At 33.2% G+C, this 121896-nt stretch overlaps 5 protein-coding genes across 5 annotated transcripts in view; all 5 read left to right on the top strand.

The window, feature by feature from the left end:
• Positions 1-7702: 7702 nt before the first annotated feature.
• Positions 7703-41463, top strand: LOC127726761 (uncharacterized). The gene is made up of 3 exons (XM_052234216.1): positions 7703-7761; positions 39015-40023; positions 41425-41463. The coding sequence occupies exons 2-3, from the start codon at positions 39019-39021 to the stop codon at positions 41461-41463; spliced, it is 1044 nt and encodes a 347-aa protein (XP_052090176.1). The 5' UTR covers positions 7703-7761; positions 39015-39018.
• LOC127726762 (uncharacterized) lies at positions 28189-29655 on the top strand. The gene has a single exon (XM_052234217.1). The coding sequence runs from the start codon at positions 28426-28428 to the stop codon at positions 29653-29655; it is 1230 nt and encodes a 409-aa protein (XP_052090177.1). The 5' UTR covers positions 28189-28425.
• A 17291-nt stretch (positions 41464-58754) lies between the features above and the next one.
• LOC127726759 (RING finger protein 207-like) lies at positions 58755-76708 on the top strand. The gene is made up of 2 exons (XM_052234215.1): positions 58755-58795; positions 75670-76708. The coding sequence occupies exon 2, from the start codon at positions 75674-75676 to the stop codon at positions 76706-76708; it is 1035 nt and encodes a 344-aa protein (XP_052090175.1). The 5' UTR covers positions 58755-58795; positions 75670-75673.
• On the top strand, positions 61307-64865 carry LOC127726542 (uncharacterized). Its single transcript, XM_052233932.1, has 2 exons — positions 61307-62085; positions 63888-64865. The coding sequence occupies exons 1-2, from the start codon at positions 62001-62003 to the stop codon at positions 64400-64402; spliced, it is 600 nt and encodes a 199-aa protein (XP_052089892.1). The 5' UTR covers positions 61307-62000; the 3' UTR covers positions 64403-64865.
• Positions 76709-111104: 34396 nt separating the features above from the next.
• The window catches only part of LOC127726758 (tripartite motif-containing protein 45-like), a 15560-nt gene continuing 4768 nt past the window's right edge, over positions 111105-121896 (top strand). The window contains exons 1-2 of the mRNA XM_052234214.1: positions 111105-111270; positions 115749-118459. The gene's annotated coding sequence lies outside the window, so the exon portion shown is untranslated. The remainder of the gene's footprint in view (positions 111271-115748; positions 118460-121896) is intronic.

Below are 121896 nucleotides of genomic sequence, written 5' to 3'. Positions count from 1 at the left end.
TGCAGTTTTATAAGCATTGGTATTCTACATTTCTATTGAGGATATTTGGCCCTTTACACGAGGCATCCGGATTAACGTCCCCGTTCTGACCGGACGGACATGACTGCGAACTAGGACATCACACACAGCCAAACGGAAACTTCACTTTGGCAAGGGATTTACTGCAGGTCGGAAGAAACCTGAGTGACCATATTAATATTTCTCAGTCACCCTTGGGATTTTATGACTGCTTTGCAACACAGTCATGACGAATGCATATAAAAATAAGAAGATCTGGTACACATGATCTATACATATCTTCTTATTTTTATATGCATCCGTCATGACTGTGTTGCAAAGTTCATATTGTTGATTTTTTTCTCGTCCTTAGTATGCATGAAATATTTGCCACTAGGCGTTAAGGAAAGAATAATCAAACTATCAAATACACAAGGACGTTGAATGATAGTAACTTGCTTTAACATAATCTATCAATATATTTTCTATAAATCCTTTTTTGATATGTATGTTGCAGGATCATGGCCAGTAATTGGAGTCTTTGTGGTGTTTGTGATAGTCGTCAGATAACCAAATCATCAGTAGTCTGGTGTTCCGAATGTGACGAAGGACTATGCGGAGATTGTAGGGAGCATCACAGTATTTCCAATGGAACAAAAAAACACAAAACTGTTTCCATCGCTGAGTACAAAAAGTTACCGACCGAGGTCCCGCAAATCGCTCAAGTCTGCAAACAACATAATGAGAAATACGAGCTTTTCTTTAGAAAACACGATTGTCCATGCTGTAAGAAATGTGTGAAATCTCACAACGATTGTAAAGGTTTAACCGGAATTAATGAAATAATAAAAAACGTCAAAACCCCCAACGCCTTTTACGAAATTGAACAAACCCTGCTGGAAGTCGTCGAGAATATCAAACGACTCAGCACTAACCGGAAAGAAAATTTGAAATCGCTCGAAAACAAGAAAAGAGAAATTGAAGTAGTAATACAAAAAACCAGGACAAATATAAATCATCACCTCGATATACTTCAGGATAATTTGATGAAAGAATTATGGACAATTGAAGAAAAAGAAAGCATGAAAATAAAAAAAATGTTGATTACTTTGCATAAGAAGGAAAAAGAGATCACTGAATTACAAGAAAACATTGCAAGTAGTAAACAGAATACGTCCGAACTTCAAACATGTTTAACAATGAAAGATATGGAAAAAGAAATGGCAGTTGAAGAAAAAATTATTGAATCGCTTACCACAAGTTGCACCACGACTCAAGTCGATATTTCATGTCAAATAAACAAGTCTTTACAGCAAATCACAGCCAGCGTACAGAAGTTTGGAGAAATTTATGTCAGTTCTGATCCATGTCATTTTTCCATTCAGCAACGGAAGGACAGACAAGCACAGATTATGGTAGCTCTGCCAACCAGAAATATCGATAACCTGCATTATATGGTAACATTAAAGAAACGTATCATTACAGATTCGTCAAATGTCCAAGGTTGTTTACTGCTTCCTGGTAGTAGGATCGTATTATCCTGTTATGAACAAGATAAACTAGGAGTATTCGAGCCTGACGGATCAAAAGATTTCGAAATAAATAACATCGGTTATACGTTTGATGTGGTATTTATCGGTGATGATTCTATTGCTGTAACATCTGGAGAATCAGATACGATAAATGTAATCGACTTAAGAAGCCAAAAACTGAAGAAATCAATAGAAGTTAATTCAGACAATTATGGAGTAGTATACAAAGATGGACATTTGATTTATTGTGTCAGAGAGAAAGGACTACAGATGGTTAGTCTTAGTGATGATTCCATTACCAATGTTATCAATAACAAACTTCCTTACTGTGCGTACGTTACAACATTCGGTGACAAACTGTTCTTCACAAACCCTGACAATCACCGTGTAACCTGTTGTGATTACCATGGTAACGTACTGTGGACATTCTGTGATACAAGTGTTCTGAAATGTCCACTTGGTATCTCTGTAGACAATTCTGGTAACGTGTTTGTAGTGGGATGTTATACTCACAGTGTGGTCATTATCTCACCTGATGGACAACGCTATAGACAACTTTCATCACGTGTAGATGGGCTGAGATTCCCACAGGTTCTGCACTATGACCAATCTACCAATAAATTGCTAGTTGCTAATACAGCCGATGAAGAATACGTGTATCATGTTAAGGATGTACTTTGGTGAAATTTTAAAAAACTAGATTTTAGAATTGATACTATAAGTCAGAAGAACATTAGTTAAGGAACAAAATAAGCTAAACAAAATTGATAGGTTATGGAGGTCCTTTTGGAGATATTTGATTTTTTTTTTAAATGGCGGGAGAGGCCGAATCGGACTTTTACCTTATATTTGCATTGGTATTATTTGGGTCTCAATTCAAAAGAAAAGAAATCTAGAATCTGCCTTAATTTTGTTAAATGCCGTTTTATGCGATATTGAAGTCTTATATGAAAAGAAAAATGGGTGTTATGGGGCAAAATATTTTACCCTGTATTGAAGGGAAAAAACCAAGGAGTTCGAAAATTAGACACAAATTCCTAAACCTCACCTAAGTACATCCTTAAATGATAAGACATGATGGTTAACCTATCCAGTATTCGACTTACCGTATTTAACATTTCGTTGATCTAGATTAATAATTTGGTTGCAAATAAACTGCATGTATTTAAAATGGTCTGATTTTGTTCAAAGTTATTTTACAAATGTTGATTGGAACCGTAATATGTTTACATTTCTTTTTGGTACAAATATTCAGTCCTTGTATATCTTTGGATGGAAAAGGCGTAATGAGTTAAACAAGATTACAATGAATCCCAAAGTTTGTTTTGATATTAAAACATAATTTATTCTATATATAATAAAGTAGCTTCCAGGTTAAAAGTCATGAAAAGAAACTATATAATCTGCAAATTAACATTAACGTGTTCAATATAGATTTAAACATCTACTAATGATGACATACATAGAGAAATTATATCTTCTCGAATCAGATAACTAGCTGGTCTCGGCAACTGGAAGAAAAAAAAAACAGCAAAAATTACTTTTTAAGATATTAAATATAGCACCCAGACATTCATTTGTAACTAGTATAAAGTATTCATTGTTATTGCTAAGTACATTTAGGAGATAACTGTATTGTAGTCTAAGCTCCGCCGGACGGCATCAATTGGTGATTTGATGGTCGCAAATTAAGTAAACGGGTATTTGCGACCATCAAATCTCCAATTGATGCGGTCGGAGCTTAAAATACACTATTGTTATCTCCATTCTAAGGAAACTGACAGAAAAAAAAACGTCAAATCATACATTTAAAATTTTTCATACATCGTCTGCGCTTGCGCGAACATTTTCATAGCATCAATTGTTAATTGACGCCATGAAAATTGGTGACATTCTCCAATCAAAATGAACGTTACAAACGATGTTGCATTAGGGAGCTACCATTTGATTTTTATGGGTTTGGGTGGGGGATGGGGGAGTTGGGGGCTAGGATGAAATTTGAAAAAAAAAACAGAACAGGAGTGATAAATAAAAAGGCAGGACAGAGATTACGACTAAAAAAATTCTGGACAAAATTTTTCATCCTAGCCCCATAAAAATCAAATAGTAGCTCCCTTAGAATGTCTTATCATTATGTGTGCTACGAATAAACGGAGATGTGTGATATACGTCGATGAGACAACAAAATAACGACAAAAGAAACCAAAAGACAACATGAATAAGAGAAGATGTCGGGGAAAAGTATATGAGACAACAACTAGTGACAAAATATAAAGACGTGGTATCATTGTCAAATATAGAGATGTGGTATCATTGTCAATAAGGAGATGTGGTATCATTGTCAATAAGGAGATGTGATATCATTGTCAATAAAGAGATGTGGTATCATTGTCAATAAGGAGACGTGGTATCATTGTCAATAAGGAGACGTGGAATCGTTGTCAATAAGGAGACGTGGTATAATTGTCAATAAGGAGACTCGGTATCATTGTCAATAAAGCGATGTAGTATCATTGTCAATAAGGAGAGGTGGTACCATTGTCAATAAGGGGAGATGGTATCATTGTCAATAAAGAGATGTGGTATCATTGTCAATAACATGAATAAGGAGATGTGGTATCATTGTCAATAAGAATTGAATTGTATTGTCTGTAAAGAGATGTGGTATGATTGTCAATAATGAAATGGGGTTTCATTTTCAATAAGGAGATGTGGTATGATTGTCAATTAGGAGATTTGGTATATTTTTAAATAAGGAGATGTGATACGATTGTCAATAAGGAGATGTGGCATGATTGTCAATAAGAATATCTGATATGAATATCAATAAGGAGATGTTATATGATTGTCAATAAGGAAATTTGTATAATTGTCAATAAGGAAACTGGTTTGATTGTCAATATATAAATAGGGAGATTTGGTGTAATTATCAATAAGGAGGGGTTTTATGATTGTCAATAAGAAGATGTGGCACGATTGTCGACAGGGAGACATGGTTTGACTGTCAATGAGGAGAGGTGGTATGATTGTCAATAAGGAGATGTTATATGATTGCCAATAAGGAAATTGGTATGATTGTTAATACATAAATAAGGAGATTTATTGTGATTGTCAATAAGGAGGGTTTGTATGATTGTCAATAAGAAGATGTGGCATGATTGTCAATAAGAAAATGCGGTCACGATTGTCAATAAGGTGATGTGGTATGATTGTCAATAAGGAGACATGACATAAATGTCAATAAGGAGATGAGGTATGATTGTCGATAACGAGATGGTGTATGAACGTCAAGAAGGAGATGTTGTATGATTGCCAATTAAGAGATGTGGTTTGATTGTCAATAAGGAGATGTGGTTTGGTTGTCTATTATACAATACATGGTTAGCTACTGACCCCCTACGGATCCATATTTGGTTAGTAAAATCCATAGGGGGTGAACTGTTTAACAAATGTATCGCACATGGAATGTTTCCTTCCAAATTTTGTAAAATTATGAACAATGAATTTCAATAACATTAATAGATAAACTCAACATTAATATTAATAGACGTGATTATAAGATGTGTCAATATTAAAAACGTACATTTGTAATTCTTGTCAATATACAAATAAGTAGATGTGGTATGCTTTTCAATAAGGAGAGGTGATGTTATCATTGTCAGGATATGTGGTTTGATTGTTAATAAGGAAATGTACTATGATTGTCAACTGCGAGGTTGGTATGACTGCCAATCAGTAGACGTGATGTGACTTTTAATATTAGAAATAGGATGTGGTATGATTGTTAATAAGGAGATGATGTATAATTGTCAGTAAGGAGATGTCGTATAATTGTCAGTAAGGAGATGTGGTATGATTGTCAGTAAGGAGATGTGGTATAGTTTTCAGTCAGGAGATGCTGTATAATTGTCAGTAAGGAGATGTGATAAAATTGTCAGTAAGAAGATGCTGTATGATTGTCAATAAGTTATCTAAGAGTAGAAATCAATTATTACGAAATAAGTACTGATTGATATTCTAGTCTTCGATACATGACTTTTTTATGGTTGTTATTAGCTTTGAACTAGCTGTCAGTAACTGGTAATACTCTCAAATCTGTACTTTTTGTCGTTTATGTTTTTAGGGATGTATAAATACCCTGCCACGTCCAGTCTGAGTCTTTATTAGATGTGTGTTTCTGCTTTGTTTCGATCTGATGAGTTAACTCTTTTCAACTTATTTATATAGTTTGTTCTTATGGCGTGCTGAAACCCACTGTCCTAGGATAGGGGGTCGATCGCTCAACATGTTTAACCCCTCCACATTCTTAATGTGCCTGTCCAAAGTCAGGAGCCTGTAGTTCAGTGGTTGTTTTTCGTTCATGTCTATCATATTTGTGTTTCGTAAATTGTTTTGTTATAAATTAGGCTTAGTTTTCTAAATTGAATTTATTTATATTTTCATGTCGGGGCCTTTTATAGCCAATTATACGGTATGGGTTTCTTTGTTTGAAATTTAGTAGATAGTTGTCTCATTGGCAATAATACCACTGCTCCTTATTTTCATGGATTTGGAAAATAAGGAGATGTGGAAAAAGCATTAACAAAAAAATGGTAAATTCATGGAATGATTGCTATCAAATTATTTACACTGATGGTCCTTCATCCTTTCAATACATATATTTTGACACTGCACAAGAGGCCTCCATTACCGCTCGTCATATCTTTAATTCATTGGAGCTGGAAGATACCAATATCAGTTAAGTTATGTTTGTAACAATTGTATATTGAATCAATGTCAGTATTGATAAATATACTGAGTAATAAAATGACAAGCATCTTATATACTTATTTGAAAAATAAAAAATAATAACAAATTTTCTAAAGATAAAATTTATATATTCGAAATTTTGTCTAGTCAAAATTGCACCTTATATATAAAGAGAAGAAGTGGTATGAATTACAATGAGACAACTCTCCACAAGAGACCAAATGACACAGAATTAACAACTATGGGTCACCGTACGGCCTTCAACAATGAGCAAAGTTCATACCGCATGGTCAGCTATAAAAGACCCCGAAATGACAAATATAAAACAATTCAAGCGATAAACCAACGGTATAATTTATGTATAAATAATGAACGAAAAACAAATATATAACACAGCAACAAACGACAACCACCGAATTACAGGCTCCTGGCTTGGAACAGGCATCAGAATGTGGCAGGGTTAAACTAGTTTGAAGGAACCAATAATGCCCCTAACCTTGGACAGTGGTGTAATAGTACAACATAAGAACAAACAATAAAAAACAGTTGGAAATGGCTCAACTAATCAGATGGATACAAATAGAAATACATCTAAAAAACACAGAGTGGACGTGCACAGGTACTTATACATCCCAACAACAAAATGACACTTAGCACAGATCTGAGAGTACTCTCAGTTACTGACAGTTAGTTCAAAGCCAATAAGAACTAATAAAAAAAAAAAAACTAAGACAAAATTATCAATCAGTACACATCCAACATTATTTTCTTCGTTACAATAATTCATTTAATGGTGTGTAAATTCATAAGGGGTCAGTAAGTTAATAAGATAGTATTGCAATTTACTAGACATAAAAGAACAGCATAAACACTAGGATGGAGTTATAGTAGCTGATAGAAAAGAAAATGTAAGCAGTTGAGAAAAGAAGTGAGAGTTTAAATCAGTAATCGATGATAGACATCACGGTAAAAATTTAAAAAAAAAACATAATACACGAAACAAACTATTAAAACAAAGATTCAACTACAAAAACTGTCCACAAAACTAAGGATTGAATTATACAAGCCCCTCCGAGGCCAAATGTGTTAGAAGTTCCTGCTACAAAAAGTCGGACACTTCTAGCCCCTCATAAAAACAAAAATACGATGTGAGGTCACTATCCATATATAACTTGACACTATGTAGGCTCCGGTCTTCAGTATGCCCATTATATATCTTAATTGGTTATTTTTGTCGTTGGGTTGCCTCTCATTGGCGTTACACCATCAATTTCTATAATTTTGCAAACAATTAGCAAACAAAAATATGACAAAATATCCGTTAACATGGTAAAGAAACCAGATCAATCACGGGTGTGTGTATACACTACTATCAATATTAAATCATGCAAAGAATTGTGTCCCCTGACTTAAACTATTTAAAATCATGTGACCATTTACCTTCCTTTTCCAAAGAAATGTCTTTTGTATAAGGCCTAATAAGGTACGTAATTTGTTTCATTAGTTCTCGGTATAATATAGTTACAATTCACACGCATCCATCTCAAATAAATAATTTAAATTAGTTATGTATAGTTTAATTTGTTAACGCTTTTTTTTTAATTTTTGTTCAACTTTCGTTTTGTTCACAATGTTTGAACATGTTGAATGTTTTACTATATTTACCAATGTTTTTTACCTGGTTTCCCTTTTTGTCTAAATTTTGTTCGTTTCAATTTTTAGATTTTTAATCTATTTATTTATGAAATTAAAAGTTGCAATTACTGGTAGGATCAATAGGTAAAAAGTTTAGGCGTTTAACGTCTTACATAACAACTTAATCACGGTAGGTATAGTGTCCCGCTTGGAACGTGTTTTTTTTCGAGTCAGTTGATCGGAGTTTTTTTCGGGTGTGACCCCGTTTTTGAGTGAATATGAAATAAAATGTTAACAAACTGGCGTCCTTCTGGCAACACGCAATTCAGTTGCTTGAACTACATATAAGATCATACAAGTTTATTTAATATTTGTATAAAAATATATTATCAACCATACATTATTTTGTGTTATAAAAGTTTAAGTTTAATACTAGTAGTAATTCTAAGATATAGAATCAAGCCTTTTCTATACACATACGAATGCAAATGTAAAAAAAAGCATAGTTAACATAGAATCTATACTTATGGATCAGAAGTACGGATACCAGAATTCAAACCAAATTTTGAAGCATAGACAAAAGTAAATTTGAAAAAACACAAACTCCATATTTAAAAACATACTTGGGGTTCATGGAAAGTCTTCCAATCTAGCAGTGTGGTGCGAATTTGATACATTACCTATTAGCATTAAATGTTATCAACTTATGTATAAATACTATGTGCGTCTCAGTGATATTGGTGAACGGTCTGGTGGTCCACATGAAATTCTCAAGGCTGCTTTTGAAGTGGACAAAACTCTAACAAGTAGAGAAAATTCATGGTCTAATAAATTATCTGAATTATCAAATTATATTGGAATATCTTTAAACAAGCATTGTAATATTAATTTCAAACAGAAACTAGAAGATTTCTACAAAACAAAATTATATTTGAACTATCTAAAATAAAAGATGGAAACTGTGGTAAACTTTAATTTTTAGTAAAATTTATACTAAATTTAAACAACAAGAATATTTAAACTTAAATGTTCCTAAATATATTAGAAAAAACTCACCAAATTAAGAATAAGTGCACACTCATTAGCAATAGAAACTGGAAGGTATGCAAGACCAATAATACCCTCTAATGAGAGATTTTGTTAATTTTGCACAGGACAAATTGAAAATGAGATACATTTCTTGATTGAATGTCCTCAATATAACAAAATTAGATCTAAATATAAAGTCAATGAAATAAATTCAAATAATTTGAATGAAAATTTTATCAAAATTTTAAATCCTAATTCTGAAAAAGAACTAAAATCAATTTGTATGTATATTGAAGAAGCTCTTGATTTGAGAGACCACCATACTGTTTCATCGGATAATAATCCTTTATAGCCGCTTGTGCATATACACATAAATCTTATATAGGTGACTGTGTTTTTAAGTAAAGTTATGAAACTTAGAATAATCATGCTGTATATGTGTATGGTATTATTAAGAATTCTGAATGTTATGATATCCATAGACCATATCTAGAATTGACTTATGACTTGTTGTTACATTGATCTTTATTTCATTTATAGTAGATATTATTGTCTGTATTTGGATCACGCCTCTATTGTGTTTTTTCCAATAGAATATTGAATTGAATTGAAATATATCCTTAGATATACAAAAGAAACAAATTCATAGCAATGTCCGGAATTTTTTGAGAAGTCCGGGTTTTTTTCGATTAGCGTTCATATTTTATGGAGTGAATAAACAAAGTTCATATGTCCTAAAGAACTGATTATCCTTCCGGAGCACATAACAGGTTCACCAACGACTTTTGGGGGAGGGGGTGGAGGGGGTAAATTTTGATAAAAATTATAACCTACCAAATAGTGGAGTTTTGAAAAGAAATGATGATATTGATGACTTTCATAAATTTCCGATGTCACACCCTTATTTTCTACCGGCAAAGTTTGCTGTACCAAAAGGGTTGACTCGGGTTCAGAAAAGTTGACATCCATCGACTTCAACCACACGGCAGTAAAACATTACAATATGTTCCTATTGTCGTACAGAAACCGTTATCCCGCATCTACTTTTCCTTGTATGTGACATCAGACTTCAACCATACGGCAGTAAAACATTACAATATGTTCCAATTGTCGTACAGAAACCGTTATCCCGCACCTACTTTTCCTTGTATGTGACATTAGACTTCTTACCGAATTTGAACTTACATGAGCAACACGGCCGGTGTCACATGTGTAGGAAGATCCGCCTTACCTTCCGGAGCACTTGAGATCCCCCTTTTGTGGAGTTTGTGTTGCTCAGTCTTTAGTGTTCTATGTTGTCTTTTGGTAGTTTTTCGTTTTTTTGACATGGCGTTGACACTTTGTCCTTGACCTATGTGTTTAAATTACCCTTTAATATCTCCCGCCTCTCTTTGGCTATGTGGGATGTATAAATATGCAGCCATGTCGTCCAGTCGGGATGAGAACATTTAGTAACTAAGGTTTCAACTCCCTCAGGCAAAGTTGACCTTAGATGAATTTGGTTATTTTTTAGGTACTTTGTGGTCGAATATCTCTTCAACTCTTTTGTTTCTTTTACATCCTTGTCTTTCAAATATTTGGCATTGAGCGTTCCTGATGAAGGTAGATCCAGAAAAGCGGTTCGGACGCATGAAATTTATGACGTGTTGTTTTCATTTTTTTTAAAATTTGATGCATCGTGTAGGGAGAGTGCCGAGCTCCATGGATTTTGATAAACCTTCTAATTGGTCCCTTGATGTCCTGTTGAAAGGCAACTTCTGAACATATCAGTCTGGCTTATTCAAGCTGTTCATTCACTTGTTTGACATTGTCAAAAGCAAAACACTGGCGGTGCCCAGATGGGCCAAATATTTTCCATCACTAAAATGGGTCTTTGACTAGTTGACGGTTTGCACATTGACCCTACTAGCCCAAGAGTGCTCCTCTATAAGATACTTACTTGGATCTAACGAGATTTCAACTTTTATATTTTGATACAAGCGATGAAATAGCGTGATAATCATAATCTTATTAACCCAAAGAATAACAGTTAAGGAAAAATGCAATGCTATTCGACGTTTCTAATTTCAAAGTGACTTAATTTTCAACTTTGCACAAAATAAAATGTATATGAATGAAACAATAAATGCGGAATATATCTAGGAGGCGTTCAAAACTCACTAATCGAGAGAACCTGACAACGCCACGGCAAAAAAAAAAAATAACATAAAAAAAACAAAAATAGAAAGACGATAAAAACAAGTTAACAAAACAAAATTATTCTTTCTAGTGCTTAAATGGTGAAGACGGGCTGGTTATTATGCACATACACTCAACTCGTGACTTTTACTGTTTAAGGCAAAGTAAAAATGTTTGCTAATTAAACAATCCTTTTTTGTATATTTCATGTGAAAGCTTTGAAAGAGGACATTTTTTTATAATCGTAAATTGACCAGAAAATGATATAGATAATAAAAAATGAAAAGAGATTCTTTCGAATTGAATTACTTTATGAACGTTGAAACAGTCAAGCCGGAGGCATGTAAAATAGGAAGATGCGGCATGATTGGCAATAAGTGCAAATTCAACCAGATACCCTAGATAAATGTTTTTATATGTCATCATACGGCTTTCAACAATGAGCAAAAGCCAAAGTATAAAGTCGGCTATAAAAGGCCCTTACATGACAATACACATTTCACTGTTGGAGTTCCTGGGAATGTACTCTTACACCACCAATTTATAGACTTAGTCCATATGTTCATTATGATGTGATCTTTTTAAATAAAACGCCACATTACTTTTTAGACCCAATTTAATGGTTCATTGAATGGAGATGTGTAAATTCGGCGGGTTATGGCGTCAATTGAACACATATGCTTGTATGTATGAAATATTTGCCACTGGACATTAAGTAAAGAACAATCAAACTATCAAGAAAACAAGCATAATGTATCATTATATGAACATGAAATCTCTTATTATGAAATGTTCAACTAGTAATAATGTTGCAGGATGATGGCCAGTAATTGGAGTCTTTGTGGTGTCTGTGATAATCGTCAGATAACCAAATCATCAGTAGTCTGGTGTTCCGTATGTGACGAAGGACTATGCGAAAATTGTAGGGAACATCACAGTATTTCCAGGGGAACAAAAAAACATGAAACCGTTTCCATCGCCGAGTACAAAAAATTACCGACCGAAGTCTTGCAAATCGCTCAAGTCTGCAAACTACATAATGAAAAATACGAGCTTTTCTGTAGAAAACATGACTGTCCGTGCTGTAAGAAATGTGTGAAATCTCACAACGATTGTAAAGCCTTAACCGACATTAATGAAATCATAAAAAACGTTAAAACCTCCAACGCCTTTTACGAAATCGAACAAACACTGGTGGAAGTCGTAGAGAATATTAAACAACTCAGCGCTAACCGGAAAGAAAATTTAAAATCGCTAAAAAACAAGAAAAAAGAAATTGAAGCAGAAATAAAACAAACTAGGACCAAGATAAATCATCACCTTGATAAACTTCAGGAGGATTTGATTAAAAAATTAATGGCAGTTGAACAAAAAGAAAGCATCAAAATAGAAAAATTGTTGACTACTCTGAAAAATAAGGAAAAAGATATCAGTGAAGTACAAGAAAACATTGCTAGTATTAAACAGCATGCGTCCGAACTTCAAACATTTTTGACTATGAAAGATATCGAAAAAGATATTGCAGTCGGAGAAAAATTTATGCAATCAATCACCACAAGTGACACCACAAATCAAGTCAATATTTCATGCCAAATTAACAAGTTTTTACCGCAAATCACGGCCAGCGTTCAAATGTTTGGAGAGATTGATGTCAGTTCTGATCCATGTGATTTTACCATTCAGAAACGGAAGGACAGACAAGCCCAGATTATGGTAGCACTGCCAACCAGAAATATCGATAACCTGACTCTGACGTTACAGAAACGTATCAATACAGGGTTGTCAAATGTCCGAGGTTGCTCACTGCTTCCTGGTGGTAGGATGGTATTCTCCTGTTATAATCAAGATAAAATAAGAGTACTCAAATCAGACGGTTCAAAAGATTTCGAAATCAGTAAGATTGGTTCAACGTTTGATGTGGTATTTATCGGTGATGATTCTATTGCTGTTACATCTGGAGAATCAGATACGATTAATATAATCGACTTAAAGAAGCAAAAACTGAAGAAATCATTAAAAGTAAATTCAGCCAATGATGGAGTAGTATACAAAGATGGACATTTGATTTATTGTGTCAGAGAGAAAGGACTACAGATGATAAGTCTTAGTGATGAATCCATTACCAATGTTAGCAATAACAAAGTTCATACATGGTCATACGTTACAACATTCGGTGACAAACTGTTCTACACAAACTATGACAATGACAGTGTAACATGTTGTGATTACCATGGTAACATACTGTGGACGTTCTGTGATACAAGTATTTTGTATGGTCCACTCGGCATCTCTGTAGACAATGATGGTAACGTGTTTGTAGTGGGATGTTATACTCACAATGTTGTCGTTATCTCTGCTGATGGACAACGCTACAAACAACTTTTATCAAGTGAAGATGGACTGGTTGACCCACAAGTTTTGCACTATGACACATCTACCAATAAATTGTTGGTTGCAAATGAATCCAATGACGCGTTCTTGTATGAAGTTAGATGATAAGAAACGACATTTAATAGTTAAAATATTCGTCTAAGGACTTCCGTTGATCTAGATAACTCAATATATTTTCAGATAAATGACTTGGTTTACAGTTACATACTTTTTTGATTGGGACCAGTATTTGTACATAACAACGGCATTTGTCTCACCTATAAATGTATGTTATGGTTTATTAAAATTATTTTGGTACAAGTATTCATATTACACAGACTTTTAGAAACAATAAGTTAGACAGGAACGCGAAGAGTGGTCAAGTATTTTAAAGGATTTAATAGTTAGGATTCATGTTAAAGTGAAAAGGGTTCTAAACAGAAAGCACTTTAGAACAATAATATTATAGATTCGAATACAGGAAGATGTGGGGTAAACGTCAATGCGACAGCAGTCTAACGACTTGAACAAAAATAATATAGAAGCGAATACAAGGAGATGCGGGGTATCCGTTAATTATACAACAACCCAACAACTGGAACGAAAATAATTTAGAAACGAATACAAGGAGATGTGGGGTAATAAGTCAATGAGACAGTAACCCAACGACTTGAACAAAAATATAATAGATATGAATACAAGGAGATGTGGGATATCCGTCACATAGACAGCAATCCAACGGTTTGAACAAACATATTATAGAAATTGAATACAAGAAGATGTGGGGTATAAGTGAATGAGACAACAACCCAACAACTTGAACAAAGACATAATAAATACGATTACAAAGAGATGTGGAGTATAAGTAAATGACACAGCAATCAACAACTTGAACACATATAAAATAGATATGAAAAGAAGGATATGTGGGTATACATCAATGAGAGAGGAACCCAATCATTTGAACAAAATTATTAAAAGAACGAATGCAAGGGATGCGGAGTATACGTTGATGAGACAGCTACCAAACGACTTGAACAAAAATATTAAAAGAAACGAATACAAAGAGATGTGGGGTATACGTCCATGAGACAGCAACCCAGCTATTTGAACGATAATATTATAGATACTAAATCAATGAGATATTTGGGTCAATGAGACAGCAACCCAACGACTAGAACATATATTATGAATATAAATATAAGGAAATGTGGGGTAATACGTCAATGAGACAGCAATCCAACGATTTGATCAAAATATAAAAGAAACAAATACAAGGAGCATAGGTATACGTCAAAGAGACAACTATCCAACGGCTTGAACAAAAATGTTATAAATACGACTACACGGAGATGTGAGGAATCCGTCAGTGAGACAGTAACCCAACGATTTGAACAAAAACTGTTATATATACGATTACAAGGAGATATGAGTGTCCGTTAGTGAGACAGCAACCCAACGACTTGAACAAAAATATTATAAATACGACTACAAGAAGATGTGAGGTGTCCGTCAGTAAGACAGTAACCCAACGACATGAACAAAAATATTATAAATATGTGTACAAGGAGATGTGAGGTATCCGTCAGTGAGACAGTAACCCAACGACTTGAACAAAAATATTATAAATATGATTACAAGGAGATGTGAGGTGTATCCGTCAGTGAGACAGTAACCAAACGACTAGAACATATATTATGAATATAAATATAAGGAAATGTGGGATAATACGTCAATGAGACAGCAATCCAACGATTTGATCAAAATATAAAAGATTCAAATACAAGGAGCATAGGTATACGTCAAAGAGACAACTATCCAACGGCTTGAACAAAAATATTATAATTATGACTACAAGGAGATGTCTGGTATCCGTCAGCGAGACAGCAACCCAACGACTTGAATAAAAATATTATAAATATGTTTACAAGGAGATGTGAGGTATCCGTCAGTGAGACAGTAACCCAACGACTTGAACAAAAATATTATAAATATGATTACAAGGAGATGTGAGGTATCCGTCAGTGAGACAGTAACCCAACGACTTGAACAAAAATATTATACTACAAGGAGATATGAGGTCTCCGTCAGTGAGACAGTAACCCAACGACTTGAACAAAAATATTATAGATATGATTACAGGGAGATAGGGGGTATACATCTCCGAGACAGAAAATCAACAACTTAAACAATAATATACTAGATACGCGTACAAGAAGATATGGGATATACATCAATGAGATAGCAACCCAACGGCTTGACTAAAAATACCTACAAACTAGAATATTCGATAAACGTAATGATATCAAATTTCGAATTGTCAACTCCCAATTTCTCAGCAGTAACATAATACGTTACGCTCGTTCATGTTCACACTATACGGACTTCATTAATAGGGGTGTGCTACTTACACAAAAACTGTCCCAACAAAGTTATGAGGAAGAACAACTGAAATCAACAATACATAATATTTACGGTCACAATCACGAATCGGTTAACCGATACGATATATCGGCATCTTAACTCACTAGCGACCTGTTTTCTCGCTCTTATATCTTTAGATATCAGTAAAATCTTCTGATCTGCAATTAAACCGATTGTGTTATATTCCTGATTATGATATTTTGACTGAATGTGAATAAGCATGGGTCGTGATGCATGTATAGCATTATTTTTGATGTTTAGAGTATTGATATTGCATGGGAAAATATATTATCTCCTCTCTCTTTACCAATTTGTCAACAAGTTTGTCTTCACAAGACTTACATGTATCATTACTTTCTTTCTCAAACAATTTATTATTTTTGGTAACAAACGTGTCTCTAAACCGCATGCTTTTCCCCCTTTAATTGCATACTTTTCGAATTTTACAAGAATGCCAAATTACTTTTTTTTAAAGACACTTGACGTTGAAAGTATATTAGATTTGCTGAAGATTCAATTAATTAATGATCTTTCATGCGAGTAAAAAAAAAAAAAAATAAATAAATGTGGTATAATTGCCAATGAGACAATTACTGAGTACTGTACTTGTACTGCATTCACCAATGAGCAAAACCGTTACTGTGTTGCATGCTATAAACAGTCACGGCTTGGCAAAATGTGAAAAAAAGTCCATTGGATGCGTACAGATAGGTTTTTTAGTCTTGCAAAGCATGGTTTACTTATCAGAAATTGGCTTTGAACTAGCCTTTTTTATGTATCTCTCCCTTCCTGAATTTTAGTCACTGTGGGTACTCTTAGATCGATATGTTGTGGGTTTTTTTTTCTGTCGATCTGATTAGACATTCAAACTAAGGGAGCTACCATTTGATTTTTATGGGGGGGCTAGGATGAAAAATTTTGTCCTGCATTTTTTTTTAGTTGTAATCTCTGTCCTGCCTTTTTATTTTTCACTCTATTCGGTCCTGCCTTTTTTTTTAACGTTTATCCTGACTTTTTTTTACCTAAATTGTCATCCTGACTTTTTTTTTTGCAAGTGTCTCATCCTGCCTTTTTTTTTACTCAAAACTCCTGTCCTGCCTATTTTTTTCAAATTTCATCCTAGCCCCCCCATAAAAATCAAATGGTAGCTCCCTAAAGTTTACTTGTTGATCTTATATTGTGCTGTTACACCACTGTACCATGTAAGGTGAGGGTTGAACGCTCAAAAACACGTTTAACCCCATCATGTTCTTAATGTGCATGTCCCAAGTCAGAATCCTGTGGTTTTCGTTTGCTGTTCGTCTGTCATGTTATATAGACACAGATGGACAACTCCAAACTAGAATCTATAACAAAACTTATGATTTCAACATTTAAATTGTCATCTTCCCAGTTCACTGCAACTTCCCCTCTTTTCCATCGTATGATGTTTATATATCTCAATTTATTTAATACATTACGCTTCTGCATGTGCATTAATTTTGTGCTTTATACGGACTGCATAAACAGGGGTGTATTTCTTACGCAAAATTGCTCTAACAGAGTAACGTTATGAGGAAGATCGACTGAAATCGACACTTCATCATCACGAATTATTTGCTCGAAATGATGTGTCTGTGTCTCACTTCAATGGAGACATATTTTCGCTGTCTTAAAGGGGCATTAGCTGTTAAATTCAGGTTCACCGATTTGACTTAAATTCTCATATTTGCTTTATAACATACCAAAACGTATATCCAAATTATAAGTCTAAAATAAACAATTAACGATGCATCACACAAAATTTGGTTTTCCATGCATAATCTATACAAATTCTGACAATTTTGCACAACCTGTAGCGAGAAAAAAAGCCCGGTGACCCATATTTTTATTATATTTTTGAAAAAAGCATGATGTAAACTACATTTTGACAAATTATTAAAAAATTCTAAAGATTTTAATTTAGAGCCCCCATCTACCTTAAAGTGACACTAGACTTTAGCAAAACCATACTTAATTGTTTCGAATATAATTGAAAATTCGAACAATAAAAGGAATTATGTAATGAAATAAATATTTTACTGACAATATAGGACTTGAAAGGTTTAAGTTATTTAAAGGGGAAAGTAGAACAAAAGTAAAGGGCCAGCTGAAGCCTATCGCCGGGTGTGGGATTTTCTTGGTGCGTTGAAGACCCATTGATTGCTTTGTGCTGTTTTCTGCTCTTTGGTCAGGTTGCTGTCTCTGCCAGATTCCACGTATCCATCCTCCATTCTATAGATACGAATACAACGAGATGTGGGGCACACGGCAATGAGACAGCAACCCAACGAATTAAACACATATTTTATAAAAACGAATTCAGATAGATGTGGCGTATACGTCACTTAGACAGTTACCCACCGACTTAAACAAAAATATAATAGATGTGAAGACAAGAAAATGTTAGGATATACGCCAATGAGACATCAACCTAACGACTTGAAAAAAAATTAAAGATTTGAATACAAAGAGATGTGTATATATGCTGATGGGAGAACATCCCGACGACTAGAACAAAACGATTATTTATAATATGTGAATACAAAGAGGTGTGGGTACATGTATATGTCAATTAGACAACAACCCAATGATTTGACCGAAAATATAATATATATATATAGATATGTATACAGAGACTATTCTGTTACGCTTTTCCTCCATTTATATAGTTCGTTTGATTATATTCTTAATCTGTTTATGTGTTCCAGTCTAGGAGGATTATTCATCTTTAAACCTTATAAGAAGTTGTAAGAACTTTAAGCATCGTATCATCGTTACCTTTCCCTTTCTTACATATATCTCGAACTGAATATTGCAAGGTCATTCCAGAACTGGAGAAGTACAAACATCATCTAGGACACAATTCGTGGCTAACCACAGAGTGAGTTACATTTATAACTTTGTATTCGATGCCTTCAAATTGTTTTTCACATATATTTGAACTCTTTATCCGTGATATACTGGAAACTTCACCTTTATAACTGCAGACTTATTTCGCGTTCTATTGACTGTGCCATTGTCTATATTTGACATTCATACATAATAACATTAATTCAACACAATGTAAAATTGTATTTATTTTGTATTTTCAGCTTTTTACCATTGGTTTAGATTGGTTTGAGAATAAATTGTCAGCACCCGATAGTCTTATTACTTGAGCCCATTCGTGGTTATACTTAGTGGTCAGGCCATTACAGTAAAAAGTCTACAACTTGCCTGTTGTGTCTCACAGATAACGCCACTCCACGTCAGTTCTACAACTACAACCTGCCTGTTGAGACCTGCAAGAACGCGTCATCCCTTGGCGTACAGTAAATTGACAACAACTTGTCTACACATCTCCTGAACAGGAAATACAACGGAGCATCGTTCGTAGCTGTTACCTTGACACTACGCAACACAGCTTGTGCGTCCTAGGCAGCAAACCAACAACGTTGAACAAACATTGCCTACTTCTAGTTGATTTACATCATGGATCCCAGTCACCATCAGCAAGAAGAGGTTCAGCCCCCTGAGGGAGATGTCCCTAAAGAACTAGAAGAAAATCCGTCTGATAACACACATTTAGATGAAAATGCCGAGACAAGGCGAGTACGTGAACTTACCGAAAAGGGACAGGGAGCCTTTATAGAAAAACGTGACAAGTTCTATCACGACTTAGAGGCCCTATGGTCAAACCTAGAATCTCAGTTATTAGAAACGACCAGGCCTCCTAACGACCTCCAGCAATTGCTAACATTACAAGATAAAATTGTACAAGCCTGTACTAATTATCGCAGGCTCACAGACGAGTACTTGAAATTTCTTAAAAAATACAAGAACATTAGACAGCCTTCAAGACATTGATACGTGCAAATTTTCAACGGATATCCGAATGTCTAAAGTCAACCTGGCAAGTGAAACTTTACACGAGCATCGCCTTACCCTCACAAAGGCTAAAAACACCTCGCATAGTGGGAGCTCAAACTTCTCTGACATGTCAAGCCTAGCACGGAGAAAGCGTGCCAAGGCAGAGTCCGCTAGATCAAGGATAGCCTTTGCCGAGCAACAAGCTGCCCTCCTAAAGCAGGAGGCCGTATTAGAGGAACAGACCCTATACAGACAAACAGAAATCAAGGCCAAAATAGAACAAGAAGCCATCCGTGCAAAACAAGAGGCCACACGTAGAAAAGCCGAAGCGGAACAGGAGGCCACACGTAGAAAAGCCGAAGCGGAACAAGAGGCCACACGTAAAATTGCTGAGGCTGCTCACCTGAAAGCTCGAATTGAACAGGAGGAGGAGCACATTAAAGCTGAAAAAGAACAGGAGGCCGTTCGCAGGAAAACTCAAACGGAACAGGAAGCAGCACGTGCGGTCCGAGAAAAAGCCGAACTTAAGGCTGCTATGAACATTCTCGAAGCAAAAAGAGAAGCTGCAGCCGCAGAAGCCGAGGCTCGTATCCTGGAATACGACGGCAGCCAAGCAGTTAGCGATCTCCCTGACGAAACGGAAGACCCTCTCCAGCGTGTGCAAGATTTCGTCAATTAACATCCTGTACCAACTGCTGTAAAGGAAGTAACAGGACCTCAAAAGATGAGACAAAGTCCTGTTAAGATTGAGCTGAGTCATGAAGCACCAGCGTTCGTGCCATCTGTGGCACTGAACTTGCCGCCACGGACATCTGCTGTTTTGCCTTCCGATACTAAGTCACCGGAAATTACCTTAATCCCAGATCTGGGAATAGTAACCGGCATACAAAAACTAGGCCTTTCAGAGGAGATCCCTACTGAACACCAAAAACAAGGCGTAATAGAAGAGACCCCTGTTGCATACCAACAACAAATCAATCCTACGTCGGAGATAACCAGATTTCTCCTACGCAAGGACCTGCTGTTCTCCCGGCTAACAAGCTTTAACGACCAGGCAGAATCCTTTCATACATGGAAAGCCAGTTTTAAAAACGTCATAGATGAATTACAAGTTTCAGACTCGGAACAGATATACCTACTTATTAAATGGCTTGGACCAGCGTTTGCCAAACATGCCATGAGTATAAGGGCGTCAAATGCCAACAACCCAACAAGGGGCCTACACAGACTATGGGAGAGACTGGACGACCGATATGGTGCTCCAATAATGTTGGAGGCGTCTCTCGTCAACAAACTTGCCAACTTTCCAACACTGACAAATAAAGACAACTCACTCCTGTACGATTTGTCAGATATTATCTCAGAAATAGAGTATCACAAAGAAAATTCCAAGCTGGGATGTTTGCTTGCTTATTTCGACTCTTCGTCCGGGATAAATCCTATTGTGGAAAAACTGCCATACGGACTCCAAGAAAAGTGGATAACAATGGCTTCAAGATACAATTCTAAACACGAAGTTGCCTTTCCCCCTTACACAGAATTCTCTGCCTTCATCAGGGAAATAAGTAAAATTAAGAACGATCCTGGTTTCATCTTTGGGTCAAAAGTCACACCAAATACAAAAGGTGCTGCGCCAAAGTCCACACCTCAAACCTACTCTAAATTCAACGTCCATAAGACGGATGTTGAACAGCAAACTGGAGACAGCAGTCAACAACAAGATCTGTGTATCCTACACAAGACAAAGCATCCCTTGAATGAATGCCGAGCGTTCCGAGCCAAATCAATCGAGGAACGCAAAGAACTGTTAAGACAGAACAATGTGTGCTACAAGTGTTGTGAGTCAACCACACACAGAAGTCGGGACTGCAACGCAAGTATAAGTTGTAATGAGTGTGGAAGTCAACGACATACCACCGCACTTCACATCACTAGACCACAGCAACCTGCAAGTTCTCAGTCTAGCTCGCCCAGACAAGCCTACGGCGGGGAGCCAACAGAATCGACTGAAATCAAGTTAACCTCCGTGAGTTCAACCTGCACAGAGATCCACAAAGATCCTAAGAGTGAGAAATCTTGTGCCAAGATATTACCTGTGGATGTGTACCACAAGGACAGGACAGACAAAATTATCCGGATGTACGCCATCATTGACGACCAAAGCAACCGGTCTCTTGCCTCGCCTGAAATCTTCAATCTGTTCAACGTTCGGGAAAAACCTAAAAACAACTCTCTTACAACATGCTCCGGCAGAGTAGCTACTTCCGGGAAAAGAGGAAAAAATTTCGTCTTAAAATCTGTACATGGTGACGTACAATTTGATCTGCCTACATTAATTGAATGTAATAATATTCCCAATAATCGAGACGAAATTCCTACTCCTGAGGTTGCAACGTATCATCCTCATCTAAAACAACTCATAGGAAGCTTTCCACCGATAGAGGAACGTTGCCAAATTCTACTCTTAATTGGAAGAGACCTTATAGAGGCACATCACGTCCTTGAACAACGCCTAGGACCACCCAGAACTCCATTTGCCCAAAAATTGAAACTTGGTTGGGTCATAATTGGAAATACATACATTGACAAGCAAACTGTTACGCTTGAAGTCAACACAAAGATAACTAACGTTTCAATCACGAAACCAGAACAACTTCTCAACGCCTCAAGACCGGAAATATCCGTCAAGGACGAAAATCCAATCGTTGGTGAAGAAAACTACCAAAACTTAAATTCAGATGTGAAGGTTTCAAAAATGCACTCCATACAATTCCTTGAGTGTACTGGATCTAGTGCCAAATCTGGTAAACTCAAGAATTTATCTAAAGGGACAGCACTCGTGTCACTAAAAGCAGAATCTGTGACTTCTATAGAAAATTCTATGGATAAAGAAAACTTCATTCCGAAATCAACAAGACCTGAAGTTCATGGAGATGCAATCAGTCGCATTCACAAATCTATTCCGAAAGAAGGACCGATTGCCAATTTAAATCTGCCTGGGAACAATCAACATCTACTCCGAGTAGGAAGCAATATCGCCAAGTCTAACTTGGATATTAGTGAAAAGGAACCAGTGGTCTTATCTGGACACCATCACAAAGCAACACCCTTTGTGGGACATTACTCCGACAAAATCAAACATCGAGGACGCCACTTTACAGATAGAGCGACTAGATCCGCAGGATGGAACGCTAGGAGGAAACGCTTAATTTCGTCTGAGACTTACAAAGATGTGACATTTCGCCAAATCGGACGAGGACCAAGTACTAACTCCCGTCATACTTACCGGAGGATATCGCCGTCTTGGAGAAAACAGTTCCTATTATCGATACATCAGTAATAGAACATTCTACAGAACACAACAATCTCATCCGAGACATCCTTCTTCTAAAGGACACGAAACTGTGCCAAACCCAGTTTCCCATGGAATAAATTTATTCAGGAAACTTTATAGTGAAAAGTCGAGACCTGATATTTCTCACACGACCAATAGTGGACATTTTACCTGTACATATTCAATTGATGTTGGGACTTATTTATTTATCTTATGTTCATATGCGATTAATTTATGGAATAGTGATATCAGATAGTCATCAGACGGGGAGTAATCTGTTACGCTTTTCCTCCATTTATATAGTTCGTTTGATTATATTCTTAATCTGTTTATGTGTTCCAGTCTAGGAGGATTATTCATCTTTAAACCTTATAAGAAGTTGTAAGAACTTTAAACATCGTATCATCGTTACCTTTCCCTTTCTTACACATATCTCGAACTGAATATTGCAAGGTCATTCCAGAACTGGAGAAGTACAAACATCATCTAGGACACAATTTGTGGCTAACCACAGAGTGAGTTACATTTATAACTTTGTATTCGATGCCTTCAAATTGTTTTTCACATATTTGAACTCTTTATCCGTGATATACTGGAAACTTCACCTTTATAACTGCAGACTTATTTCGCGTTCTATGGACTGTGCCATTGTCTATATTTGACATTCATACATAATAACATTAATTCAACACAATGTAAAATTGTATTTATTTTGTATTTTCAGCTTTTTACCATTTGTTTAGATTGGTTTGAGAATAAATTGTCAGCACCTGATAGTCTTATTGCTTGAGCCCAATCGTGGTTATACTTAGTGGTCAGGCCATTACAGAGACAGTTGTGGATATATGTTGATGAGACAACAACCCCACGACTTGAACAAAATATAACAGATAAGAATACAAGTAGATGTGTTGTATATATTAATAAGACAGCAATCCAACGATTTGATCAAAATATAATATACATGAATACAAGAAGACATTCATTGGGTATACGTGAAAGAGACAACAAACCAACGACGTGACCAACAATATTATAAATATGAATACAAGACGATTACAAAAAACTGTCGACCTCTCTGAATTGTGGGTTATATGTCAAGGAAAAAGCAACGCAACGAATTAAACAAACGTATTATAGATATGAATACAAGAAAATGTGGGGTATACGTCAATGAGACAGCAACCCAACGATTTGAATAAACATATTATAGATACGATTACAAAGAGATGTGGGTATACGTCAGTGAGACTAACAACCCAACGATTTAAACGACAAAATTATTAATATGAATACAAGAAGATGTGGGGTTACACGTCAATAAGACAACAACCCAATAACTTGAATAGCAATATCATAGAACCAATAACAAGGAGATGTTAGAATATACGTCAATGAGATAGCAACCCAACGACAAAAATATCATAGATACGAATTCAACGAGATATGGGGTATTCGTCAGTGACACAGCTATCTAACGACTTGAAAAAAAAGTATAGATGTGAATGTACACAGTTTAGGTGTTATACGTCAATAAGACAGCAACCCAACGACTTGAACATGATTATTATAGATGTGAATACAAAGAGTTGTGGGGTATACGTCAATGAAACAGCAACCCAACGACTTTAACACAAATATTATAAATACGAATTTAAGGAGATTTTAGGGTATACGTCAAAGAGACATTAACCCAACGACAAGAACAAAAAAATCATAGAAACGAATACAAGGAGGTGTTTGGATATACATTGTACGTCAATGAGACAGCAACCAAACGATTTGAACAAAATATAATAGATACGAATACAAATAAATAAATAAATTTAACCATAATAGCACACCAATGTATGATGGTCTTAATTAGGGAGGGGCTCCTACATTTCTGTATTACTTTTAACTGTAAAGGTCATTTACTCTATTCTTTATATTTGTTGCCCATTTTCCCCATCATTCCCCTTTTTATAGATTTGGCTGATTGTGATCTATTCTGTAAACTATGGGCCCCATTCAGACCCTCATCTTTATATATATATATAAAAAAACACACATCTTAAACTTATACTAATTTAATACTAGACAGAAAAATAAAGATTTATGAAATTAAGAAAAAGAAATCAAACCAATAATTTAAGGGGGTCAGTTTATTGCCTATATTAATTCTTCAGACGAAATATGATCAAATATCATCTCTATTCGTTTACGCAAAGATTTATATCCCCTGTCTTAAAATATTTATACATTTAGCCAACAAAAATAGCACCAAAATACGGTAAAGAAACCAGATCAATCACTCGTGTGTGCATAAAGTACTATCAATATTAAATCATGCAAGAATTATGTCCCCTGACTTAAACTAGTTATAATAAAATCATGTGACAATTTACCTTCCTTTTCTAAAGTATTTCCTATGTATAAGGCTTAATAAGGTACGTAATTTATTTCAATATTTCTCGGTATAATACAGTCACAATCCACACACAACCAACTCACAAACACATAAAACTTACTTTTAAACATGTTAGTTATGTATAGTTTAATTTGTTTACGTTTTCCCATTTAAATCAACTTTTGTTTTGTACACGATCTTCTTCTGCATATGTAAGAGCATTTTGAATGTTTTACTAAATTTACCAATGTTTGTTTGACCTATTTATTATTGCCTTCCTCGTCTTATTTTTGTTTTCCTTTCAATTTTATATATTTTTTTCTATTTATTTAGGAAATTAGGAGTTGTGGTTACTAGTATGATTGTCAATTAGGTAAATAGTTTGAGCCAATTTAATCACGGTAGTGTCTCTGAAAAAAAATTCTATATACCTTTATAACAAGGTATATAGGGAAAACAAGTGTGTAGGGTCCGGCTTGGTCGTGTTTTTCTTCTAGTGATTTGATCGGGGTTTTTTTCGAGTGTGACCCAGTTTTTTGAGTGAATATGATCTAAAACGTTAACAAACAGACTTCTTTTCTGGTGAGACGTTATACAGTTGATTGAACGAGATATATACAAGTTTAGTTAGTATTTGTGATAAAAATGTATTATCAACCATACATTAATTGTGTCATGAAATTTTAAGTTCACCTTAACATGCTAATTCCAAAATATAAAAGAAATCCCTTTCTATACACATACAAATTTTAATGTCGCAAAAGCATACATAGATAAGAATCTATATATCCTTAGATATACAAAAATAACAAATTCATAGCAATGTCCGGGTTTTTTTTCCTCGAGAAGTCCGGATTTTATCGGTTAGCGTTCAGGTTTTTATGGAGTTAATTAACAAAGTTCATATGTGTTAAAATATTGTCCTTATAAGAACTAATTATCCTTCCGGAACACATGGCAGGTTCACAAACGACTTTTTTGGGGGGTGGAGGAGGTAAATTTTAATAAAATTGTAACCCACAAAATAGTGGAGTTTTGAAAAGAAATGATGATATACATGACTTTCAAATTTGTGCACTTCATCATAAATAACCTATGGCTCACCCTTATTTTCTATGGACAAAGTTTGCTGAACCAAAAGGGTTGTCATGGGTACAGAAAAGTTGACATCCATACGGCAGTAAAACATTACTATATCTTCCTATTTTCGTACAGAAACCGTTATCCCTCATCCACTTTTCCTCGTATGTGACATCAGACTCATTGTTGACATCCATACGGCAGTAAAACATTACTATATCTTCCTATTGTCGTACAGAAACCGTTATCCCTCATCCACTTTTCCTCGTATGTGACATCAGACTTATTGATGACATTCATACGGCAGTAAAACATTACAATATCTTCCTATTGTTGTACAGAAACCATTATCTCGCATCCACTTTTCCTCGTATGTGACATCAGACTTTAACCATACGGCAGTAAAACATTACAATATGTTCCTATTGTCGTACAGAAACCGTTATCCCGCATCCACTTTTCCTCGTATTTGACATCAGACTTATTGTTGTGTGTTTGTTTATTCTACATTGCCTAGAGATATAGGGGGAGGGTTGAGATCTCACAAAACATGCTGAACCCCGCCTCATTTTTGCGCCTGTCCCAAGTCAGGAGCCTCTGGCCTTTGTTAGTCTTGTATGACTTTTATTTTGGTTCATTTATATGTTTCGGAGTTTAGTGTGACTTTCATTTTCGCTGAACTAGTACACATTTTTGTTTAGGGGCCAGCTAAAGCCGGGTGCGAGATTACTCGCTGTGTTGAAGACCCATTAGTGGCCTTGGACTGTTTTCTGCTTTTTGGTCGGGTTGTTGTCTCTTTGACACATCCTTGGCTTTCAAATATTCGGCTTTCAGCGTTCCTGATGAAGGTAAATCCAGAAAAGCGCTTCGGACGCATAAAATCTATAACGTGTTGTTTTCATTTTTTGACACATTCCCCGTTTCCATTCTCAATTTTATCACCGAATTTGGGGTCCAAAATTAATCTTTGTTTGATTTCATCAAAAATTGAATTATTGGTTTTCTTTGATGTGCCCAATCTAACAGTGTTTTAGATTTTAGATTTTGGCCCCGTTTTTCAAATTGGTCCATATTAAGTTCCAAAGTATCCAAAATTAAACTAAGTTTGATTTTAACAAAAAAAATGAATTATTAGGGTTTTTTGATATGCTTAAACTAAGCGTATGATTAGATTTTTGATTTTGGGCACAGTTTTTAAGTTGGTTCAAATTGTGGTCCAAAATTAAACTTTCTTTGATTTTAACAAAAATTGAATGTGGGGTTCTTTTATATTCTGAATTGAAGTGTGTTATTAGACTTTGGATTTTGGGTCCTGTTATCAAATTGGTCCACATTGAGGTCCAAAGGGTCCAAAATTAAACTTTGTTGGATTTCTTCAAAAATTGAATTCTTGGGGTTATTTGCTATGCTGATTCCAATCGTTTATTTAAAATTTGGATATTGGACCATATCTAATAAATGTACAATTTTTAATTATTTAAATACTTAAACTTAGAGTCATTGTTAAAAATAGATACAGCATCATATCTAATTTTAGAGAAGAAATTATGTATTGATATAGTTTGAAATTTACTGTTCATTATTAGATATTTTAAATAATAAGTCATTCGGGTCGGCGAGTCCCGGATCAATCGGCGGTTTTTTTTCACTGAGAGAAGAATCTGTTTGGAAATCAATTTTTTGATAGTCTATTGAGGTATTCATTTATAAAATTGATTGCACGTCTTACTTAGACAAATATTCAGTATAGTATTGCTATTTTTTGTAAGTTTTTTTATTACATTAGTCGTAAAAACTTCGATTTTTTTTCATGTTTGTATTCCGTGAGTACAAACAAAATGGCGGACTCCGACTGTTTTGAATCTGTTGAAGAAAGCTCTTCAGTAGGCAGAGGTTATGAGTCTGACTTCTCCACAAGAGGTATGTCTGATAATTCTATAGAAAGGGAAAGCAAAGAACGCAAATTTGCAACCCCTAGTCCAAATAAAAGTTACTCACACGCAATCCAAACCCCAGCCACAGTCCGATATAGACCATTACGCAATGCCCCTCGACCCTCTGTCCCCGACAACCAGCATATCATTATTAGTGCTAGAGGTGTTCGCCTAGCAGAAGAAAATCCCATCAAAATTCAAAAAAATATTTCAAAGGAGTATGGAATAGTTAAAAATATTAGACCAATAAGATCTGGTAACATTATTGTACACTGTATGGATGGTATGCAACTAAAACAACTGATGAAAGCGACTCAGCTAGGAGAATGGCAAGTCAAGTGCTCTAAACCACAAAGTCTTCTGAGCTCACAAGGATGCATATATAATGTACCTCAGGAATATTCTGAGGAAGACATTAAATATGCATTAAATGAATATGGGGTCACAAAAGCCACAAGGCTTACATATTATGACAAACAACAAGCCAAAAGAGTACCCTCTAGAACTATAAAATTGTTCTTTAGCATACCACAAATGCCAACATCTGTATGCATTGGGTTTCTAAAGTACAGAGTTAAACTTTTTGTACCCAAGCCACTCCAATGCTATAAATGCCAACAGTTTGGCCATGTTGCTACAAATTGTAAAAGGGATAAAGCATGTGTAAAGTGTAGTTTAAGACATGAAGGCCAGTGTAATACTGATACAGCAGTGTGTGTAAACTGCAAAGGTCCTCATCAGGCAAACTCCAAAGATTGTCCTAAAAGAGTAGAAAAACAAAAAGCTCTCAAAAAGAGCAAGGAATTAAAAATATCAGTCGGTGAAGCCACCAAAATTGTAAAAGGTGAAGACACTAAGACCTTTGTTGCTGAGAAAGAATTAAATATGCAACATATCAGTAAAACAAAAACCCACAAAAAACCTATATTGGGAGAAGTAAATACTACTGTTTCCCAAATGGTTTCAATAATGACTATTGCAATAACTCATATCATTAATGCTCCAAAAGAGAGAATTACAGTTGAGAATGTAGCAAAGTACATCAGTGAAGTAGCCAAAACTCTAAACTTGTGTAATGTTGACACAGATCAAATGAATCATTATATTGAGAAAAGCCAGTTTATCAGTATATAAAATTCAAAATAATCAATACATATATATATATATACTAAATAAGTATTAACTTGAAGACCATCATTACTAACATCATGTATTTTATAATTATATTATTTACAATAATGACTAGTTCATTTGTTATACATCAGTGGAATTGCCATAGCTTTCATAGCAATGGTCCAGAATATCTATGGAATTTATCAAATTCATCTACTTATCCAGATGTATTATGCCTACAAGAAACTTGGTTTAAAAATGAAAATGATCTAATTGAAATTAACGGTTACACAGTTGCAGATTTCTCAGTTAGAGATGGCATAAAGGGGGGTGGCACAGCTATATATGTCAAAGTAGACATCCCATACTCTAAGAAAGTAATAACTTCAAAATTTGAAACTTCTGTTGCTCAAATATTAGTAAACAGTGATATGGTCACCATTATTAGCCTATATGATGCATCAACAGACACAAAAGAAGATGATTATATAAATCTCTTGAATCAAATTGAAGGTAAATTTATTATCTGTGGTGACTTTAATGCTCATCATTATCTATGGGGTAGTAATAAAACTGACACTAAAGGTAACTCATTGCATAATGCTATTAGTACCAATAATATTATAGTTTTAAATGATGGATCAGGTACTAGACAAAACCCCTCCGATCTACAATTGTCATGTATTGATATATCAATGTCTAGTGTACAGCTAGCACACCAAATAACGTGGACAGTAGATAATAAATCCTTATATGGTAGTGACCATTTTGTAATACAATTATCATTGAATCAAACCTCATCGTGTTCAAACAGCGAACACGAGTTGATTTGGAACTATAAAAAAGCTAATTGGGATGGGTTCGCCAGCTCATGTCATAATCAACTTAGTGAGAGCATGGTTACCGATAATATTAATGAATCATGTACACATCTCACTAACACTATCATTAAAATTGCTGGTGAGCACATCCCTTCCAAGAAAAGGTGGAAAAATAATAAACCAGAGGTAGCCTGGTGGAATGAAAACTGTACAAGGGTGGTAAAAGAACGCAATAAAGCTCGTAACAAGGCCAGACATACGGGGGTGGACATGATTATTTATTATACAAAGAAAAAGAAAAGGAATGTAGAAATACTATTAAATTAACACAGCAACAATATTGGGAAAACTTCTGCAGTGGATTGAATAATAATAATAATATAGGGCAAGTATGGAATACAATTAAGAGAATGATGGGTAAAACAATTAATTCTCTAATTATGCCAACTTTGATTTACAAAAATAAAATATATGAATCTACTAAAGAAAAGGCTAATATATTAGCTGAAGCATTTGCCAATGTAAGCAGTTCAAGTAACTATTCAGAAGCATTTATATCACATAAAGAACATATTGGGTCTATAGAAGCTGAAAAGTTGAAAGAATATTTTTCTGAAAACTCCCAAAGTTATAATGAACCATTTACCCTTAATGAATTACAGGATGCTATTGCTGATACATCAGATACATCTCCTGGTAAAGATAAGGTTACCTATAGTATGTTTAAAAGCTTTAGTGATAAATCACTTGGTGTACTTCTTTTATTATATAACAGAATTTGGTTCTCACAAGATCTTCCTCTGTCTTGGAAACATTCAATAATAATTCCAAGCTTTAAAAAGGGGAAAGATTCAAGTGACCCACATGCATATAGACCAATAGCTTTAACATCTAATTTTGTAAAAATTATGGAAAAGATGATTAATAACAGACTGAGGTGGTACCTTGAGAAAAATCAAATTTACTCACCTTATCAGAGTGGATTTCGTCAAAATAGAAGTACGATGGAACAAATAATTAGACTTGATAACGATATACAAAAATCATTTTTAAAGAAAGAATATTTAGTTGGAGTATTTATTGACTTCCAGAAAGCATTTGATATGATATGGAAGTTTGGACTTCTAAACAAAATGGTTAAAATTGGGATAAAGGGTAACATGCTCGGTTGGGTTAATTGTGTTCTCACTAACAGAACAATACAGGTCAAAATAAATAACACTCTTTCTGATACTCTCACGATCCAAAATGGTACCCCTCAAGGAAGTTGCATCAGCCCGACATTATTCAATATTATGGTAAACGATCTCCCCTCATGTATTAATAATTGTTCTATTTCCCAATTTGCAGACGATAGTGCTATATGGTTGTGTGGTAAAAATATTGGTTATATTCAAAGGAGAATACAGAAAGATCTTGACAATATCAAAACATGGTGTGATAAATGGGGATTTCTCATTTCCCCCTCTAAAACTGTAGCTATTGTGTTTAGTAGAAAGAAAAAGTCTGAGAAGTTATTATTAACGTTAGGTAACAGTTTATTACAAGTAGTCAATGAGGTGAAATTTTTAGGAATAATTATTGATAGTAAATTGACTTGGTTAAAACGTATACAATACATAGAGGCAAAATGCAGTAAAGTCTTAAATTGCATGAAACTTCTTACAGGTAATAAGTGGGGAGCAAACAGCCATTCTCTTAGAAACATATATATTGCACTTATAAGATCTAAAATAGACTACGGTTGTGAAGTATATAATTCCGCCTCACATTCCGTAAAGAAAATACTGGACCGGGTGCAAAGTCAAGCACTTCGAATTTGTACCGGTGCATATAAAAATGTAGCCACAAGTGGACTGCAAGTAGAAATGGGTGACCCACCCTACGAAGAACGTAGGAAGTGTCTTATTACAAAATCTTTCTTGAACATATCTAGTCATGAAGATAACCATCCAACTAAGGAAAGTTTAGCAAAAAAGGCAACATTTCTTTGCTACTCCAGGGAAATAAAACAGAATAAAAAACCATAGTTTATTATTTCAAAAGATATGATTAATCAACATGATATAGATATTAACCAAATATATAAATACAAACAATTCCCAACACCCCCTTGGCATTTGACTAAACCCCGTGTATGTACACAACTCACAAATCTCATCTCGAAAAAGGACAATCCACACTTAATTCGAAGTGAAAGTAACTTCATGATTGATACGCAGTATCGCCAGTTTTTAAAAAATATATACGGACGGATCTAAAGATCCAAATTCTAATAAAACCTCATGTGCATTTGCAATACCTGAAATGGGAATAAAAAAAGGTTTCAAACTGCCTAAGAATATGTCAATTTTCACTTGTGAGCTTATAGCAATATTTCTGTTTCTTATATGGTTAGAAGAATTCAAACCAAATAATGTCATTGTGTTTGTCGACTCTTTATCAGCTCTACAAGCCTTAAAGAGTAATTTATTTAAGGTAAAAAATTATTTATTGTACGATATCATATTTTTATACAACCAGTTAGTCAAACTAGGTAGCAACATAATATTTGAGTGGATCCCAAGCCACGTCGGAATTTTAGGAAATGAAATTGCAGACCAGACTGCCAAAGTGGCTCTTAATAAAGGTACAATAGATTGTCATATTCCCCTATATAAGGAAGACATCAAATGTTTAACAAAAAACATTTTAAAACAAATTTGGCAAAAACAGTGGTCAGACAACCCAAAGGGAAGATTACTACACTCCTTCCAAAATAATGTATCTTTTAAGATTACTATTCCACAAATGAATAGAGAAAATGAACGAATAATATTCAGATTAAGATCTGGCTCTATAAATGTCAATAAATATCTTCACAAAATAGGGAAAAGCCCGAGTGAAATTTGTGAAAACTGCAAAGTCACAGACGATGTTGTACACTTTCTATTAGTCTGCTCAAAATATGATGTGCAACGAAAACAGATGTTTGATACGCTTAAAAAAATGGAGTCATAGATCTCTCATTGAAACACCTTCTATCCGGATACACACACACTTTTAGTCCCGTGCATAACTATCTACGGGAAACTAATATACTTATAAGAAAATAGGAAGACTCTCAACTATAAGTGTCATTTAGCTTTAGTTTAGATATTATAAAATAAATAATTATGTATTTGGAACCAGTGTATATGAACTATTTCTCAGATGGTCCCTCAAGTTAAATTATTTCATCAAGTTATACAACCAGCAAGATTAAAAATAAAAGAAAAACTCACCAGAATATAAAATCATTTCCTTTTTTAATATCCATAGAATAATGATAAGTAAGTCACAAGTGCAATGCACACTTCACCTTTGTGTCAGTCCATTGAGCGTAATCAAACAGACTTTTTTCTACCTGTGTCATACATCAGTAAATCAATCACCTTTCAAACACCAGTACTAATTGACCATGAAATGCACGCAATTAATTTTAACAAGTATCAACATTCAATTTAAACACTCTGATCTATTGAAGATTAGTACACTAGAAAAGTTAACATTATATATTAAGGGAAAATACAACATCACCTTAAGATTCTCTATAATGGACAATTAGAAATTAAGAAATAAAAACAACAAACACAACACACTGTGCTCATATATTTAACAATAGAAACATTTGCTACAGGCTTCTTTTTTTTTTATGAAAGTGCCACTAACATTTATCTTAATGTTAAAAGATTAAAGGAAAAGCAAGAACAAAGGAAAATACAATTTGTCTTTTCAGATCTTCACAAACTGACAATTATAGTCATATTATTAGAAAATAAGAAAAACAAACAAACACAATCATTAAGCTCATATATTTTTTAGAATAGAAACAAGTGCTAAATCCTTTTCTATGACAATAAAATGAAAAGAACTAAAATCTGTACTAGAGGATGCATATGTCAGTTAGACAAACACACACAGATTATTGTATATATATATGCACATCCCAGCACTTCTGTTTCGCTGACATTCTCTGTACTTACAACAAATTCAAACAATTGCATTGTTTTAATAATATACTGGTATTATTTTTTTTCATATTTTTCTATTTTTACTCCATTTATATATTACATATATATATATATATATATATATATATATATATATGTATGTCTGCCTATGTGTAGTGACAACTGTAAATTATACCTTGTCCATCGGATTTCTTATGATTAAGAAATGCCAGGCTTTAGAATATTTATAAAGTGCCTAGAAAATCAACCTAACAATGTTAGAGTAGATTTGATTCTTTACTTCCTCCCCAAGCGGGGCTGGAACCTGTACTTTTCACTTCATACTTCTACGGCAACACCGCCTAGCATTGCGCAGACGCCTTATCCCCTCCTCTAACTATAGCTGATAAAAATCAGCTTTCGTTTCGGGAGGTGTTACCTTCTCGTAGGAATTAAACAAGGACATCTAGACGCAATACACAAAGTATTTTAAGTGTACAGAAATGATCATCTACTCATCTCTTTAGTATAATTACAGGATGCTGTTCTATTTTTAGAAGCATACAATCACTGTAAATTTATATATATGTATGTCTGCCTATGTGTAGTGACAACTGTAAATTATACCTTGTCCATCGGATTTCTTATGATTAAGAAATGCCAGGCTTTAGAATATTTATAAAGTGCCTAGAAAATCAACCTAACAATGTTAGAGTAGATTTGATTCTTTACTTCCTCCCCAAGCGGGGCTGGAACCTGTACTTTTCACTTCATACTTCTACGGCAACACCGCCTAGCATTGCGCAGACGCCTTATCCCCTCCTCTAACTATAGCTGATAAAAATCAGCTTTCGTTTCGGGAGGTGTTACCTTCTCGTAGGAATTAAACAAGGACATCTAGACGCAATACACAAAGTATTTTAAGTGTACAGAAATGATCATCTACTCATCTCTTTAGTATAATTACAGGATGCTGTTCTATTTTTAGAAGCATACAATCACTGTAAATTTATATATATGTATGTCTGCCTATGTGTAGTGACAACTGTAAATTATACCTTGTCCATCGGATTTCTTATGATTAAGAAATGCCAGGCTTTAGAATATTTATAAAGTGCCTAGAAAATCAACCTAACAATGTTAGAGTAGATTTGATTCTTTACTTCCTCCCCAAGCGGGGCTGGAACCTGTACTTTTCACTTCATACTTCTACGGCAACACCGCCTAGCATTGCGCAGACGCCTTATCCCCTCCTCTAACTATAGCTGATAAAAATCAGCTTTCGTTTCGGGAGGTGTTACCTTCTCGTAGGAATTAAACAAGGACATCTAGACACAGTTGTCACTACACATAGGCAGACATACATATATATAAATTTACAGTGATTGTATGCTTCTAAAAATAGAACAGCATCCTGTAATTATACTAAAGAGATGAGTAGATGATCATTTCTGTACACTTAAAATACTTTGTGTATTGCGTCTAGATGTCCTTGTTTAATTCCTACGAGAAGGTAACACCTCCCGAAACGAAAGCTGATTTTTATCAGCTATAGTTAGAGGAGGGGATAAGGCGTCTGCGCAATGCTAGGCGGTGTTGCCGTAGAAGTATGAAGTGAAAAGTACAGGTTCCAGCCCCGCTTGGGGAGGAAGTAAAGAATCAAATCTACTCTAACATTGTTAGGTTGATTTTCTAGGCACTTTATAAATATTCTAAAGCCTGGCATTTCTTAATCATAAGAAATCCGATGGACAAGGTATAATTTACAGTTGTCACTACACATAGGCAGACATACATATATATAAATTTACAGTGATTGTATGCTTCTAAAAATAGAACAGCATCCTGTAATTATACTAAAGAGATGAGTAGATGATCATTTCTGTACACTTAAAATACTTTGTGTATTGCGTCTAGATGTCCTTGTTTAATTCCTACGAGAAGGTAACACCTCCCGAAACGAAAGCTGATTTTTATCAGCTATAGTTAGAGGAGGGGATAAGGCGTCTGCGCAATGCTAGGCGGTGTTGCCGTAGAAGTATGAAGTGAAAAGTACAGGTTCCAGCCCCGCTTGGGGAGGAAGTAAAGAATCAAATCTACTCTAACATTGTTAGGTTGATTTTCTAGGCACTTTATATATATATATATATATATATATATATATATATATATATATATCTAAATAGGCGATTAAGGGTGTAGGTAGGGGTGATTTCTCATTCAATGACAGAAGTGTTTTTTTTCTCGTCAGGGAAGGAGGAATCACTAAATACCAGTATGTCTTTGGAAATTTATTTGGAAAAATTAACGCAACTTGCCGTTATGGAAAAGGAAAAACTACAATCAATCCTTACTTAAGGATTCTTTATTTGCTACATCAATCGTGGGAGACGTCCTTACATTGGTAGCATTTAACTAGCACATGTCTTGTTTTATGTTTCTAAATATACTTTTTTTTATAAGCATATCACAGACGACACAAAGGTGAACAACTAGATGAAATTTCTAAACAATTTTATGATACCTATCAATTAGTAATGTACATTTCATTAGGAAGTATCATTTGCTTTTTTCTCTCTCTCATTTTCCTATTACATGTACCTTCTGTTATGTGTTTTTTTTCTCTCTACATATAAATACTTTATTGTAACACAGTCAACCATATTGTCAAAGTTTTATATAAATCTCGCCAAAACGTAATACTAAAAATGAATTCAGGAATGAAAGTATATATACATAATATTTATGTTATATGAATTTAAGGCGCAATTACTACATAAGTACGCCGCCTACCAAAACCAATAACAACAACAAATAATAAGTAGAGGTAAGTTTTATCTATTTTTTTTAGACTTTGTATTAAAGAGGAATGATATGTTGGATATGTTTTTTTTTAAATTTTTTACAATCCTTTTCTAAAACTTTGTACAAATTGCTTATTTCTTGACCAATCTCAATGTGGTTTTATTCAAAGTCTTGAATTCATGTGGTTCTTTGATATGATGTATCTAACCATGTATTTATATTTTTAATTTTGGGGCTTTCTTTTAAATTGGTCCACATTAAGGCTTAAAGTTCCAAAATTAAACTTTGTTTGATTTAAAAAAAAAATGAATTCTTGGTGTTCATGCTGAATATAACCGTGTATTTAAATTTTTTATTTTGAGACCGGTTTTCTAATTAATCCGCATAGTCCAAAATTAAACTTTTTTTGATTTTATGAAAAAAAAGAATTCAAGGGGTTCTTTGATATACTGAATCTAAATATGTATTCGGATTTTTGATTTTGGGCCAAGTATTGAAGCTGGTCTAAATTGGGGTCCAAAATTAAACTTTGTTTGATTTCAACAAAAATTGAATGTATGGGGTTCTTTGATATGCTGAATCTAACAGTGTATTTAGATTTTTGCTTTTAGGCCCCTTTATCAAATTGGTCCACGTTGATGTCCAAAGGGTCCAAAATTAAACTTTGTTTGATTTTAAAAAAATGAATTCTTGGGATTTTGGATATAGGACAATAATAGGTAAAAGTCCAATTTCAAAATTTTCAGTTCTTTGTCCACATTCATTCTGTGTCAGAAACCTATGCTGTATCAAATATTTAATCATAATCCAAATGCAGAGCTGTATCAAGCTTAAATGTAGTGTCCATACTTGCCCCAACTATTCAGGATTCGACCTCTTTGGTCATATCAAGCGGCGCCCGTTGGAGCATTTTATTTTCTTAATATTTTGTAAAATTTCTGAACACCTTCCTGGTAGGTTTGTTTGTTATTCTGTACAAATTGATTTTCAGAATGCAATATATATATACACTTTTTGTTTTGATTTAGTAAACACTTTAAAAACTTAGCTTATATTATCCATTAATAAATAAATAAATAAGATTCTTGGTGACTCGTACTGTGTAATCCTTTTTTGTGAAAGCTTTAAAAGAGAAAAGTTTTTTTATAATCGTAAATTGACCAGAAAATGGTATTGATAACAAAAAATTAAAAAGAGATTCTTTCTAATTGAATACTTAATGAACGTTAAGACATAGTCAAGACAGAAGCATATAAAATAGGAAGATGCGACATAATTGCCAGCCAATGAGTCTACTATCAACCAAATGACGTAGATGAAGGCTTTTATATATCGCCGTACGGCCTCGAACATTGAGCAAAAGCCAAAACGTATAGTCAGCTATAAAAGGCCCTGACATGGCAATATACAGTTCACTGTTGGAGTTCCTGGGAATGTACTCTTACACCAACAATTTATAAACTTAGTCCATATGTTCATTGTGCTGTGATATTTTTAAATCATATGCCACATTACCTTTTTGGACCCAATTTTTATTGTTCACTCAACATGGAAATGTCAAAGTGCGCGCGTGGTATGGCGTCAATTGGACACATATGCTTGTATGTATTTGTTTTCGTCTTGAATATGCATGCAATATTTTCTACTGGACATTAATTAAAGAACAATCTAACTATCAATTAAATAAGCACGTTCCAGGATAATTACCAGTTTGAATTTAATGTGTCATTTTATGAATATGAAATCACTTATTGATAATGTTCAACTAATAATAATGTTGCAGGATCATGGCCAGTAATTGGAGTCTTTGTGGTATTTGTAATAGTCGTCAGATGACCAAATCATCAGTAGTCTGGTGTTCTGAATGTGACGAAGGACTATGCGGAGATTGTAAGGAACACCACAGTATTTCCAAGGGAACAAAAAACCATGAAACCGTTTCCATCGCCGAATACAAGAAATTACCGACCGAAGTCCTGCAAATCGCTCAAGTCTGCAAACTACATAATGAAAAATACGAGCTTTTCTGTAGAAAACACGATTGCCCGTGCTGTAAGAAATGTGTGAAATCTCACAACGATTGTAAAGCCTTAATCGACATTAATGAAATCATAAAAAACGTCAAAACCTCCAACGCCTATTACGAAATCGAACAAACCCTGCTAGAAGTCGTCGAGAATATTAAACGACTCAATACTAACCGGAAAGAAAATTTAAAATCGCTTAAAGACAAGAAAAGAGAAATTGAAGCAGAAATAAAACAAACCAGGACCAAGATAAATCATCACCTCGATAAACTTCAGGAAGATTTGATTAAAGAATTAATGGCAGTTGAACAAAAAGAATGCAGAAAAATAGAAAAATTATTGACTGCTCTGAAAAATAAGGAAAAAGATATCTGTGAAATACAAGAAAATATTGCTAGTATTAAACAGCATGCGTCCGAACTTCAAACATTTTTGACTATGAAAGATATCGAAAAAGATATTGCAGTCGGAGAAAAATTTATGCAATCAATCACCACAAGTGACACCACAAATCAAGTCAATATTTCATGCCAAATTAACAAGTTTTTACCGCAAATCACGGCCAGCGTTCAAATATTTGGAGAAATTGATGTCAGTTCTGATCCATGTGATTTTACCATTCAGAAACGCAAGGACAGACAAGCCCAGATTATGGTAGATGTGCCAACCAGAAATATCGATAACCTGACTCTGACGTTACAGAAACGTATCAATACAAGGTTGTCAAATGTCCAAGGTTGTTCCATGCTTCCTGGTGGTAGGATGGTATTCTCTTGTTATAGACAAGATAAAATAAGAGTACTCAAATCAGACGGATCAAAAGATTTCGAAATCAGTAAGATTGGTTATACGTTTGATGTGGTATTTATTGGTGATGATTCTATTGCTGTAACATCCTGTGAATCAGATACGATTAATATAATCGACTTAAAGAAGCAAAAACTGAAGAAATCAATAAAAGTTCATTCATACAACGAAGGAGCAGTATACAAAGATGGACATTTGATTTATTGTGACAGAGAGAAAGGACTACAGATGATTAGTCTTAGTGATGAATCCATTACCAATGTTAACAATAACAAACTTCCTTTCTGTGCGTACGTTACAACATCCGGGGACAAACTGTTCTATACAAACTCTGACAATCACAGTGTAACCTGTCGTGATTACCATGGTAACATACTTTGGACATTCTGTGATATGAGTGTTCTGAAGTTTCCATTCGGTATCACTGTAGACAATGATGGTAACGTGTTTGTAGTGGGACGTGATACTCACAATGTGGTTGTCATCTCTCCTGATGGACAACGCTACAGACAACTTTTATCACGTGAAGATGGAATTAACTTTCCACAGGTTCTACACTATGACACATCTACACATACATTGTTAGTGGCAAATGAATCCAAACACGCGTTCTTGTATGAAGTTAGATGATAAGGAATTACGTTCAAATATTTGTCTTTAGAAAAATCCTTTCAAATAAATAGATGTGTAAAATTTTACAATTAACCACAGAACAATCTACCGAGAAAAGGTCAAATCAGGTGTTGACAGTTAAAAATAATATATATAATTTAAAATAAATATATATAAGCGAAACATGCTATGTATATGAATCACCAAATCTTGCATTAACAAAGCAATAACAGAATAAACCTGTAGTTGAAGACAAACAGTTAAATGCAAATAAAATTGCATATAACGCATACACAGCGATACATGGAAAATAATTATAGAAACTCGATACGGACAAGAAATAAAATATCCTATAGGCAAAAATATTAGTAGGTTTTGCTAAGATTGGTTCATGGACACGATTATTTATAAAATCATTCAATCTGAAATATATTCTCATAACGGAAAATTAACTTGTTATTTTGTGATCGGGATTTTCTTAATGGATGTTAATAATTTTCTCTTACAACATGGACTGATTTTATACGTAATTAGACTATACTCAGCAGGTAAACATACCATCTTATTTTATTCTATTTTGATAAAGATTATAAATCTTCGACAGCGTCCGGCTCGGACATTTTATCACTTAATGATTAGAAACCAGATGTGAGATTCTAATAGTGTGTACATGTATGTAATTAATATTTTCATGGAATATTACTATCGTTACAACATATTCTTATATTAAATGTATTAATACTGCAGTGCTTGCCTCTTTTATTGATATATGTTATAATTACATGAATCGACAAATAATTTAATTAATGAATTGTCTAGTCATATACTATGTGACGTAAATCAGTTCAACATATGATGCTGATACATAAGCCAATCAAAACCCTAGCTTTGGTCTCTCTACGGATGACACCTATTTTCCTCCAACCAATCACAACACAGCACATTGTCACATGTCTCTTATCCCCGCTTTTTTGTAAAAAGCGTCAGTTTATGATAACTAGCCAAAGGAAGGTGGACACACCTCATTCCATCAGAGAATTAATTATAGAACATCATCTCTGAGAGGCTTTTTTCGCAATTAGAAAAAACATCTCAAAAATAGAGATTGATATAGAGATAAAATTATACCTACAAGATTCACACTAGCTAATATCTCGCAATTAGAGATTATTAGCAACTCTAAAAGAATCTTATATCAAAATATTTATCAAGAATCTGTTTTTTCAAAAATTCAGAAAAGAGAGATTGATAAACACAAGATCGCCGGAAAACTAATTAAGCGGTGTTTTAAAATTTATACGAACACTGGAATTATTCAACTACAAGTTAACAAAGAAATACACCAACACACGCACTAAACTAACTTCCAGACACATGTCTAATAAAAAGAATAGACGGTTCAAAGCTAGGGATAAGAAACGCAAAATTGCTAACAATAAGGAAAAAAGAAAACGATACAATATATGCAGACAACATAGAAGACGACAATATAAACACGCGGAAAAGGTACAAAAGGCTATAAAATATGTTGAAATTTTTACAAAAGAAAAACTAGGTAATGCTGAAATACTAGTTCTAGCGAAAGGACTTAAATTCATTCCTAGTCCAAGACTTCAAAATGCAAAGAAAACTCTCATAAATGACTTCAACGAACTAGCCCGCAAAATGAGATGTAAATATCACTTTGATGACGGGTCTAACACATACAATCGTCATCCATTTCTTTTAAAAAGTGGGTATAAACCAAGCTGGGCAAATAATGCAATTGAAAACTACTTATTTTCAACAAGAATTGAACTTGAGAAAATTCAATTAAATACATTTAAGGACAACCTATCAAAAAATGAAAGAATGGCACTGCAATCCTTACGTAAAAATGATCGTATTATAGTAAAGAAGGCAGATAAAAACTCATCAACAGTTGTTCTTGACAAAGACCTCTATATAAAAATGGCAATGAATCAGCTAAATGACAATATACACTATGAAACAATTAATGAATCTCACACAACGGAGATCGTGAACAGTATCAACACAATCATTTCTCGTTTACACAAGAACTCCTACATTGATGATGTCACACTAAAGTTCCTAAAAAATGACGATGAAAAAAGATTGGGTAGACTATACTTCCTCCCAAAACTTCATAAAATTAATCAAAATAATAGAGAAAAGATCAAAGTTGATAAGAATTGTTTACTGAATATAGACGTTCCAGGAAGACCCATTGTATCTTTATGTAATAGCCCCTTAGAAAAAATTGCACAATATATCGATTATTTTATTAAACCAGTTGTCAACCAATTTTGGACATACACACAAGATACAACTTCTTTTATAAACAAATTGGAAAAAATAAGAGCCTCTCCTGATATATTAATGAGTTCATTTGACATTTCTAGTATGTATACCAATCTACATCATACGGAAATTATAAACGCAATCGACAGAGCATGGCCGCTAATAATGCAATGTAAATTTGACATCCCGGTGCCTCCCAAAAAGGATATGTTAGAATTACTGAAAATTGCCCTTGGAAACAATGAATTTGAATTCAACGGGCAGATTTTTAAACAGAAAGTTGGAGTACCGATGGGGTCACCAATGTCTCCTAGTTTAACTGATATTAGAATATATGAAATCGTTTCTGAAATATTAAAACGGTTCTCACAATCGTCCGAAATTTCTCTTCTATCTGTCTACAGAGATGACGGTTTTTTATTATTCAAAGGAAGTGAACAAGCGCTTATTGAATTTTACCAGATTGCAAATAGTATTCATCCATTGTTAAAATTCACATATGAAATTTCTAATAGTCAAATACAATTTTTGGACGTAACAATATTTAAAGGAGATAGATTTAAAACGGAACAAATATTAGATATCAAATTATATCGCAAACCTACGGATAACTTCCAATATTTAGATAAATCATCAGCTCATCCCGCCTCTGTATTTAAGGGATTTATAATTGGCGAAGTTACACGGTTCATTCGATCGTGTAATAACAAAGATGACCTCGACACACAGATCAAACTATTTAAACACAAGCTTATACTCAGGGGACACAAGGAAAATGAAATTAATCCACTAGTTAATAAAGCACTACGAAAAAGTAGGCAAAACACATTATGTTATAAAACAAAAAACAAACAGAAAAGTCCACCACTAGTCATAGCAACGAAATTTAATCCTTTATTTAAGCAGTTGGGAAGACGAATAAGAAAACACTGGCATTTGATTGAAGACGACGAGACCGCTCAACATCTATTTCCCAGACCGCCTATCATTGCTTATCGTAAACACAAGAATGTGAAGGAGTACTTGACCTCGGCAAAATTATAATGTAATTAGATAAAGAATGGACATTAAACTATAAGTGTATTACAGATTCACCAGGTGTAGTGCCCCAAAATGTAACTGCATTTGATACGTTACACGATAGAAACATATTGATAACAATTAAAAAAGTAATTAAAATCAAATGTTATAGTAAATAAAAATAAATTAGGCCAGGGCACCTGACGAGGATGAACGGCCTTGGTCGAACTTGACCTAAATGATATCCGAAACACCAGGTGTAATATCATCAAATTAAAGAAATTCATAGACGACCAGTTGATTACCACAGATCATTTACGTTGGGAAAATCCTTTCAAATAAATAGATGTGTAAAAGTTTATAATTAACCACAGAACAATCTACCGAGAAAAGGTCAAATCAGGTTTTAACAGTTAAAGATAATATATATAATTAAAGTAAATATATATAAGCGAAACATGCTATATATATGAATCACCAAATCATGCATAAACAGAACAATAACAGAATAAAACTGTAATTGAAGACAATCATTTAAATGCATATAAATTGCAAATAAAGTATACACAGCGATACATGGAAAATCATTATAGAAACTCGATACAGACAAGAAATAAAATCTCCTATAGACAATGGTATTAGTAAGTTTTGCTGGGATTGGTTCATGGACACGACTATTTATAAAACATTGATCTAGATAACTTACTACATTGATCTAGATAACTTACTACATTGATCTAGATAACTTACTACATTTATCTAGATAACTTACTGCATTGATCTAGATAACTTACTGCATTGATCTAGATAACTTACTACATTGATCTAGATAACTTACTACATTGATCTAGATAACTTACTACATTGATCTAGATAACTCACTACATTGATCTAGATAACTCACTACATTGATCTAGATAACTCACTACATTTTCAGATACATCACTTGGTGAACATTTACATTCTTTGTTAATTGGGACCAGTATCTGTACATAACGTCATTTTAATTATAAATGTATGTTATGGTTTATTAAAATTCTTGTTCATCTTACTTAGACTTTTTGAAACAATAAGTTAGACAAGAAAGCAAGGCCGGCCAAGTATTTTAGAGGATTTCACAGTACTGATGTCATGAATTAAATAAGGATTAATTTTAAAGTGAAAAAAGACAGAAATATTATAGATATGAATACATGGAGATGTCGGGTAAACGTCAAAAAGACAGCAATCCAACAACTTGAACAACAATATTACAGATACAAATTAAAGGAGATGTGAGGATATAAGTCAATGAGACAGCAACCCAACGACTTGAACAAAAATATTATAGATACGAATATAATGTACAAAGAGGTGAAGGGTATACGTCAATGAGACAACAATCCAAAACTTGAACAACAATATTACAGATACAAATACAAGGAGATGTGAGGGTATAAGTCAATGAGACAGCAACCCAAGACTGGAACAAAAATATTATAGACACGAATATAATGTACAAAGAGGTGAAGGGTATACGTCAATGAGACAACAATCCAAAACTTGAACAACAATATTACAGATACAAATACAAGGAGATGTGAGGGTATAAGTCAATGAGACAGCAATCCAAGACTGGAACAAAAATATTATAGATACGAATATAATGTGCAAAGAGGTGAAGGGTATACGTCAATGAGACAGCTATCCAAAACTTGAACAAAAACATAGTAAATACGAGTACAAGGAAATGTGGGGCATAAGTGAATGAGACAACAACCCAACAACTTGAACAAAAACATAATAAATATACGAGTACAAGGAGATGTGGAGTATAAGTGAATGAGACAACAAACCAACAACTTGAACAAAGGCATAATAAATACGATTACAAGGAGACGTGGAGTATAAATGAATGACACAGCAATCAACGACTTGAACACATATATAATAGATATGAAAAGAAGGATATGTGGGTATACATCAATGAGAGAGGAACCCAATCATTTGAAAAAAAATATTATAGATACAAATACAAGGAGATATGGGGTATACGTCAATGAGACAGCAACCAAACGCCTAGAAAAATATTATAAATATACAAACATGGAAATGTGGGGTATACGTCAATGAGGCAGCAACTTTCCGACATGAACGAAAATATTATAGATACGATTACAAGGAAATGTGGTTTTAACATCAATGAGACAGCAACTTACCCACTTGAACATAGATATTACAGATATGAACACATGACGTTTTTTGGGTATAGATCAATGAGACAGCAACCCAACGAATTGAACAAAAAATATAATAGATACAAAAACAGAGGTATGTGGGGGTATACTTCAATGAGACAGCAATTCAGCGACTAGAAAAAAATATAATAAATCCGCATTCAAAGGATTGTAGGGTAAATGTCAATAAGACAGCAACCTAACGACTTGTACATACATATTCTAGAAATGAATGAAAGTAGATGGCACGGCATATGTAAATGAGACAGAAACCTAACGACACGTACAAAAATATTATGGATACGAAAACAAGAAGATGTGGGGTATACGTCAATCAGACAGCAACCCAAAGAATTGAACAAAATATCAAAGATCCTAATGCAAGGAGAAGATATTTGGGTATACATCAGTTCGACAGCACCCCACGACTTAAACACAAATTTTATAAAAAAAAGTTTAAAAAAACACGAATTCAAATAAATGTGGGGTAGACGTCAATGAGACAGCAACCCAACGACTTGAAGAAAAATAATATAGATATGAATTCAAGGAGATGTGGGGTATATGTCAATGAGACAGCACACTACCACTAAAAATCAAATATAAAAACGAATTCAGATAGGTGTTGGGTATGCGGCAATGAGACAGCTACCCAACGACTTGACCAAAAATATAATAGATATGAATACAAAGAGATATGGGGTAAAACCTCAATGAGACAGCAACTTACCAACTTGAACAAAAATATTAAAGATATGAACATATGAAGTTTTTTGGGTATAGGTCCATAAGACATCAACCCAACGATTTGAACAAAAATATAATAGAAACAAATAGAAAGATATGTGGGGGTATACTTCAATGAGACAGAAACCTAACGTATGAACAAAATTATTATAGATAAAAAAGCAACAAGATGTTGGGTATACATCAATCAGACAGCCACCCAACGAATTGAACAAAAATATCAAAGAGGCGAATTCAATTAGATATTTGGGTATACATCAGTTCGATAGCACCCCTTGACTTAAACACAAAATGTATAAATGAAAAAACGAATTCAAATAGATGTGGGGTAGACGTCAATGAGACAGCAATCCAACGACTTAAAAAATATGAGATTAAACACAATTTCAAAAAGTGTGGGGTGTACGTCAATGAGACGGCAACCCAACGACTTGAACAAAAAAATAATATAGATATGAATTCATCGAGATGTGGGGTACACGTCAATGAGACAGCAACCCAACCACTAAAAACAAGTATCATAAAACAGATTAAAAAATTAGACAGCTACCCAACAATTTGACAAAAATACAATAGATATGAATACAGAGAGATGTGGGATATAAAATGAGACAGCAACCCGACAATTTGACAAAAATATTATAGATATTAAGACAAGAAGATGTGGTGTAATACCTCAATGAGACAGCAACCCAACGTCTTGAACAAAAATATAGAAACGAATACAAGATATGGGGTTTACGTCAATGAAACAGCAACCCAACGACTTGAACAAAAATATCGATATGAATACAAGTAGACGTGGGGCTGTACCTCAATGAGACAGCAACCCGACGACTTGAAAAAAAATAGCATAGATACGAATACAAGAAGACGTGGGGCTTGTACCTCAATGAGACAGTAACCCAACGACATGAAGAGAAATAATTTATTCGAACAGTCCGATGGAACTAGTTGTCCGTAATTTTGCGATACGGGGTCCATATCAGATCGTTTATGAATCCGAATTGTCCCCTATTTTATTCAAAGTTCAATCATGTTCGTAATTTCTTTTCAGAGATCGCTTGTAAATCTTGAGCATAGTATATTTTCCCGACATTTCATTTACTTTTTTTCATCAACTATGTTAACGTTTCCAGTTCATAGATCACTTTTAGATGCACATAAGTAGACTTAGTTGAGTATTTAGGAGTCACATAAACTTTCAGTAATTGTTATTGTTTTGTATATCAACGCTATGGAAATCCTTGCAAACGACACTTATCGAATATACGTACTGAAATGATTATTTTCTGAACTGCTGACACAGAATTATGTCTCGCTTGTTTGTAATTTTTATATGAAAATGCAAATGTTCAAATTCAAATTACAATACTTTTTAGCATGTACAATATGCAAAACATATTAAGTCAATGGAACTTAACTGAAGCTGCAGGGCCAAATAGACGACATGGAAATGAGATACGCCAATGTTTGTACAAATGTAAATCTAATATCATTGAGGGGTTCCCTTTAAACATTTAAACCAATCAAAAGTTCTACTGTCAATAGATCGTGACTAGGGGCCGAGTAAACTAATATCCATGGAAACGAGATGCATGAGGTAGTTTTTATACAACTGCATAACAAATATATTTCACCTATCAATAGCGGTTACCCTAAAACTGAACTAGTCACACATATACTTTATAAGAAATTGTTGACGCCGCCGCCGAAAACAGAACGTCTAAGTCTACCCTTTGCTCTTGTTACTGTTACTATTTGTTTTGCTGTATCAACGAAATCTTACTCTCCTGATAATTTTTTGGCACTTTACTTATCTTTTCTTTGTCATTTTTTGGGGTTTCTCTTGAGGTGACATTTGCGACATATCTGCATGCTTTAGTATACATTTGTATTCGCCTCTCATTCTAAACCTGATCATGCTTTTATAAATATTGATGTGAACCACTGAAATGAAGAAATGATAAATCGAAGAGTTAAACAGGATTACTATGAATCCAAAAGTTTTTTTTTTCAATATTAAAAATAAAGTTGTTCACTTTATTATAAAGAAGCTTGAAAGTTAAATGTAATAAATGATCATCAACAGATAGTTTAGACATATCATAACTATTATGAATGTAAAGTAACAACTAGGTGTTCAATATACAAATAAAACATTTACGAAACGTATACGTTATTTTTTATTTTAGTTGGATACATTGACAGATGACATACACAGATTGGATACATTGACAGATGACATACACATATCCTCTAGTAAGTGTCGACATGTGAAGAAAAAAATTGTTAAGGATTTCATAAAATCACTGAAAATAGTGCTAGGGATTTGGTAAAATCCATGATTACAAGTTTAACTTGATATTAGAAACGTGTTTTTCTTAATATAAAAATAGACTAAAGATTTTGATATATATATATTCAATAAACACTACAAGTTTAAACTAGTGTACAATGATTATGAATAAAAGGCATATGGACGGATATTTAGACTATAATTTACTTATTTTTGCATGACAAGTTTGGGTGACATCTACTGTTACATAATTGCCTAGCTTTTAGACAGGAACACCTATTTTGTTCACATCTTTTCTTTACAGAACATTATTTAAAGTTTTATCCCTTTGTCATAGAATACATGTATCTGAGATATGACCAAAGTAAGATAAGCATATAAAATTGATCAAGGTGGCCTATTTCTGCTTGGTTAGAACCTCTTCATAGAAATGCAAATACAAAACAAAGTATTCTTGCCTATTTTATCTGTTGTCTTTTATCATTATTATTATTTTGTGAATATAATGTTATTTCATAGGCAGCAAATTAATGATACAACACTTATTTGCTTTTTATATATCAATTTTCATGTAACAATAAGATAATCTTGTCCTGATATGCATGTAATATTTGCCACTGGATCACATATCCTAACCCAATCAATTTCTTATTCTTTACATATTTTTTTTTATGTGTTTTTCTTCTCTTATGACAGCAAGCAATCCAATGTTCCGTTTTTATATTTGATTATAAAAATTTGATATAATTGGTTTTATTCTTTTCAGTAATTACAGAAACACTATAATAAACATTAACTTACTTTCGAACAAGGAAGTAAAAAGAGCTTGTTTTGTCTTCTTTCTGTGGCTCTTTGAAAAGAAAAAGAATTAATTTATTTTTACAAATTTCCTGAATTTGATCAGTGAATCTGTAAAAAAAGATCTTAACTATTTCAGTGATTTTGTAAAGTCCCTAGACAAAATCAGGGATTTTATGATATCACTAATCAGTTTTTTGATTTTACAAATTCACTGTAACATATATACAGTTACTTCTGAGAACATTGTAAATTAATAATGAGTGCTATGAGAGAAGTGGAGAAGCGGGATACACGTAAATAAGACAAGAACCCAACGACAACATACATAAAAAAACAGTTCAATGTGAATAAAAGAATATTCTGTTATACGTAATTAAGACAGCAATCCATCGACGAAATAAATCCATGGACTGTTTATTTGAAAACAAAAAAGATGTCGGGTTTACGTATGTAAAACAGCAACCAATCTTCAAAATTAATCTTGAAACATTTCAATATGAAAACAAAAAGATTTTGGTTATACGTATATGAGACCCAAACAATAGACAAAATGCATAAAAAGAAAGTTCAATGTTAGACAGTTAACAATCGGCAATATAAATCAAAAACAGTTCAATATGAATAAAAAAAGATTTGGGATACGTATATGAAACAACAACCCATTGACAAAATAAATCCAAAGACGTTTAATTTTGAAAAAAAACACAGTTAAAAATGGATACCAGGAGATTTCTGGAATTCGTATATGAGACAGTAGCCCATCTACAAAAGAAACATTAGGACAGTTCAATAATAAAAAAAAGAAGAGTTGGGGGTTTGCGTATATGAGACAAAAATCCATCGACAAAATAAACAGACAGTTCAATGTGAATGAAGAAGATGCCGGGTAAAATTCTGTTAGAAAGCAACCCATTGACAACATAAATCAAAATACTGTTAAATAAGAATAAAAGAAGATGTCGAGTAGACTCATAAAAGACAGCAACCGATCAAAAATTAAAAAAAAACCGATTCAATATGAAAATATTTTGGTTATACATGTATGAATTCATTTTAATGTGAATAAAAGATTCCAGATAAGCGTATATATGAGACAACAATCCATCGACAAAATGAACACAAAGGCAGTTCGATACGAATATAAAAAAATAATCGAGTTAACATATATGGGACAGCAAAAAAAAAAAGTTTACCAAAAGATAAGTTCAATATGAATTAAGACGATGGTGGGTATACGCATATGAGACAGCAACCCATCGACAAAATATATAAAAATACTTTGCAATTTGAAAAATAGAAGATTTCGAGTAAATGTATTAGACACAGCAATCCATCGACAAAATTCACCAAAAACTAGTTCAATATGAATAAAAAAGATGTTGCGTTTAAGTATATGAGACAACAGTTTAAAGACATCAATCAAAAGACAGTTCGATATGGATAACAGAAGATGTGGCAATAAGTTATATGAGATCGCAACAAATCGACAAAATAAATAAAAAAACAGTTCAATCTGAATAAAAAAGATGTCGCGTTTAAGTATATGAGACAACAGTTTAACGACATCAATCAAAAGACAGTTCGATATGGATAACAGAAGATGTGGCAATAAGTTATATGAGATCGCAACAAATCGACAAAATAAATAAAAAAACAGTTCAATCTGAATAAAAAAGATGTCGCGTTTAAGTATATGAGACAACAGTTTAACGACATCAATCAAAAGACAGTTCGATATGGATAACAGAAGATGTGGCAATAAGTTATATGAGATCGCAACAAACCGACAAAATAAATAAAAGGACAGTTCGACATGGATAACAGAAGATGTGGCAATAAGTTATATGAGATCGCAACAAATCGGCAAAATAAATAAAAGGACAGTTCGATATGGATAACAGAAGATGTGGCAATAAGTTATATGAGATCGCAACAAACCGACAAAATAAATAAAAGGACAGTTCGACATGGATAACAGAAGATGTGGCAATAAGTTATATGAGATCGCAACAAATCGGCAAAATAAATAAAAGGACAGTTCAATATGGATAACAGAAGATGTGGCAATAAGTTATATGAGATCGCAACAAATCGACAAAATAAATAAAAGGACAGTTCAATATGGATAACAGAAGATGTGGCAATAAGTTATATGAGATCGCAACAAACCGACAAAATAAATAAAAGGACAGTTCAATATTGATAACAGAAGATGTGGCAATAAGTTATATGAGATCGCAACAAATCGGCAAAATAAATAAAAAAAACAGTTCAATCTGAATAAAAGAAAATGTCATGTATACGCTGAAGATAATTCTTGGTTGATTGATGTCCAGTGGCAAATATTTCATGCATTTTCAGGACGAGAACAAATTAGAAATAAATACAATAAGTAAGTCCGGTAATTGATGCCGTCCAGAATGAAGGTCGGGGAAATTTTGATAGCCACTGGGAAGTTAGGATGTATTGGAAAGCGGTAGAAATTTTGCCTTGCAACAGGCCACCTACGGACCCTCTAAATATTTGTTGGAAGGGGTTTTAACGTGCAGATAGCATGGTACTATCTCTGCACTAGGCATCGGATTTTACGTCCCCATTCTGACCGGACGTGACTGCGTATACTTGTACATCTGGCACAGCCTAACGGACGCCCACTTCGACAAACGTTTTACTGCCGGTCGGAAGAAGATCAAAAGTGACCATATTTTTATTCCCCAATCACCCTTGGGTATAGGTGTAAAAGACAGGAACTTATTAGAAAATAAATCAAAAGAAGTCAAAAAGGGATACAAGGAGAAAAACCAACTAAAACATCATGTAAAGAAACTAAAGATGCTCCTGAAATGATGTGTATAGTTTGTTGTTGAGTATAGTTCAGTAACTTCCTAGTATGAGTATGAGTAGAAGTTCTATATCCAGATATATCCTGCTTTAAGCCCGAAAATGTATTTGCAGACTAACATGGAATACGAAAGTCACCAACAATTTCATATCCCGGTCACATGTAGGTAACCATGGTAAACTTGTCATTAGTTGACATATGCCGTCATACATGTATGTCAAACACATTGTCAGTAGTCATGGTAGTTACATGCCGCATGCCGATCCTAAGTCCGAAACCTCGTCAGCAGTTATCGTATGATGCTCCAAAGTCAGAAACCTTGTCAGTAGTTGCTGTATGCCGATCCAAAGTCAGAAACCTCGTCAGGAGTTGCTGTATGCTAGGCCTATGTTAAAAACCTTTCAGGAGCTGCCGTTTTGTGGTCCTAAGTAAGTAACATCGTCAGTAGTTGCCGAATGCTGGTCCTTAGTCTGAAACATCGTCAGTAGTTGCCGTATGCCGGTCCTAAGTCTGAAACCTCGTCAGTAGTTGCCGAATGCTGGTCCTAAGTCAGAAACATAGTCAGTAGTTGCCGTATGCCGGTCCTAAGTCTGAAACCTCGTCAGTAGTTGCCGTATGCCGGTCCTAAGTCTCAAACCTCGTCAGTAGTTGCCGTATGCCGGTCCTAAGTCTCAAACCTCGTCAGTAGTTGTTGTTTGCTGGTCCAAAGTCATTAACCGTGTGAGTAGATGCCGTATGGCAATCCCAGATCAAAAACATCGTCAATAGTTACTGCCTGCCGGTCCCAAGTCAAAACCCTCGTCAGTAGTTGCTGTTTGCAGGTCCAAAGTTAAAACCTCTCCTGGAGGTGTCGTTTGCCTTTCCCAAGTCATTAACCTCGTGAGTAGTTGCCGCATGCCAGATCAAAGGCATTAACCTCATAAGTAGTTCCCACATGCTGGTCCCAAGTAAGACTTATCGTCAGTAAATGCCGTATGCTGGTGCCAAGTAATAATTTTTGTCATTAGTTGCCGCTTGCTGGTCCTAAGTCAGAAAGCTCGTCAATAATTGCCGCATGTCATTCACATCTTTGAAAACGCGTTAGTAGAGTTACCGTATACCGGTCCTAAGTCAGACATCTCGTCAGTACTTATGTTTCCTCAGAAGTTGCGGTATGCCGATCCAAGACCAGAATCCTCATCAGTAGTAACCGTTTGCCGGTCCCAAATCAGACACCTCGCCAGTACTTGCATTATGCCTGTCCAAAGTCATGAAAAAATTCAGAAGTTGCCGTATTCCGATCCCAGATCAGAAACATCGTCAGTTCTTGCCATATGCCGGTCACAACTCAGTAACCTCGTCAGTAGTTGCCGTATGCCGGTCATATTTCAGTAACCTCGTCAGTAATTGTCTAATGCCGGTCACATCTCAGTAACCCCGTCAGTAGATGCCGTATACCGGTAACATTTCAGTAACCTTGTCAGTAATTGTCTTATGCCGGTCACATCTCAATAACCTCGTCAGTAGTTGTCGTATGCCGGTCATATTTCAACAACCTCGTCAGTAGCTGCCGTATGTCGAACACATCTCAGTAACCTCGTCAATAGTTGCCGTATGCCGGTTAAATCTCGTCAGCAGTTGCAGTGTAAATGCATATGTGTTCCACCTTACAGAATATCCACTGTAACTAAATATTATATATATACAATGCCATTATATATTTTCCTGTTAGAACAAATATTCTATAAACTTTATTTCGTCAACAACAATATGTGTATTCTACACAGTGTGTTTTTTATTTGTGCACTGGTTATCAGACGAAACAATTATCACTGTTCAATTTAGGCAGGTACCAGTTTTGGTGTACCAGAACATGTGTGCCGCAGAAATTTGGTTATAGTTAAGCATTGAGGTATATAATTGCATCATGTGGACTGAAAAAATAAATGAATGTAAATTCTAGGCTATTGTATTACACAAGTAAGTAGTTGCATACACAGGTTGGGGATTTCCTTCGCAAATGGGTCCAATCAGAAGTCAAAATTGTGGTCTCCTCACTTGACGGCATCTAATCAAAGTGGGGAAAAATTTATGTAAACAAAAATATCTTGAGATTTTGATGGTAAAGATAGGTTCGGACAAGGCTCTAATTCACTGAATATCATTTTTCTCTTGAATTTTGCCTAAAATTCTTGTCGGCTTTTAGCAGGATTCTGCAGGTGAGGATTAGATTTGTATCAGAGCATCACATTTTTTGCCTTATTTGCAGTGCATTTATAAATTTAAAAAATCTCCATGCTGAACAGACACCCAAATTTAAAGGTTTTCTATATATTCACATAAGCACGCACACATCTTAGTTACTTGAAACCATACATTTTATTTGTATATAAGCTTGAATGAATTTTCAAGAAAATAAAATCATAAATCCATGAAATTCTAAAGATTTATTGTTAAATAACTGGTTTCTGCCACCTTATTTAAAGAAATGTGTCACATGACTTTAAAATTATAAAATCATGTGACCATTTACCTGGGTTGCACTAATGACAGGACGATTGCCCGGATAGTGACAGGACGATTGGCCGGATGAGATATAAATAGTCATAACTTTTTTGTTATTCAGTAGATTTTTTTAATATTTGTAGACCTTAGAGATATTAAACTATATTTTATGAAAATAAAACAAAATAAGTGAAAAAAAATATTTTTGAGCAATTAAAGTTGACCGGACGGATTTCACACTCGCCGATACACGCTATACATATATGCAATTGGTCGAAAACAAGTGTTAATATCTTTTTTGTTTTACAATATTTGTCGATGAAATTAAGGAATCTGTGAGAATAATAAATATATAATACGAAAATATAAACTTTATAGTAAACAAAAATGTTTTTCTGCAAAAAAAGTTGACCGGACGGTATTGACATTCGCCGATGTACGCGTTGATTATATTGAACTGATCGACAAAAAGTGTTTTTATATTTCTTTTGTTTTACAATATTTTTACATGAAACTAAGAAATATGTGAGATCAATTTATATATGATATGAAAATATAAATTTTATAGTAAAAAAAAATGTTTTTCTTCAAAATAATTTGACCGGACGGAATTAACATTCGCCGATATATGCTTTAAATATATTGAACTGATCGACAAAAAGTGTTAATATTTTTTTTTGTTTTATAATATTTTTTCTTGAAAGTAAGGAATCTTGGAGATCAATAAATATATGATATGAAAATATGAAGTATCAGATACTAATGGCCATATATTTGTCCCCTCTATTTGGGAAGGCGCTGTGAAATTTTCTCCCTCATAATGCACAAGTATTAAGCTTTTGTTACTTTTGAAACTGTATGCAGTTTTCTTAAACTGTAAAGAACCAACTGGTGTTTTTCTACCGTTTGTATTGTCTGTTGTTCCTGGTAATCGGACTTTGTAAAAATGTTTTTTAAGAACATCATTACCAATGGTGACTGATTTTGTACCATTATTTATCCACAGATATTGGTCACATTTCCAATCATCTGCCCCAGTTTGAAACAAGTAAACTTCGTTTGCCTTTGGCTTATAAGGGGGAACATTCGATGTACGAGATGTTTCAGGATTTGTTAAAATATCTACTATTTCTGTTTGATGTAATACATCTGTATACATATAGACAATTGACCCACTGTCCATTTTTATATTTTGTCTACTAGTAAGAGGTGCTATAATAGTAGCAATGCACAATATATTGTGCTATAGGGCTCAATGAGACTGATAGTCGAGAATATCTAATTATTTATGTATTCATAGATAGATTTTCGACAACTGTCTTTAAATAGACATGCTTTTGAATAAAGCAATATATAGTAGCACTATTATAAATCTATATATATATATCAATATGTATTTGAAAATTGTCTTTAAAAAGACATGCTTTTGAATGAAGCAATATATAGTAGCACTATTATAAATCAATATATATATATATCAATATATATTTGAAAATTGTCTTTAAAAAGACATGCTATTAAAGCAATATATAGTAGAACTATAATTCGTGCGATCTGAACTGGTTGAAAGTCAGAGCAGATATGACTGAACAATTGAGGAATTATTACTAGGTGAGTTAAAAGTTAATCTGTAATCTTGAACTTTATCAAATTTCTTCTTTGATTGGATTCTAATTGCCAACTGATTATATAAGGTAATTCAATTAAATGTATTTGATGTCACAGGTGTGAAAACTTTAATGACGTGTTATTTGGCTTGATTAGTGATTAAGACAAGTGTCAAAATTAGATTAATCTAATTAAATATAAGTACTTCTAGTGTGCCGTGGTGAACTCACTCAAATCAACATTTTGGGCTCAAAGTTTTTACTATAAAGTTTTTATTTTCGTATAATATATTTATTAATCTCACAGATTCATTTATTTCATGGACAGATATTATAGAAAAAAGAAGAGATATTAACACTTGTGTCGATCAGTTCAATATATTTAAAGCATATATCGGCGAATGTCAATTCCGTCCGGTCAACTTTTTTTGCAGAAAACATTTTTTTTTACTATAAAGATTAAAATTTCGTATAAAATATTTATTAATTATAATCTCACAGATTCATTTATTTCATGGACAGATATTGTAAAAAAAGAAGAGATATTAACACCTGTGTCGATCAGTTCAATATATTTAAAGCATATATCGGCGAATGTTCATTCCGTCCGGTCAACTTTTTTTGCAGAAAACATTTTTTTTTTACTATAAAGATTAAAATTTCGTATAAAATATTTATTAATTATAATCTCACAGATTCATTTATTTCATGGACAGATATTGTAAAAAAAGAAGAGATATTACCACTTGTGTCGATCAGTTCAATATATTTAAAGCATATATCGGCGAATGTTAATTCCGTCCGGTCAACTTTTTTGCAGAAATATTTTTTTTTACTATAAAGATTAAAATTTCGTATAAAATATTTTTTTAATTATAATCTCACAGATTCATTTATTTCATGGACAGATATTGTAAAAAAAGAAGAGATATTAACACTTGTGTCGATCAGTTCAATATATTTAAAGCATATATCGGCGAATGTTAATTCCGTCCGGTCAACTTTTTTTGCAGAAAACATTTTTTTTTTTACTATAAAGATTAAAATTTCGTATAAAATAATTTTTAATTATAATCTCACAGATTCATTTATTTCATGGACAGATATTGTAAAAAAAAGAAGAGATATTTTACACTTGTGTCGATTCAAAGCATATATCGGCGAATGTTAGTTCCGTCCGGTCAACTTATTTTGAAGAAAACAATGTTTTTTACTATAAAGTTTATATTTTCATATCATATATTTATTGATCTCGTAGATTTTTAGTTTCATGTAAAAATATTGTAAAACAAAAAAAATATAAAACACTTTTTGTCGATCAGTTCAATATAATCAACGCGTACATCGGCGAATGTCAATACCGTCCGGTCAACTTTTTTTGCAGAAAAACATTTTTGTTTACTATAAAGTTTATATTTTCGTATTATATATTTATTATTCTCACAGATTCCTCAATTTCATCGACAAATATTGTAAAACAAAAAAGATATTAACACTTGTTTTCGACCAATTGAATATATGTATAGCGTGTATCGGCGAGTGTGAAATCCGTCCGGTCAACTTTAATTGCTCAAAAATATTTTTTTTCACTTATTTTGGTTTTTTTTTCATAAAATATAGTTTAATATCTCTAAGGTCTACAAATATTAAAAAAATCTACCGAATAACAAAAAAGTTATGACTATTTATATCTCATCCGGTCAATTGTCCTGTCACTATCCGGGGAATCGTCCTGTCATTAGTGCTTCCCCATTTACCTTCCTTTTTCCAAAGGAATGATCTATTTATAAGACCCATTTAGGTATGTTATTTTTATCATCATTTGTCTGTATAGTTCAGCCACAATTTACACAGACATCCACATACAAACACAAACACGCACACAATTTAACTATATAATGTTGAGTTTGTTTACTTTTTTATTTTATTTCTATCAACTTTCGTTTCAATTCTTCGATGAGATATGCACGATATGTTTGAACACGTTGAATGTTTTACTATTTTTACCATGTTTACCAAATTTGCCTATTTAACCTGTTTTTACTGTTCTCTTCCATTTTTTATAGATTTTTTTGTCTTTATTTAGTTTTTTTGTTTGTTTAGTTTAACAAAAATCTTTGTAACGCATTACTGACCACATGAAAAATGATATGTATACTGAGTGAAATTTTTTTAGCAACATATATTTTTATTAGAAAATCTTTCAATAATAAAAACAATATCCAAAAATGCAGAAATACATTCTATGATAAAAAATATATTGAACCTTATGATTTATTATTTTTGTTACAACTATGTATTTATTGTTATTTTTTTAAGTATAGTTAATTTTTGAAATATGAAACTTTTTTGTTGCTCAGTATATATTCAAAGTACGTGATTAGTAAAACAGACTGCTCCTGTCGTGTTCGACTTTTCTGCACGATCCTCAAAGACTTAAAAACTGGCACTTGCTGCTAATCATTATTCGCTAAGCAAGAGACAATAAGGAGTGTTATTAACTAGAAGTCTGAATAACGTGTCTGTAAGGTAGAGGGACACGTTATACTTTTGGACTGTAACTTTTTGAACTAGCTCGTAAAAATCTTCCTCATCTTGTCGATCTTATATAGAAAATGAAAAGAACACGTTATAAATTCCATTCGTCCAAAGCACTTTTCTGGATTTACCTTCATCAGGAACGCTAAAAGCCGAATACTTGAAATCAAAGGATGTATAAAACCGAAACCGCTGAAGAGCTAATTAATAAAAGATTACCTAAAATAGTAGCCAAACCCTTCAAAGGCAAACTTTGCTTGAGGAGGTTGAAACCGTAGTTTCTTTGTAATTTAAAATTTATCAACGGGCAAATTTAGAAAGGTTTGTTATTAATCATGCCAGTACTGAAGTACTGACTACTGAGCTGATGATAACCTCGGGGACTGATAGTCCACCACCAGAAGAATTGACCCAGTGCTGTAAAAAATTAGAAAAACACATTTTATATTTAATGCTTCCGAAGCGCTTTTCTGGATTTACCTTCATCAGGAACAGGCAAGGTTCATACTCATATCATATAAAAATATACTCGTAATCCCCCCATATTCTATATGTGCCTGTCCCATGTCAGAAGCCTGTAGTTCAGTGGTTGTAGGTGGTTCATGTTAACAATAATCTTTGTAACGCATTAAAGACCACATGAAAAATGCCATATATACTGAGTGAAAAAAGACAAGCAACATATATTTTTGTTAGAAAAACTGAAAATAATAGAAAAAAAAACTTCCTAATTGCAGAAAAATATTTTATAATAAAAAGTTGAACCTAAAGGTTTATTATTTTTGTTACAATTATGTTTTAATTGTTATTTGTTTGAAGGATAGTTTATTTTTGAAATATGAAACTTAAAGTCTTTGTTGCTGATAGATATAAGATGTGGTATGAAGTCCAATGAGACAACTCCATCCAAGTCACAATTAGTAAAAAGTTAACCATTATAGGTCAAAGTACGACCTTAAACACGGACACTGGCTCATATTAAACAGCAAGCTATCAAGGGCCCCTAAAATGACTAGTGTAATACAATTCAAACAGGAAAACCAACGGGCTAATATATATATATATAAAAACGAGAAACAAGAAACACATATGAACCACACCAACAATCAACAACCACTGAACAACAGGTTCTTGACTTAGGACAGGTGTAAACAAATGCAGTGGGTTTAAACGTTTAACTAGCGCCAACCTTCACCCTAACCTAAAGTAGTGGTTAAACATTACAATATATAAAGATACACTATACAATATCAATTTAAATGCCTTAACTAAATCAAAAACTTGTTTTGCTCAGTATATATTCATAAGTACGTGAAGTGTGAAGTGATTTGTTCTTGCGAATATTGAATTTTACATTCTGAAGTAAAACAGACTGCGCCCGTCGTGTTCGACTTTTCTGCACGATCCCCAAAGACTTAAAAACTGGTACTTGCAGCTAAGCATGCGACAATAAAAGATCGAGCTATTGACTCGGAGTCAGAATAACGTGTCTGTGGGGTAAAATGACACGTTTTACTTTCAGACTGTAACTTTTTGAACCAAGTCGTAAAAATTTTCGATTCACATTTTGTCGATCTCTTATAGGGCAAGGTTCATAATCAAATCATATTCAAATGTATTTGTAACACCTCCACATTTTTTATGTGCCTGTCCCAAGTCAAGAACATGTAGTTCAGTGGTTGTCGTTGGTTCTTGTCTTTCATATTAGCTTTTCGTAAATTGTTTTGTTATAAATTAGGCCATGAGTTTTCTCTATTGAATTGTTTCATATTTTTAAAGGCAGTGCTTTAATGCCTTTCTAGTTGCCGGGTTAATCCTTCCTTCCGCGATATCCAACTTATCTACGTGGGGGGTCATTAGACTCCAAGTAGATCCGGAAATGTTGAATTCTCTCCTCTTCTTATTGCGATATAAAATGTTTTTTGTTTCATTTCATTTACATTGGGAAATAGAGAAACGATCATTGTGTTTTGTTAGTTTTAAAAACTTTTGATATATTAGTATTTTGCATTATAAGCAGTCAACCGATTGACAAACTAGAATTATTTGAATTCCGTGTGGAAAGAGCTCGGGTTAATTTCGAGTGTTATCTGCAATCTAGATGTTTATAAATCATTTCAGTCGTTGATATTATAATTAAAGGTCGACTGAACATGAATTATATTATACAACTTAAAGCGCATTTCTGTTTATGCACGTGAACCCGTCTAACGTTATTTTCGCAGTTATATAAAGTAGCAAATTATCGTTCCTGAATAGGTGGCGCCGTGGTAGCGGATCCTGTTCCTCTACTTCCGGTTTCTGCACTGTGCAACTATTTCAGTTATATTTTTAATTAACGATGCCAAGTACTTGTTGTTGTGTACCTGGATGTCATTTAAGAGGAGGACATGCATTTCCAAATGACTTAAAAAGAAGGAAAAGTTGGATCAACGCCATGGCCCATACGCAGATTGGACGAGAACACGATGATATCGTGGAGTCCATCTCAATCAGCTGTTGTTTGCAAGGCACGTTTTACTGAAAAAGACTACGTGCAGGAAACTATTCATGGTAAAACCCTATTTTCCTTGTGAAATATATAGTTATATATGTAATCGCCATACGAATAAACCAAAGTCTGTTTACAACCGCAATTGTCGTTTTAGAATAAAAGGGGGTGGGTAATTCAAGACGTCATAATTTTTTGGATTACGATTCAATGTGATCTGTTTGAGATTTCTGGTGATTGCTACAATTATAATGATTTCCTACAAGAGGTATATCATACTGAGAATTATTTTAGCAGTAATTATGCTAATGTAGTAATGACAGGAATGCATAAGCTATGCCGGTATCGGGTCCGTTCGCGCCCAATACACGTTCGCACCCTACACGTTCGCATCCCACACGTTCGCCCCCTAGGTCCGTTCGCACCCTACACGTTCGCACCCTTTTTTTTATTCAGAAACCTGATAAATTTTTAGATGTTTTGTAGAAGTTTATATCAAAATATTTTTATTTTCATAAATAAAAATTCGGGAATTTTTAAATGAAATATTGTTTTAAATTGATTTGATGATTAATTATTAAATGTTAATTATGTATGAATACTGCTAATTGGTATTTATACACAGCCTAATATGGTGTTATTGTTGAGTGTTTAAAAATCATGATTGTTGTCATGATTGTTTTAACTTGCTTTAAATGTAAATACTGCATGTATTTAGCTTGGTATGAGTAAAACTTTGAAGATTTTAAATAAAAAACATGAAAGATAATTGTTTTTAACAGCTTGGCTCCTTTGATCTCATGTGTGTCAGAATCTCACTTTATTCATAAACAATGAAAAAAAATATTTATAGCAATACACTATCCAAAACATGATTACGAATTATTCAACACATAAAAAAAGACGTGGTCAGAATCCCATTTCCTTTTGAAACAATAAAAAAGAAATATTTATAGCAATACACTAACCAAAACATGATTAAGATTTTATCAACACCTAAAAAAACGTTGTCAGAATCTCACTTTATTTAGAAACAATGAAAAAAAAAATTTATATATATATAGAGCAAGTCTAAATTGAAAACAACGTTCAAACCTATGATTGCGTTGGATAAAAACCGCAAATTTTATACGTGTGCATGCAAAACAAATTTCTTGTTAGAGTGGTCTAAATACTGCACAAACAACATTTTCCAAAAGACCAAAAAAGTTAAAAAGTATATTTTAACAAAACGCATTTGACTAACAGGTCGAATATATATATATATATATATAGAGCAATACACTGACACTTACCTAAACATGATTAAAAATTATTCAACACAAAAATAAAATACTGGTCGTCAGAATCTCACTTTATTTAGAAACAATGAAAAAATATATATATTTATAGCAACACACTTACCAAAACTCGTTTACAAATTATTAAACACAAAACCAATAAAAATTGGGCGCGAACGTGTAGGGTGCGAACGGACTTTGGGTGCGAACGTGTAGGGTGCGAAAGTGAAAGGGGGCGAACGTGCATGGGGGCGAACGTGATTGGGCGCGAACGGACCCGGATTCAGCTATGCCTCATAGACTTTCTTGAAAATTATCAATGACAATGTTAACAGGAACAAAACAATGACATGCTCTCATCTATATTATATTTATTTAGGTACAAACAATGTATGTTTGTTGCATAAGTCTCTCATTGTTTGTCCTTTGGATTTACATAACACACATTGAATCAGGCAAACATAGTTTTATCCAGATTGTAATGAATAAATCTAGTTAATATTTCGCCAGGTAGTACAAAGTATACATTGCTAATGGAAGTTCATTTAATTATAAAAAAACTAATGTTTTATAACCTTTTTCAGGGCGCAAACCCACCATACAGAGACTTAAGTCTACTGCAATTCCCAGCCTATTTTCCTGGACCAAGCAAGAGACTGAATCGTCCACAAAAAGAAAAATCAGGGCAGTTTCCTGTGAAAACAAAAGAACTAAACTTGATGAATATTGTAGTAGAAATCTAGAGGAAAGTTTTGATTGTAAAGTTGGTTTTCCTGAAGAAGTCATTCATACTGCAGAAAGGATTTATGACTGTCCACCACCAACTGCCGAGCTAATGTTGAGCTTCACAGATGGAATTACGCAAACACCATCAATGCCTATGTTTTCAGCAGAGAATTTTGAAATGAAGACACGTGACATAGCCATGCATTTTTATACCGGTTTAGAGTTGTATACTAAATTTTTATTTGTTTTGACCACACTTGGTCCAGCAGCACATTGTTTGAGATACATATATTTTCAAATTGATAGGGTGTCAGTTGAAAATCAGTTTTTTTATGACTTTGATGAAATTGAGGCATCATACAACCAACTTTGAACTGTCTAGATTCTAGATTGAATCTAGTGTTAAGAATATTGTGTATACATGGATTGTTTTTATGTCTAAACAGTGGTGTGAGGCTAACACTTGGCCATCTAGTGGTTTAGTCAGGTATTTTTCACCATCCAACTTCAAATTAAAGTTTCGTACGACTTGGATTATTATTGACAGCACAGAATATCCCGTGATAAAACCTAAAGCTCCTAGAGCTCAGGCAACCTTTTCATCAAATAAAAACAGAAACACTGAAAATTCTTGAATGTTCGACACCTGGTGGTTTAGTCAACTATGTCTCTATGTCACATAGAGCGAATTATTGGACTTGGCAAAACATACAAAATTCTAATAAATCCTATGAATGGAACTGAAACAAAACTTTCATCTGAAATAACATTTAGTTGTTTTATGTTGTGTAATTTTAGAACTTGTATTGTGCCAAAGGATGCATAAATAAAAGTGACGCAATGAATTTTGTTCTGATATACATGTATATATATTTACAATTACCTGTACATGCACAATTCAAACAAGAAAACTAACGGCCTATTTTATGTAAAAAAATGAACAAATATAACAAATATGCAACACATAAACAAACAACAACCACTGAATTACACTTTTATAGGCTCCTGACTTGGGACAGGCACATACATGTACATACAGAATGTGGCGGGCTTAAACATGTTAGCGGGATCCCAACCCTCCCCCTAACCTGGGACAGTGGTGTAACAGTACAATATAAGAAACAACTATAAAAATCAGTTGAAAGAGGCTAAACTCATCAGATGGATAAATACAAATACAAGTGGACGTGGTCGGGTAGTTGTACATCCAAACAACAAAAAGACACTAAGTACAAATCTGAGAGTACTCGCAGTTACTGACAGCTAGTTCAAAGCCACTAACAACTGATAAAAAAATCTTGCATCTAAGACTAAATTATCAATCCGTAAGCTCCCTTTAGAATTTTATAAATTTTAGATTTTGCATTTCTGAGTTATGGGGTTTTATTCATTAAAAAAGGGGGGATTTTCCAGTTTTTGGACAACAACTCAAAAATGCTTTAAGCAGTTCACATAAAACCTTGGTGAATTATGTATAGCTATTGATGTAATCTCCATATTGATTTTCATAAATTTCAAATATGACATTGAGAAGAAATTGAACTTTATTTGTTTATAGTCTGGCAACAGATTTATTAAGTATTGCACAACAGCACAGTGTATTGCACAACAGCAAGAAATCTTTAATTGAATATAAATTCAATTCATATAACCGATTTCAAGTTCATTGACTACATTTATTCAGAAACTATAATATGTCAAATATTTAATTACAATCCAAATTCAGACCTGTATCAAGCTTGAATATTGTGTCCATTTTTGCCCCAGCTGTTCAGGGTAGTACCTCTGCGGGTGTATCCAGCTGCGCTCAGCGAATCAGTTTATTTCTTAATTAAGAACTCCTTTTTATACGACCGCAAAAAAATTTTTGTGGTCGTATATTGGTATGACGTTGGTGTCGTCGTCGTCGTCCGAAGACACATTAGTTTTCGCACTCTAACTTTAGTTTAAGTGAATGGATCTCAATGAAATTTTAAAATAAGGTTCAATACCACAAAAGGAAAGTGGGGATTGATTTTGGGGGTTATGGTACCAACAGTTAAGGAATTAGGGGCCAAAAATAAGCATTTTTGTAACTTCCAGACATAACTTTTGTGTAAGTGTATGGATCTCTCTGACATTGTACCACAAGGTTCCATATCACAAAGGGAATGCTGGGATTGATTTTTGGGGGTAATTGCCTCCAAATTTTAGGAATTAGGGGCCAAAAAGGGGCAAAAAACAAGCATTTTTCTAGTTTCATGACAATAAATTGTGTGCAAGTCTATGGATCTCTCTGACATTGTATCACAAGGTTCCATATCACAAAGGGAATGCTGGGATTGAATTTGGGGGTAATTGCCTCCAAATTTTAGGAATTAGGGGCCAAAAAGGGGCAAAAAACAAGCATTTTTCTAGTTTCATGGCAATAACTTGTGTGTAAGTGTATGGATCTTTATGAAATTGTACTACAAGGTTCCATATCACAAAGGGAAAGCTGGAATTGAGTTTGGGGGTAATTGCCCAAAAAGTTAAGGAATAAGGGGCCAAAAATAAGAATTTTTCTAGTTTCAAGACAATAACTTGTGTTCAAGTGTATGGATCTCTCTGAAATTGTACTGCAAGGTACCATACCACAAAGGGAATGCTGGGATTGATTTTGGGGGTAATTGCCTCCAAATTTTAGGAATTAGGGGCCAAAAAGGTTAAAAAAACAAGCATTTTTCTAGTTTCATGACAATAACTTGTGTGTAAGTCTATGGATCTCTCTGACATTGTATCACATGGTTCCATATCACAAAGGGAATGCTGGGATTGATTTTGGGGGTAATTGCCTCCAAATTTTAGGAATTAGGGGCCAAAAAGGGGCAAAAAAAAGCATTTTTCTAGTTTCATGGCAATAACTTGTGTGTAAGTGTATGGATCTTTATCAAATTGTACTACAAGGTTCCATATCACAAAGGGAAAGCTGGGTTTGAGTTTGGGGGTAATTGCCCTAAACGTTTAGGAATTTGGGACCAAAAAGGGGCCAAAAAACAAGCATTTTTCTAGTTTCCAGACAATAACATGTGTTCAAGTGTATGGATCTCTCTGAAATTGTACTGCAAGGTACCATACCATAAAGGGAAGGCTGGGATTGAGTTTTGGGGTGATGAATCATAAGGGGGTTCAAAAAATTTGGGGGGGGATTCTTTTTCCTTTTTTTTCTTTAAAATTTTCCATTTTAAATTGGTTATTTCTGATTTATATATAAAAGCAAATAATAATGATATGGTTTGAATAGGTAAATTAAATTTTTTTAAGTATCTTAGACCACTTTCATTCTGTGTCAGAAACCTATGCTGTGTCAAATATTTAATTACAATCCAAATTCAGTGCTGAATCAAGCTTGAATGTTGTGTTCATACTTGCCCCAACTGTTCAGGGTTCGACCTCTGCGGTCGTATCAAGCTGCGCCCCAGCGGAGCATTTTATTTCATTCATAAATTACTTTATGCTTGGAAATATAATTTTGCTTGGAGTTGAGAGAGTTGACATGTTGCAATGTACATTTACTCTACATAGTTCTATGGTACCAAATCAAAAGTTTATATAAAGAAAGAAGTAAAAGGTTTCCCATCATAGTTTAGTTACATACATTTTTTTTGTACCTGAGGTCATCGGATATAGATCATTATATAAATAAGGAGATGTGTTATGATTGCCAATGAAAAAACTAAGGATTTTCTTATCCAAGGAATAGATTACCTTAGCCGTATTTGGCACAACTTTTTGGAATTTTGGGTCCTCAATGCTCTTCAACTTTGTACTTGTTTGGCTTTGTTACTATTTTGATCTGAACGTCACTGATGAGTCTTATGTAGACGAAACACACGTCTGGCTTATTAAATTATAATCCTGGTACCTTTGATAACTAATTTGACTATAAACATAGATAAAAAAGGTACAAACTGGACATAATGCACTAGTTCATAAACAAGTGAGAACAATCGCCTTCATATAGTGCTCAGAATATGACATTCATAAAACTTATTCAATATCATTAGAGAACTCTAAATCTTAAATACTGAAAGCCACCTCTGATAAGTACACTGTACTATGCAAGATAATGATATAACTGGACTTAAAATAGACACAACCTGTAATTAACTGCCTTTACAGCACTTTCGTGCTTTGATTTTTTTTATGTAATCCTTTTTGGTTTCAAGTACAAGTAAGGTCGAGAAAATGATGTTCTATTGTAGTCTCAAACATATCTGTTGGTGCTAGGCCAGTGTTTCTTCGGAGATCAGGTAGAAGTAAGGTCGAGAAAATGAATTTCAATTGTAGTTTCAAGCATATCGTTCGTTGCTAGGCCTGTGTTCCCTCGGCGTTCAAGTAGCAATAAGGTTGAGAAATTGATCTTCCATTGTAGTTCTAAGCATATCAGTGCTAGGCTGGTGTGCCTTCGAAGTTCAATTAGAAGTATGAACGAGAAAATGATCTTCGAACGTCGTTTTAAAAATATCAATAAATGCTAGGGTGGTGTTCCTTTTGAGTTCAAGTAGAACTAAGGTTGAGAACAAACTTTCATTTTAGTTTCAAGCATATCGGTGCTGAGCTGATATCCCTTCGTAGTAGAATTACAAGAAAGGTCAGAAAAAGCATATCGATGCAAGGCTGGTGTTCCTTTTTAGTTTTAAGTAGAAGTAAGGTCGAGAAAATGATCTCCCATTGTTGTTTCAATCATATCGGTGCTAGGTTAGTGTTCCTTTGGAGTTCAATTAGAAGTAAGGTCTAGAAAATAATCTTTGTAGTTTTAGTCATATGGTTCGACCCTAGCCTGGTCACGGATCCTTTTGTGTTTTATTAAATTATTGTAATTAGAGTTATTGCCCATTAATGATAATGTTAATATTATTTTATCACGGAATGATGCTTCAAATCCGTTTTTCTTAGTTCTATTGCTTAAATTGTCAAAACGGGCAGACTTTTTTGTTCTCTGATTGTTTATGACGTCTTTATACTAAATCCATTGGATGTTGGATGTGTACTGATTGATAATTTAGTCTTAGATGCATTATTTTTTTTCATAAGTTGTTATTGGCTTTGAACTACCTGTCAGTAACTGTGAGTACTCTTAGATCTATACTTAGTGTCTTTTTATTTTTTGGGATTTACAAGTACCCGTCCTCGTCTCCTCTGTGTTTTTGTTAGATGTATTTCTGTTTGTATCCATCTGATTAGTTAAGCCTTTTCAACTGAGTTTTATAGTTTGTTCTTATGTTGTACTGGTACACCACTGTCCCTGGTTTGGGGAAGGTTGGGCGCTACTACATGTTTAAACACCACAACATTCTGTAATTCAGGAGCCTGTACTTTAGTAGTGTCGTTTATTGCTGTGTTACATATTTGTTTTTCGTTCATTATTTTGTACATGAAGTATGCCGTTAGTTTTCTCGTTTGAATTGTTTTACGTTTGTCATTTCGGGGCCTTTTATAGCTGACTATGCGATATGGGCTTTGCTCATTGTTGAAGGCCGTACGGTGACCTATAGTACCTATATTTTGTGTGGTTGAAAGGTTTCACCATCCCATTTTTTAATCTTGATCAGTGGAAATCAAAGAAGGTACATGTAATAAAAACAGTACAAGAAAAATACTTCACTATATAGTATTGGTAGAGTATATGATGATGGTGAATGGTTGCTTAACGTTCAATGGCGAATTAAATGCATGCATGTTCCAGACGTGTAAATATAATATGAATATTAACCTTGCTTTGTTCTAGACCGAAACGATGAGATAGATTTTTAACGTGCTAGTTCACAAGGTAACAGTCCGCAATAAGACGTGTCACCAACCCGGGCGTACCAGTCTTTGCCACTCCCTAATGCATCTGGCTTAGAACAGCAAATATAAATGTTGATCTCTTTGCAAACCACTACATGACTTTACCATTATATCTATTGTTTTAAAAGAACTTTGGTCTATGGTGCTTAGATCTAATGTTTTATCACGGTCTATCATATATGATTATGTCAGTCAATTATAGAACTAAGACATGTAAGAATATACTTGTAAGGGGTGATTGCTTAATTAAGATGACTAAAATAAGTATTTATTTTCATGTAATACATTGTATTTCAATTTAAGAACGATGGTCAATCTTGCCAAAATATCTCTTCTTTACAAGTTTGAGCGAGCCACTCAAACCTACATTACTTGATTCTAAATATATTACATTTAGTAGATATAAGAAGATGTGCATGGTATGAGTGCCAATGAGACAAATCTCCATCCAGGTCACAATAATATTATGTAAAAGTAAACCATTATAGGTCAAAGTACGGCCTTCAACACGGAGCTCACACCGAACAGCAAGCTATAAAGGGCCCCAAAAATGACTAGCGTTAAACCATTCAAACAGGAAAACCAACGGTCTAATCTATATAAAAAACGAGAAACGAGAAACACTGATGAACCACATTGATAAACAACAACCACTGAACATCAGGCCTTTTCAATACGATTTTATATATTGAAATTTAAAAACACAGTTTTAAATTAAAAACAAACAAACAAACAAAACATCATTTAATAATCAATCGGACTGTACAGAGAACACTAATTATTTTGCATCTGCATGTCATGTAGTGTAGGTAAAGAATATCATTTATCTGAATATTCCGAAGAACCATATGCATCTAGGTCTGTTAGATTAGAAGTTGTGCAACAATCTGTTTAAACAATTAATTGTTGGAGAAAATTTACTTACTGTTTTTGCATGGTGTGTTCTTTACTGAACATGCATGAAATATTTGCCACTGGACATTTAGCAACTCTCAATAAATCAAATTCCCAGCATGATATTTTGAATTATAGTCATTTCGTACCCTAACCATTTCGTACCCCCCATTTCGTACCCTGGCAATAACCATTTCATACCCTGACCATTTGGTACCTTGACCATTTCGTACCTCATGGAATATTAACATGTATACCATTTCGTACCTCATGGAAAATTTATATGTAAACCATTTCGTACATTGTACCTAATGAAAGTTTATATGTATGCCATTTCGTACTTCGTGGAAGATATATATGTATGCCATTTCGTACCTCATGGAAGATTTAAATGTATGCCATTTCGTACCTCATGGAAGACTTATATGTTCTTGATTTCTTGGTAAAAACAGTCTCATTGATGTGCGCCATTGCGTACCTTATGGAAGATTAATATGGATACCATTTCGTACCTCATGGAAGATTTGTATGTATGCCATTTCGTACTTCATTGGAGGTTTGTACGTATACCATTTAGTACCTCATTGAAGGGTTGTACGTACACCATTTTGTACTTCGTGAAAGATTTGTATGTATGCACTTTTGAACCTCATGGAAGATTTATATGAGTTTCATTTATTGGTTAAAATAGTCTCATTGACCTTTTGCTGTAAGGCGGTAGAGGTCACGAGAAATGCATAAAATTTGAAATTAAAGCACCTATGAGATATTATATAGGAATAAAGTCAATAACCACATTTTTTTTGAAATCTGTAGAACTTTTTTATTTATGATATTTATTTCAAGTATTACATTTATTAGCTAGTGCTTTAGTAACAGTTCACATTTCTGCCGATAACATTGATTTTGTTACTTTGTAAACTTGTAACTAAAGACACGCGCCGTACTGGCGTCTCGAGACTGGCGTATTGTTTTAAAAAGGTCGCATTCTAACTAATTGGATTAAAAATGTTTATTGAATACACGTGCCATTTGAAATTGCGACGTGTGCCTAAATATTGGGATATATTCAATTGATTATCATAAGGTGTAGTTGAACCTAAATGTATTTATCATATTTTTTTAATTTCTCGAATTGAAAAAAAACCATAGCAAGTTCTTTGATTGGTAACATAAGGTGCAAATTCTTATGCAAACATTTTTATTCAAGGCCTTCTTAAGCTTCTTAAATTGTCTGAATATCAGCTTGTGTCCCTTTTCACTGCATTTCCTGACAAAAACAACTGTTAATAACTATAAAAACAGTTGCAGATAATTATTCCTTTGTTGGTTAATTAACCTCATATTTTTAGAGTTGAAAAATTAATTAAGGATCAATGCTGCAAACAGCATTGATCCTTAATTAAAACTATTAAAATTTCTACGGCTGGATGCAATTTATTTATGTTATATTAAAAAAACGTCATCTCAAAATGTTTTATATCTTAAAAAATAATTAGAACTTCTACAAATATATGATACGAAATGGTAAACATGTATATGGTCCATGAGGTACGAAATGGTAGATGAATTTGGCCCATAGGGTACGAAATGGTTTTTATCGTGGGTACGGAGTGGTAAATGTTGGGTAAGAAATGGCAGAGGTACGAAATGGCTAAGGTACGAAATGACTTGCTACCGGTATTTTTGGCTTACTTTATGTGAGAATCGCTTGAATGAAACGGAAATTACCGAGACTAGCCATTGGATATATTGCTTAAACGACAACTTGATATTATATTGAAATGTCATGTGTTTATTTAAGTCCGATTCACCAATTAGAATGAAAAAATAATGTTTTGATAAAAGTAAAATATTTCGGAATCGTAATGATATACATGAGACTGCAGTCCAACAATACAAGCTAAAGAGTGTTGTCTAAATATCTTTCCTATTGATGTTTGATGCTCCATATTCTGTACCACACAAAATGTTTGCATTGACAAACATAACAGAATTGTAAACATTTAAAGTGCATGATGCATTATTTTAAAGTACTATTTTCAATCAAATATAGAAACACTGGGATAAGCAAAGCCAAACATATATTTTTTAAAATACCAACAAAACTGACAAAACCGCCTTAGAGAACAAATGTATCCAAAGTTTATCTTGAGGGAAAACAAAAATCCTATAGGGGAAAAATTATCCAAAAGGGAGAACAAACAAATCCTACAGGAGAAAATTTATCCTAAGGGAGAGAAATAAATCCGGTAGAAGAAAAATTATCATATGGGAGAGAAAAAATCCCACAGGACAAAATAAATCCCCTAGGAGAAAAAATAATCCTAAGGGACATTTGATTCTGAGAAAAAGTCTTTCATGATAATCATATAGGATAAAAAAAATCCCATCGGATTTAACATTATTTTTGAATATCCTACAGGATTTTAAATCCCGTAGGATATTAATTTTATCCCATAGGAGATAAATTCTCCTATAGGATAAAAAAAATCCCAAGGGATTTAAATATCCCATAGGATATTAAAAATATCCTACGGGATTATGACTTTATCCTATATGATTTCTGAAAATCCTACGGAAGAAAATAATATCCTACATGATTTTTTCACTGTTTTCACTCGTATTGCCGAACCAGGCGAGCTAGACCAAAACACTTTTTGTATTGTTTTACCTATCCCCAGAGGTACATTATTGCCAAATTTGATGATTCTACCGTTAAAAAAAGTGTGGTTCCAATTTGCACTCATGAGAAGCTCATTTTAATCCAAGAAACTGTTAGTTGTTAATTTCTGTCTCATTTTGTCTCTTGTGGAGAGTGGTCTTATTGACAATCATGCATACCACATGTGCTTTTTGTCGAGCCTGCGACTTCTGTCGCAGAAAGCACGACATAGGGATAGTGATCCGGAAGCGGCGGCGTTAGCTCCACTCTTAAAAGCTTAATATTTCAGAAGGTAGAAGACCTGGATCCTTCATACTTTGTATATAGATGCCTTATGTTATGAAGTTTCCGTCTGTCATATGTCCATTGTCCTTGACCTCATTTTCATGGTTCAGTGACTACTTGAGAAAAAATTAAGATTTTTAGTATTCTTAATTTCTCTCTTATTATGACTGATAGTATAACTATATTTGGTATGTGTGTACCTTGCAAGGTCCTCATACCCGTCAGATAGTTTTCACTTGACCTCGACCTCGTTTCATGGATCAGTGGACAAGGTTAAGTTTTCGTGGTTAAGTCCATATCTCAGATACTATTAGCAATAGGTTTACTATATTTGGTGTATGGAATGATTTAAGGTGTACATGTCCAACTGGCAGGTGTCATCTGACCTCGACCTCATTTTCATGGTTCAGTGGTTATATTTAAGTTTTTGTGTTTTGGTCTGTTTTTCTAATACTGTATGCAATAGGTCTACTATATTTGGTGTATGGAATGATTGTAAGGTGTACATGTCTCTCTGGCAGGTGTCATCTGACCTTGACCTCATTTTCATGGTTCAGTGGTTAAAGTTGAGTTTTTGTGTTTTGGTATGTTGTTCTAATACTGTACGTAATAGGTCAACTGTATTTGATGTATGGAAATATTTTATGATGTACATGTCAGTCTGGCATGTTTAATATGATCTTGACCTCATTTTTACGGTTCATTGCTCAATGTTAAATTTTTGTTTTTTTGGTCTTTTTTCTAATGCTATTAGCAATTTGTCAACCATATTTGGTGTATGGGATGATTGTTATGTGTATTTGTCTGTCTGGCAATTATCATCTGACAATGATCTCATTTTCATGGTTCATTGGTCCATCTTAAGTTTTCCTGGTTTATATTGTTTCTTAGATACTATATGCAAAAGGTCAACTATATTGAAAGCATATAATGATTGTAAGGTGTACATGTCTGCCTGGCAGGGTTCATCTGACCTTGGCCTCATTTTCATGGTTCATTGATCAATTTCACTTTTCCTGGTTAAGTTTGTTTCTTCGATGTGCAATAGGTCAACTATATTTAAAGCATATTTGGTGGGTGGAATGATTGTAAGGTGTACATGTATTTCCAGTTTGGTTTATCTGGCCTTGACCTCATTTTCTTGGATCATGTTAAATTGATGTGATAGTTGTAGTAAAGCTTTATATTTAGGACTATCGACATAAAATCAATGGTTAGTAAAGACGGCGAGACATTTCAGCGTGTGCACTCATTGTTTAGGATTTTTATGCACATAAACTATACTCGTGACTTGTTTGTATATTTCATGTGAAAGCTTTAAAAGAGGACATTTTCTTTAATCGTAAATTGACCAGAAAATAATATTGATAATAGAAAATTAAAACAGATTCTTTCGAATTAAATACTTTATGAACGTTGAAAAAAACAGTCAAGACAGATGCATGTAAAATGTAAAATAGGAAGATGTGGCATGATTACCAATGAGTCCACTATCAAACAGATATCGTACATATAGATGAATTTTTTTATAGGTCACCATACGGCCTTCAACAAAGAGCAAAAGTCAAAGTGTATAATCGGCTATAAAAGGGCCCGACATGATAATATACAGTTCACTGTTGGAATTGCTACAAATGTACTCTTACACCATGCGACAATTTAAAAAACTTAGCCCATGTGTACATATGAGTTTTTAAGATTATATGTCACATTACCTTTTTAAACCCATTTAAATGGTTCACTGAACATGGAAATGTGAAACTGTGGGCGGTGTATGGCGTCAATAAGACACATATAATTGTATGTATTTGGTCTCGCCTTGAATATGCATGAAATATTGGCCACTGAACATAAAGTAAAGAACAATCGAACTATCAATGATAAACTAACACGTTTAAGGATAGTTACCGGTTTGAATATATTATATCATTATATGAACATTAACTCTCTTATTAATAAATGTCCAACTAATGATAATGTTGCAGGATCATGGCCAGTAATTGGAGTCTCTGTGGTGTTTGTGATAATCGTCAGATGACCAAATCATCAGTAATCTGGTGTTCCGAATGTGACGAAGGACTATGCGGAGATTGTAAGGAACATCACAGTATTTCTAGGGGAACAAAAAACCATATAACCGTTTCCATCGCCGAGTACAAGAAATTACCGACCGAAGTCCTGCAAATCGCTCAAGTCTGCAAACTGCATAATGAAAAATACGAGCTTTTCTGTAGAAAACACGACTGTCCATGCTGTAAGAAATGTGTGAAATCTCATAACGATTGTAAGGGTTTAACCGATATCAATGAAATCATAAAAAACGTAAAAACTTCAAACGCTTTTTACGAAATCGAACAAACCCTGCTTGAAGTCGCCGAGAATATTAAACGACTGAGCACTAACCGGAAAGCAAATTTAAAATCGCTAAAAAACAAGAAAAGCGAAATTGAAGCAGAAATAAAACAAACTAGGACCAAGATAAATCATCACCTTGATAAACTTCAGGATGATTTGATTAAAGAATTAATGGCAGTTGAACAAACAGAAAGCAGCAAAATAGAAAAATTATTGACTGCTCTGAAAAAGAAAGAAAACGAGATCAGTGAAATACAAGAAAATATTGCTAGTATTAAACAGCATGCGTCCGAACTTCAAACATTTTTAGCCATGAAAGATATCGAAAAAGATATTGCAATCGGAGAAAATTTTATTCAATCGATCACCACAAGTGACACCACAAATCAAGTCAATATTTCATGCCAAATTAACAAGTCTTTACAGCTAATCACGGCCAGCGTGCAGAAATTTGGAGAAATTAATGTCAGTTCTGATCCATGTGATTTTTCCATGCAGAAACGAAAGGACAGACAAGCCCAGATTATGGTAGACGTGCCAACCAGAAATATCGATAACCTGTCTCTGACGTTACAGAAACGTATCAATACAGGGTTGTCAAAGTCCAAGGTTGTTCCCTACTTCCTGGTGGTAGGATGGTATTCTCTTGTTATAGACAAGATAAAATAAGAGTACTCAAATCAGACGGATCAAAAGATTTCGAAATCAGTAAGATTGGTTATACGTGTGATGTGGTATTTATTGGTGATGATTCTATTGCTGTTACATCTGGTCAATCAGATAAGATTAATATAATCGACTTAAATAAACAAAAACTAAAGAAAACATTAAAAGTAGATTCAGCAAATGATGGAGTGGTATACAAAGATGGACATTTGATTTATTGTGCCAGGGAAAAAGGACTACAGATGATAAGTCTTAGTGATGAATCCATTACCAATGTTACCAATAACAAACTGTCGGCCTTATCGTACGTTACAACATTTACTGACAAACTGATCTACACAAACTATGACAATCACATTGTAACCTGCTGTGACTACTATGGTAACATACTGTGGACGTTCTATGATACAAGTGTTCTAATGTATCCATACGGTATCACTGTAGACAATGATGGTAACTTGTTTGTAGTGGGATATTATACTAACAATGTGATCGTCATCTCTCCCGATGGACAACGCTACAGACGACTTATATCTCGTGAAGATGGACCTATGACACCAACAGTTCTGCACTATGACAAATCTACCAATAAATTGTTGGTTGTAAATGGAGAAAATGACGCGTTCTTGTATGAAGTTAGATGATAAGGAATTACTTTCAAATATTTGTCTGAAGACTTACATTGATCTAGATAACTTACTACATTTTCAGATAAATCACATGGTTTACATTTACATACTTTGTTAATTGGGAACAGTAATTGAACATAACAACGTCATTTTTTTTGGTCATATTTATAAATGTATATTATGGTTTATTAAAAGTCTTTTTCATCTTACATTGACTTTTTGAAACAATGAGTAAGACAAGAAAGCAAGGCCGGCCAAGTATTTTAGAGGATTTCACAGTACTGAGGTCATGATATTAAATAAGGATTAATTTTAAAGTTAAAAAGGACAGAAATATTATAGATATAAATATATGGAGATGTCGGGTAAACGTCAATGAGACAGCAATCCAACAACTTGAACAACAATATTACAGGTACAAAAACATGGAGATGTGAGGGTATAAGTCAATGATACAGCAACCCAAGACTGGAACAAAAATATTATAGATACAAATATAATGTACAAAGAGGTGAAGGGTATACGTCAATAAGACAGCAACCCAAAACTTGAACAAAAACATAATGGATACGATTGCAAGGAGATGTGGGGCATAAGTGAATGAGGCAGCAAACCAGCGACTAGAACAAATATATAATAGATATGAAAAGAAGGATATGTGGGTATACATCAATGAGAGAGGAACCCAATGATTTGAACAAAAATATTATAGATACAAATACAAAGAGATATGTGGTATACGTCAATGAGACAGCAACTTTCCGACATGAACGAAAATATATTATAGATACGATTACAAGGAGATGTGGTTTTAACATCAATGAGACAGCAACTTACCGACTTGAACATAGATATTACAGATATGAACACATGACGTCTTTTGGGTAAAGATCAATGAGACAGCAACCCAACGGCTTGAACAAAATTATAATAGATACAAATACAGAGATATGTGGGGGTATACTTCAATGAGACAGCAATCCAACGACTTGTACATAAATATTTTAGAAATGAATAAAAGTACATGGCGCGGCATATGTCAATGAGACAGAACCCTAACGACACGAACAAAAATATTATAGATACGAAAACAACAAGATGTGGGGTATACGTCAATCAGACAGCAACCCAACGAATTGAACAAAACTATCAACGATCCTAATGCAAAGAGAAGATATTTGGGCATACATCAGTTCGACAGCACCCCACGACTTAACCACAATTTTTTTTTTTAAACACGAATTCAAATAGATGTGGGGTAGACGTCAATGAGACAGCAACCCAACGACTTGAAGAAAAATAATATAGATATGAATTCAAGGAGATGTAAGGTATACGTCAATAAGACAGCACCCTACCACTAAAAATCAAATATCATAAAAAAGAATTCAAATAGATGTTGGGTATGCGGCTATGAGACAGCTACCCAACGACTTGACCAAAAATATAATAGATATGAATACAAGGAGATGTGGGATAAAAAGTCAATGAGATAGCAACTTACCGACTTGAACAAAAATATTATAGATATGAACACATGAAGTTTTTGGGTATAGGTCGATAATACATCAACCTAACGATTTGAACAAAAACATAATAGAAACAAATAGAAAGATATGTGGGTGCATACTTCAATGAGACAGAAACCTAACGCACGAACAAAATTATTATAGATAAAAAAAACAACAAGATGTTGGGTATACATCGATCAGACAGCAACCCAACGAATTGAACAAAAATATCAAAGAGGCGAATTCAATTAGATATTTGGGTATACATCAGTTCGATAGCACCTCACGACTTAAACACAAAATGTATGAATAGAAAAAAAAACGAATTCAAATAGATGTGGGGTAGACGTCAATGAGACAGCAATCCAACGACTTAAAAAATATAAGATTAAACACAATTTCAAAAATTGTGGGGTGTACGTCAATGAGACGGCAACCCAACGACTTGAACAAAAAATAATATAGATATGAATTCATCGAGATGTGGGGTATACGTCAATGAGACAGCAACCCAACCACTAAAAACAAGTATCATAAAAACGAATTCAAAAGACAGTTACCCAACAATTTGACAAAAATACAACAGATATGAATACAAAGAGATGTGGGATATACAATGAGACAGCAACCCAACAATTTGACAAAAATATTATAGATATTAAAACAAGAAGATGTGGTGTAATACGTCAATGAGACAGCAAGACAACGATTTGACCAAAATATAATAGATACGAATACATTGAGACATTGGGTCAAATAGACAGCTACAAACGACTTGAACAAATATATTATTGATACGAATACAAGGTGATGTGAGGGCATACGTCAGTGAGGCCAACTAAACGACTTGATCAAAAATAATATAGAATGATATGAAAACAAAGAGGTGTGGGGTATACGTAATGAGACAGCAACCCAACGACTTCAACAAAAATATAGAAACGAATACAAGATATGGGGTTTACGTCAATGAAACAGCAACCCAACGATTTGAACAAAAATATAGATATAAATACAAGGAGACGTAGGGGTTGTACCTCAATGAGACAGCAACCCACCGACATGAAGAAAAATATCATAGATACGAATATAAGTAGACGTGGGGTTGTACCTCAATGAGACAGCATCCCGACGACTTGAAAAAAATAGCATAGATACGAATACAAGGAGACGTAGGGGTTGTACCTCAATGAAACAGCAACCCAACGACATGAAGAGAAATAATTCATTCGAACAGTCCGATGGAACTAGTTGTCCGTAATTTTGCGATACGGGGTCTATATTAAATCGTTTATGAATCCGAACTGTCCCCTATTTTATTAAAAGTTTAATCATGTTCGTAATTTCTTTTCAGAGAGTGCTTGTAAATCTTGAGCATAGTATATTTTCCCGACATTTCATTTACTTTTTTTTCATCAACTATGTTAACGTTTCCAGTTCATGGATCTCCTTCAGATGCAAATAAGTAAACTTACTTGAGTATTGAGGAGTCACATAAACATTCAGTAATTGTTATTGTTTTGTATATTAACGTTATGGAAAATCCTTGCAAACGACACTTATCGAATATACGTACTGAAATGATCATATTCTGAACTGTTGACACAGAATTATGTCTCGCTTGTATGTAATTTTTATAAGAGATGCAAATGTTGAAATCAAATTTACGATACGTTTTAGTATGTACAATATGCAAAACACATTCAGTCAATGGAACTTAACTGAAGCTGCAGGGCCAAATAGACAACGTGGAAATGAGATACGCCAATGTTTGTACAAATGTAAATCTAATATCATTGAGTGGTTCCCTTTAAACATTTAAACCAAGCAAAAGTTCTAAAAATCAATAGATCGTGACTTGGGGCCGAGTAAACTAATATCCATGGAAACGAGATGCATGAGGTAGTTTTTATACAACTGCATACCAAATATATTTCACCTGTCAATAGCGGTTATCCTTAAACTGAACTAGTCAAACGTATACTTTATAAGAAATTGTTGACGCCGACGCCGAAAACAGAACGTCTAAGTCTATCCTTTGCTCTTGTTATTGTTACTATTTGTTTTGCTGTATCCACGAAATCTTACTCTCATGATAATTTTTTGGCACTTTACTTATCTTTTCTTTGTCATTTTTGGGGGTTTCTCTTGAGGTGACATTTGCGACATATCTGCATGCTTTAGTATAAATTTGTATTCGCCTCTCATTCTAAACCTGATCATGCTTTTTTAAATATTGATGTGAACCACTGAAATGTAGAAATGATAAATCGAAGAGTTAAACGGGATAACTATGAATCTCAAAGTTTTTTTTTCAATATTAAAAATAAAGTTGTTCACTTTATTATAAAGAAGCTTGAAAGTTAAATGTAATAAAAGATCATCAACAGATAGTTTAGACATGTCATAACTATTATGAATGTAAAGTAACAACTAGGTTTTCAATATACAAATAAACATTTACGAAACGTATACGTTATTTTTTTTATTTTAGTTGGATACATTGACAGATGACATACACAGATTGGATACATTGACAGATGACATACACAGATTGGATACATTGACAGATGACACACACAGATAAATTATATCCTCCAGTAAGTGTCGACATGTGAAGAAAAACAGAGCATGTATTTTTAATTTTTAGGATAAAATTAAATTATAAAAGTAGTAACCAGACATCATGCTTGTCACTAGTATAATATGTTATAGTGATTTTGTAAAATCACTTACAGCTTCAGTGATTTTGTAAAATCCCCGAAATTGTTAAGGATTTCATAAAATCACTGAAAATAGTGCTAGGGATTTTGGTAAAATCCCTGATTACAAGTTTAACTTGATATTAGAAATGTGTTTTTCTTAATATAAAAAAAGACTAAATGATTTTGTAATATATTTGTTCAATAAACACTACAAGTTAAAACTAGTGTTTACTGATTATGAATAAAAGTCATATGGACGGATATTTAGACTATAATTTACTTATTTTTGCATGACAAGTTTGGGTGACATCTACTGTTACATAATTGCCCAGCTTTTCGACAGGCACACCAATTTTGTTCACATCTTTTCTTTCCAGAACATTATTTAAAGTTTTATCCCTTTGTCATAGAATACATGTATCTGAAATATGACCAAAGTAAGTTAAGCATATAAAAATGATCAAGGTGGCCTATTTTTGCTTGGTTAGAACCTCTTCATAGAAATTCAAGTACAAAACAAAGTATTCTTGCCTATTTTATCAGTTGCCTTTTATTAATATTATTATTTTGTGAATATAAATGTTATTTGATAGGCAGCAAATTAATGATACAACACTTATTTGCTTTTTATATATCAATTTTCATGTAACAATAAGATAATCTTGTCCTGATATGCATGTAATATTTGCCACTGGATCACATAGCCTAACCCAATCAATTTCTTATTCTTTACATATGTGTTTTTCTTCTCTTATGACAGCAATCAATCCAATGTTCCGTTTTTATATTTGATTATAAAAATTTGATATAATTGGTTTTATTCTTTTCAGTAATTACAGAAACACTATAATAAACATTAACTTACTTTCGAACAAGGAAGTAAAAAAAGCTTGTTTTGTCTTCGTTCTGTGGCTCTTTGAAAAGAAAAAGAATTTGATCAGTGAATCTTTAAAACAAAATCTTAATTATTTCAGTGATTTTGTAAAGTCCCTAGACAAAATCAGCGATTTTATAATATCACTAATCAGTTTTTTGATTTTACAAATTCACTATAACATATATACAGTTACTTCTAAGTACATTATAAATTAATAATGAGTGCTATGAAAGAAGTGGAGAAGCGGGATACACTTAAATAAGACAAGAACCCAACGACAACATACATCAAAAGACAGTTCAATGTGATTAAAAGAAGATTCCAGGTATACATATATGAGACAGCAACCCACCGACAAAATTGACTAAAAGACATTTCACTATGAACAATAGAAGAAAGTAAAATAACAAAAATACGGAACTCCGAGGAAAATTCTAAACGGAACGTCACTAAGCAAATGGCAAAATCAAAAGCTCAAACACATCAAACGAATGGATAACAACTGTCATATTCCTGACTTGGTACAGGTATTTTATATGTAGAAAATGGTGGTTTTATAGCTAGAAGGTGTCAGGTATACGTTTTTAGGACAGCAATTCATCGACAAAATAAAACAAATTAAAAGACATTTCAATATGAATAAAAAAAGATATCGGTTATGCGAATATGAGACAGCAATTCATCGGATAAATTATTCTAAAAAGATTCCATGTAAATATAAAAAGATGCGGGATATACGCAAAGAGACAACAATCCAACGCAAAAAAAAAATCAAAGACAGTTCAATTCAAAGAAACGAAGATGTTTTGTAAGCGCATTTGAGAAAGCAACCAATCAACAATATTAATCTACGGACAGTTCCTTATGAGTAAAAGAAGATGTGGGGTATTTTTGTATGAGACAATAACCCAAAAACAACAAAAATCAAGGTCAGTTCAGTTTGAACACACAGAGACGTTTGTTATACGTAATTAAGACAGCAATCTATCGACGAAATAAATCCATGGACTGTTTATTTGAAAAAAAAAAGAAGATGTCGGGTATACGTATGTGAAACAGCAACCAATCTTCAAAATTAATCTTGAAACATTTCAATATGAAAACAAAAAGATTTTGGTTATACGTATATGAGACCCAAACAATCGACAAAATACATAAAAAGACAGTTCAATATTAGACAGTTAACAATCGGCAATATAAATCAAAACACAGTTCAATATGAATAAATGAGATGGGGGTTTGCGTATATGAAACAACAACCCATTGACAAAACAAACAGACAGTTCAATGTGAATGAAGAAGATGCTGGGTAAAATTCTATAAGAAAGCAACCCATTGACAACATAAATCAAAATACGGTTAAATAAGAATAAAAGAAGATGTCGAGTAGACTCATATAAGACAGCAACCGATCAAAAATTAAAAAATAAAACCGATTCGATATGAAAAAAATTTGGTTATACATGTATGAATTCATTTTAATGTGAATAAAATATTCCAGATTAACGTATTTATGAGACAACAATCCATCGACAAAATGAACACAAAGACGGTTCAATATGAATATAAAAAAATAATCGGGTTAACAAGTATGGGACAGGAACCCTTCGAAAAAATTTACCGAAAAATAGTTCAATATGAATTAAAGACGACGGTGGGTATACGCATATGAGACAGCAACCCATCGACATAATAAATAAAAATACTGTTCAATCTGAATAATAGAAGATTTCGGGTAAATGTATTAGACACAGCAACCCATCGACAAAATTCATCAAAAAACCAGTTCAATATGAATAAAAAAGATGTCGCGTTTAAGTATATGAGACAACAGTTTAAATACATCAATCAAAAGACAGTTCAATATGGATAACAGATGATGTGGCAATAAGGTATATGAGATCGCAACAAATCGGCAAAATAAATCAAAAAACAGTTCATTCTGAATAAAAGAAAATGTCATATATACGCTGAAGATAATTTTTGGTTGATTAATGTCCAGTGGCAAATATTCCATGCATGTTCAGGACGAGAACAAATTAGAAATAAATACAGTAAGTAAGTCCGATAATTGATGCCGTCCAGAATGAAGGTCGGGGAAATTTTGATAGCCACTGGGAAGTGAGGGTGTATTGGATATGGGTAGAAATTTTGCCTTGCAACAGGCCACCTACGGACCCTCTAAATATTTGTTGGAAGGGGTTTTCACGTGCAGATAGCATGGTAATATCTTTGCACGAGGCATCAGATTTAACGTCCCCATTTTGACAGAACTTGACTGCGTTCTTGTACATCTGGCACAGCCAAACGGACGCCCACTTCGGCAAACGTTTTACTGCTGGTCGGAAGAAGATCAAAAGTGACCATATTTTTATTCCCCAATCACCCTTGGGTATAGGTATATAAGGAACTTAACTTATTAAAAAAAAATCAAAAGAAGTCAAAAAGGGATACAAGGAGAAAAACCAACTAAAACATCATGTAAAGAAATTAAAGATGCTCCTGAAATGATGTGTATAATTTGTTGTTGAGTATACTTCAGTAACTTCCGAGTATGAGTATGAGTAGAAGTTCTATATCCAGATATATTCTGCTTTAAGCCTGAACATATATCTGCAGACTCAACATGGAATACGAAAGTCACCAACAATTTCATATCCCTGTCACATGTAGGTAACCATGGTAATCTTGTCATTAGTTGACATATCCCGTCATATGTCAAACACATTGTCATTAGTTGAGGTATGCCGGTCACAAGTCAGAAATCCTGTTAGTATTTACCTTATGGCGGTCATATGTCAGAAACATTGTCAGTAGTTACGGTAGTTGCCGCATGCCGATCCTAAGTCCGAAACCTCGTCAGCAGTTGTCGTATGATGCTCCCAAGTCAGAAACCTCGTCAAGAGTTGCTGTATGCCGCGCTCATGTTAGAAACCTTTTAGGAGCTGCCGTATTCTGGTCCAAAGTAAGTAACATCGTCAGTATTTGACGAATGCTGGTCCCAAGTCAGAAACCCTGTCAGTAAATAACGTAAGCCGGTCCCAAGTCTGAAACCGTGTCAGTAGTTGCTGTTTGCCGGTCCTAAGTAATTAACCGCGTGACTAGTTGCCGCATGCCGGTTCCAAATCAAAAACATCGTCAATAGTTACTGCTTGCCGGTCCCAAGTTAGAACCCTCGTCAGTAGTTTCTGTTTGCAGGTCCAAGTTAAAACCTCTCCAGTAGGTGCCGGTCCCAGATCAAAAACATCGTCAATAGTTAGTGCTTTAAACATTCCTAGGCCAAACTAACTTACATATTTGTATCTTACTTCAGAGATTAAAATGATAGAATAAAGCTCTTTTTCCTTAAATTTGCGGTAAACGTTACACTAGCTATATTCATGATACCGAAACGTTGATTTGTAGTTGTCGAGTCTGATTGTAACAGACACACACAAGAAAACTGTTGAGTATGATTTTGACCAAAAGAAAGTTGTCGAGTTTGATTCTAACAAACACACATAAGAAAGTTGTCGAGTTTTGATTATAACAGACAAACACAAGAAAGTTGTCGAGTCTGATTGTAACAGACAATCCCAAGAAAGTTGTCGAGTCTGATTTTAAGCACAAGAAATTTGTCGAGTTTGATTTTAACAGACACACACAAGAAAGTTGACGGGTCTGATTTTAACAGACACAATTGAAATCGTTTTTGAAAAAACTTGAACATCAACGTTTAAACTTTCTATTTGTTTTATATCAGAGAATATCAGAGAAAAAAACTATTCTATGGTTAGTAGTGTATTTAAATGATCATCTAATTGACTTAAAGATAGAAAATGTCCGAAAAGTGTAAAAAAAAAAACAACACGTGTCTTGTCATAGCATAAATTTAAGCTATGAAGTTAGTTAAACTAAGAAACATAGTTACGTAAACGTATGTTGGTCAATGTTTAAAAAAGATTGTACTTTATAAATAGACATGTAATCGTTATAACATATTCTGGTGATCTAATCAGTCACATGAAAATAATGTGACACACTTTTATCAGTAACTCTCCTCATATCAGGGCTTTCTCATAGACGCTTTAGTTTTTATCGCCACTGAAATTCTGAAATTTGTCATGTTTATAAAGAAAGAAGCGTCAACATCAAGCAAGGAATCAATATTGAAATATCCGAAAATATTTGTGTGAACAGTCAGAACACTTCAAGGTAAGCAAGGGCTTGTTTTCTGCGTTATACATAAAAAAAGATTAAAAACTATCCTGACCAAAAGACGAAAGAGGGGGAATATTATATAGATACAGGGAAGTTATACATAGAAAACTAAACACAAAAAGACTCCTTATTTGCCACCGTCCTGTTTCTTTTGATGTGTATAAGTACATGATTAGTGATCAACGAATAATGGACATTATATGTAACACCTCCCTTGTAAGTATGGTATTCACAAGATATTTGCTAAACCGATAATCTGTAAGCCTTATCATCGGAAATATTTAATCAACGGGTTTAAAAAGAAAAGACAACAGGTGTGACTAGTGGAGAAAGGACAGCTCACCCACCGATGGAAGCTTTTATCCCTTTATTTAATGGTGTTTGTGGTGCTTAATCTTTAATTTATGCTATGTGTTTTGTGGACTGTTGTTTGTTTTTTGGTCTTTTGTTTTCGTTTTTGGCTATGTCCTATGCATAAGACCTAATAAGGTACGTAATTTGTTTCATTAGTTCTCGGTATGATACAGTCACAATCCAGACACATCCAACCCACAAACACATATTAAACAAACTTTTAACTGAATTATGTAGAGTTTAATATGTTGACGTTTTTTTGCTTTTTATCAACTTTCGTTTTGTACACTATCATTTACTTGATATATTTGAGCATGATGAATGGTCCTGTTTTTTGATCTCATTGCATCCTCTTCGTATAGTTTTAATTGTTCCCTTCAATTTTCATAGATATTTTATATTAATTTATGAAACTAGGAGTTGATTGGTAAAATGTGGGTATGATGATCAATTAATTAATCGAAAGCAACAGCAATCTTTCGGTGCACAAATGCGTTCAATCTTTATCATCACAGAAATGAGGTCCTTTAACTTGTTGTCGGATTGCACTTTGACTTTACGAGCTTAAAACAACTATTTATAAGAAACAAATCTGAAGAATTCGTATCGTACTGCTCAAAAGCAAAATGCAAACATTGGCTAATTCAATAACCTTTTTTGTGTGTATTTTATATGAGAGTACCAACAAGCGCTGGCTGTTCTATCTTTAATTAATTTCATTCCATGTCATTAGCGTTTAAAGGGGCTGAAGTCAACTGCGTTGCACGAAATTTATTATTTTTTCCCACTTGAAAAATTGTTTGTTCTTAAATGCACCAAGTATTGTTTGGTTGGAAAGTTGAAGGTTGCAATTGCCTCCTACACTTTTGTGTATTATACATATGCAATGAACAGGTTTTGTTTGTTTGTTTTGTTAGTTATGATATGAACTTATGAGCTTTGGAGTTTTTTTTTTTTCGTCTGTTGTCCGTAAAATTTTTCTTAGGTCTTTCTCTCTCCCCTCTGAAACAGTGTTAATTTGATTGGTCACGGTCTTATCGCAACCCTCCCCCGCGTCACGGAAAATACCGAAACTAAAATATATCATTAAGCTATAAGGACTCGGGGATGAAATATTTCTAATTATTCATAAATAAGTTTAAAGATAAAAAAAAAAAAACGACATATTTTTGTTTGTAGATGAAAATTCGCACCAAAATGATATCGATAGTATAAAAACAAACCTGATTATGTCTTATTTAATACTTTATGGACGTTGAAACACAGTAAAGACGGATGCATATAAAAAAAGATCTGTATATTGCCAATAAGACAACTATCAATCAGAGACCAAAATGACGTAGATGTAAACATCTATTAAATTGAGAATGGTAATGGGGAATGTGTCAATCAGACAACAACCCGACCATAGAGCAGAAAACAGCCCAAGGTCACCAATGGGTCTTCAACACAGCGAGAAAATCCTAAATCCGGAGGCGGGCTTCAGCTGGCCCCTAAACAAAAATGTGTACTAGTTTAGTGAAAATGGACGTCACACTAAACTCCGAAACATATAAATGAACTAAAATAAAAAAAAACATACAAGACTAACAAAGGCCAGAGGCTACTGACTTGGGACAGGCACAAAAATGCGGCGGGGTTAAACATGTTTTGTGAGATCTCAACCCTCCCCCTATACCTCTAGCCAATGTAGAATAAACAAACACACAGCAATACGCACAGTAAAACTCAGTTTAGAAGAAGTCTGAGTCCGATGTTAGAATAGGTAACAGAAGAAACTAAGCAAAATGACAATGATACTTAAATTAACAAAGAACTACTAGCTGTTACTTACATGCCAGCTCCAGACCTCAATTAAACTGATTGAAAGATTATGTCTTCATCATATGAAAATCAAGCACAATCCCCCACGTTAGGGGTTTAGTATCATACCATCATAAAATATATGAGAAGAACATAACCTGTATCATGCCAACAACTGGTTTTAGAATAAATGTGTTTATTTCCGATGCAACGACCCTATGAGTGAATCAATATTAATTCCAAAATATGCCATTTTTAATGACTTGACAACAGTATCGTAACTATATCCCTTCTGAATAAGTTTGTTTAAAGGTTTGGTTAGCTTTTGAGGTGAATGACGACATTTAATAGGTCACCGTACAGTCTTCAACAATGAGAAAAACCAATACCGTATATTCTGCTATGAAAGGCCCGATATGACAAAATTCTGTTCTATGTTAAGATTGCTTGAAAAGTACTCTTACACCAACGGTAAGAAAACTTGAAACACGTGTTAATTGTGATGTTATCTTTTGATTTATATGCAACATTCCCTTTTTGATCCTATTTTATGGTTTACTTAACATAAAAATGTGAAAATACGAGCATGGCATGGTGTATAATGGATAAATATTTGTATTGTTCTCGTCCTGAATATGCATAAAATATTTGCCACTAGACGTTAAGTAAAGAACAATCAAACTATCATATACACCAGCACATTGAATGATAGTAACCTGCTTTTATATAATGTATCAATATATACATGAAATCCCTTTTTAATATGTATGTTGCAGGATCATGGCCAGTAATTGGAGTCTTTGTGGTGTTTGTGATAGTCGTCAGATAACCTAATCATCAGTAGTTTGGTGTCCGGAATGTGACGAAGGGCGGCTTTGCAGAAATTGTAAGGAACAACACAGTATTTCCAAGGAAACAAAATACCACGAAACTGTTTCTATCGACGAGTGCAAAAAGCTACCGACTGAAGTCCTGCAAATGGCTCAAGTCTGCAAAATACATAATGAGAAATACGAGTTTTTCTGTAGAAAACACGATTGTCCGTGTTGTAAGAAATGTGTGAAATCGCACAACGACTGTATAGGTTTATCTGACATTAATGAAATAATAAAAAAAACGTCAAAACTTCAAACGTCTTTTACGGAATCGAACAAACCGTGCTCGAAGTCACTGAAAATATTAAACGACTCCACATTAATCGGAAAGATAATTTAACATCGCTAGAAAACAAGAAAAGAGAAATTAAAGTAGAAATTAAAAAAACCAGGACAAATATAAATCATCACCTCGATAAACTTCAAGATAATTTGATGAAAGAATTAATGACAGTTGAACAAAAATAAAGCATGAAAATAAAAAAATTGTTGATTACTTTGGACAAAAAGGGAAAAAAGATAACTGAAATACTAGAAAATATTGCTAGTATTAAACAGCATGCGTCCGAACTTCAAACATTTTTAACCATGAAAGATATCGAAAAAGATATTGCAATCGGAGAAAAATTTTATTCAGTCGATCATCACAAATCAGGTCAATATTTCATGCCAAATTAACAATTCTTTTCAGCAAATCACGACCAGCGTGCAGAAATTTGGAGATATTAATGTCAGTGTTGATCAATGTGATTTTACCATTCAGAAACGGAAGGACAGACAAGCTCAGATTATGGTAGCACTGCCTACCAGAAATATTGCAACCTGACTGTGACTTTACAGAAACGTATCAATACAGATTTGGCAGATGTACGAGGTTGTTCCCTGCTTCCTGGTGGTAGGATGGTATTCTCCTGTTATAGACAAGATAAAATAAGCGTACTCAAATCAGACGGATCAAAAGATTTCGAAATCAGTAAGATTGGTTATACATTTTATGTGGTATTTATCGGTGATGATTTTATTGCTGTTACATCTGGAGAATCAGATACGATTAATATTATCGACTTAAAGAAGCAAAACCTAAAGAAAACAATAGAAGTAAATTCATACAATGGTGGAGTAGTATACAAAGATGGACATTTGATTTATTGTGACAGAGAGAAAGGACTACAGATGATTAGTCTTAGTGATGAATCTATTACCAATGTTATCAATAACAAACTTTCGGTCTGGTCGTACGTTACAACATTCGGTGATAAACTGTTCTACACAAACTATGACAATAACAGTGTAACCTGCTGTGATAACCATGGTAACATACAGTGGACGTTCTGTGATACAAGTGTTCTGAAGGATCCACTCGGTATCTCTGAAGACAATGATGGTAACGTGTTTGTAGTGGGATATGTTACTAACAATGTGGTCGTCATCTCTCCTGAAGGACAACGCTACAGACAACTTTTATCACGTGTAGATGGACTAAATGGACCACAGGTTCTGCACTATGACACGTCTACCAATAAATTGTTAGTGGCAAATGAAGAAAATGACGCGTTCTTGTATGAAGTTATATGATAAGGAAATACGTTTAAATATTTGTCTAAAGACTTACACTGATCTAGATAACTCACTACATTGATGAAGATAACTCACTACATTGATCTAGATAACTCACTACATTGATCTAGATAACTCACTACATTGATCTAGATAACTCACTACATTGATCTATATAACTCACTACATTGATCTAGATAACTCACTACACTGATCTAGATAACTCACTACACTGATCTAGATAACTCACTACACTGATCTAGATAACTCACTACACTGATCTAGATAACTCACTACACTGATCTAGATAACTCACTACATTGATCTAGATAACTCTCTACGTGGATCTAGATAACTCTCTACGTTGATCTAGATAACTCACTACGTTGATCTAGATAACTCTCTACGTTGATCTAGATAACTCACTACGTTGATCTATATAACTCTCTACGTTGATCTAGATAACTCGCTACATTTTTAGATAAATCACTTGGTTTACATTTACATTGTTTGTTAATTGAGACCAGTAATTGTTCATAATTAAGTAAGGATTAATTTAAAGTAAAAAAGGATTACAGTAGAACAGAAATATCATAGAATCGATTTAAAGTAGACGTGGTTTTTACATCAATGAGACAACAGAAATACATTTGTATATTAAAGATGAATACAAGGAGACGAGGGATATACGTCATTAAGACAGCAACCCAACGACTTGAACAAAAATATTATATATATAAACACAAGGAGATGTGAGTATACGTCAATATGACAGCAACCCTACGACTTGAACACAAATATTATAGATACGAACAGAAGGAGATGTGGGGTATTGGTCATTGAATCAGCAATCCAACGATTTGAACAAATATATTATAGATATAAATACAAGTAGATGTGGGTATACGTCAGTGAGACAGCAATCCAACGACTTGAACAATAATATTATAGATATAAACACAAGGAGATGTGAGAAGATACGTCAATGAGACAGCAATCCAACGACTTAAACAAAAAAGTATAGAAATGTATAAAAGGAGATGTAGGATAAACGTCAGTGAGACAGCAATCTAACGACTTGAACAAAAATATTATAGATATAAACACAAGGAGATGTGAGAAGATACGTCAATGAGACAGCAAAGCAACGACTTGAATAAAAATATTATTGAATACAAGGAGATGTACGATGAACGTCAATGAGACAGCAATCCAACGACTTGAATAAAAATATTATAGATATGAATAAAAGGAGATATGGGATAAACGTCAGTGAGACAGCAATCCAACGACTTGAATTAAACTATTATAGATATAAATACAAGGAGATGTAGGGTATACGTCAATGGGACAGCAACCCAACGATTTAAACAAAATATTATAGACATTAATACAAGGAGATGTTTGGATAAACGTCAATGAGACAGCAACCCAACGACTTAGAAAACAATAACGGAGATATAAACACAAGGAGATGTAGGAAGATATGGCAATGAGACAGCAACCCAGCGACTTGAACAAAATATTATAGATATAAACACAAGAAGATGTAGGTTATATTTCAGTGAGACAGCATTCCAATGACTGGAACAAAAATAATATAAATATAAACACAAGGAGATGTATGGTATACGTCAGTGAGACAGCAATCTTACTATTTTAACCAAAATATTATAGATATCAACACAAGAAGATGTAGGTTATATTTCAGTAAAAGAGAAATCCAACGACTTAAATAAATATATCATAGATACGACTACAAGGAGATGTGGTATATATACGTCAGTGAGACAGCAATCCAACGGCTTGAAAAAAATTATTATAGATATGAAAGCAAGGAGATGTGGGAGTATACGTAAATGAGACAGCAACCCAATGATTTGAACAAAAATATCATAGATACGAAAACAAGGAGATATGAGGTATTTATCAATGAGACAGCAACCCAACGACTCGAACAAAAATATTATAGATATGAAAACAAGGAGATATGAGGTATTTATCAATGAGACAGCAACCCAACGACTCGAACAAAAATATTATAGATATGAAAACAAAGAGATGTGGAAATATACGCAATGGAGACAGCAAACCAACGCTTTGAACAAAAATATCATAGATGTAAACAAAAAGAGATGTGGGGTATACGTCAATGAGATAGACACCCAACGACTTAACCAAAATATCATAGATATAAACGAAGTGAGATTTGGGATATACGTCAATGAGACAGCAACCCAACAACTTGAACAAAAATATTATAGAAACGAAAACAATATACAAAGAGAAGTGGGGGTATATGCAAATGAGACGAATACACCATATCTTCTTGTATTCACATATATTACATATTTGTTCGAGTTGTTATATATCAATGAAACAGCAAGCCGACGACTTGAACAAAAATATTATAGATATGAAAACAAGGAGATGTCGGAATATACGTAATGGAAACAGCAACCCAACGATTTGAACAAAAATATCATAGATGTAAACAAAAGGAGATGTGGGGTATACGTCAATGAGACAACAACCCAACGACTTGAACAAAACATATTATAGATATGAAAACAATGAGATTCGGGAGTATACGCCAGTGAGACATCAACCCAACAACTTGATAAAAAATATCATACATATAAACAAAGGAAGATGTGGGATATACGTCAATGGTACACCAACCAAACAAATTGAACAAAAAAGTAATATATAGGAATACAAGAAGATGTTGGGTATACGTCAATGAGACAGCAACCCAACGACTTGATAAAAATATCAGAGATATTGAAACAAGGATATGTGGGGATATAAGTCAACGAGACAGCAACCCAATGATTTGAACAAAATTACTATACCTTGCAATAAAGGAAGATTTGGGGGTATATATCAATGAGACAGCAACCTGACGACTTGAATAAAAATACTATAAATATGAAAACAAGGAGATTCAGGAGTATACGTCAATGAGACAGCAACCTAACAACTTGAACGAAAATATTATACATACGAATAAAAGGATATGTGGATATACTTCAATGAGACAGCAACCCAACGATTTGAAAAAAAATATTATAGATACGAATAAAAAGAGATGGGGGGTATACGTCAATCAGACAGCAATCCAACAACTTGAACAAAAATGTTATAGAGACGACTAAAAGGATATGTGGGTATACTTCAATGAGACAGCAACCCAACGATTTAAAAAATGATATTATAGATACGAATACAAAGAGATGTGGGGGTATACGTCAATCAGACAGCAGTCCAACAACTTGAACAAAAATATTATAGAAATGAAAACAACATACAAAGAGAAGTGGGGGTATACGTAAATGAGACATCAACCAAACAACTTGATCAAAAATATTATAGATACGAATAAAAGGATATGTGGGTATACTTAATGAGACAGCAACTCAACGATTTGAAAAATAATATTATAGATACGAATACAAAGAGATGTGGGGGTATACGTCCATGAGACAGCAATCCAACGACTTGATCAAAAATTTTATAGATACGAATAAAAGGATATGTGGGTATACTTAATGAGACAGCAACCCAACAATTTGAAAAATAATATTATAGATACGAATTCAAAGAGATGTGGGGTATACGTCCATGAGACAGCAATCCAACGACTTGAACAAAAGTATTACAGATATAAAAACAAGAAGATGAGGGGATATACGTTAATGAGACAGCAACCAAACAACTTGAACAAAAAGTAATATATGGGAATACAAGAAGATATGGTGTATTTGTCAATGAGACAACAACCCAACGAGTTTAACAAAACATAATATAGATACGAATTCAAAGAGATGTGGGGTATACGTAAAAGAGACTGCAAGGCGACGACTTGAACAAAAATATTATAGATATGAAAACAAGGAGATGTCGGAATATACGTAATGGAAACAGCAATCCAACGATTTGAACAAAAATATCATAGATGTAAACAAAAGGAGATGTGGGGTATACAACAAAATTACTATAGCTGGCAATAAAGGAAGATTTGGGGGTATACGTCAATCAGACAGCAACCTGACGACTTGAACAAAATATTTAAGATGCGAATTCAAGGATATGAGGAGGTATAAGTCAATGAGACAGCAGCCAAACGACTTCAACAAAAATACTATAGATATGAAAACAAATAGATTCAGGAGTATACGTCAGTGAGACAGCAACCCAACAACTTGATCAAAATATTATAGATATAAACGAAGGAAGATGTGGGATATACGTCAGTGAGGCAGCAACCCAACAACTTGATCAAAAATATTATAGATACAAACAAAGGATGATGTGGGATATTCGTCAATGAGACAGCAACTAAACAACTTGAACAAAAAAGTAATATATGGGAATACAAGAAGATATGGTGTATTCTTCAATGAGACAACAACCCAACGACTTGGACAAAACATATCATAGAGACGAATTCAAAGACATGTGGGGTATAAGTCAATGAGACAACAAGTCGACGACTTGCACAATAATATTATAGATATAAATACATGGAGATACTGGGGGTATACGTCAGTGACACAGCAACCGAACAAATTGACAAGAAAAAAATCATATATATGGATTAAAGAAGATGTAACGTATACGTCAATGAGACAACAACAAAATGAAGAACAAAAATATTATTGATACGAATACAAAGAGATGTTAGGGTTATACGTCAGTGAGGCAGCAACCCAATGACTTTAACAAAAAATATTATAGATACAAATACAAGAAGATGTGAGGTATACGTCAGTGAGACAGTAACCTAACGACTTGAACAAATATATTATAGATATGATTACTAGGAGATAAGGGATATACGTCTCTGAGACAGCAACCAAACGACTTGAACAAATTCCTACAAACTAGAATATTCGATAAACGTAATCATATCAAATTTTCAATTGTCAACTTCCAATTTCTCAGCAGTAACATACCCTCTGTGCCATCGTATGGTGTTTACATATCACAGTTAAGGTAGATGGAGGTCTAAATTAAAATCCATAGAATTTTTTAATAATGTTTCAAAATGTAGTTTATATCATTCTTTTTTCAAAAATATAATAAAAAGTATATGGGTCACCGGGCTTTTTTTCACGCTACAGGTTGTTCAAAATTGCCTGATTTTGTATAGATTATGCATGAAGAAGCCAATTTTGTGTGATAAAAAGAAAACTACATCATAGAATTTTAAGATAAAATATGAGAACATAGCTCTAATATTATGATTTCAGATAAGAAAAAGAAATAATGGGGTTACCAGACTCGTTTTCTTGCTACATAATAAAATAGGTAAATTCACAACACATTCTATTATAAAAGTTATTTTATCTGAGTTATCTCCCCTTATATCTGAGATCCTTCTTATATATCACTACTAATTTGCACATTTAATTAAAGATCTAGACCGATTGCTTTCTGCTTTTTCAAAATTCAAGATGGAGGATGACACCCAAGCTACCTTAATACGTTACGCTCGTGCTTGTTTACACTATACGGACTTAATTAACAAGGGTGTGCTCCTAACAAAAAAACTGTTCCAACAGAGTTATAAGACTGAATCGACACTACATAAGATTTACGGTCAATAAGGCAATGTTCACGGTCTGACTCCTTTTGGAGTTCATACGATTCCCCTAGTTTTTGTTCGTTACCGTGATTTGTTTCTTTTTAATCGATTTACGAGATTTGAACATCGGTTAACTACAGTCGCTTTAATTCTTCATGCCAGTACAGAAATACTGGATATCGGCCTGTCGATACCCTCCTGGACTAACAGTCCACTATAGAGGTTTCAACCAAGTGGTAGTATAAAATCAACGGTACCAAATTTACTGCACAAGATGCGCATTTCGGCAATCAATGTCGCTTTAGTAATGTCCAAAGCCAAAATATTTGAAAATGTAAAACCTTATACAAACGTTAAGGAGTCAAAAACACAAAACAGGACCAAAAGCAAAGCATCCCGAACAAGGAAGCGGAGCTATGCACAAGGGAGATACATTCCTAAATTTAAAATGATTTCCAAAACTTTATAACAGTTAATTTAAAGAAAAACAACAATATCGTTTTTTTTCTGCCAGTACAGAAGTTCTGGCTATCGGGCTGGTGATACCCTCGTGGACTAACAGTCTACCAGCAGAGGTATCAATCCAGTTGAAATTACAAATAAACGTTACCAAATTTACTGCACCCGATGCGCATTTCGACAATCAATAACTCTTCAGTGATAATTGAGACCAACATATTTGAAAATGCAAAACCTTATCCAAACGTTGAAGAGCCGATAAACAATCCGTTATTTTAGGATGTTTAGAGTATCAATATTGCATGGGAAAATATAATATCTCCTCTCTCTATACCAATTTGTCAACAAATTTGTCTTCTGAAGACTTACATATATCATTACTTTTGTTCCCAAACAATTTATTATTTTGGTAACAAACGTGTCTTTAAACCGAATGCTTTTCCTCCTTTATTTGCATGCTTTTCAAATTTTACAATAATGCATGGCACGTTACTTTTTTAAAAGACACTTGACGTTGAAAGTAAAATAGATTTGCTGAAGATTCAAATAATGATATTTCATGCGAGTCGAATATAACAAAAAAAGATAAGGAAATATGGTATAATTGCCAATGAGACAATTATTGAGTACCGTACGTGTACTGCATTCACCAATGAGCAAAACCGTTACTGTGTTGCAAACTATAAACAGTCAGGGCATGGCAAAATGTGAAAAAAATCCGTTGGATATCTACAGACAGGTATTTTAGTTTGGCAAAACATGGTTTACTTATTAGTTTGAAATTAGACATATCCTTTCAAACTAAATTTTACTGGATGTTCTAATGTTGTGCTGTTACACCTCTGTATTAGGTAAGGGGGAGGGTTGAAAAAAATCATGTTCTTAATGTCTCAAGTCAGAATCCTGTAATTCAGTGGTTTTCGTTTGTTGTTGTCTATCATATTTTATTGACACAGATGGACGACTCCAAACTATAATCTATAACAAAATTGATGATTTCAACATTAAAATTGTCATCTTCCCATTTCACGACAGTAACATACCCTCTTCTCTATCGTATGGCGTTTACACATCTCAATTAGTACAGTACGCTTTTGCATGTGCATGTATGCTTTATACGGACTGCATAAACAGGGAGGTATTCCTTACGCAAAAAAACCAGAGAAGAACGACTGAAATCGACACTTCGTAAGTGCTACGATCACCATCACGAATTAGTTGAACGATATGATATGTCTGTGTCTCACCTCAGTATCGACATATTTTCGCTGTCTTGAATTTTTAGATACTTGAAAAGTCATCTGATCTGTAAATTTACAGATTGTGTCCTATTACCGATATCGATTGTGACATATTGACTAAGTGTGGATTCACATGGCGAGTGATGCCTTGTCGACCCTTTTTGGAGTTTTTGCAATTCCCTCAGTTTTGTTTTACCTTGATTTGCATTTGCTTAAAATTTTTATGAGATTTGACATCAGTAAACTGCTGTTTCTTCAAAATTACAACTAAACTATACAGTCCATAGAAGTTTAGTTCGTTAGATTTTAAAAGAATATCTCTGTTCTAGGTTATACATTTTTCCAAACTAGTATGACTATATATTTTGTAATTGTATACAAACATCTGAGTTAGTCTGTGATTTAGTTCATTATTGTTTGCATATCTGTCTTACTTTGTTAAATATAATTTGTTGTATTTGCTTTTAAACACCAACGGCCTTTATAAATGCGGTCTTGAATCCAGTACAAAGTAGAATTGGAACATTGAAATTAGCGAAGCGTTACCATGACGAAAGGTTAAAACAGGAACACAGTATTCTTCTTAATGTTCAGATAGTTTAAAGCTTGGTAATGTCTTGTTGAGTTTTTACCGTTTCAAGTAAGTGTTTTTTTTTTATTTGAGATTTTAAAGACACACAAATAATGGGTGGTTCGTGTGTTATTTTGTTTTGTTTTTTTTTGCGTTTGTGGGGGATTGTTTCAGTGGTATTTCTCTTAGTTGCACACAAAGCGATACTATTGATTTTTTTTATTGGGGTGAGGTTGTATTTTTCGTTAATTTAAGTTTCATTCATTTGAAAACTTCCCTCATGCTTCACTAGTATGCGAAAATTATCAAAACCAAGAAATCATCTTTCAACAAAAATTCAGTTTTCATTATTACTTGAAAATCTATACTGCTGAAAATCTTTTTCCAGATGGAGGTAAATCTAACAAGTAAAACTGCGAGCTACTACTCACTGATGATACACCCGCCCGCCCAGGAAGTTGTTGAGTGATATATCTGAAAACGCATTGCACGGTATAGCTGACTTATATAAACCCTGAAACCAAATTTCAGAAATCGTTATGATGTAGTTCCTGAGAAAGATGCGACGAAAAATATTCATAGGACGGATGAACGGACTGACGGATGGACGGATAGACGGACGGACAGACAGAGGTAAAACAGTACACCCCCACTTTTTTTTCAAAGCGGGGGTATAAATATTAAAGACCACAGTTTGCAAGTTTTGAGCGGAAAATTTAATTGTCTAATTTTATTTCATTTCAGCATATTACTTTTTATTAGGAATGTCAAAGGATTATTTAAAAGGACACTAGACTTAAAGCTAAACCACACTTAATTGTTTCGAATATCATTGAAAAATCGAATCATAAAAGGAATTATGTAATGACATAATGTTTTTACTAACAATATTGGGCTTGAAAGGTTTAAATTATTTAAAGGGGAAAGTTTAAATTGCCTTATTGTCATTAAACAATGCATTGATAAACAGTTACATGAAACAATTCATTAAATAACAATCACAAAATACCTTTATAAAAATCTTTTGTTTTAAACAGAAATATGGAAAAAATCAACAAGGCATATAAGTATAAAAGTATATTAGTCTTCTTTCTTTATTTTGAATGATCGAGTTTTATAAACGACAATATTTATTTTCACTTGCATTTTTGTTAAATAATTCAATTTAGATGTAAAGCTTTCTCTTCTGTTGAGTAATTACACACAGTATGTATCTTTCAAAACAACGTACCATGAAGTCCGTTTAATTTAATCGTTAGTTGTTTTGTGCATAACATAACTTTTTCTAACTGTTCATGTAGTGGATTCCTCTACTTATATTTAAAATATATTAGATATATACTGAATTACATTCGCTTCAATCCATTTCCTGCAATTAAATGTACAAACTTCTTCTAATTTATAAAAGCAAATGGTAAGGAAACCCATACGTGCTTGCATTGAATACCCTTAAATATGTATCAAGAGAGATAAGAAAATAATAAGGAATTACGAAACTTAGAAGCACACTATTTACATTCTATTTGCAATTTCGTTATGCTCAAAATCTGGTCAATAATGGTTCATATAACGAGTAAGTTAGTAAAAGGAAAAACTTTACCTTCCTTTAAGAATTTGACTTTTAAGTTGTAATTTTCATTTAAGATTTCACAAATGACCATCAAAAGAAAATAATAAAAGCGCTCTTCCGTTGAGTTAATCAGTAAATTCAAGAGATGTTGTACTAGTTATATTATTTATTGAAATTTCCTAAAACCGTGTTTGATAAAGTGCCCGTCAAAAATGTGTTTACGATAGAAAATATATCTGTATAACCTAAAAAAGAAACAAACAGTAGGTTACCATTTCGAAATCTCTTAAAATCCATTAAAAATATATACAAATCAATATAATAAAAAAAAAACAGCCTGTGGATTAGTAAAACTCATAACGGAGCAAAACCGTGATGCCTATAAACAGTAAAAAAAAATTTGTGATAGTTTTGCTGCAAAATTTGTATGCTGGTGATTAATGTAAGGGAATATCCGCCATAATTATACATTTCTTACTTTGTAAAATGCAGTTTCATAATTTGTAAAATGTGATTCCTTATTTTTTAATATTTATTTTTTTCAATCCATTACATGATTTCCTACATTTCTTGATTAGTGAAACGTAATTTCTAAATGTGTAAATGCAATTTCTTAATTTGTTAAAGTATTTTTCTTCGTTCGTTATATGAAATTCTACATTTCTTGATTTGTAAACTGGAATTTAATGGAAATTTCTAGGTTTGTATAGGACGCATATTTGATTTTCAATCGAAATAGTAACACTTTCTATCTGTTTCCTCAATATTCCGCTGTGAATCAATGTCAGCTCGTACCTTTGCCAACTCGTACCCAATATTTACCAACTCGCACTTCTACCAACTAGTACTTTTACCAACTTGAACCCAATATTTTATTCTTTGTACGCATTGAAGTTTTCATGTTCTGTTTTGTAAGATAGAAACATACAAATACAAAAAAAGTACAACTTTATTGATCGGTAATCTGATACAATTTGTATTCAAATCAGAAATATTTAAAATTAATCATTACTTTAGAAGAAAGTGAATATATAAAATTGTTTGAACGATAATGTATTTCATATACATGTTGAATAATTATAATCATTCACTATTAGTGATAACTCGTCAATGGCGAATCCAGGGGGAAGGGGGGGGGGGGGGGGGGGTGTTCCGGAGGTTGGAACCCTCCTATTTGTTTGACAACTAATGTTTTGTATGGGGACAAATGGTTGGAAACCCCCTTTTTATATGACTTGCATGTGTTGGAACCCAATTAAAAATGGCTTAATCCGCGCCGGATAAGGGATTATAGGCTCGGACCTACACAAATAGAATCCTTTACAAATATTTTGCTGACTTGCTTGTCGTGACGATATTTGAAATGCAATTGGAAGCAAACTATACAAATTGCAATATACCATCATTTCAAGACAATTTATTGTAACCATATTCCTATTTAAGTACATCCTTTGTAAAATATCGAAATAAAGGTTTATCGTATTTTGAATAAGCCATGTTCAAGGTGCATTAAAATACTGTTATTTCTTCGGCCATAACGCATCTATTCACTTCTGTTCTGTTTAAATGGAATCATTCTTATATCCCGTTTTCAAATCGGCGGAGGATACCAAAAGGGCAAACAAAACGTAGATTAAAACCGATAAAACAATGCAAAAAAACCAAAAAAAACCCCAAAAAAAACGAAAATGACAAACAGACAAACAACCTTTAGAAAACACTACGCAGAAAACTAACCCATCTAAAATAGGTGTGATCTCAGGTAAATAGACAGATAGGATATACCAAAATTGGTTATTAGGTTTGAAGTATGACCCCCATTTCTGGTTCGGTTTATATCAAGATAAATGAAACATACGGTTAATATTATAAAAATAAGATGATGTGGTATGCCTTCCAATAAGACAGCTATCCAAAAAGACCAGAAGACAAACTTGTGATCAATAACATGTGACCGTATACGCTTCAGTAAGGAGCAAAACTCAAACCGTTTAGTAAACTATACAAGACTCTGATATAACAAAATGTAAAACAATTTGAATGGAAAAACAACTGTCTGATTTATATTAAACACTTCAAGAAAACAAGTATGACAGACGGCAACCACTGGATTGCAGATTCCTTACCATGTACAATGGTGTAACATTACATCATAAGGACCTGACTTATCGGATTGAAACTTACACTAACAGGACACAAAAGATACATATAGGAACTGTAAGCTAGCTCAAATCTAATTTAATCTAACAAATAAACCATGTTCTCCCAAATTAAAATGTAAATCAGTACGCATCCAAAGGAGCCCGTAAAAAAATCTACCTGAACTGTCAGTCTTGTACAGGTTTCATATTCACATCACAGTTACATTCGGTCATCTGGATATGAATGTTATATTTGCCACTGGACGCAAAACAAAATTTGATAATTATCATCGCCATTATTAACCTTCATCAGTCACTATATTTATGTTGAGTGTATTCCTTCTTTTAAGTTTTGTACACTTCTAAGTCATTATTTCCTTCTTTCCAAGAACACAGTGATTGTACCCAAAGTCCACTGTCTCAGCACCAGTTTGTAGCGCTTTGTTTTAAAGTTCATGAAAATTAAACAAATCCCACCTGCATTTTCTTAATAAGAATTTTAGATATTGATCATCTTTTTGGGCCAATAGTATACAAGATATAGAAAATTCTACAAGGTAGATCTCAAAATATGGACACTTTTATGTTAAGGGTGTCATTTATTCTGTTTGACATTTTTACCTTTTTCAACTAGATCAAATCCTTGCTTTACCTTTAAATTCATGACCCATTTTTATTTCTATTTAAGTTTCATGTTTCCATATATTAAAATGTTAATTTTAAATAAGTCTCCAATAACGGAAAATTGAGTCTTTGATCCGTTCTTTAATGTTCTCGTCCTAAGTAATCATGAACTATTTGCCACTAGACACTATGTAGAGAACAATCAAACTATCAATTAGACAAGCATTTTGCGTGATATTTATTATTTTCAGATGGCAGTTAATATATGTATATTTTGATATATACAAACATGCAATCTCTTTTTCTAATATTTGTGACAGGATCATGGCAGATAATCGGAGTATTTTTGTTGTTTGTGAAAATCGTCAGATAACCAAACCATCAATACTTTGGTGTTCTAACTGTGTAGAACAATGTGAAGATTGCAAGGAACATCATAGTATTTCTAAGGGAACAAAAAACCACAAAACCGTTTCCATCGACGAATACAAGAAGTTACCGACCGAGGTCACGCAAAACGCAATGGTCTGCACAAAACAGAATAAGAAATACGAGGTTTTCTGTAGAAAATACGATTTTCAGAGACGGAAAGACGAACAAACCCAATTTAGTGTAGCTTATCCCACCAAAAGTATCGATAACCTGATGGTGACTTTACACAAACGTATCAATACACGGTTGTCCATGGTCCGATGTTATTCTTTGCTCCCTGATGGCAGGATGGTTTTCTCTTGTTATGCCCAAGACAAATCAAAAGTATTCAAGTCTAATGGATTCAAAGATTTTGAAATAAACAATATCGGTTGTACGTTTGATGTGATATTTATCGGTAATAATTGTGCTGCTGTTACATCTGGCAAATCATATAGGATAAACATAATCAACACGAAGAACAAACAAGTGAAAAAAACAATAGAAGTGATTCCACAAAACGATGGAGTAGCATACAAAGATGGCCATTTGATTAATTGCGCCGAGAAGAAAGGATTACAGGTAATTAGTCTTAACAATCTATCCGTTACCAGTATTATCAATAAAGAACTTCCGAACTGTGGCTACGTTGCAGCATTTAGTAACAAACTGTTCTACACAAACAAAAACAATCACAGTGTAACCTGTTGTGATTACCATGGCAACATACTGTAGATGTTCTGTAATACAATTGTTCTGAGTTATCCACTCGGTATATCTGTAGACAATGATGGAAACGTGTTTTTAGTGGGATTTTGATCTAACAATGTGGTCGTCATCTCGTCTGATGGACAACGCTACAGGCAAATGTTATCACCTGAAGATGGACTGTTCAGACCGCAAGTTCTGCATTATGACCAATCTGATAACAAATTGTTAGTTGCTAATAGGGCCAATGATGCGTTCTTGTTTAGAGATAAATGATACGTAGTGATGTTTGATATTCCCAGTATTTAGCTAACCTTACAAAACAATACTTTGAATTATTTTTGTTTTCTGATTTTTTTTTTTTTTTATATAATATGTTAATTGAGACCATGTACATATCAACACAACTTGTCTTGATTAAAGATGTTTGAGTTTTAAACAAGAATTATAATCATAATTAAACATTGGTTTAATTCTTTAAGTGTGTGAAGGCTAAACAGATGACATATAACAACCTAAATTGTGAATGCATGTAGCCCCAAAGAATCACCTGCTTATTTATTACAGTGAAAGGGCATTCACAGTATTTTTCTATCTATTTTTGGTATTGGTTTGTTATACTCATTTATAGATGGTCAAATAAAGAGAAATGATACTTTAAGATAACTATATGCGGCCTTATGTTCGTCGAAAAGGGGGAATGGAAGAAAGTATACATGTTTACATTTTAAAGATTGAAATTAAATTATACAAATATCAATCAGTCTTTCAATAGGTAATTGAATAAAAAAAATTATTCTTATTTGATTTTCCAATCGTTATGGTTGCCACCTATATTTACATTGCGTTTAAAAGTACTATTGAATGTTCATTATCAACACTTTATATACTGATTTGTTTATAATTTACTAAAGTAAAACTTGCACAAGTCAGTTTATCACACATGAAAAGATATGCCGGGATAATCATACCCAATAACAAATCTCCATCGTGACATCGTTCGTGAAATCAGATAGTTTAAGTTAAATCGTAAAAGATGTTCCACGTGATATCGTATGTAGTTACAGGTGTTGTAAGTGAAATAGTATGTAATAACATACGATCCACGTGATATGGTACGTTGTTATCAATGTCCCACTACATATCGTACGACATAATATAATTGTCATGTGCTACGAGCACCTCAGATCACGTCAGTTCTGATAGGGTTGGTGTTGATAAGTCTTTAATTTTGAATATTTTATGTTTTGTAAACTTGTTGATTTTTTCCTCGTCTTTCATATTTTGCATGTCGTTGCCAGTTTCTCTCGACTTATGAGTTTTGAATATCCCCTTGGTATCTTGCACGTCTCTTGTATGTAACATCTAATGCAAAACGTGATATCAGACGTATCAGCAGATGCCCTTCTTGATATCGGATGTATCAACCAATGTACAACGTGATATCTGACGTATCAACAGTTGTCCTTCTTGATATCGGACGTATCGACCAATGTACAACGTGATATCTGACGTATTAACAGATCCCCTTCTTGATATCGGACGTATCAAATAATGCTCTTGCGGCATATCTATAGAATATAAATAAATTATTAGCTCGTGTATGCAATAATTTATTATAAACTTTCAGCCGTTAATATAAAATTGGTGTATGAATAGCGTAATTTTAAATTACACACGTACCATTGAAGGATACTCACGAGGTTTCACATTGTGAATATCTGACATTCATTTCACATGGATTGACATTCGAAATTGGGATAAAAAAAGTCATATATACCCCGGCTGTTAAAAAATACATGTTGATATCACTGCGCCCTTAGCCAATCCCAATACTTGACATATGTTTACGTCTGGCGCAAATACAAAATTTCAATCCTAGTATTTATGATGAGTTTTTTCACCTCGTACAAAATATTAACGGTTGGTTTGCAAGAATGTTTATGATAAATATTGTGAGAATATGTTTACCTTTTCAACTGATTTATTTTCTTGATATAATAACATGTGTTTTAGCCGTAATCACCAAAATCACAACAGTGCCATAGTCTATTTACTCGAGCATCCATATTAGTTGTGTATTGGCGGTTTATTTCACGAGATTGCTTGTTTGCATAAAAAATGTTTTGATTAGTTGATCTACTTACTCAAAAATTTATAAATCGAACGTTGACAAAACGAACTTTAGATTTTATCTCACGTCTGCAAGAGCAGTCACATAGTCTTGAGAACGAAAACCTTATAAGTCAACCTTATTAGCAATATGTCTGAACTGAAATCTACTTTAAGTCTTGTACGCAGGTTTTAAATATTTCAAGAAAAACATAACCTTCTAACGTTAGGTTTACACATGGTTATTGTTTGTTTTTGCATTAGTCAACCTTCGGCTGGGAAAATTCCAGTCAACCTTCGTTCCACTTAGTCAACCTTTTATCGTTACAATAATATGAGAGAGGTTTTGTGGAAATCTACTTTCATTTTAACAGAAAGAAATAAGATAAATGAATATTTTATTAAATCAACCCTTATAATTATTTTATAATATCGGTAACTTAAGGTTGAAGAGTTCAACCTTCTATCTAAGCAACTTACGGGAAACAATCAACCTTTCCGTAATTTTAGTCAAACCTTCCTGACCTATAAATTGGATGATTACGGCATATTGTATACAGATATAAATGTAAAGTTTGTCAATGAATTGTAATTATTTGATTATATAGATGATACATAAAGTACCTCTGAAAGTTATACTTGAGTTATTATTTCAACATAATACCAACTCAAAGGATCCATGCAAATTATGTTTGATTAAGCCTCTTATTTTCATTTATCCGATCATGTCAGTTAAAGGTGCGAAATCATTACAATACACACACATAGAATAAACAGAATGATATACGGTGTTATAAATCTTTCATTATTATAGAGCTTTAATCTTTGAAGGTCATATATATATATGAATATACAATATTTCACTCAGAGAGTAGCTTGTTGTCTAATATTGCCTATTCATCGCTCAGCTAACCAACCATATAATATTATTGCATGCAACTACAAATTGTCTTTCAGATTGATCACTGTTAAATTTAAAATAAAAATCAAATAAATACTGAAAATATTTTTTTTTTTATATTTTAATATCTACTGAGTTAGAAAAATACCCAGATACATGAGGAGATTGAGTTTCGCATAGAACATTTTAAATTCTCAAATCGAAAATGAATATTTTGTAAATATTATTGAGGTTTTGATGAAAGAATTTAGAGTACCTCGGAACTTTTGTCCTAAAATATTATTTGTTCATTTCAACCTCATTACATTTACAATGAAAACATCTCAAAGTTAATTGACTTCATGCAGGATGCACAATTCTAATTCGACTTACTTCATCTGAGGTAAAGTATGATATGCACAAAGAAAACTATCCAACAAAGCTTGGATGAAAATTTTTAATATTTATGTTATTTAGAAATTATGAGTAACATAATTTTTTTTATATTAGTTAAGTTTGCTTCTATTCTGACGATGGCCTTTTATTCGCACTACTATATAGTTATCAAAGGTACCAGGATTATAATTTAATACGCCAGACGCGTGTTTCGTCTACATAACACTCATCAGTGACGCTCAGATCAAAATAGTCATATAGCCAAACAAGTACAAAGTTAAAGAGCATTAAGGACCCAAAATTCCAAAAGGTTGTGCCAAATACGGATAGGGTAATCTATGCCTGGGATAAGAAAATCCTTAGTTTTTTTCGAAAAATTAAAAATTTTGTAAACAGGAAATTTATAAAAATGACCATATAATTGATATTCATGTCAACACCGAAGTGCTGACTACTGGGCTGGTGATACCCTCGGGGACGAAACGTCCACCAGCAGTGGCATCGACCCAGTGGTGTAAATAGTTATCAAAGGTACCAGGATTATAATTTAATACGCCAGACGCGCGTTTCGTCTACATAAGACTCATCAGTGACGCTCAGAGATCAATATAGTTATATAGCCAAACAAGTACATAGTACTATACTATACTATATTTAAAACAAACGCCAACATACATGAAAACGGACTATGTGATAACAATTGCCATATTCCTGACTTGGTACAGGACAATTTCAGAAAAAAATGGTGGGTTGAACCTGGTTTTATGGCTAGCCAAACCTCCCGCTTCTATAACAATGTGAAAAATATCGCTAAAATGACAACATTACGTAACAGGAATAAAGTACAAATAAATGCAAGAACATTCAGGACAGAGAAATATATAAATAAATAATATAATAGTCCATTTCAACATGTAAACCACAGAATAACAACGCACACTTAAAATTGATAAACGACATAACACAAATACAGCACAATAGAATAATGAACTATGCGTCACACTAAATAAAATCAACTGAATTTTTAGTTCTTTAGAATACAATGAAATACCAAGAAAAGTATTTGATTTTTTTCAATATTTGAACTTGCTAAATGATATTGCTTAGAACATTTTCTGATATCATGTTCAATTGATTTGAATGATGATTTAAAGTCTCTTCACAAAGGCCTCTAATTTAATTATGATTGATTGGCAAGCATATTGGAGACAATATATGAAAAGAATATGCCAGGAATAATGCAAGGACTTTGTTCATAAAGATGGACAATTAGAAACCATTAAAATAAATCCAGAGTGCAGTCTTGTTCATGTTCCTGATGCTTTTTGATTATGATAGAGCATGTGTTAACTAGTTTCAACATTAAACGTCTAAGTTTTTTTGTATTTAGACAGATTATCAAGAAATAGCCCGTACGGCGAAAGTGAGAAAAGCAATCCAGTTGAGATGACCAATGATAATCTGTTTATCGCTATTTTACCTATGACAACGTTGTTAATTTCATTGACAACGGCACGTGTTCCCTTAGTTGCTAGCCATAATTTTTCATATCACTCGACTCCGCTGAGAAAGGGAATTATCAGTCAGCAAGATCAAAGAAAAATTTCGTAAAATAGCGATAAACATGAATATATCAATACGTCAAAATTTATCTCTGTTGGTCAATCAAACAATCACAATGCAAAAACTACTGGTTTTTTTTTATCATATAAACAAAATCACTGAAAACAGACATTTCAGGTGCATCTTTTATACACTAGAAATACTGTTTAAGTAAAAAAAAACAAAACAAAAAAAACATACTTCGATAAAAAAAATGGGAAAATGATATTAATTCAGATTTTCTAAAATATTAGGTTCGGACCCCTCTCAAGACACATGAAAGTTACGAATGAACGTAATAAAAACTGTTTGTCTAATTCTGTGACAATTCAACCCTTACCGCAACCACTGTTTAAAAAAAATAATTATTGTGTGGTTGTCGATGATCTCAGAAGATGATTAAATGACTTTAAGGGTCATAACCTGCATCAGCTCACAGGACAATGCAGGATGAATCAAAATATGCTAACAGGTGTTAATGAAATTGACAACTTTGTAGAATGTGGATGGCACTCGAAGGGATTTTAGTTTATCAAAATTGAAATCATTAGAGATTCTTCTACAGTTACCCGTGAATTATCCGATTTATCCAATCTCGATAGTTAAATTATCAGTTTTAAAGTCCTCTCCGAGGTTCGGACTTTTAAAGTTGATAATTTAACTATCGAGATTGGATTAATCCGATGATCCACTGGTACCAATGTAAGAATCTATATACATATAATACTAACATTCCCTCACCTTGTGATTAAAACATTTTCCTTTTTTAAACGAAACGACAATAATAATTCATTATGTGTTTCTACATATAATTATGTCGTGTTAGTAACAATTATTTTGAGGTTTGATTGTGTCGTTATTTCGAATTAAGTCATTTCTAACTCCAAATCAAGCTATTGTGATAACTAGAAATTTCAATATGGAATAAGTTTCCTTTCAAAATAAACAACGCAATTAAACGAGAAATTTCACACCAAAAGAACGATATTCAAAAAACTATATATATAAATCTTTACATTATCTAATTAAAAAAAAGAAAAAAAAAATAGTGATAAGTGTAGACAGGTGAGTCAATTTTATGTGTTATAAGTATATTATACTTGTATATAAAAAAGAATAAAATTGAATAGTTTATTGAGTTTTCAAATTATGAAATAAATATTTGATCAATGTCTTCCTTCAAATAAAACAGATTATAAAAACGTGTGTTATGATAGCTGGACTGCGAGTATGCCAGTTTGATTATATCCTCTCATCTGGATAGAAGGATGTTTATGGTATTTAAGATTAATACACTAACTTTCTTTACTTAACAGATTAGAATTTTAGATTAAAGATTGTGTATCATGTATGTCTGAGTGTAATTTGAACTAAATAGATGTGGTATTTTTTCTTTACTGTATCGATATCATTTCACAAAGGCGTATATTAACTATTACACTTATCTCTCCTTTGCGAATCTTTTCTTTACAATACATAAAAAAACTTTGTGCGTGATGTTATTTTAAAACTTTTTAAAAGACAAAAATATCAATCTAGTATTGTGTTACCCAACTTGCATTGACCAATTTAATAATTGTTTTTTTTTTGTCAACTCATACTTCTAGTGATTCAGAACATACCGGGTTATACCGGAAATCTACATATACTTCCGCTATGTAGATGAACTGGAATTGATACACTCAAATTAAGTATTTGGAATAAAAAGAAGAATCTTTGGCAATAAATTAAAGCCAACACAAGTTTTTGGTAAGTATATACCAATATTGCTGTCAATTATTACTATACAACTTTACTAAATATATGATTTATGACAAGGGCATAAGGTTTTCAATATTGAATATAAATATGGCCAGTGTTAGTATATGCGAGCACACTTTGTTGTTATTTCAAATCAACTGAGATATCAAGACAACATTATGTATGTATTCAATGGTTGTCGCTGGTTGATGACTATAAGATTTGGTTTGGTTTATTGTATTGACAAAAATCAAGACCATTGATTTACTATCTTAAATATTTTCTAATTTTTGCCAATATGGGAACTTTTACAGTTTAACATCCGGTATGGATTTTGCTGATTGTTGAAAGTCTTATGGTGCTTACATCCACATCAAGTAGGCTCTAGTGGATTTCTTCATTTATAATTGCATTTTTAAACCATCTATCGAAGTTTGTCAAAACTGTTATGTTATTAATGTCAACATTTCTGTTTTAATAGTATGAAAATATTCAAGGGGGACAGTATTTGTTTTATTGAGAAAAACTTTTCCTTTTAAGTGTTAGTGGTCCATACAATATAAGAAAACTACTGTGTCCAGCATTATGCCTTTACGACAGTCGGTTTGGTGCTTTTAAAAAAAAAATCTACATCTCGAGACTTATTGTTTTGTCTGAAAGAATAATAATGAAAACTGTGACCTGCTTATTTTTTTAAATAAAGCCAAATTACGTAAAATCTGCATCAAAACAAAACATGTTTCCCTTGTCTTTATAAAAGGGGAAACATATAAGTCAAACATCAATTAAGATTTTCAAATGTTAATTGATGTTGGACTTACACTGTTAATTAAGAAGTATCAATACCCTCCTTGTATATGAGTAGGATAACAGGAACCCCAAAACATACTGGACAGTAAAACAGGACACATTATTCACAAAAACAACTCGACTCATTGATCTTCGGTTTCAACACTTTTGGTCCAGTTTTTGTGTGACCTTACCTATGTTATCGAACTTTGAGAACCATTTAAGTCCAGAAATACTAAACACTGACGACAAACACGTATGCAAATGAATATATCGATAAGTCAACATTTAGCGCTTTTGGTCACTCAAAATGTAAAAACTACCGTTTTTATCATATAAACAAAATTAGTGAGATCTGATATTTTAAGTGATCCTTTATACACTTGAAATACTGTTTAAGTAAGTCAATTTAAAAAAAAAAACATACCATGATCAAAAATAGGAAATGATAGATATGAATTTAAATTTTCTAAAAAATTAGGTTCAGACCCTTCCCAAGACACATGGAAGTTATCGAAATGATACAATGAAAACTATACATATATTACTAAAATTCCCTCACCTTGTAAGTAAAAAAAATTCCGTTTATAAACGAAACGACAATATTAAATCATTATGTATTTCTATATATAATTATGTCGTGTCAGTAACAATCATTTTAAGGTTTATTGTGTCGTTATTTTGAATTATGTTCTATCTAACTCTAAATCAAACCTAATTTAAATAGGGAATACATTTCTTTTAAAAAAAAACAACGAAATGAAACGAGATGTTTTACACCAAACGAACGAAATTTAAAAAAAAACCTGAATATACAAATATTTATATTATTTAATCAGACATATTCAATATATAAATGATACACAAAAATGCAAACCATAAAAATAAATGATACATTTTGTTACTGACAAATTATAAAGAAAAATGCAACTCCAATTTCTCTTTCATATAAAAATAAATTATTGTTTCAATGGTTCAGTGATAGAGAGTACTTCGAAACTGTCAATCAATTTCACTGAATAATCTATGAGTTTGTATTGCAAACCATTACTTATGCACTCAGTCATCAAATAATACACCAACGGTGTATAAAAGTAAACCAGAATGTGAAGTTCGATCTCACAAATCTGAAGTTTGACAGCTATCTTGTCATTCAGTATGCCTCTTCCCAGCTGAGTAGCAAACAGTTCCAAGTACTTACTGATGAATTTCCGGTCCGAGGACACAGTTTGATTTTATTTTCTTTGTCTACAAATATAGTCCATAGTTTAGACAGTGTATAACATGCAAATAATTTTTATACACTTTCCAAATTCATTTCTTTATATTTTATGCATGCAATATAAAGTAGGGGATGAAGTTGCATGTTAAAAAAACTTTGGTAATGAATTTTTCTGAAAAGTAGTGATTGGGTTAAGTTAGAACTGGTAGACTTTTCTATTACTATGATATTATTTGTCCCAAAAGTAGTACACTACACGATAAAAATCTTTTTGAAATAGAGCAGGTGAGATTTTATTAATTCGAATTTATTGTTTAAAATAAATGCACAACGAAATAACTGTGTTCTCTGGCCTTCTGTTTGATTTTCGCTGTTTTCTCATTTTCAGTCTTTAATGATTTTTTCACGAACGATCGTGTTTATTGCTCGAGTGTTGTACCTTATATAGTGTAATTTTATGAATATTTTCAACTTGTTAACCACCAAAAACAATTCTTCCATGTACGAGTTAAGTTTGGGATACGAAAACATGACATTTTTACCCAAAGAAAATTATTCATTTGGTATACTGTTGTGTGGACTAAATGCTTTCAGTGAAATACTTTTCATCACAAACGCTGTTTCAGTACTTATAAAAGGTTAATACATTATAGACAGGTAATACAACGACAATGAATCAAGATTATATCAAGTTTGAATGAGAAATTAGGAAACAAGGTATACCTTGTATTATGGGATACAAACAAATAAAGACCGGAAATGATGTTTGCCAATAAAACTTATACTATTACTGATATAACCTGCATGCAGCCTTTTAAAATTTTAAGGTTGACAAATTAGAAATATCATTAACGGATGCATATAGTCCAAAATATAAAACAGAAAATATAAAAGAAATTCTTCCGTTCACAAATAAATAATCTTCGGTTAATAGCATTTGTCCTGTCAGTTATTATATCTACAAAAATGTTTTTAAAAGTTAAGTAAACTTTATTAAAAATACCAATTTCCGAAATTAATTATTATGAAAATTTTCTTTCTTACTTTAAATATGAAGAAAATGATTTGCTACACCTGGGTTAGATTTGTAAACATTATTTCAATAGGGTAAAGTGTAGAAGGCTACACATATACACTAACATACGTTATAAAATGTCTTTTTAAAAATGAGCAGCAAAAAATGTGTTTCATTTCAATACATTAGAAAAAAAAGTATACTCAGTTTGGTAAACATAAAACAACAAAATCGTTACTACTTTTCAGTGCTACTTGCTAGTTTCTAGAATGATGTTGTGTTAAGAACAAGTAGTTCTAGGCAATGAAATGGTCGGAATTGTGTAGTCGATCTGTTATCTAAGTGTTCGGAACTTCATAAATATGAATACGGTACTGACGGAAAGACTTTTTGGATAATAGAGACAGTTATAACAAGACAACTGTTCAGTATTTGGCACGGTTTATATTTTATTTTCGACAAAAGGAAGTAACAATTGATTACATTGACTCTTTGTTGTTATATGTCTAATGGTTAATATTACATGTAACGACATTAATACTAAATGTTAATGAAGTAGCAAGGCAAAATTTCATCAAATTTAAAGAAATACATGACGGATCCAGAAATTTAAAAAAAAACTATTGTTCCGATTTGATGTTAGGAAAGAATGAAAAATGCTTACAGTTTGCACGAAAAGCCATTGAAGACACATCCTACAATGGATTATGCCTGGTATATTTGCATGCTTACAGTTTAATGTAATGTGTGACATTCAACCTGTTCTACGTTCCAAAAAAAAAACTCTCTATACGATGTTATCTTTTGGTTTTTCAAAAGAACATTAAGATTGAGAAAAACATTAAGAATTTTAGTTAAATGATTTATAATATGAATCAGTCTTTGGCGTCATTACATGAATAGTTAAAAGTTTTCAATCGTGAATTTTGAAGTTCTTATAATATGATTCATTTTCTCTATTGGGTCGTGATAGATATAAAAAAAATGTTGATTCGTTGCAATCAGTATATATGAGGAAAATTTTTGGGTAAACATCAATTGAAAATTCTCAAACATGTTTTTCTTGTTTAAAAAATTCTATTCTGATCAAATGTTGAAAAGACAGAATGGAATTTTGTTTCCAAGATCCCTTATATTATAAATAATCTTTACTATGGTATTAATTGCTTTTTCGTCATCTTTCTTATCATTATTCAAAATCAAGTATTAATCAAATGGAAAAACACAATATCCAGAAACACATATGCATTAATATCAGTTCATTTTTCTTCTAAAATACAACTTTATTTAGACATACATAAGTACGAATGCAAATGTTGAAGAAAATGCATACATGGATTCTTTAATTTCGAAATATAAAAAAACATTGATAAAATTATTTTTATTGCATTAATAAATACATTTTGATAATAAATTCGTTTGTATATATATATATCCGTTTTGTTTTGTTTTTTTGCGTAGGGTCCATATTTTATCGAGTGAAAAAAACAACGTTCGTATCAGTTAAAGAACTTTCAGATGTTTATAAAAAGGAAGGAACGTTTTCGCCAACTAAAGTGATTGAATCTGATTTAGGGGGCTGTTAAGATCATTTAGAAGTAATTTTAAAAAGCTAGGTATTAAATCTTATTTGAACTTGTATTGTGAAAATAATTGCGAATTTTTGGATCTCACAAGACCAATACCTCACTCATATCGAGCTATACAGAGCTGTTGGAAATCTTGTGAACCCCAGCCACTTGAAAGGATTACAAAGGGTAAGAGGATAATGGATATTATATTTTGACAATCATGAAGACCGAGATAAAACACTTACAAATGGTATTGTTATTCGTAAAAAGCTAATACAAACATATGTAAAATATCCCATGGTTGCTGAAAATGAAAATCCTAACAATGTTCGTGTTAGAATAAAACAATATACCTTGCTCAGCGGACGACGGTCAAATTCAGAGAGCCCTTGAGGATTTGTAACTGAGTTGTACATACACTGTTTCGTGAAAGGCTAAGAGTTGATGGACGTGTGAGAAATTGTCAGACTGGCGATTGCATTGCGATATGTGACCCAATACTCAATCCTTTGCCAAAAACTTTATTTATTGGTAAATACAGAGCAGTAGTTCTCCATCGAGGTCAGGTAGATACCCGTACAAACATTACATGTAATAAATGTCTACAAGAGGGACATAAATCTTTTGAGTGTCCAAACGATTGGGTGTGTAGGACATGTGGTGGCAGCGGTCATAAAGCAAGCTATTACACTACTTGCCCAGACGATTTGGTAGACAGACTTGCGGGAAATCTGGTTATACGGCAAAATACTGCAAAGCAGACTCTAGTTATTCCAGTGAAGATAGCCAATCAGAATCTTAGTCAGATTCAGTCATTTCTATCCGTCCGGAAAGCAGTCAAAATGAAAAGCAAAAAAAAAAAAACAAAGAGCAGCTGATGCAGAAAAAAGGCACTTAGATTCACCTTCAATAAGCAGCCAAGTAATGATGTTTACAATCATGTCATTAACAATCTTGATGATCAATCAAACCAAAGTGAGAAAAAAGCAAGAAAGACATGTTAAAAAAGCTAAACGGACAAAAAATAAAAGAGAAAAACAAAATATTGATAATGATCAGCCGAGCATGGAACGGTTCCTAGCAGATACCTTTAGAACTCCATCACATAAAACCAATTAAGAGCAAAAAACGCGTACTAAACAAACTGCAAGTACTCCTACTGATGAGCTTCACAAGAGAGAAGAACCTGTGAAAAAAAAAACGTTATCTTAAGCTCATGTATATAATTACTACCAATTATAAATCTTCATGGTTTTTATATTGTATATATTGTATATATATATATTTGTTTACTTTGTAGCACAAACATAGAATGTGTTTATCAAGTGAACAAAATCATAATTTGTGAATGTGATGTCTGTATTGTAGATAGCATACATTCAAAAGGGATTTATCAGCATATTTGTTTATTTAAAAATGTAGTAAATTTCGCATATATAAAATTTACAAATGAAAAATGCAGAGAGTATGAATTTAAAGATGTTAAAACTGTTTGGACGGAAATTTTTGTTCCACACGCATCTCAAACAAATGAGCACTGAAATAAAGAAGTGCATGATCACCATGTGTCAAAGTCATTCAGAAATTTTTCATTGGCACACATTAAATCCCTTATCAAAAAAGAGATTCTTTAAATGAAGTAAAAAACAGTCAGTCTCCTTTAATTTAAGAGTACAATTTCAGTAAACGTCAATCTCAAGAAGTCCTTTTCTTCAGGATATGAACAGAAAACATCAGCTGAAATCACCAATCTAAAAATATATGCTGAATCTACTACATATTGCCACACGATTATGGTAAACTTAAAAAAAAACATCCAAAAAGTTTCTCCAATTCTTGAAATTTAATATCCCACACACTTGCGTTATAGACATAGTTCAAGAATATAGCACTTTGAGTAAGGTCATTTGGCTAATAATAACATTCCGTGGTACGATTTATTCCAGATCTGAAAAAGAAAATAAAAGTTGTAAATACACAAGAACCACCCTAGCTATTACAATTACAGTATGTGACAATTTTAATGTTTACAAAAAACAAAACGTTTTCGGAAAGTCAGTTTTGAAGCTAAACATAAAAATTAACTTTACCAATCCTATGTAAAGGTCTAAAAATAACTTTGTGTTTATCTGAGTCACGATAGACAACAGGTTTTCAAATGTTGATAGTTTTGAATAGATCGTTTAAGAGATTAACGATTACAATACTTTAATATTATAATGAAAACAAAAAATCTTCACATTTGTTCACTAAATTGTCAAGGTCTAGCGAGAAAAGAAAAACGCTTTAGATTATTCTCTTGATTTTAACAACAGAAATGTTTTCTTTTAATACGCAAGAAACTCATTTGTCACAAGATATGACAAAGCAAATTAACAATGAATTCCATGGCAAACATCTGCATAGCCTAGGAACAACAAACTCGAGGGGAGTATCTTTCTTTATTAACAAATCACTTGATTTTAAATTAGTTAATGAATTTTGTAATAAATAAGGGAGTATTATCATAGTCAATATGGAAATTCAAGATAAGATCTTCACCTTATTTAAACTTGTATTCACCTAATGAAGTTCATGCAAGAAACCAATTTTATAAAAAAGGTAAGTAAATTAATTTAAGAGCACACTTTTGGTGCTTTAATAGTAGGGGGATTTGAATGATCTACTCTCAGCTTAAGATACAAAAAATAATAAACTATATAAAAGTTTAAAAAGCCACTCGATGGTTAAAACAATTAATTTAAACACATAAACTGATACATTTGAAGACAATTAAATAAAGATAAAAAACAATACACATGGAAAAGGAAAAATTCTACAAATGAAGCTAGTAGAATAGACTTTTTTTTTTATAATATACACACAAGCACGCATAAATACGTTATCTACTGACATCAGGCCAGCACAAAGTTCATTCACAGACCACCTAGCTATTTCGCTTAAATTAGACATTTTTGTAAACAATCGTGGTAAAGGATAATTTATTATGAATACTAGTATATTAACTGATACTCAGTACCATAAACTAATAAATAAGTTAATTGAAAAATAATAAGCAAAATTGTAATTTTGAGAATGTCCTAAATCAGTGGGACCTGCTAAAAACTGACATATGAGAGTCCACTATCCAATACTGTAAATCTAAAGCCAAATTAAGGAAAAATAATATTTTAGTAATAGAAAACAAACTAGAACTTTTAATTGAAAGATTAGACAAATAATCTGATGGAAAAAATAATGATCTTTATATTCAAATAATAAATTTAGAAAAAAAAAATTAGAAGATATATCGTCTTTAAAAGCCAAAGGAGCTCAAGTTAGATCAAGTTAGATCAAGAATAAAATGAGTCGAGGAAGGGGGAAAAATACTAAGTACTTTTTATCCCTAGAAAAGAATAGACAAGCTAAAAGATCTATTAATAAATTATTGACGAAAAATGGTGAGGTTACTGTAGATTAAAGTGAAATTTTAGATATAAGTAAAGAGTATTATAAATCTCTGTACAAAAGCACATGTCCTGAAACTGAAATTTTAAAGACATACATAGATAATACCCCCATTGACCTATATTTAACTCCTTGTGAAAGCAAACAAGTAGATGGTAAATTAACCATAGAAGAGTTAACATTTTCTATTTATAATATGAAACTAAACAAAACTCTAGGCAAAGAGGGTTTAACAGTCGAGTTTTATGGACAATTTTGGCCAAAATTAAAACATATTACATTGAACGTTTCTAACACATGTTATGATAAAGAAACTATATCTGACACCCAAAAGATTGGGATAATAGCATTGATTTAAAAAAAAATGACCCTTTGTCCCTAGATAACTACCGTCCAATTACTTTGTTGAATACAGATGTAAAACTTATTTCATATACTTTAGCACAAAGATTAAATAAATCCTACCCCCCCCCCCCCTTCCCCCTAATTATACACAGAGATCAAAACGGTTATGTTAAAAATCGATTAATATATGTTTCAACGTACGCCAAATTCAAGATATTATAGACTCACTAGAATTGGACTTTTTGATGGAATCATTAAACAAATTTGGATTTAATGAGTCTTTCAAAAGGGGGTCAAAACACTATGTAATGATATAAAAGAATGTATTTTAAATAACGGCTGGATCTCTGAAACCTTCGGGATTCAACGGGGAATTAGACAAGGATGTCCTTTAAGCGCTTTATTGTTTATTTGATCAGTCGAAATACTGGCTTGTAGAATAAAGAATAATATTGATCTGAAAGGAATATAAATAAATATCGATAAAAAAACTCATAGCCTAAAAATCTCACAACTAGCAGATGATACAACTCTCTTTTTAAGATCTAAAGATGAAATAAAACATTGACTAAATTTAATAGAAACTTTTAGATCTTTTTCTAGACTTTTCTTCGACCTGTTAATCAAATGCGTTTTGTTAAAATAGACTTTTTCACTTTTTTTGGTCTTTTGGAAATTGTTGTTTGTGCTGCATTAGACCCCTCTACCAAGAAATTTGGTTTACATGCACACGTATAAAAATTGCGGTTTTATCCAACGCAATCATAGGTTTGAACGTTGTTTTCAATTTAGACTTTTTATATATATATAGAGATTTATAAGAAGTTTGCCAATGAAATCCCCTGGTTTTATTGGTAATTAACAATACAGGGAAGAATTTTAGTGCCATTGTTGTAACATTAAGGGGATGTGTTAACAACTATTAGTGAAATAGAATATCTGAAGTTGAAAAAAAAAAATTTTTGGATCTCATTCCATATAATTGTATGAATTTCAAATTACCTGTAATAATATACGTCACTTTTTGTGGCGTTGATCTATTCATGTGACGCGCAGTAGGTGGTGTCCTATGGTGTTTATTTGAGAATTACGTTGTTTTTCTGAGATTTACATGTTGTAATGTACTATTATATTATCTATTTATGTATTACTCCGTGTTGAGAGTTCTTGCGTTTGTTTGTACTGTATTCCTGTCACGTAGTGTTGTCCTTTTAGCGGTGTTTTTTTACATTGCCATATAAGCGGGAGGTTTGGCTAGCCATAAAACCAGGTTCAACCCAGCATTTGTTCTTAAAAATTTTATGTACAAAGTCAGGAATAGGGCAGTTGTTGTTAAATAGTCCGTCATTATGTATGTCGGCGTTTGTTTTTGTTGCAGTTCAGTATTTCTGTTGTTCCGTTGTTTTCCTCTTATAGTTGATGTGTTTCTTTCGGTTTAGTGTTAACCCGGATTTATTTTCTCTTAATCGATTTATGATTTTTGAACAGCGGATACTACTATAACTGTTATTTAAAACGTCGCGTTGTTTTACTTTTACATCAGATATGAAAATTTCTGTCATTTTATCACAACCCCAACTAATAATCTTCAGTTCTAAACAGTGATTTCAAAATTCGATAAAAGATAAAGTATTAATAAAAATACCTGATTAAAAGGCATATTCAAAAGGGGAAGTCCATAAAAACTGACAAAATAAAACATCAATCATCGGAACAAGTGGGAAAACAACTGTCCTATTTGTGACTTGGTACAGGCATTTTGGTGGTTATACCTAGTTTTATAGCTAGCTAAACCTCCCATTTGTATGACAGTTGTTTTAGTTTCGTTATATTGACAAATTTGGTGAACAACCAAAAAAGATGTAATAGGTATACGCGACAATTCCTGTGTAAATATTTAAAAAAAGAGGATGTGATATGATTGCCAATGAGACAAGAATCTGCCAGAGACCAACTAACTGAGAAGTTAACAACTTTAGGTAACTGTACGGCCTTCAACAGTGAGCAAATTCATTTCCGCAAAGTCAGATAAAAAAGGCCCCGAAGTGTCAAATGTAAAACAATTCAAACGAGATAAACAAATTGTCAGATTTGTGTATGAAAAGATAAACGATAAACAAATATTATATTCTAGTACAGCAACAAACGACAACCACTGAATTACATGCTCCTAAATGTGGAGAGACACTTGCAGAATGTTGCGATTCTAAACATGTTGCGGATGCCCAACCCTCCCCTACCCTAAC

The sequence above is a fragment of the Mytilus californianus genome, unplaced genomic scaffold (genome assembly GCF_021869535.1).
Source record: "Mytilus californianus isolate M0D057914Y unplaced genomic scaffold, xbMytCali1.0.p SCAF_18, whole genome shotgun sequence".
Lineage (NCBI taxonomy): Eukaryota > Metazoa > Mollusca > Bivalvia > Mytilida > Mytilidae > Mytilus > Mytilus californianus.
This window is presented reverse-complemented; position numbering and strand designations above follow the sequence as displayed.

Excerpts from the sequence above, each read along its gene's own strand:
- LOC127726759 (XM_052234215.1), top strand. The coding sequence starts at position 75,674 with ATGGCCAGTAATTGGAGTCTCTGTGGTGTTTGTGATAATCGTCAGATG.
- LOC127726542 (XM_052233932.1), top strand. The coding sequence starts at position 62,001 with ATGATATCGTGGAGTCCATCTCAATCAGCTGTTGTTTGCAAGGCACGT. Across the intron at positions 62,086-63,887 it reads CGTGCAGGAAACTATTCATG|GGCGCAAACCCACCATACAG; the intron begins GTAAAACCCTAT and ends AACCTTTTTCAG.
- LOC127726762 (XM_052234217.1), top strand. The coding sequence starts at position 28,426 with ATGGCGGACTCCGACTGTTTTGAATCTGTTGAAGAAAGCTCTTCAGTA.
- LOC127726761 (XM_052234216.1), top strand. The coding sequence starts at position 39,019 with ATGGCCAGTAATTGGAGTCTTTGTGGTATTTGTAATAGTCGTCAGATG. Across the intron at positions 40,024-41,424 it reads TGCTTCCTGGTGGTAGGATG|TGCTTGCCTCTTTTATTGAT; the intron begins GTATTCTCTTGT and ends TTAATACTGCAG.